General features: G+C 34.0%; 2 protein-coding genes and 1 pseudogene across 4 annotated transcripts; 2 read left to right on the top strand and 1 right to left on the bottom strand.

The window, feature by feature from the left end:
* Positions 1-3,249: 3,249 nt before the first annotated feature.
* Azi2 (5-azacytidine induced 2) lies at positions 3,250-18,942 on the top strand. The gene is made up of 7 exons (XM_004857808.4): positions 3,250-3,465; positions 4,924-5,049; positions 5,498-5,597; positions 6,780-6,928; positions 10,746-10,804; positions 15,682-15,800; positions 18,015-18,942. The coding sequence occupies exons 1-7, from the start codon at positions 3,250-3,252 to the stop codon at positions 18,425-18,427; spliced, it is 1,182 nt and encodes a 393-aa protein (XP_004857865.1). The 3' UTR covers positions 18,428-18,942.
* LOC147826408 (small nucleolar RNA U3) lies at positions 4,047-4,232 on the top strand (annotated as a pseudogene).
* A 3,427-nt stretch (positions 18,943-22,369) lies between the features above and the next one.
* Cmc1 (C-X9-C motif containing 1) lies at positions 22,370-93,312 on the bottom strand. 3 transcript variants are annotated; one of them, XM_004857811.4, is made up of 4 exons: positions 93,075-93,312; positions 68,882-68,971; positions 28,084-28,174; positions 22,370-22,641 (listed from the first exon to the last, which is right to left on the bottom strand). In XM_004857811.4, exons 1-4 carry the CDS (start codon positions 93,091-93,093, stop codon positions 22,521-22,523), a joined length of 321 nt encoding a protein of 106 aa, XP_004857868.1. In that variant the 5' UTR covers positions 93,094-93,312; the 3' UTR covers positions 22,370-22,520. The 3 variants fall into 3 exon arrangements, with proteins under 3 accessions (XP_004857868.1, XP_087037564.1, XP_087037565.1); XM_087181438.1 differs by lacking the exon at positions 68,882-68,971 and having other exon boundaries at positions 93,075-93,272; XM_087181439.1 differs by lacking the exon at positions 22,370-22,641 and having other exon boundaries at positions 28,083-28,174; positions 93,075-93,292.
* Between the last annotated feature and the right edge of the window lie 50,867 nt (positions 93,313-144,179).

A 144,179-nucleotide genomic window follows, 5' to 3' on the forward strand; every position in this document is an offset into this window, starting at 1 on the left:
GGTCCAAGAATTCCCTTTGAGGGCACATCCTCAAAGATCTGTGGATCTCTTAAGGCTCCATCACTTGAAGGTGACAGCACTTAACCAGTGCTCCACCCCAGAGATTGGATCTTTGGATGACACTTATCCAGACCATAGCAGTTGTCAGTATTTTTAGTAAGTGTATGTAAATATTCTCCACATTCTAGTCATGTCTTTTTAAAAATTCAGATTAAAAAACAGTCTATAGCTTGTATCATAAAGGAACATCTCAGTTTTTTTTATCATGTCTTTCTAATCTTATCTCCCACTTTTCAACCTTCCTCCCCACACTCTTTGAGTTCTTTGAACTTGTTCCCCATGCTAGAAGTTAGCAGACTGTAAAGTACAATAAAGACAATGAAAATACCCTGTTCGTTTGAGAGTTTGAGTGTAAGAATATTTTGATGTTTTGTGATACCTTTGAAAACCATTCCTCCTTCCTTCTCCCTACCTCCAAAGCATGTTCTATTGTTTCAAGTATATTACCTGCAATTATAGTATTTTTTTTTTTTTTGGCACAACAATCTCCCACACTGGGTTTTCTTGCTTAGTAAATTATTGTTTCGTGATAAAAATGAATTAATACAGAAATTGCAAGTGAGCTACTTAGAACTTTCTGAAAAGCAAAAACGCAAAAGCTCAGATTCTTCTCAGATACTTCTCAGAGTATGCAAACAATGGAACATCTATTTTGACATTGTAGAACGGTTGATGCTGTTTATATGTCTTCAGCAATTTTTTTTTAATTCAAATTTTACCTCTGTTTAGACTGCATCCCACCACTTAATTAGCCATCTACTCTTACTGTACTTTTTTTGGTACAGGGGCTTGAACTCAGGACCTTGTGCTTGCAAGGCAGGTGCCAGAACCACTGAGCTAAATCCCTGGCCCTCTTACTCTACTTTTAAAAAATGTATGTGTGTGTGGATGAATCTTATATGCAGATACATATGCATACTTGCAGTTTGCAGTATTGGAAATAACCCATATTTTTCTTTTGTGAAACAAATACTGAAGGTTTTGACTAGCAACAATTATGTTTGGGATGATGATTACTACTATTTTGGAATAGAGTTTAATCTAGAGAGGAGAAATGTAAATCCCATTAAACAATTTATTATTAGGACAAGGTTGGCTTGTATCCAAATAAACATGAGTTAATTATGGTAATGAGAATTTGCCACATGTGGATACTGTAAAATAGCATAGCCCAGTCTTGTTGGACTTTATTCATAAACTGAGAAGTATTCTAATTTAAGAGTAGGAGTTGTATTGGGAGGTGAGGGTAAGGGGGGGGGATGATATAATTGGAGTATGTTCTATGCATGTGGAAATGACACATTAAATCACATTATTTTGAATAATTAATGTACACTAATGAAAATGTATGAGTAGTTTTCTTATATGGTTAAAAACTTTTAAATTCGGGTTTATAAGTTTCATCTACTTAAGGGCCGAGAATTTAGCTCAGTGGTTCCAGTGCCTGCCTCGCAAGCTCAAGGTCTCAAGTTCGATCGCCGGTACCAAAAAAAAAGGATAGAGAAGTTTCATCTACTTAAGAGTTGGAGTATATACATTGATTTTTACCAACCTGTCCTGAATTCTACATAGGTAAATCACTTAGACACACCAAACTCTGAGTTCAGTTGACAGCAGTTGGAAGTTTTTAGTTATAAATTACAAAAGCAAAAGTATAGCAAAAGTAGATCAGACTCAGAAAATTACAAGTAAAACTTTTCATTAATGAAGTATTCATGTTGTCTGAAATAAGTTTTAAAAAGAAAACCCACTTTATAGGCATTAGTTGATGTACAAAAGAAGTTTTGGTAGAAAGCAGGCATAGTGAACCATGGACTGTGGAGTTAAATTAGTTCCGTTAACATCTCAACTCTCCACTAATTACTTTGGAAAACCGACTTGAATTCCTTCTGTTTCATTTTCTTTATTTGTAATACTCTTAAAGAGTGACTAATAACTTTCATATCAAGAAAAGAATAGCAAAATTTTTAGTAATCATTAATTAACCTAAGATACATGAAATTCCATTGATCATCTTTATTTAGAATGCTATATTTAGTATTTATTTAAACTAAAGAATATTTAGAAAGATTTTTTAGATTCTCATACTCAGTTTTTTTCCCCATACCTTCTTACAAGACTTCAGCTACAGTTTTCTTTTTCCATAGTGTTTTCCACGCTCAGGTGGTGGAGTAATGCTAAATTGAATAACAAAAGTAAATGTACAGAGTGAGAATATTTTTTATTAAAGGAACTGAACTTGCAGTCAGAGTTTGATACAACTCTACTTTATCCACTCTTCCTTCAATAATCAATATTTATTGAACCTCTTCTACACACTGATGAGTTGGGACCATAACAGTGAACAAAATACATGTAGCCTCTGCCCTCACAGAACCTAAGATTCTACCTATAGCCATAACTAGGCAAATTACTATAAAGTAATTTTATAGTAAACCTTGTTACTATAAAACATGAATGATCTTTGCCTCACAGAATCGTTTGTATCATTAAATTAGTTAATACAAAAAGAATGTGATAGGCCTGGTGATGTAACTCAGAAGTGGAACACCTGCCTACCATGTGCAAAATTCTGCGTTTGATCCCCTGCACCACCAAAAAAACCAAAAAAAATAATGCATGTAGACATAGTGGGCATTCAGATGTTAATCAAGTTGTCTTTTATTGTGAATGCATGAGAAACGTAACTAATTGTACTAGTATGGAAAGTATAGTATACTATGCCTTAAAAATTCTATAATATGTCATAATTATATTCAAAATTTTTTTTAAAATTTATAGTTTGAAAAGGTATAAAACTTGTTATTTATAGATGTAAGATGAACCAGAACTAAAGGCATAAAAATTCTGATTCTTTCAATGAAAACGGTATTTTGCAGATTTTTATAAAATTTCCAGAAATAGATTATAGTTTTAAATCCTTTATTGCTATTAAGCATTATTCTTAAGACTATGAGATAGTTGCTTACCTGAGCTTTATAAATAAGGCAACTGAGGCAGAGATTTTAAATAATTTGTACAAACTCAAACAGACTCTACAGGATAGAACTTGGATTACAACCCAGGCAGCTATGCTCTTAACAACTGTGCAGTATTGGTTCTAAAAGAAAATTGGCATTTTAAACACTGTCTCAGTAAGTCACTTCTAAATATATCTTTTTTTCTGGCTCATTTTTTAAAATAGCTGTCATGGATGCACTGGTAGAAGATGATATCTGCATTCTGAATCATGAAAAAGCTCATAGAAGAGATACAGTGACTCCAGTTTCAATATATTCAGGAGATGAGTCTGTTGCTTCACATTTTGCCCTTGTCACTGCTTATGAAGACATCAAAAAACGACTTAATGATTCAGAGAAAGAGAATTCTTTCCTAAAGAAAAGAATAAGGTTTTTGGAAGAAAAGGTAATTTTTTCTTCTACCTTCATCATGTTTTATGACATAAATAGTAATTTAAAATATGTGATATGTTAAGTATTTTCTGCCCTGTATTCCTTCATTGTACTAAATTTCCAGGGACAACTTACTATGCATACCAAAATTCTTGGGCACTAAACTTACCATATTGTGTTTCATTTATCATGTGCTTAGCAAATATTTTTAGAATAGGATTTAAGAATTTGGATAAGTTGTATTTCAGATATGGTTTTTTTCTTTTCTCAGATTGCCTTACCTTCATAGCTGCAAAAATCTTATTCAGAATGTTCAAATCTATGCAAAAAAGTGGCATACCAGTGAAGGCAATTAAGTGTAAAAGGAGGAAGTTACTAGAACCTTAGTTTAATATGTTTAATAAGTTCTTCACTAAGATCAAAATCTTTATCTCTACATTCCCTTTTTTCTTCCACACTTAGTAGAAATAATGCTTTTAACTGATAAATGTCATGTATTTTTTCATTCAGAATGCTGACACTTATAAATGTTATGAAATACATCGCAAGGTAGCTAATTCAGTATAAATTACCACTCTTACTTGATTTTATAAATTGAGAAATCTATAAAAGAGATCATTTCTTTAGTTCCTTTCTAGAGAAGTTCTCTGAACATATAGAGTACCGGAAACCACAAGGAAGAAGCACAGTGTTCTCTGGCTCTTGGTGTTGCTTTGCTGCAACTGCCATTTGCGTTGATGATTGGTCTTCTCATCCTTTGGAGGAATAAGAGGGAGTGGATGTGGCTGAGTCAAAAAACAAAAACTTCAGGATGGAGCTTGGTAGAGTTCAGTTCATACAGAGTTGAAGTAAAATGAGGGGAATCAGTTTTTAAAATTGTCATAATTTCTTTCTATTCATGTGTATTTAATAGTGATTAAATTTGTGATATACTGGGATAAAGTGAGAGAAGGTAACATTTTGGAGCTCATAGCTATGTTTATTTTAAAATTCAGTAGAAAAATGAAATTTGGTGTATAACGGAAATAATTCTTTACTTTGTGACTGACAAGCCTATTAATTTTTATTCTATAGTAATATAAGATTTAATAAACTGACATGTCTTTTTCTGTAAAAGATTAAATATGATTTTTTTTTTCATGATAGAAATGTAACACTGTAGACTTGAAAAATGCCTAAGCACTTCAAAAGAATGGTGTACTATGTTGTAGTATGATGATTTAATATATTATAAAACACATACTTTAAAGTATAAAATACTAATTAAAAGTGTAGAAAAATTATAAAAGTATTCTGTACTTTTTTTTGCCCTCTCAAACAGTAAAGATTAATTGCTTAGAAATGAAATACCTTATTATAGGTTGGGCTTTTTCCTACATTACAACAATTAAAGTAAGATGTAGAGCCATCAGATTTATTTTTCCCCATAGTATGTCCTATTAAGCTTTCTTTTCTAATTTCATACCATTAGCTTGTAGGAGCTCGATTAGATGAAGAAACAAGTTCTGTGGGACGAGAACAAGTAAATAAGGCCTATCATGCATATCGAGAGGTTTGCATTGATAGAGATAATCTGAAGAGCAAATTGGATAAAATGGTAAGTTGGTTTGAAAAAAAACTATGTTACAAGTGAGTTTTCTCTTTCAAGATGTTTAAAAATAAAGAGGTTAAATATTTGCATTTATTAATTAAAAATTTAAAATATACATGTTCAAGCCCAAATGGAAACTTTTAAGTTGTATTTGTAACTAATTTCAATACAAAAATAAATAGTTTGTAATGATGTTCAGACTTGAATACATCTAACACCACTAATTTATTTTGAAAACTCATGACAGTAGTCGAAATGTGTTTATAAGAAAAAAGCTGGTGAGTAATAATATCCTGAGACAAAGAAGGGAGATTAGTGAGAAACTGAGTTCATTTTCCCATATAGCTTTAAAAGGCCAGAATGAGTTTTTTTTAGTATCTACCTGAAAATTAAGATATAATACCAATATATAGATTCTATTGAATGTAATCTGGCATTTTCCCTACTCAAATAGAATAAGGACAACTCTGAATCTTTGAAAATATTGAATGAGCAGCTACAATCTAAAGAAGTAGAACTCCTCCAGCTGAGAACAGAGGTGGAAACTCAGCAGGGTATGCCACTTACTTGTTATAAAAATGCTCACAGAATACTTTTTAAAAATTTTGTGTGTTATACTATCAGTTTCCTATATATGTATTCCATGGCCTTAACTTATTTTTAACTTACGGTCTATGTTAATTTTTCTGTTATGCTTTCACACAATATCAGTTTGGTTTTTCTTTTAACTTTTTCTTAGCTAGAAACTATACTTTTTAAAAAATTTGATGGCTTTTGCTCAGGGCTAGTTTTTGATGAAGTAGAGGAGGAGAGGAGTCAAACCCCAGCTTCAAATCAAAATTTCTATCTCACTGGTTATGTCCTGCCTTACCTTTTTTACTGCACTTTTTAGAAACGTTTTCATGGAGTACTTTCATTTCCTTTTCTATTTATCTCTTTTTTTTTTTTTTTTTTGGTACCAAGGATAAAACTCCAGTCCTTGTGCTTGTGAGGCAGGCAGCAGAACCACTGAGCTAAATCCCCAGCCCTATTTATCTCTTTCTAAAGACTGTTAAAAGATACAGATGAAATGTTGAGGTGGAAAGTTTGGTCTTGTGGTTATGGTTAAGAGTTTGTTCCCATGAGATAAGCTGAAGAATAGAAATACCTGTGAGATACCTTTTGATAGAAAATTAATAGATCTCTTATAAAAGCTGCTTAGAGCTTTTTGTACACAGAGACACTAAAGTACCATATCAAAGATAAAACTATCTAGTTGTACTGAGTTTCTACAGTGGAATGTTTATCAATAAAATTGTTTTGACACCATGTTCTAAGCTGTTGGCCAAACTTTGTGCTCAAAATTAACTAGTTGAAATGATTAGCTGAGCCTCAGTTTATCATTTTTATCCCTATCTTAAGTCTAGCTTAACATAGAATAGATTATTGATCTGTCTACATTTAAGCATGTATTTGATTAAGGTGGTATCTTTTAAGATTCTAAGGTGACAAATTTATACTTGAATTTAAATAGAAAACCAGAAGTGGGTGATTCATACATTGTAAAATAAGATTAGATTTTCTTATTCTCATTGGCATAGATTTTTTTAAGTAATTACTGTCTTTAAAAACTATTAATTGTTTTGTATGTTTTACATTACTTTTTCTCTTATCTCCATTTACTAGCATAACTTTTTTAGAATTCCAATCAGTGGAAAAGGGATAGATAACAATTTTGATGTTAATTCCTTTTGTAGTGATGAGGAATTTAAATCCACCTTCATCAAACTGGGAGGTAGAAAAGTTGAGCTGTGACCTGAAGATCCATGGTTTGGAACAAGAGCTGGAACTGATGAAAAAAGAATGTAATGATCTCAAAATAGAACTACAAAAAGCCAAACAAATGGTATTACAAAATTATTAAACTGAAATTTAGTATTCTTTTTGCATTATAGTTTAAGTAATACAGAGTTATCATTAATTTTAAGTACTTAGGAATGTTCTCAGTGAAAAACTCATTTTCTTCTTTAAGCATTTCTGCTAAAATTAAATATATACTTTTAATTTGACCCTGGAATTATATAATTTTGTTGATAAGAGAGATTTAAGATGCCTATTAAGTTATTTGACTGTTCTTTCAAATTCCCTTTCCTTTAGTTTCTTCTTTTTTTCCTGTAATATTTTAGGAGAACTCAAGTTTTAAGTTTCCCATTTTATTTTATTTAATTTGATTTATTTACACATTGCAACAGACAACTTTGAAAGTTCTTTAAAGAAAAACTACCAGGTAGCAAGAAAGCTTCATAGGCCCTACTTTTCAGAAAATGTATTTTTAGAGCAACTTCATAAAGTACTTTTCAGATTCTCACCAGGAGTGTTTTTACTAGTGCTTTACTTTGGATTCTAACAAGCATGGCCATTTTTTTCAGATGTCATGACATGTAGTGCTGAGGACAGCAGAGAAATGTAAAGGAGCAGGGGAGTGTGAGAGCTGTAAACCAAATGAATAGTTGTTAAAAGAAATTGAAAGCTTAGTAATCTGGAGTCAATAGCCATTTCTTGCATTTTTGTAATCTAAACTAGGTACAGTATAAACAGTTCAGTAATCCTCAGCGCATCCATTTTGCGTAGCATTTCCACATTATTGAGGAACTGTGTCTCCTATTTCATGTTCCTCTGGGATTTTCTAAAAAAGGAAATGCTTCCCCTATGGAGCCAGCACCTATCTCTTCTAGTCTTTAGCAGAGGTGACCACTGAATAAGAATGAGTCAAGTGTAAGAATAAAATAGTATTCTGCCCTAGCCTTGACCAAATGAGTTCATCTGAATAGGGCAGTAAGAACTTACTTTGAAGCCCCCAGCTCCAAAGAGGAAACACTGGTAATCGTCAATCTTTGTTAGAGCCAAAAAGGGTGTTGTTTGGGATTTTGTTTTCCTGTTTGATATTGGAAGTTGATTATCCCAGCTTTGAATGTGGCGAGTTGCATACCACCATTTCTTCAAAGGCTTCTAGCCTCCTTGCAAAAGCCCATTACCATGGCCTCTGAGAGCTTTTTAAAAAGACATGTTTGCAAGAAAATATTTATAATTTAAAGCTCTGGATTATTTATACACACACACACACACACACACACACACACACATCCTACTTCAAAGGAAGTAATTTGATAGCTTTTTTAAGGATATTGTAAATTAGGAAGCAGTATTACGGAATCGTGGAAATCTGGTTCATAAATTGTATTGCTTATTGACTGTGTACCATTAGGAACATCATTTCACTTTTCATGGAATTTATTTTCTGTGGACATTAAGTACCTATTATTTTTTTTAATGAAGCTTTAAATTACTATTTGTAAAACAGTTAACATAGTGCCTAGGACATAGTCTTCAGTAAGTAAAATTTTTTTTTTTTTTTTTAAATTGGTTATAGCAATCCAGAAAGGCAGTGCATTTAAGTGTCTGTGTATTGCAGGTTAGGGATAAAGTTTCATTCTTAACTTATTAGTAGTTATTCTTTTCCACTAGATGGTGCTAGGGAATAAATTTACTTTTAATTTAAATCTGTCCTAAGCAGTGAGGTCATAGAAACAGAGTTTTAGAAGAACTTTAAAAATCACTTCACCTGATGACAACACTAAATCCAACAAACAAACTTTGAGTGGAAGGTGAGATTAAGGAGAAATATTGAAAAGGGAAAAAAAGATTTAAAGCATAGTCCATGCTTTCACAAGCATTTATTAGCGGTAGGGGGAGGCTGTGTAAAAACAATGCTTATCTAACATAAAGGAACCAAGAAAAGGTACAGGGGAAATAATTTATCAAGTATCCCAAGTTGAAATCTTGATATCTTGGAATATCTATTTTTAATAAATGTCTTGTTTCAGAGGTGTTGCTGATTAGAATCCTCTTGGATATGGGAATCTGAAAGCAAGCCAAAGAAAGACACTTCTGTTCACATTAATAAACTTGCTTATATCTACTGTAGCCATATTTGCAAATACACACACACACACACACACACACACACACACACACACACATATTTTTGTTTTGTTTTTGGTACCGGGGATCAAACTCAGGACCTTGCACTTGCGAGGCAGGCGGTGGAACCACTGAGCTAAATCCCCAGCCCTGCAAATATTTTTAAGATGGTACTTTCTCTGAAATACACTTTTAGTACCTCTTGAAGTATGAATAGTTAAAGTATGTAATAGTATCCTACATGGATTTCCTGCTGTTCTATTTTTGTTGTTTTTTTAGTTTCAGTTAGTGAATTTAGTTAATTACTGTTTGGTGAGATCGAGATTTCAAAAGCATTTCCACTAGGGACCATTAGATGTTCTCTGTCCTCAGTATTCTAGCCATTTACATTCAGAACAGTTGATAACTATGAGAGATAACAAATTCTAGAGCTAAAAAAGTATAAGAAACAATAGATCAGTAAAATGGAGTTGATATAGAAGATGTTTGAGGTTCTTAATAATAGATTTACAATAGGTGTAGGGTATTAAAAGTTCTGAGAAATCCTATAATACGGGAACCTGTATAGCTTGGATATTATTTCCTAGTAGTTTGCAGCCATGAACCCTCGTTTATGTCAGACTCCTGTATCATATTGTAGAGATTAGGAAACAGATCCATTACTGCCTTCAAAACATTGCAAACAGATTAGTGGCCATAAAAAAAAAATCTTTGAATATTAGAAACAACCTTTTAAGCTTATTGCTGATTTATATTAGATTTTTCTGAACTGTTAGAATCCAAACTGTCGGTTTTGGGGGTTTTTTTGGGTTTTTTTGTTTACATTTTTGGCTTTAAAAATGAAGAAAATTTCGAATCAACATATATGTGTAAGTATACACTAGTGAAATTATTTTTTAAATTAATGATACAAAGAAACTAAAAGTACTGATTGGTTCGATTCCTATGCAGAATAGGAAAGAATACTATACAAGGATAGGTAGGTGCTTTGTTAGTGTCAGAACTCCCTTGATTTATGGGCCAGTTATGTTACCCTCTCCTTCCATAGAGCTCTCCAAGATGCAGTTTAATTTTTAACAGTATTAAAATTAGAAACCCCAAACTGCTTTAATTCCTATAAGAAGCACTTTTATTATTTTACTCTCTCACATTGAGTACTCATGAAGTTCTTACATAGCTTTTGATGTTCACTTTAAAACTTGTTATTTTATGTAAGTAAAATTAAATTCCATTTTCTTGGCTTATAACGACTTTATGAAGTTCTTGCCCATTCATTTTGTGTCTGTCTAGAGAGAGGAAGTTTATGCTGATCTTTCTAAACAGTAACCTACTACTTTTTTGGTTATAATACAAAAACATGAAGTAACCAAGAAACTTCCATTTTCTCATGGAGTCTGTTCATATATACCTTGAAAAACAATAATGCCATAAATATTATCATACTTTTAAAAATACAGACTTGATTGGTATGCTCAGAAATAAATTGTAAGGTTCCAATTTCTTCTGCATGAGAGCAGTTTTATTTTTGAGAGAAAATTAAGTCATTAACGGTTTAAATAATTCAAAGTGATTTAGAAATTTATGATAGCTTGGTTGTATTTCATTAAAATTGAGTATGAAATCTAGTTTTACACTATAATTATAGATGTGTTCTATAAAAGTTGAAACATCTCTGGTCATGAAGAGCTGGCAATATATAGAATGTAATAATTCAACTTTTTAACTTATTTTTTAAATGACAGGATTCATCTCAGGAGGACAGTCTGAAGAGTAGCAATTTCCAAAGACTAAGCATTTCAAGGTATGAACATTCTTTAACATTAAAATGTGTTTTCTTCTATAGGTTACTTTGTGTTTGTACCTACATTTCTGTTATGATTTAACCTTAAGAACAAAGCAAATGGATACTATTTGGATGCTGAATGTAACTTCTGCTCAGAATATATTTATAAAAAACATTTAACAGCAGGCTTAAATGTAAGTATTAGAGAGGTATACACTGTGATGTCTTAAAATTTCTAAACATTAAGTAATATTTTAGATACAGTTTTAAGGAACCTGCTGTGTGGAAGTATTCAATAGTAATCCTTGATTTTTGTACATGAGGAATTAATACATTTCCATATACAGTAATACACTTTTGTCTTAAAGGCAAACTTGGACAACTTTAGTCTTCTGGATAGCATGAATTTTAAGAGAAGTATTCCTTTTAAGCAGCTGTCAGAGTTCATGTATTTATTTACTTCGATCCTTTTTACTGAAGTGACACCTTTGTTTTAAATTAATAATTTTTGTTTCTACTATGTTAGGATGGCCTCTACATGGATACCTTCCATCCAGTGAAAATTACTGATTTGACTTCACTGTTAAATCATTTGGCTTCCCAAGTTTATTGACTTAAATAAAATGTGATTTGTCTCAGGTCTATTGCTGTCAAAAGCCAGCTTGAGAGGAAGATCAATTAGGGAAAACAATTTGAGGAAATGACATGCAGGTATTCTTCCAGATCAGGAGTGGGCAAACTTTTTCAATAAAGTAACCAGGCTTTGTGGGCTGGTGCAATTGCTCAACTTTACTGTTTGAACAACGTTTCAATTATGCCCTCAAAACTTCATCTGCATTTATCACAAGGAAGTTTTTCCTTTTTTCCCTCAATGTGTCTAATAGAATGTCCATGCAAACTTCTTAAGTTACCTTCTTTATCAGAGTTACTTTTTCTCCTATCAGCCTGGGTTTCTCCTTATTAATTTTGTTGTATTTGTCATTTTTACAAGCCACCTCAAATCATTCTTGGAAAAAAGCAAGGAATTAATAAATGCTCCAGAAGCAGAATAACTCAAATTAGATGTAAATGGTGTAGAATGCTTCCATTCATGGTGGATTGCATAGTTTGGATCATTTCCATTAAGAGTATCTTGAAAAGCTGGCCATTGCTCACCCCCCACCCCCCAATATCTGTTTGAAGGCAACAGACACCTAACAAGATAGTGAAGAATCTCTGTGCCAGGATTTGGGGGAGGCTAAAAAACCAAGGAGGTAAGTCTGGTGTTGAGACTGTAGAGCTATAATTATGGCAACAAACTACAGTCTTTAATTCTCTGAAGCCCAGTATCAATTCTGAGAATCATCTAAAAAACATCTTTTTATAATGCATTGCCTTAAGTTCAGTCTAAAAGTATTTTGTGTTACAGCCGTACCAAGGGTATGATATGTATAAATGAACTTTGCAATTAAAGCAGGTCCTACTGGCTTCCCTTTAGTGCTCAAGTGTGCCTCTGTGTGTGTGTGTGTGTGTGTGTGTGTGTGTGTGTGTTGGGGTTTTTTTTGCAAATAGGTTGGGAAGTTACCTTGTGCACTTTTAGGTGAGACAATTCAGATGATAAATTTACTATATTAAAAAAGTACATGGGAATATTTCTATAAAACTATTAAAGGTTTAGCTATTTAAAAATTTAGAAAATTCCCTTTGGTGAATACTCCTCTTTTTTAAATTCCTTCATTACATTGCCAGGGAAACAATGTACTGCATTAAGATAGATCGAACTTTTTAATTACTGGAGGCTTTTATAAAGTACTGTACTGTATAAAAAGATCATTTAATAGTAGCACTATAACTTTAGCCAGTATCCTATCTTTGTCCTATTTTGGTGTTAGCTTTACATTGATGACTTCATTTTTTAAACCAGATCTGGGTATAAAGTTACTATATTTCTTTTATTCATCTGTAAACTTACTGTGCATCTGTTACAAATGATGTGTGAAAATGTAAATCCCTGGTTTAGAAAATACAGATTAGGTTACTGTATTTCAGCCTGTGTTTCCTTACTGATCACGAAATTTTATAATATGACAAACATAAAATATAGGATAAAACAAAAGAGGATGTATCAGGGTATATTACACACAACAAGTATATGTGTGGTGTCTTTGTAACTGGTGCTTTTTGGGTTGCAATGTGAAAAGATTGCTAAGCCTGCAATCATTATGTTTAAAAGATACTTGGGTGAATCACAATTGTCAAAATATATATTTTAAATTTTGTAGATTTTGGCTGTGAACATCCCTTTAGTATAATTTTAATTCCTGTGGGAGGATATAATTGTTAATGGAAATTTTCTTTATTAAAGCGTTCATTGTATACTGTCAGTTAAGAAAATAGGGCTTTTACACAGCTTTACTTCATAACCAGAACATGTTTAATTCTTTCATGAGTTGCAGACAAGCAGGCTTCATTAAATGTCAGAGGTGTGAAGTTTTATACTGAGACTAAGAAGATTGTGTCAACAGTCAGGGCTTTGTTAAGTGGAGGATATGAAAAATGCTATTCCGCAAGAGCAGTGATTGGTCATTAGCTTGTACTGGTAAAAAGACAGCTTTGACAAGCAACATACTAGACTGGAGTAGGCTCCTGAATTTGTTTCCTCATGTGCAAAATGAGGTTACTCACTTTGCTAAGTTGTTAAGAATGTGGGTGAAATGTTCAGCACATAATAAATGCTCAACTATCATTTTTGTTTCATTGATAACATTTAGCTAAGGAGTTTCTTGGAATGCCCAATTTTAGTAGGATTTGCTTGTGTGTTATTCAAAGCTTCATATTCCCAGGTCGGAAACTAGGGTGAGGTGGCATGTAATCTATGCATAGTATTAAAAGTACTTAGGTAAAATACATAATAATTTGAGATAACAACTTGCCTTTTCCAGTCTCTCTTAAGAAATTGTTTAAATGTTTCCTTAAACTACATAGAATTAAAAGTAATTTTTTATATACTTTGAAGATTTATCACTTTAACATTAACTGTAGATTAGGTAACAGTAATTGTGATTACTTTGGTATCCACAAGAGGGAGAGCTTATACTTAGTAATAGTCTTAGATTTTTATATTTTTAGTTTTCAATTCAGATGACAGTAAAGACAAAACGACTAGGTGTGTGTTACACTCCATGACCTAATTTTCCACCTAATCTAATTTTTAAGTGGTCTTCATTAAGGTGAATGGAAAAATATCTATTAGACACTTGACATTTTTATAATTTTATAATAATTTCCTATTGTATATGCCTACCTACTTTAAATGATTTGATGTGCTTGGTATTTCTATACCCAAACATTATCATGGGTATTTTCTTTTTTTCAAATCTGGCACTGATATACCATCTCATGCCTAAACTATTTTTAAACTGCATTATACTCATTATGACTGTCTGCATGAATTAACCAAGTACAGTGTTTATGCTTACTGCTATATAATTTGAGGAACTCTTTGGAAAGCATACTGAATGCCCAGAATTGCTCCAAGGAACCAGCAGTTAGTTCTCTTCACATCTTCACACTTAAAACAGGCTCCTTTGTGAAATATTCTTTTGTAGTGAACATCTCACAATGTTAGCTGGTAAAGTAGAGGTGGTTAACTAGTTTTTGTGAGGTAATTATTTCACACCTATCAAAAACCTGCCAAAAGCCCTGTGATTTTTAATACACTGTGAGTTAACAAATGACATTCACAACAGACTAAAACAAGAGGATTTTTCTCCAAAGCAGTATAGTATATTGTGCTACTTATATTGAATGAACTATAGTCCTCCATAGAATTGGAATATTTTGACAGAAAAGGTATTAACCTTACATAATTCACAATATTTTAATACATCTGTGTTGCTCTTCTAGTAGGATATCAAATTTAGATTTTTAGAAAGGTTATCCTTTTGAAATTTTTTTTATGGCTGGACAGAAATTAAGCCATTTGGTGATTTGTTTGTTTAGTTTGACCTTGATATCTCTACAAAACAGTAGTGGCTGTTGAAATGCTGTAAGATCATTTATTCTTACATTTAATATGGTTTGTATCCTTGTACACCAAAATGAGAATATGTGCTGAAGATTTCAATTCATTTGGCCATTAAGCTGAAGAAAACCATGAATGTCCAAGTAAGACTATTTATTGAAAAATAAAACCTTTAAAAATTAATTTAAAATAACTGGTTCCTCAGATAGTTGAGGTAAAATACTTGTAATTATAAAAATCTGAAAGACATTTTAGAAGTTATTTCTGTTCCATATAATCTTCCCTCTCGCTTCTTTTAGCTTATGAGGAAATCATCTGGCTCTTCCTATCTTGTGCTGTCATGTCACATTGGTTTAGAACCAACAATATGAGACAGCCCAGTCAAACATAAAAGAATGTAATGCATGAAACTTAAATTTTATTTTAATGTAGACTTGGGTATACATTCTGCAATTGATGCATCATTTCAGTCCATAATGTCAAAACCAAACATGCCAATTTCAAAGACATGAATATATGAATGAATATAACTTTATCCTTGTACAGATTTATGAATGAAGAACATATTCCTTACTACTTAATTATATCAAAACCACTGCACATTATAGGCCATAATAAAATCTCAGGTGTGAGACAGATTTGTAAAAAACTCATCAATTAGAATAGCTTTTTATTATATAACCTTCTGTTTAATAGAGTACATGTAATTGCTAGAAATCAAGAGGACATTGTCTCTTCATTTGCAATGTCCTAATTAAATATCTTTCAGTTGTTTAATTTACATTATCACAAAACTAATTGGAGCAGAAATGTAGATTGCTTATTTCTCTTTTAAAGTATTCCCTTTTATATGAAAAATAAGTATTAACTTAAAAAAACCGCTTTATTTCAGTGATAATATGCAACATGCATACTGGGAACTGAAGAGAGAAATGTCTAATTTACATCTGGTGACTCAAGTACAAGCTGAACTACTAAGAAAACTGAAAACCTCAACTGCAATCAAAAAAGGCAAGTCCCTGTTTGCTGGAAACCACTGATTCCAGCCAAATTGCTTAAAGAGCAACTAGCTTTTGTATTTTATCAAAATCTCATCTAATGAGTTTGATAAGCTTAATTATATATAGTATATTCACAGTGCACCCATTCTTTGCTTTGACTTCAGTCTCATACTGGTCAGCTTCACACATAGAGGTGTTGCTGATGTGTTTTTTTCTTTAGTACTGTATTCTTTTTCCCTTGTGGCTTTTCTCAGCCAAGTGTTGCTTATGTGTATAAGGGTGAGGTGTTAAGTTTGCTCTACTTGACCTTTTACCACAACTACTTCATATGCTTAATAAAACAACAAAAAAACCTAAAGCAATTTTTAATGCCAGTGCTACCAAATAAATGAAGACCTCCCTTTTTGTTTTCAGAACAGTAACTTTGATTCATTATTTAGGTGTTTGGATTTTTAATAATTTTCCTAATAACTGGATAGGAGGGAAAGTTTATCCCTTTCAACCAAACAAAAATTTTAATAGCTTTGCCTTCTGTATTTGATTGTCTTACTGTCTAAACTTTTTGAGTTTTGGGTCTGCTACAAGTATTAGTGGCTAAAGCTATCTTTATACCCTGGGAAATACACAGTACAACTTTTACCAGGTATTAGATAAGAGATTTATTTTCAAAAAGTTACGCACTACAAATTTGAATGCCTTAAAATTTATTTTTAATACAATAAAATGTGACCTTTAAAAAGATAGTTACCTCTTAATTTAAAATAGTTGTTTGTGATTCAGATTGTCTTAAAGAGCACTAGAGAATTATAATAGTTATTCTCACTGGTGTTTTATTAGGGAAAATGTTGCACAATGGGAAGAAAAATTCAATCTAGAATTCCTTTCACTTTCTGGAGAGTTGGTTACTTATAAATCAGGCCAAATAATAAGTTTTAACAAGCATAGCTTAATTTATGGTTCAAACTTTGTCCTTATGTTTTCCAGTGATCAGAATTGTATATGAAGAGACTTAAGTGGATGGTTGAAATAAGACTTCTTTTTAAAGGGACTTGGTAACTTTATAGTGAGTTTTCTGTATGGCTCTTGAAGTAGTAACTACAACTTTTAAAGAATAATAAAAAGTTTTTTCCAAACTTAGGTGTGCTTCATCCTGTATTCCTTCTTAGCTGGTTGATGACGTATCTTTTGATGCTTTCAATGATAACTTTTCTAACACATTGCCTTTAACAGTGCCAGACACAGAATCACCATCTCTTACCACAGAGTTCACTGTTTTGTAGGAGACAGAAATAATATCATAGATCACTCTTTTCTGTGATCTATATATCACCTTTATCCAGAGCTGAACCTATAATTACTTCCAATTCTAGCCCATTTCTATCCTTCCTCCCAAGAAAAACAGCTTATTTTATAATGTTCCATTTCTTTCTTCTAAGACTACATGGAGTCTTTTGAAACTACATGGAGTCATTTACACTTAACTGTCCTTGGGGTAAGGTTAAAATTATCTTTCTAAGTTTATAAGTTGAGGTTGAATTAGTAATAGAGAAGCCCATATTACCAATGTTCTAGCTGTAGCTAAATAAATGTATTCCAAGTCAGTGTATGTACACAAAACATTTTTTTCCATTTTTTACTTGATCTGTATTATGATCACAGCACAATTTACAAATTTTAAGTAGAATTATTTTACAACTTTTACTTAAACTGCTTTATCCATAAAAGCTTTGGAATATATAATACAGTAAATATCAATTATTTCTCAAAAAACTTACTTTTGGACTGCCTATGGAGAAAAGGTTAGAAGAGCAAAGGAATGTCCTACTTAAAACATAAGAACAACTTTCTCAGCCCCTACTGACACAAAAATGATCTGTAAGCCTTCACTTGCCAAATTAAGTGCCAAGAATGGGATTTTTACTTGTCTTTTAACTTTATTGGTTTACAGCTTTTTAAAATGTGATTCTTCATCTTTTTATACTCTGTAACATAGGCAGGACAGGACTGCTACATCCATTTTAGGTAAGGAAAGTTAACATTTGAAAAAAAAAACATTTGAATGACTTAGATCATGCATAATTTACAAGTCACATGGTCCCTTAATCATACTAACTTAGAAATGTTAATTTCATCACGAGTGTTCAGCCAAATTAATGAAGTGTTATGGTATTCTATGATTGCAGATGCCATGAAAACTGACATTTAGTCTGTGCTTTCTTTTTAGCTTGCACTCCAGTTGGATGCACTGAAGACCTTGGGAAAGACTGCACAAAATTGCACTTGACAAATTTCACTGCACCATACAAAAGACATGGCCCACCTGCACCAAATGGCAAACCTCTTTGTCATACTATATCTTCCCCTTTATCAGGGGATATAAAGGTTTTATCAGAGAAAGCAATTCTCCAATCATGGACAGATAATGAAAGATTGATTCCTAATGATGGTATAGACTTTCAGGAACACAACTCTTATGGCAGAAATTCTCTGGAAGATAATTCTTGGGTATTCCCAAGCCCTCCCAAATCTAGTGAGACAGCATTTGGGGAAATTAAAAGTAAAACTTTGCCTTTACCCAACCTGCCGCCACTGCATTACTTGGATCAACATAATCAAAACTGTCTTTATAAAAGTTAATTCTGAAGAGATTTGTGATTTGATCATGAGGTCACTGTATCTCTCAGTGGTTCTCCCAAGAAATTATTTAACAAACGGAAAGTGGATTTTGATTAAAATTTTGCATTTCTTCAGTATGTACATTTCAACATAAGGTATGATAAGTAGTTGATTTTCTAATATGAAAGAAGAGCACCCTTCAGCTCTATATTCTCAGAATCAGATAATATGCTAACTATACTAATGAATAAATTTAAGGGATTTATAAAGATAAACCTGCCATTTATAACAATTGTGAAATTTACTATAGGTAAAGAATAGAATTGGAGATATTTGGACATGGTGTTATAAAGTATGTGAAATGCCTAAATATCCATTCATAAAAAGAAAAGGAGGCCTTTAATACAGGAGGAAAACCACGTACATTGGTTCAGATTGCATAAAGGGGCAAATGACAATGTGAATAGGTTATATTTGTTGACTTTATGATATATAAAATTATGAAATATAATGGAATAAAAGTATCTAGGTTATTACATCTCTTGTGTTCCTGAGTTAAAGACTTAGTCATTTTTTAGTCACAGTTTTTGTTGATAAAATATTAAACTAGCATTAGAATTTCAAGACTTGAAATAACTTGACCACTGAAGACAAGTTTGTACCAGCACATTCAAGTCTTAAATTGCAAAAAAAGGGGATGAAATAATTAAAAACTATGTGGTATAGAATAAACTATTGTAACTTTATACACCAGTTAGAAAGGACATCTCATAAATAAATATCAGTCTATTATATCCCTTCAGTGATCCATAAACATGTATAACTATATGACATTTTCCTCAAAAGGAATATAGTTCCTTGTTATATAGACAGCTTATAAACTCTTAAACTTCGTTTTGAAATGTAGTACTTGAGAAAGTGATTTTCTAATTGAATTAGCAATTTTCATTCTAGAACTAAATTATATACTATATTGATAAAGTACAATCATAAAATGGCCCTAAACTCATTCTAACTGGCTAATGATTTGTAAATAAGAAAATAACAGAGATGGCTTCACATGGAAATTTACCTAAATTCGTTGAGAATAGAGGCATTAGGAATATTAATAGTAATAGTAGTGACAATAATATATTACTTGGTTCATGTATCTTTTGCCTGAGATAAAGTATTTCAAGTAGGAAGACTTTGCCCTTCATGCAAGTTTCATATATCTTGAACTCAAAAGAAATCTCAGATCTCTTCTATATGACTGGATAGCATACCTAAGACAGTGTTCACTGTTCACATATTTTTGTCTTTCTATTATCTTACTCATTTATTCAAACTTGTCTGTGATTAATGGAATTGATGTCAGATGCTGGAATTTATTCTGACCAGTGAACACAGCTGACTCAAGGGAGTAGAGTCTTCCTGCCAAGTAATGGAACAAAACCCAATATGCATAAAACAAATGCAAGACTCCAGGCTTTAGCTCAAGGAAGCAACTACCTGTATAATAACAAAGCAGCAGAAGCTATTTCTCATGTGGCTGCATAGGCCATATATTATCTCTAATCTCTAATGTAGCTTACTAGTTTGATTTTTTTAAAAAACAAGATTAGAATTTTTCCTTTGTAAAGAAAAGTCTTAGGAGAAGGGCTTCATTAATGTTTTGAACAATGCTAAATTAATTACAATTATTTTTGTTCAAAATGGAAGTGAATATGAAATACTGTCCTTGCCAATATACAGCAAAGTCTAGTAGTAATTGTTATTAATTTCATTCCTCTAACAGAATTGTCTTAATAAACCAAATTACTTTGAATTCCCTTTAAATATAAATGACAGCTATCAAACGGGTATGCTAGAAAGTCAGTGATTTTCTTAACAGTTTAAAGTAAATGATGTGAAAGACTTTTTTTGGTACCAGGGATGGAACTCAGGACCTTGCGCTTGCCAGGCGGGCACAGCACCACTGAGCTAATCCCTGGCCTGAAAGACTTTGAGGAAGAAAATATTAGCCAAAAAGTATTTCTGTCCAGCCAGAAATTTAATAATCTCTGTTCTCATCAAATTGAAGAAGAAATGCATGGCACATCTATAGCTTATAATCAATTTAAAATCTAAACTTTTATATTGACCTCTTTCATATTAGCCACAACTAAGTCCAAGAGCTTCCCTTGAAATTCTTTAATATTTATTTTCTTTTTATAAGATAATCTAATTCATTTCTATAACAAGTCATATTAAAAGAACAAACAAAGCCACCTGTGGCTTCCACACTTACTAGTTTGAGGTAAAATTTGTATCCCTAAAAGGAAGATTTTCTTATTGCCAAAAAGTCAAGTTCATATGTAGAGCAGGGACATACCTAAATAAAACATTAGAAAACAAAAATGGAAAATTCAGACCTCAGAACTAAGTAACTGAAGCATCTGACAACGAAGAAATGATTTCATCCAGTAAAGCTACCTGGAAAGGGTAAATCTTAAGGAGCAAAAAGAAAAAAGGCTTACATATTTGTATATTGTCACCTAGGAACAGGGAACATAAATACAAGCAAAGGCACTAATAAGATACATGTGAGGCAGATGTACTAGTCATATTAAGTAGACCTGAGTGTGTTGAGGCATGAATATTCTAAAAGCTATGATGATTTAGTTTTTGTCATGAGAAAGGATGAATGTATTATACAATATGGTTTGTCTATGCACCTGTGGGAAATGCAACATATATGTAAGTAAATTTTACAATGCAGGATTGAAGTTGGCCACTTTAATTAAAAGTATTTGAAAGCACAGATCATATATTTCACTAGCTTCTTAACTGTTTTGCCATTTCTTCATTTGAGTAATTAAAAGCAAGAATGTGCTTTAGGTAATGCACCAGTAACAAAAGGCCAATGGAGAAATATGCCTCTGCCATGTAGTGTCTTAGATTTCTATATAAGCTTTTACATTTGTTTGCTCTAGTAATCTCCCTCCTTGTGATCTGTGGCCTAGGAAAATGTGGTTTCTGAGTATTTCAAGTAAAAGTAAATTAGCTCTTTTATAATTCAGTCAAGAGTAAAGTGTAGAACTTCAACACCCATTGATTCTTTAGGATCCTATTTCATTTAATTAAATACCTTTTTAAAAAATGTATCATATCTATGTATTTCATGGGATTGGGGCCAAAGTTAAATCTTGTCTTAGTGGGTAATAATTTCTATTTGTGATTTTAATGAAGATTAAAAATATACATGAAATTTACTTACAAACTAGTATGGGTGGTTGCAGTGAACAGTTAACAGCTCATGGGGGTAAAAAAAGAACAATTTTTAATGCAAATAAAAGCTTGACCTGGGCCCAAATTATTGCATTGAAACAGAAATTTGTTATAGTAGCTCCTGAGTCCACTGCTGTGTTACAAAATGATAATTCCCATTTATAAAGATGACTTTAAAATGAAGTATTTTCAGCAGCTAAGTTATCAAGTCAGGAAGGAAATAACTGCAGAAAATTTTCCATCAAAGATATAAGTAAGATTGATTCATATAATTATCTCCCTATTTCCAAATAAGGCTTAACCACTACCTACCAGTTAAAGAGCATTTATCAAGTCTTGAAGCACTTTCCTGTTCTCCTATATACTCAATATTCAGTAAATTCTCACTGTAAGTGAAATTTACTTCTACAGTCACAGTTAGTAAATGGTAGAACTACAAAGGTAGGAAGGATTCTGATTCACAGCCATTCTCCTATACTGATAGTTAGTTATTAACATCTTTGAAGGTTGTTCATTCCTACTTAATACTTTTGATTTCCATGATTAGCCATTAGCCTAAATTGTACAAGAAGAGAATATCCATATGAAACTCTGAAAATTAGCATTGTTACAGAAGTACAGTTGTGGAAAAACTTGTAAAAAAGATCCAGAATGACCAGAAAAACCATGTTCCATTTCAGTACTTAATCTTAATGTATATTTAATAAACCAAAATTTTGCAATAAAAATCTTTATTTCATATAAAATTAATATTTTAATTAGGATAAAGGAAACATTTTCATCTTGAATCCATTATTTCACATGATTTATACCACAGATAATTACTGTATGATATGAGTTCTTGACTGTCATTTGAGTATTATGCCTACGTGCTTGTGGGAAGCTTCTGTAGCCTTTTCTTGCTAGGAATTCCAGTTCTTCTGAATTCTTCCCTTTCCTTCAGGTATTCCATTTTGCATTCTTCATAAAAGGCTGGATCATTATAGCTACAAAGAGAACATGAAAATCTTTTAAAGGTGAATGACTTTCCAAGCAGTCAATCTTCAGAAGCAGACTTCAGTAATAGTCACAAATTCACTGTTAACATGGTACCAAACCAATGAAAGCAATAAAGACCTAAAGATTTTTTTTTTTGGTACTGGGGATTGAACTCAGGTCCTTACCTTGCAAGGCAGGTGGTGGAACCACTGAGCTAAATTCCCGGCCCAAGACTTTTTTAATGTATTTTTTATCTGACACACAAAGCATAAAAATTATACATGTTAATGAAAAGGTTTTTTTATATAATGCTGTCACAGGACACAGCATTGAGAAAGACAGCTGCTATCCTTGAGGAGTCTATGGTATAAGAGGGTGGAGACTAGACTACAACTACGTGTAAAACGTGCTGTAAGAGAAATGTGACCGAGTATACCACAAAAACAGGAAGGCGGGAGATAACATGAAGAAATGCTTAAGTTGCATTCTGAAAGACAAATCCACATAAAGGGTACATAGACAAGGAAAAACTGGATGCATGAAGTACAAGTGGAAGTACTATAGCAGTAGATGCACATAACAGAAAGGACCTGAGATAATCATGAAAAGTACAAGGACCAAGTCATGACAAGCCATATATGCAATACAAAGAACGTGAAATCTGTCCCAAGGGCAATGAGCATAATGTAACCAAGCACCTATGGGATCAGTTTTGTGTCTTAGATAAATATGACAGCATGTGCCATAAAGGCCAAAAAGTTCAAAAAAGAATTCCAATAAACTTAAAATAACCCAAGCAAGAAATGAGGCCCTAGGCAAATGAACAAACTGGAATGAAGGAGGGAAAATAAGGATTTGGTAAAATCTGGAAACTCAACAGGAAATCACCAGAGTTGGGGAACAAAGACAACTTAAAATCTAGAGAACTGTATGATTCACAAAGATGCATAATGTGAGAGGACCACAATGGAACTGAGTTCAGTTTGGGACCTCAAGAAAGAAGCAAATAAATACCACAATCTATAGTAATTTAAATACATGGATACAAACAGCATTCTCAGATTTAAGAAGAAGGACAACCCAGAGAAATAGCAATTAAGGAATAGGTTAAGGAAGAAAAGGTTGAGAAGTACAGAGAAATGTATGAGAAACTGGAAAGCATCATCACAAGTTTTAAGTTTATAGTTCAGAAGAACTTTAAAAAAGGGATAGCCAGAGGAGGGTGAAGTGAAAGATCTATTTGTTGGATCTGGCTATACCTAAGAATCTCAGAAATCAGATAATAAGATATTCAGGAATGAATGAAGGTGAGAAATAGAAATATAGGAGTCTAACCACTAATTTTCAAAACAACTAAAAAGAAGAGTAATGGTTATATTCATGTTACGGGATTTCAGTAATTAATAAAGCATTTATTCAAAGATGAAATAAACATTTCTTAGGGCAGTGATGATGTTGGAGCTCCAGTGGCACAATCGGTTAGTGGCGCAATTGGTTAGTACTTATACAGGACAATGATGATGAACCTTTTAGAGATGAGTGTCCAAACTGCAACCCAAAACCCACTTATTTATTGCAAAGTTCAACACTGCACTTAAACCCAAATAGCTTTTAGCTTAGAAAAAAAACCTCATAAATTTAACATCTTTTGTCTTAAAACACATGTGCCATAGGTTTGCCACCATTTGAGGGTATTCTGAAACCTAATGTCAAGCAAAATTTTCTTTCATAACTTTACATTTACTCTTAGCAAATCTCACAACTTTTGTTCCTTCACTGATTTTTCTCTCTTCCAAACCATGAGAAGTAGCTTGCTCTGACTTCCCAGTGCCTTGTTAAGGATGAACTAAAACCTGTTCTTTCCTCATATTTTAAAGGAGTAAGAAATGGATGGTTATTCAAATGACTGATATTCAGATAAAAATTTTAAAATATAGATGTTATAAATAACTAAAGCTCAAAAAAAGAACATTTACTGAGTACCTACTTTGTGCTAGGAACCACAGTGAAAGTGTTAACATAACAAAATCACTCCAGGTAAAATTATCCCTTCTCACAGTGAGGAATGACCCAAAGTCACACAGTTAGCTTAGCTGTCTCTGAGCTAGAAGCTAAGTCCAGGTTGTCCCCTTTCTAGCCTGTACACTTGTCAACGCTGCTCTAAAGCTGCCCATTTGCAGGGAGGGGCAATGTGTCAAACTAAGAATAACTTACTATTGATGACTGAATCAGAAGTGAAAAATCCATCAACAAAAAAAAACAACAAATTGATTGCTCACTAAACATCTAGAAATGGAAGAACAATTTATCACAGAATGAACGCATCCTACAGTAAAGGGCTTAGTAGAGCTCCTAGCCCATGGATAAGAACTGCTGTTAGTATTACTAACTTGAGAAAAAACATCATTTCTAAATGGAGACATGAATTTAAATATATAATCTCTGAAATCCTTTCCAATTTCAGCATTTAAAAACTTGTGTAAGTTTTTGAAAATAACACAATTTGTTATTATAAATAAATAAGGCATTCAGATGAACATGATTTATTTAGTTCCCTAAGAAATACACCATACTGACATATATGGCTCACAGGCTAGAGGAACACAGTATATAAAGGAAATGAGTGCTTGTTAAAGATTTTATAATTATTAACAATACTTAAGTAAAATATTCTACAATTTTATTTGTCAATGTGGATAATAAAATGTAGAGAGATAAAACAAAACACACATGCATTGAAAGAATTTTGCACACTTTCCCTTAGTAATTTAAGGAGCATCTGCCAGAGTGAAGTGTCAAAGAGTTGGCTTTGGGATCTGCATGACAGATTGGTGGACCATAATTCTAGGTATATTGGGTGGGTCATGGAGGTGTGGCCTTGGGCTTTATGTCTGGTCCTTCACTCCTTCTCTGTCACTGTTTCTCTGCCTTCTGTTCAAGAGGAACTAAGTATCTTTGCTCTGCCACACCCTTCCACCATTATGTTTCTGCCTTAGAGCCAACCAACTATAAACTGCATCTCTTTAAAACCTTAGCCAAACTAAACCTCTCCTCCATTATGTTGTGGGTGTTGATTATTTTATCTAGCAATGAGAAAACTGATCAGTACAGAAAATGTTACCAGAGATGTGAGGTCATTGTTAAGACTGTACTTGACCGTGTAATTTAAAAGGCTTTGGAACTCCTTTTCAAGACTCTGCAAAGGTTTGAGATAAAGGCTAGAGAAGCCCTAGAATTCTGTAAACAGCATGAGTGCTGATAGGAATGCAGATAGTAAAGGCCAGGCTCAAGTTTCAGCTGGGAATAAGAACTCCACTGGCAATTGGACTAGAGGCCATGTGTGCTACACTCTGGCAAAAAACCTATCTACATTTTACCTATATCCTGAGATTGTAAAAGACTGAAATTAAGGATGGTAGACTAAGCTGGTGGAATAAATTTCAAGATAGCCCAACATTCAGAGTATGGCATGGATACTGCTAGCTGCTTTTAGCCAGATATATAGTACTACTTGGGCAAAAGACAGAGCAGAAAAATTTGAAAGATTTAAATTTTGACCCAGAAGAAACCATGTGTAAAGTAGAAATAAAGAGGTATGGCTGTTGAAGAGATTAGTGCCATTAATAAGGAACCAAATACTCTGTACAGGGACAAGAAAAAAAGATGCCTTGACAGCATCTCAGAAATCAGCAAGCACCCACTACAAGCTCAAAGGTACAAAAGTGTAAATCTTTCAAGTGAGAAAAGAGGCCGTGAGCCCCCTACTAGAGAAGGGTCACCTAGGGAACTGATTCTTCAGGATTCATTTCACTGTGCTTAGCCATCTAAGCACTCAAGAGGCTGCTGTCATGGCCAATCTACTTCTTCAATTGGCAGCAGACTTTGGCATCATCCATGTGATGCTAGTTCTTTAGGAATGCAGAATGCAAAGAGTTATGAGGTCAGAAAAGCTTCCACATTTTAAATGAAGCCCTGGAAGCCTAGGCAAAAAGCCCCTGAGTGGGCCATGCATGAGGCTGTGGGAATAAAACCAAAGGTACAGTGGAAACTCGAGCATGTTGAAAGGCCAGGAAGTGAAACATCTGCCAAAGAAAGCTGCAGGCTATGAGTGGAGCCAGTCCAAAAGTAAAGCTGTATGAGCTGCAGCCAGCAAGGCCATGGTGGGTAGGACTGCTCAAGCCCTCTGGAACTCACATCTCACAATTGTGTTTCTTGGATGCTGGATATGGAGCTGCAAATCCTGCTGGATTTCATCTTACATTGGTCTTATTCTTTTCTACTCTCTCACCCCAGTTCTTCCCTTGTGGAATGGGGTTATTTATCCTGAGCCACTGTACCCTGGGATTATGTAATTTGTTTTTGATTTCCACAGATGTTTATAGCTAAGAGTTTGCCTTGAGTCTCAGAAGCAACTTTGACTCAAATTTTTGAAAAAAATTTGAACTACTGAGGCTTTGGGGAATAACTTACATTTCTGATTGTATACAGGAGAGTTATGGTTATATTATGTTAGGTAGAATTATGAACTTGCTATTGTCTTTATTTAGAGATTAAATATGTATGGTTTGGGTATGAAATTTGCAAGGGGTGGGACAGGGGTGGTTAGAGTAAAGGAATGTTAACTTGAATGACTTTGGGATCCACATGAGGGACTGATGGAGCACAATTCTAGGTATATCTGAGAGGTTGTGGAGATGTGACCCTGGAATCTATGTCTGGCCCCTCACCCCCTACTCTCTGGCACTTTCCTTGCTCTACTTTCTGGCCATCATAAACTAAGCATCTTTGCTCTGCTATACCCTTCCACCATAATGTTTCTGCTTTGGAGCCAGCCAACCACAGAATCAATTCCCTTGAAGCAGGGGCCAAATTAAACCTCTTTTCCTTTAAGCTGTGGGTGTTAGGTATTTTGTCCAGCAAAGATAAGGCTAATACAGGACTATCATGAAATATTAGTGACCATATTAAAATATTTTAAAAATTTAACTTCAGAAATCTAAATTTATTTTGTATCTTTCACGTGATTTACTGCAACTATTGTAATAATCCAACAAATCAAAAGCCTGGAAAAGGTTTCAGAGATAGTCTAATTCAGTTTCTTTCCATTAGAAGAAATAAAAATTGGAATACATTATACTCTATAAATCACCTTATTTCCAAAAAAGGATTTGTAAAATCATGTGAAAAAACCATGTTTTTGTTTGCTGACTTCATATTTTTAATCAGATACAATGCTGACAAACATAACTTTATGATAAAAATCCTTTCAATAAACAGGTTTTTTATTTTACAAAGATCTTCAGCATAGTGAAATTTTGGACTCAGGCAAGAGTATGAGAAATTTGGCTGGGGGAGGTACTGAACATATTACGTGTGATGAATTAAATAACATACTATTACACACACACACACACACACACACACACACACACACACAATGAACTACTTACTAAGCAGTTAGACATTCTTTCAATGCAGAATTTTCTTTCCGGCATTTTACTACCATCAGAATTCCAGAATCTTTGCAACATTTGGTAAAATCTAAAATAAATTTGAAAGAAAAAAAATCCTTATAATTACATCAATATAATAGCTCTAAGATATTCATTTAACATCTATTACCTACATTGTGCAGACACATAGTACATGCTCAATAAAAGATATGTACACAAGTAAAAGGCAGAATAAGATAAGCAGAATTCACTTTGTAAAAATAAATGAGATTTGAGGGAAAGAGAAAGTATTTTTGAAATAAAGGTTAGAAATCTTCCTGGAAACAATATAGAAACCAACTAGTATATCTAGTAGGGAAAGAATACATTCTAGGGGACGTAAGTAAGAAGAGTCAAAGGAGAATTGTTTCTATGTACTGACATATGGTGTTCAAGTTTTAGTGTATCTTAGCAATATATGTCAGAGCTGAAGGATCCACAGTTAATGGTATCAAAGCATCTCTCTTCTTTCAGACAAGGCTGCAATGATGCTTTAGTATCTAATAATAGAACTTCATTTCATTTCTCAAGTCAGCTCTGATGTCCCACAGATTTCAAATGGTTTTCTATTAAATTTCCAGCCTAGTAGCTTACCTTTTAAATTGCATTGGCCTATTTGGTATCTGCTTTTTCAGGACTACCAACCCAGAAAAGCCTGGAACTATCTTCTACTCACAGCTGAGCCACTTGCTACTCTGTCTTGTGTTAGTTTCTGGTCAGATTCAGTCTTAACATTATCTTTCCACAGAACAAGGTCTTCTGCTCTTTACCTTTCGCAACTATCCTCTTATACTATTCTGGTCCTTCCTTTTGGACCACTGGCTATTCATTCCAGGTTTTGCCAACTTCTAATCTGCCCCAAGGTAACCAGCCTTTTCAATTTCAAATCTTAAGCCATGACATCATGTTCCCACAGAAGCTGTAGGCAAAAGTATTTCCTCAGTATCTTTTATAACTCCTTAAATCAAAATTCTTAAAATTCCCTCTTTTCTTGAGCTATGTACTACCTATATTGAGAAATATAAATTATTTTTAATTATCTTATAGTAAGCAGGTAAACTCAGGAATTTCCATAAAGCTACATAACTATAATATGTAACAAAAATATTTTTAAACAAGTAACTGAAAATACTGATTTTTCTTAACCAAGTAAAAAAATCCTTAGGGAGACTTTACCAGGACAAAACCTCTATACCACAGATGTTTGTATCCACTGAAACATCAAGGCTATCACCTAAAAGAAAAACGGGCAAAATAGGAACAAAGACAAAGGATACAAGAGAAGACTTTAATTCAAATAAACTGGCTGAAAACTTCTTTAAGAGAATCACCATATACAATAGTGGTGACACACAATGAACTTGATTCCCCTACAGCACTTTCAACTCATTATACCTACACCAAGCTAGTTCACTCAGATAACGTCTAGAAAGATCATTGGCATCACAAATTTTGCCTAATGAAAATATGCTAGTTGACCAAACCCCAGCCCTTTTCTGGAAAACAAAAACAGAAAGGTTATTATCAAAAGTCTACTTTCCAAATATAACAAACCTAACATTTTTATTGACTTGAGAAATTCATAAAAGAATGCCTATACATTCTATTGTTTTAAACTGTGTTCTCCCTAATATGAAATAAAATATCCTTAGTAGGAAATTGATGGAAGATAACATTTATAGGTTCTGATCACACTAAAGGCATAGTCTATATATTTTCACACTTTTTCAAATCTCTTCAGGAGTAATTGTGATTGATCTGGAGCCTCAAGCTGTTTGTAAGGTTTCTGTCACTTGTTTAGCAACAAGATTTTAATGAGGATCTTTCTTTCATCCTACATTAGCATATATTCATAATAGGGATTTGCTAATACTACCAATTTATTTCTGAAATGGTATTTTGAAACAAATTTTACAATTACTTCCATCTTTCAACTTTATGTTAATAAATGGTCTATATACCTGATTCAATAATTTAATTCTAATTTCCACTAGAAATTATGAAAATAAAATTTCATTCTATTAAATAAAACTTAAAATAATACAAAAGATGATCAAACACTAAAGGTAACAATATGAAGAGATTAAATTATTCCAAAGCTTAAAAAGTGTACACTCAAAACATTTTTCTTTAAAATATTAACAATATAAAATTCTATATTTTTCAAAATCATTTCTCTAAAAGAAACCATTTAATATATAATTAACTATTGCTGATAATATACTTTGTTATAATAAAATTTATATCAAGAACATCTCACAAATTTTTTAAAAATGGGCAAAATAATCTATATTGTAATTAAGTACAAGTAATCTATATAATGTATAGTTACTATGATATGACATTCTGGGAGCTTTCACATAAAATTAGTAACAAATAAATTACTGAAATTATTTTTAACTTATTTAATTTACAAAACTTTTGAGTATATTTTAATATTTAATAACCCCTAGAAAAAGCTTGCTTAAAGTTAGAGGTAAGCCCTTATGGAGCAGTTCCACGCAGGGAATTAGAAATATCAGACAGTTGAACTTTTACATTCTTCACTGCACTGAGTCAAGTTCCATACAACATACTTTGCAAATACTGTTATCCAATTAGATCTAAAGTTAGCACTCACTGACAGATGACAATTTTAAAAGGTATAAAATTAAAATATTATTTCATATCTTTGACTAAATTCACTCCTTTTATCTCCATTAATTTATGATTTTTAAAAATTTTTTTCATAACTATCTTTAGAGACAGGACTTCTTTAACTTTTCAGTAGTTTACTTCCTTAACCATTGTTTACAAAGTGCCTATTTTTCCCACATTACAAAAAGCATATTTAGATAACAATATTATGCACTATTTTAATATATAAGCTTATGCAGTATTTCTATGACTACATAATCATCTTGCTAAATCTCACTTTTAAATCAAAAGCTTCAAATTAAATGAAAAATATTTAGGAGGTCCTGCTAATTAAAAAACATACTAGATTTAAAAACCATTCACATTCATAACATATCATTTCAACTCTACAAATAGAAATCTAAAGCACAAAATTCTTCACATAAAACTATCCATCTAACAATAGAAGAGACATACTTTAAACACAGTGTATAAAGTTCCTTTGAGAATTTATGGACTCGTAAGAGATTTTAAAAATACAGGACTAAAAATGATGCAATTTAGGGAAGGCTGGATGCTGACTTTTACTAATATTTCCCTTCAGACAAAGATACCTGCCACTTTAAATTTTTAATGTAAATTATAATCTAAAACTAAATTTTCAAAAGAAAAACCTATCTTTTACGTGAAGACTTCTGTAGCAAACAGTCTAATGTCAGGTCCCTGAAGATGATGCCTAAGTGCAGTGCCGCTCTCAGTAATCATCCCTTCTGGAAGCTGTGAAATACAAAGCACCTGAAGACAACAGGAGGTTACCCTTAGGTTGGAGCTCACCAGTTTCACACGCAGTGATGAAGGCCTGAACTAAGGCAGAGACAATGAAGACAAAATTTTATCCTTTCCTTTCCAATGACTGCTCAGCTGAAGAAAACTGAGACCACAAAGCACATTATTTTGGATAGCTAACAGGATGAACAAAGTTTTTCATGATGTTCAAGAGAAGGATTTTTGTAATCAGTATTGAATTTACATACATTAGTTTGTAAAATTTAGTAACAAAACGTAGATCTCTTGCAACTTCTCTATCAATGATCCCAGCAATCTATTGGAAAGAATCTAGTCCAACCTTTAGACAATCTAAAGTCAAGTATTATTAACAATTCCAAACTGGATAAAAAAGTTAAGTTCAATTAAGCTGAAAAAAAGTATCAAGGAGTCATTTCCAGCAAACAACCTAACTCAAATGAAATAATTGTGGATTATTCCTCAAAACATTTACAAAACTTATATTTCAAATGGAAAAATATGCAGAAACAAGCACTTTTAACAAAAACATACATTGAAATAGTGGCTTCTTTATTGTGCTCACATCTTTAAAACTGTTTCATCAGTTTCCAAAGGCAAATATCCCTGTAGATGAGAAATTACCAAATCATGTTGTTACCTTACTGTGCAAGAAACAATTAATTTGTAAATATTACATTGGTTTTTTGTTTAATTTCCAAAGCACAATGAAAAAAAAGTCACATTCCTGTCTTCATGGTCCAACAGTAAGTGGCTACTCTTCACTGTATTTAGTGTAACTATGTACTAGATACAGTTCAGTGAGTTAATGTTTTGTATTAGATGATTTAATAAAATTAAAATAATCTTTTCATATATTCTTACTACTCATCCAGAGTCTCATAAAATATCATCCATGCATTCATTAAACATTTTCAAAGTATTTACTATGTGCTTAACACTGTGATTGCTAAGGTTTATGCTCTGTGGAAGTTAAGAAAAGTTTCCAAATATAGACAGTAATTTAAAAGTTCTAACACTTGAGCTTCATACCTACTCTGAAGGGAAGGTTAGGCGGAATGCTGTGGAAACACAGAATGGGAACCCCAAACATATTCAAGAAGGACTTCCCATGTGAAGTACTTTTAAACTAGTATCTATACTAGGTTGGCTAAAGAAGACTAGTAGTATTCTGGACAAAGAGAGGAGCACAGGAGGAAAATGTCTAGTGATTAACAGGCAGGGCATATTACATAGAATAATTCAGAATGGCTATAACATTTGTTATTAGGGTGTGTGTGTGTGTGTGTATGTGTGTGCGTGTGTGTGTGTGATGGAAATGAAGTTGAATAAGAAAGTCATGTATCAAGTATGACCTGTGGGCAGTGTTAAAATGTTTAGACTTTTGGCAAAACCCGGTGGAATACACTTGTAATCCCAGCACTCTGGAAGACTGGTGCAGGAGGATCACAAGGCTTAGAAACTTAGTAAGATTTCAAAATAAAAAACAAAAAAAGGCTGGGGATATTGGTCAATGGAAAAGCCTTGGGTTCAATCCCCCAAACAAACCAAAGTTTAGACTTTCTCCTAAGTACAATTGAAGGGTTTTAAAAAGTAGAACAACACAATCATATTTTTTTTCTACAAAACAGTAGGCAGGAGAAATGGGGCTAGAAATACTAAGAAAACTGGTTAGGAAATTAGTATGATAATGCAAGCAAGCTAGGGCAAGGGGCTAAAAAGGGAGAGGGAGTGGGAATGGGCAGAGTGAAATGAATACAACTAAAACTGAAGAAAACTAACAGGATTTGGAATATAATTAATTAGTCATGACGGTAACAAAGGAAGTAATCAAGGATAACTCTTAAATTTCCTGTGTACATGATGGCATAGGTTGATGACTTACTGAACACCAAAAAGCAAAATGAAACAAAACAAAACATCTATGTTTTATATCACACCCACACCCAAAAAGGAACAGCATATGTAATCTTACTGTTTTGTCAGGAGTCAGTAGAGGAGGATGACAATGAGTTTAGGGCACGTTCAGCTGGGAGGCCTGTGAAACATTAAAATGGAGCTGTCCAGAAGGCAGTTAGACATATGTGTCTGAAGCAAGTCTGAAGATATTGTCTAGATACTAGAAACTTATTAAAAATAATGAGAAGACACTCTGGGCAGCCCACTCAAGAATACCAATATTTAAGTGTCTAGGAGAGTGAAAGACACTTGAAAATACAGAGGACTACCTGGCACCACAAGAAATCAAGGAAATCGTGGTGAACTACCTAGCACCACAGAAGTTAAAGAAACCAGTGTTGACCCTCAGTACATAATCAAGGTGTAACAGATATAGTTTCCCTTTTTCAGTTTCTTCCATGAGTAGTTCTAACTATTGCAGGGATGATTTTCAGGACTTATTCTTTCTTAGACGGCTTAAAAAAAAACACCCCAAATTAACATACTTTAATATACTAAAAACTTTATCAGTTATCATAAAGGTTTGCTGGATTTTTGTATAAAGCTGAGACATAATATAGAACCTAATGATGTTGTTCTTCCTATATCTTGAAACAGTTTATTATTTCACCCTAGGAATTATTTCATCATGACTTTTCAGTTATTTCCAACTGAGAAAAAAATGACTTATGAAATGATGGAGTTTCCTATAATGATACAATGAGATAAACCATTATCACATCACTTTTTTTATTCTGTTGATCAATGTATTACATCATCATTCAGGAAGATATAAAAGTAGTTTTTCCTTTTTTTAGAAAAAGCTTTCATTCAACATACAAAGACTCGAGGGCTTTTCTCTTTTCTTTCACTATGTTAAATAGAATGGTAGCTCCCAAAGATGCCCAAGTCTTCATTCCTGGAACCTATGAACATTTAGGTTACATAGCAAAGGGGAATTAAGTTTACAGATGAACAAGCAGCTCATCTTAAAAGAGAAATTGTTCTGGATTATTTGGGATGCCTCAAAATAATCGTAAGTGGAAAAGAAGAGAAAAAAGAAAAGAAAGAAGGGAAAGGAAAGGGAGGGAAAGAAAGGAAGGGGAGGGGAGAAGAGAAGATTGCTTTCAAGATGGAGGACTGGGAATGAAGAAACAAAGACCGGCCCCCAAAAACAAAGACAGCTGATGAAAGCTGAAAGAGGCAAAGAAATGGACTTTGCCTTAGTCTCCCACAAGGAACACAGCTTTGCCAGGACTTTGATTTCAATCCAGTAAGGCCTATGTCAGACTTTGGAACTACAGACATGTAATATAACAAATTTGTCATTTTAAATTACCAAGTCTATAATTTTATACAATAATGTACTAATAAAACTAATACACTTCCACAGGGAAAAAAAAACAAAATGACTAAAATATGTTTCACAATTATGAGATGAATTACAAGAAGGCAAGGAAGCCAATAGCAGGACTACAGACTTACTGACTTTGGTGAAATTGATCGTATAGGCATATAATCATAGATGACAAATCTTCAACTAACAATATCCGAGACAAATTTTCTCAAAAGCAAGAACTGACAAATATATTTTTAAGGACAAAAGGAAATACGGTATTCACATCCCACCTGTCATTCAACAGTTGGGACTCTTCATATAGTATTATGTAACAAAAACATGTACTATACTGTTGTGCAAATGAGACATTCTTTCATCTTTTATGACAACTGTGTGCTAAAATATACTTGAACAAAATGTCAAATACGGGTGTGTAAGCAAAGACATTTAGGAGAAAACAGCATTTATATTATTAATAAGTCTAAAAATAAAAGTATTTTAAAATCAGGCAAAAAAGAGTTTCATCCTCATTTCAACAAAATTATGAGTTGTAAATATTTTCAAAATATCGTATTTTAAAATTGCAAGTACAAAAACAGAATTAATGGTAAAGTAGAACCTATTAGAGATGTATTTTAAATCTGAAGTCAGAATCTACAAGATGGTTACATTTTAGGCGCATGATAAGCAGCCAACTGCTTTTAAAGGACAATGGACAAGTACAAAACATTCATAACAAGTAAAACATGGATAAAATTTTGGGCTTGCAATGATAAAATTTCTAAAGCCACTATTCCTTTATTCTTTCATAATTTATTTACATGTACTTTAAAATACAAAAACTAAACAGTCTATCAGATGACCATTTCTTTGGCAACAGTTTGAAGGAAGGAATGGAACATGCTGCTAAGATATCTAGTAAGATGAGGAGTAAAAAGTTCCATCAGATTTCACATTAAAATTTTCGGCCATATTACTATTCAGAAATATTTCTGATTCACATAATGCCAAGGAGATTACAGCAGCCCAAAATTCTTCCTTATCTCTGATGCACCAAATATAGCTTTTATTTTCAAATTTCTAGGACAATTATCTCTCTAAATCAAGTGTTTATTAAATACAAAATGTGGTTCCTAACTTCAATGTGTCTGTAATATTGTGACAGACATGAGAGAATCCAAAAATAGCAAATAGTTGTATCTTTAACAGATCTTGAGGGTTAGTGACCCTCCAAACTTATCCGGTGTAATACAGTAGGCAAGTGTCACACATGGCTAATGAGCAAAGGTAAAATATACATTGGGTTTTGACAGCTTAGAGTAAAAAAAGGAATGTAAATAATTAATTTCTACAGTGACTGTATGTTAAAATGATAGCATTTTGGGTAAGATTAAATAAAATATAATACTGGAGTCAATTTTACCTTTTTAATTAATTTCATACTCAAAAATGTCATTAGTGGGGCCGGGGATTTAGCTCAGTGGCCCGATGCTTGCCTTGCAAGCACAAGGTCCTGAGTTTGATCCCCGATACTGCAAAAAAAAAAAAGTCATTAGTATAAATTTATACACACACATACTGGCTAGCATCATATTCCTACTGTCTCATAAAACCTTCTATGATGATGGAAATATTCTCTCCACTTTCCAATTGTAGAGCCATTAGTCACACAGGCTTCTGAGTATCTTCTGAGCCACACAAGGCTACCCTAATTGAAGGATTCAGTTTTTCATTTTAATTGATTTTAATTAGATTTAAATACCAATGTACACAGTGGCTATCAAGTTAAATAACACAGATCTAGACATTTTTACTTCCCTAAACTTCAGATGAGATGCAAACAGGTAGAGGGTGAAGATTTGGTGCTTGCTTTGAATCTAAGATCATTTTAGGCTTTATTATCTTCTGTATCTTTCCTTAAAGCATCCTCTATTCTTCTATCCAGTGATCCTTTCTAAGCCAATTAAAATATGTAAGCAAAATAAAATAAGGAAATAAAAGCTAAAGTGCTATAAATAATCACTCAGGAAATTTTACCTGCTGGGCTAACAGGTGAATAAATAAATAAGAAAACTAAATGAGTTAAGTGTTAAACTTATAATTCTAATTTTTTACTCGGTTTGACTTTTTAAAAAAATCACCCTTATATTTATAGTATGATTTTGTTAAATAATCTCCTCCATTATTTATATCTAATTTCTTTGACAGAGGTCTAAATTTTTTATACTGTTCATCAGGGTTTGTATTCAGAATTTGTCTAAAAAAGTTAAAAAAATAGGGCTATAAAACATAGAGGTTTATGAAAATTAAAGTTTGAGGCAGATTCATTATCTCAGTTTATCAGAACATAAATTTCGTGAGTTTAAAATGTGATTCTAACAAGGGAGCACTCCTTCCTTGGGACACAGATCGCTTCTGAGAAATCAAAGGCCAAAGATGGATTACTCATGCCAAAAAAGGGTCTTAAATAATTTTTAATTTATCCATTAAAATTATTTGGGTGACTTTTTCTTGTTTTTCTGTTTTCCTATGTAACTTCATAATTATTTTTTGCAAGATATTTAAAATTTTCAGTTACAACAGTAACAGCATGATAATGGCAACTAAGGTATACTGTATGCTAACTATGTGCCTGACACTACACTAAGTACTTTAGGTTTATTAGGTCACATGAATTTCACAAGAATTCTACCAAATAGACAGCATTATTACCTTCTTTTGCCGGAAGTGGAAAATGGAACTTAAATAAGTTACATCATCATTCCAAGATCACATTTTTAGCACAGACTGTCCTAGAATCAACCTTTCTATTCAAGGAAAATATCTGTAACTATTATTGAACTCTACTCACTCACTTCCATATTGAGAACACAAGTAAAAATTCTACACATAGAAAGTCTAAGTCCACAGAATAGAGACTTAATCCAGGCCATTTTTTTCACATGAGGTCCAGAGTTAAGACCTAGAAAAAGACCACAATGGCTTAGTACATTCTATCACTGCCACGGGAAAAAAAATAATGTAGACCTGATTGATGATTTTTCACTAAATGGCAACTTAACAACCTTCTAAAACAAGATAGTGTTAGGTATTTTAGCTTTCTGAGTCTATATCCTGTTCCCCACAACTAATATAAATATATTAAAGATTTTAAGAATTTCATACATTAGAAAGTAGTGTATCCAAACTAAATAGAAGAAAATGCTAAATTTTGTGTTTCAAATTTTAAGTGCTACTACGAGAAAAGTAGATATTAACAAAATCTAATATGGCCAAGCAAAGTACCATATCACTCTACCTTTTTAAAAAGACTACATGAAAGAAATGTCCTAGGGTCACTGAAGAGTTGAATCTATGAGATTAATGAAAACAGAGGTGGAAGGTTTAAAAAGTGACAAGGCAGGAGAATTATTAAGTGAATGAGTCCTGGTATACCATACATTTTTTTTTACATATCCCCTCTATATTCATCACAATCTTCAATATTAAAGATTACTTGTTAATAGATACTCTACTGACCAAAGCAATTGACAAAAAATATTGCACACATATTTGAACATGGAGACTTTTGTCTTCTGTGCTATGTCTACTGGGTGATACACCATCTCCCATACACTACAACAAAGAGAAAACAAAAACAGGATCACTGTATCAATTACTTCAGTAAAGCAAGTAATTAATTTACCTTCTATGCTTTGTGCTTTTTCATGCTTGAAAGTGGGTCAAGGCCACTTTGGAGATAAGTATGGGCTTACAGTGACCTTTAAACACCACTCATAAAAGGTGCTGTAAAGGAGCAGCAGCCTTGTTCTGATTTTGTAATCAAAAAGGTTACTGAGATGAACCTTAGACCTTAGATGTCACTTAATCTAAACTCCTAACTCGGAAAGTCAACTTGCTTAAACACTGTGGTGACAGAAAACTTCTTATGTCAAAAAGTAGCCAGATCCACTACATGGAGGGGTGGGGGGAGGAGCCTTACAGCCTGAAAACAATTAGAAGTCTGATGTTATCTCTTCATCAAATACTATTAAAAAGAGCATTAGTGTTTTTTCTCTTCTCCTGGCTTAAAGCCAGTTTGACCATTACTGTCTACATTTTGTTGGATGTGGTTTCCAGATTACTGACAAATCCGTCACTCTCATAATGTTCTGATTTGTCAAATTTATTTAACAATTTTGCTTTAAAACAGCCTAGTATCTCCCAATTTTTTTTTAAAAAAGCATCCATAAAGACGTTTTTAAAATTCAATCCAGAATATTCATCCCATTCAAATATGTATCTGTAGATAGAGATATCTTAACAAAAATAAGTAAATAAGTAAACAGGTTTTCATTTGTAGGGAATTATTAAGAGTATAACATATCACCAGCCAGTCTTCCTCTGGTCTTTTCTTACTTGAAACAAAAATATTTTTACATAAGTTTGGCTTTTGGTCAAACGATCAAATCTAATTCATTTACACAAACTGCTAAAGTATAAACACTGTACCACAAAATAATATATAGCCATTAAAATAGTAGACTGGTGGGGAATCATCTCCAAGATTTTTTTTTTCTTTCCCCTTTCTGAGACAACATCTTGCTGTGTTGCTGAGGCTGGCCATGATTGCCTGGGCTTAAGTGATCCTCTTGCTTCAACCTGCTTAGCTGGGAATACAGGCGGGCATCACTGTACTCAACAATCTCCAAGATTTAAAGTGAAAAAAATAAAATACATTAGAGAATATTTTAGAATATTACTGTTTCTGTTTAGAATACACACAAAATGTGTGTGTGTGTGTGTGCGTGTACAAGAAGAAAATGGCTGTGGAAGAATAGGTAAGAAACAAGCAAATGTTTATCTCACAGGAAGAAAACTGGGCATCTCTGGGGGACAACAATTGAAGAAACACAATTGTAATGTGTTTTGATACCCTATACATCTTACAAAATACTTCATAAAAAGAAAAAAAAAAAAGAAAAGAAAGACTGACTGTGGCTTTAGGCGCAGGAGGGGACGGACTGGAGTCTAGGTAAGAGTAGTCTTGACTTTTATGAGGAGTAAAAAGGGCCAGCAATCTATTTTTTTCCTAAGAAGGCCCTACTGCCTGAATTGCTGTTAGCAACATCTTGGTGGGAAGCCCCATTACACCTAAGAGCTCCTCATTCATCACACTTTAGGGATGTTTCTGCATGTATAACTTAATTTCATTAAATGCTAATTATTCTCAAAAATATATTTGGACATTGCTTTTTACAAAATGTACAGCTATATAGGTATTTTTCCTCTTAGGTCACTATCAAGTGAAAAGCATTATTCCTAGGTAAATTGACACTATCAAAAGTCACACTGTTGGCTTTCTTTTAATTTAACACAGTCACACCAACTGCCAAAATGGAAGAAATCTGACAATAATATGTGCTATCTTGCTAGTAAATAGGTATAGATTCTCAGTTGTATAGAGAATAAGGGGGACTAAAAGACATGTGAAGCTAAATTTAATTAGACATTTAATAAGTATAGTATCCCTAGTTAACAAGGCAAATCGATCCTTTCAGTTCTGGCTGCAGTTTATTTAAAGACTTTACAATTTTACTACTTAAGTGCAAGTCCTATGGAGGTGTTATCTCACCATTTATATTTTCACAACACTTATGATATTGCTATCACACTCTTAAAATAAATGAAAAGCCCATGCCACATTTCAGACCAATATAATGCTACAGACGCTATTTTTATTACTGGAAATAAACACTAAAATATTTCTGTATTGCTCACTTTAATATAAAAAGATAAAACTAAGATTTTTTAAGTCCTAAGTATACTTGAAAAGCAAATGTTTAATCACTTCACTTTAAAATTAGGCTCAAGGAAATAGAATTTTCTGACAATAGCATTTCATGACAAAATTATTATGCTTTTAATTTTCTATTAAATTGTGATTTATTAGCCTTCTTCTTTAAAGATTAGTTGGTATATAGAATGAATTTAGTGGTGCATTTAATGAGACAGGAAGGTGGAAGGATGAATATGAAGATTATTTTACATTGTAGTGAATGAGCTATTTGATAATTCTAACATAGTCCAAAAGAAAGCTTCTCTCTAGATTGATCATGGTTCAGTTAACATCACTGAATATCTAATACCTCCAACTCAATTAATTCTCACCTGATTAAGATCAGACTGATATTCAAACTAAATCATCTCTCCAGTCAAGTAGAAATCAATATTTCTGATTTTACTTTTAAATTACAATAGAAAATAAAATGCATTCATTTTCAATATGCCAAGAGTAGCTTTTCTATTCTAGTCTACCATGGCATGGATAACACAGTTGATTAAAGAATTATTCTAATTTGAGCACCAATATGTAGCAGAATCTGATTAATTTGAACACAGAGATAGAGTAAAGTAATTAAATATATCTTATATAGGGCAAACAGAAAATTGACATAAAATAAATTTGACTTCTTTAAAACAAACCTCACTATTTATCAGCTCAAGTAGTTAGGAACATAGTTTTATTAAAGACGGATTACTCTAGAGAAAACATTGTTGTCAGGCACAGATATTTAAAAGGTGAGCAAAGAAACAGCTCTTTTTACATCATGCTCTTTCTATCACCGCCCCTCTGAAAGCATGCATACATCTAAAAAAGAGCAATTATTTATGTATTGCTAGTCCAGAAAAACCAGAACATACTGACCCGTCCTTGTCAAGCATGGGAATTAGTGAATCTAAAAATAACAAAATGCCTGTATTTGTAACTGTTACTACTAAAGAGAACATGAAATGGACTTTGCTTCTTTTTCATTCTTTAATTCTCTTCAAATTAAAGATGAAAAAGCCAAATTATTTGCTGGAGTGACTGCATGCAATGTTTTTGCTTATTAAGAAACTCAAAAGTTTAGATGAAAATGATAGAAAATTGTCAACAATATATTTAAGGCAAATCCCAACTAAATGTACTATTTATTAGAATAGAAAATGATACAATTTGAACAGTACTTAGTGTGTACCAAAGTGCGTAAAATATATATATATATTATATAAAGTACTTTATATATAAAAATAAAATACATACTTACTATTTCTAAACATCACAAAGTTATTAACATATGCTACTAATAGGTGTTACTTAAATTGTATGTGTTTTTTCTGGTGTTTTAGATGTATATCCTTGTATAAAAAAGAATATGAAAAGTGAAGAATTACGCAAATTAATGTCAAAGCATTGATTTCCAAAATTCATATCCTATAAGAAATAGCCATAGAATTTACTCATAGACCAAAACTAAGGCCATAAAAATGAAATTCTGATAAGATATGATAATCTCCAAGACTTTATAGACTATGCGGCTGGGCTGCTGAAGCAACTTGGAAGTTGAGTTATTTGCATATTAAATATAAATAGTTATGCTTTACTTTCATAAAATACTCCCTCTTATTTTTTACCCATAGCAGAGATCTCAAGTTGGTTTTCTTATGAGTAAATCATAGTTACAAAGAAATATTTCTCAAATATATTAATTTATATACACACATACATAAGTAAGAATTCAAGCACAAAAAATATAGTGAACAAGTACAACATGTGCCTGTTTAAAGATGTGGTTGTAGAGCCAGGCTGTGCGCTGAGCTGCCTTCTGGGCTGGGAGCAGCGTCGGGGGGCAGTGGGGCACCCCTACTGCTGGCCGGGGGAAAAAAAAAAGAAAAGAAAAGGGGAGGAGAGGGGAGAGGAAAAGAGAAGAGAAGAGAAAAGAAAAGAAAAGAAAAGAAAAGAAAAGAAAAGAAAAGAAAAGAAAAGAAAAGAGAAAGAAAAAAAAGAAAAGAGATGTGGTTTTTACTTTGATTACTGGTTGCCTTGCAGGAACAAAAACACAATATCCCAAATCTGAGGATTATGTTGTTTTAATTCTGAAATTTGTTTTATGTAAAACCGTACACGTTTTAAATAGCTCATTTTATTTTCTAAAACACTGTCTAAAGAAAAAAACAAAATATATTCACATAATGGCTCTTGCCTAAAGGCTGACGTTTTTGTCATTTGAATGAAGGGCTTTCTGAATATTTCAGCTTTAATAATTACTTGTGTGTGGTTATTCCTTCAAAAATTGCTATTATTCATTCAATAACAATTCAAGCAAAGGTCTCCATAAATCATCCAAATAGCATCATAGAACCTAGGAGGAGAGGAATTGCATAGTGTTCTTCCATCTCTAACTCCTCAATCTCTGATTCCACAGGCCCCATCCTCTTCCAGAGTCCTGTGAAGCCACTTCAGTCACTGTGGATATGGTACATTTACTTCCTTTCAGAATGGGCCCATAACTAACGAGGTAAAAATGTTTCACTTGAATGAATGCTATTATACAAAGGTTCCCCCCCTTTATTACATTACCAAATAGTATTTATAAAGCTAACAGACAAAAAAGTCTCCAATGAAGCAGCAAAGCAATGGCATAGAAACAAAAATTTTAAAACATGCTCTGTCAATTGTAGAAATGACAATAAATACCACACAGATGTAAAACATTGATTGCTCAGAGGAAGCCACAAGCAATAATTAACAATGAAAATCTGAAGGTGTAAAGGTTTCCCATAGCATACTAGAAAGGCGGCACAAAATTCAAGGGGTTATTCTCACATTTGCAAAGTTGCATGGTAAACTTACAAGAAATATGCAACAATTTTTACCTCCTTTCCCTGCTAAATAGTCTATTAAACAAATTTATAGATATGAATGATAAATAATTATTTAAAGCCTTTCCAATAAGTTTGCATAACCAGAATTCAAGATAATAGCTGTTAAATATACTCAAGCATGAAGCACTATGGTAAAATCTTAATGAGTCAAAAATCACACTGGTCTTAAGAAGCTACTTAGAAGATACTTCTAGATAAGTATTTTACTTTTGTTCTATATTTTATTAGTAACTTTTATTGAAATAATAAAAATAAACAATGAAACATGTTCATCTCAGGATCCTAAAATCTTTTGTTATATAAGAGTGGAAGAAAGTAGAGAACGTTGCTATCAGAGTCTTATTTGTTAGATTCCACAAAGAATATTTTTAATTTAAAAACAGAATATCATCAGGGTTGATTGAAATAAAGAGAAATAAATTAATGCTAAATAATTACTAAGGAAGTTTTGTTTATGGAAATGAATAATTCAGTGTTTTACAAAGTAAATTTAAGCAGCAGCTGCTTTGCTGACATTAAGCTAAAAAGAGCTTCCTCAAAATGTACAAACTTGAAAACTACAGAATCATCATATTTTTTTATGTCAAACAGGAAGAAGCTATTTCCTATGTCTTCAGGTTTTAGTACAAAATATTACATGGCTACAATGCTAATCAACCAACCACTGAAGGAGTCTTCGCATTACATTTTCCATGGGAGGTATCTTCACATTCTAGTTAACCGAATATATGCATAATTCCTGCCCTATTAAGTCTTATAACAGCTGGGAGAAAAAAATAATTCAGATTTCTAACAATCTGTTCCCAATCTACTTGGTCTTGGATTTTATTTAGATTTCAAAATAAATCCTAGGCTGCCTTTAACTCAGCGCAGTCCCTCTCTTATTTGCTCCCATGTCAAGAAGGAGCTCTTCCTCCTTCAAGAAGACATGAACTCAAAGTTAACAAATATACACAGTTGGTAAAATTGCACATATTACAGATTTTATTTTTATTTAGTTATATATCCACAGTTCTTGTATTAGTTTTACATATCAGGAGCTAACAGCTGTAGAAAATAAAATGTTACAACTAGCTCCAAAAATTAATCTGAAATTAAAACATCCTAACAGTCACTATGACAAAAGAAAACTAGGTTCTATGTTTACATAATTATTATTTTAGGTTTATCTGTTGTCTACTGCAAACTAAAGTCTATAACTCTTTGGTGGGTCGTGAAAAAAAATAGATTGCAAACAGTATTCTTTTTTAAAATTAATTTTAACTGATACATAAAACATTAATATGTACATACTAAAGGGGTAATATGGTATTTTGATACATATATACATGGTGCAATGTTTAAGTAGGTTAAACATTCCTTTCTCCTCAAGCAATTACCATTTCTTTGCAGTGAAAACTTTCAAAATCCTTTCTTTTAAAATGTAGAGTACATTACTGTTATCTATAGTCACCTCACTATGCAATATCATTCTTTTTTTTTTTTTGGTACTGGGGATTGAACTCAGGTCCTTCCACTCGTGAGGCAGGCAGCGGAACCACTGAGCTAAATCCCTGGACCTCATTCATTTTTTATATTTTAAAAATTAATTTTATTCTTACACTTTTGGTATATAATGATCACATTCATCATAGGGAATATGTACCTGTACATATTTCTTGATAGTATTCATTTTTAAAAAGTGAAATAAAATAGGAAATATTAAGGCACGGTACACATTTCATCTACATAAATGCATACAGACACACACAAAATGCGTTTTTATGCATATACTAGATTGCATTTTAAAGTGTATTTCTTCACAGTGAAGCCAAAAACCACTGGTCTAGTGCATGCTAATTCTTATCCTCTATAGTAGGAGAAAAAGAATTCAACATATTCTCAATCCATGCTTCTGTTAAATATTTACCAATAATTTATCATTTCTATACACACCAAGGCCTGTTCTAGGTGCTTGGGACAAATGAGTAAAACAAACAGGATCTCTAACCTTGTGAAGCTTATTCTAAAAAAATCCAGAAAGATAAGAAGTATAATACTATGGTGTATGTTAGAATGTGATAAGAGTTACAGGAAGAAAAAAAATAAGAGGCTTATGGGGAGTGTATTGCATATTAGGCTGAGTCTTCAAGGTAGACCTTATTCAGGGAACTTTTAAGGAAAACCTTTAAGAAGTGAAGAAATCAGCAAGATAATTTTTATAGCCAATGACAGGATAATAGAAATATAAATACTGAAATGTCAAATTCTATACATGACATTCCAAAAAATATTTACATAGACAATGGGCATGAAGAATGATTAACTATAGGTAAGACAATAGATTCTGAAATAAAATTTAGGTAGGAAAGTCCACCACTAATTTAACACAAAGCATACTATACTACTAATGCCTAGTTGTGGGGGAATCAGAACTTAATTTTAAAATGTCACTAAAATGAAAATAAAGGCTGAAGTCAAAAAGCACACTTAAAAAAATACAATCTTAAGAGCAAAAATAGGTGTATAGGAAAAAGAATCCAATAAAAAAACACATTCATTAAGGATATTTCTGGGATACGAGAATATAAAAATTGAATTCTTCTAGAGTTTGGACTCTGTTTCATTTTTCTAAACAGTAACATAAACTTTTATATGGTAACAAAAGAATAAAGAAATGAGTTCAGTTAAGAACCTAAGCTTGATTTCTAATACAGCAGAACTAGTTCCCAGAGTAAAAGGGAACATGAGTCCTGGTTGATGGTTTAGAGTGACAAATCTAGAAGTAATCACATCAGCATGTGCTAACAACCTAAATCTTCTAATTGACCCAAATCAATGAACACAACATATTTTCTAAAGAGAAGTATAGAAAATTAGACTTAAATTAAATTAATAAAATAACAAACAAAAAATTTGGGATTTTTGGTATTATTACTTTATGCTGACTTTATCTTATTTACAAGCATTTCCATTAGCTTTTCATCTTTCAACTTAAGTATTTAATTCTTTTTATTTATGAAATACAAGGAGTTAACTTCTGTTATTCAATAACGGATATGTAGTTATACAAGTTAGTTATTTTTTATGAATCCTACAAAAATTCTCCAAATCCATCTAATCCTGAAGTGGTTAATAAAAATTAATTCGCCCTATGTTACAGAAGAGCTTATTTATGACAAAAAGGAAACAATGCACTAAATTTTGCGACTTAACTATGAAGCTTTAAATTTTGGAAAGCGATTCTGTAAGAAAACAAAGCAATTATATAGTAATGTGTGAATATTAAGAGGAGTGTATATAACCACTAAGTAAGATTTTCATGATTGCAATGTCACTCATGCATGTCAGATAGAATATGTTTGTACATTTGCTCCACAGTTTGCACTGACATGTAGCATTTAACAGGCACACATCAAGTTTGGGAGAAAGATCCTGTTATAGCACTTCCTACTAATATAATCATACAGTTCAAATTTAATACAACATCTAATACATAAGGTTTTAGGAAGAAAATTAACACATTTCATGGAATTAAATGGGTTTTTACGTCAAAGAAAAATATTTTTTAAAAATTTGTTTTAAAACCTAGATCCAAAGGCTAAAAGGCAATTTTCATTAAAAGCAGAATTTCTTAGCTATTTCACAACTATCTACCTTATATTAACATGTCCAGATTTACTATATTTTGCAAATCATTTTAAATCAGATTTTTGGCATCATCATAGTTTTTTCCAATGATCTTCTCTTTATTCACTACATCTTGCTGATGATTCCTTTTATACTTTTCATTCTATCACCTCCCCCCAAATAGGCCTTCTGCATGTAGCTTAGTCAAAGGAAAAGTGTCCCTTTTCCCTATTAATAATTACTACATTCAACTTGAATAAAAGAAACAGAACTGTATGAAATTAAAAAGATGCAAAAACTACCGAACTATTGCATTTATACTTCCCACAAAATCACTACTTCTACTAGGTACTTGCAGGAAATCACAAATGGTATGATCAGCATATAGATAATCCCAACAGTATGGACAATCTGGACAAAAATTTTTAAAGATGCAATTTCTCAGCAATAAATACAAATTCCTACATTTCATTAAAGTTAAAAAATAACCCATTAGATGGGATGACATTTGATAAACTCAACATGACTCAACAATATGATGAAACACAACAGAACACATAAACCAATGCTAATTTTAGTTTCCCAATCACAACTGCAAAGAGCTTACAGCATATCTGCATTAATTTTCGGATCCACATTTTTAGATGGATCTTGATGTATGAGCTCTTTCCTATAGAAAGGTGATCAAGAAACTGAGAAGTCTAAAAATCAAAATGTATATAAATACCATATTACATACTAACCATTTCTAATCTACTTATCACACTCATGAAAAATAAAAAATATTTAAATTTACCCAGAATAAAAAGGATTGAAAAAAAGAATGAAACTATGATGAATGACTTTAAATGTAAGGGTTTAGGCTACAGACAGATGAGAATGACATGAACTAAACTGTACATTTCCAAAAGCTTTAACTAGCAACAACGTTTTAGTATAAAATTAGGGAAGGAAGAAATAAATTTTTGAAGATAAGGAAAGCTAGTCTATATGTTAATAGAACAGGTCACACAAAAGATACTGAAGACAAATCTGGAGAAAAACTGCAGGATATTTACAACTAATAAAACTTTCCTCAATACGAGAAATGAAAGCAGTTTTAAAAAGGCAAATATTTGGCGGCAGCCACGATACCATAAAAGGTCAGTTTCATACCATAAACTTCAAAAAAGTAGTATGGAGAACATTTTTCGGAACAATGTACCTCTTGGCCCCAGTTCCACCCTCCAGGACCAGTTGGATAAATAAAAGGAGTTGAAACATCCTGAAAATTCCCAGTAACAGCTCTTCTCCTTCTTAACAGAAGTAGAGTAAATGTACAAATAGAAAGCCTAGAAAAAGAAAAAAACAGAAAAATGAAACAAAACAAAAGAAAGCTGCTTAGTACAAGAGCCTGTATCCACCTTCAAAAGATTTCAGAAGGGGCTGGAAAAACCACCAGGTTATGCCGTTTTTCAGTGATCCACACTTAATACAGAGCATAACCCAAAGGTAACCAACCCCACAGAAAAAGAGAAAACATTCCTAAAGGCTATCTAACAAAAACACTGCACTGGCTAGTGTGTTCCCTCTCCCTCTCCCTCCAGGCTTCAGGAAAGCACACAGAAGAACACACTAGCCCTCACAAGACAGGCCACAGGGGAAGACAAACATCAGAAAAAGGTGACAGAAGTGTTAAAGAGCATTCACCCACAATTTTTCAGACAAACAGCAGGGTAACTCTGCAAATATGCCTAAGGAAAAGAGGATGAATCTCAAATGTCACACTATATCAGAACTTAATAAAAACAAAAATTCCAAAAAACTAGACTTTAAGGAACAGTTGATGAAACAGTGAAATACAAGAGGAGATAATGAAAAAAATAAGCTGAAGACCAAAACAAATCCGTAACAGTACTAATAAATATATTACAAATATAAAAGGAGCAGCATATACAAAGTGAAAATTCAAATGAGATTTAATAAAAATGCATCAAGAAAATATGAGTAAATTTTTAAACAAAGGCTAATGGAAACAAAGAAAACCACAGTCTGTGACTACTGTGGTAGACAGCCTGCAAAGATCCCAGCTGCCTGGCATCCAAACCCTTCTGCAGAGCCCTTCTGCTAATGGTTGGCTAAACCTGGTGATATGATAATGAATGGGACTTCACTTCCATGATGAGCTTACAGAAGACTGAGACTAGTCCTATTAGCAGAAGTTCTCTACCTTCTTGGCTTGTAGGCAGTGATGAAACAAATGATTATAAGAAAAAGATTCTGGTAGCAAGGAACTGAGCTTGCCAGGCCAACAACCAAGGCAGGAATGAATGCTGCAAACAACCACTGAGTGAGCTTGGAGCCAGATTATCTCCAGTCAAAGAGAGATGAGACTGCAGATTTAGAACCAATCTGTTAATTGCAACCTTGTAAGAGACTGAAGCAAAGGACCTAGCTAAATCATTCTTAGAGTCCTGACCAATAAAAATTCTGATTAATAAATATATTTATTATATTTATTTAATATTTATTTATATTTGATATATATTTATTATATTTATTTATTACTTATGCAGCAAATAACAAGTGCTCACCCTTGTTCCAAAGTTCCAAGTTTGACTGGTATCTTTAAGGGAAAGAATTCCAAAAAAGATAAAGAAAAATATTTAAAATTACAAGTCAAGAAAAATTTTCTGACCCCCAAAAAACCTACAAATTTGAACTGACAAATCAAAAGGACACAATATCTTCCAGCAAGAATAGGTACGATATATTTCCTAGTTATTTATCAAACTCATGGATAAAGAAAGGAATCTCCTAGTATTCAAACAAAAAAGTCTACTCATCATAGAGTGGTTGTAAGGTGGGGTGGTGACAAAAATAGGTAGGTCTCAGATTCCCTAATTCAACAACATTCAATCTTATAAAATACTGATGCGATGAGGCAGACAAATATGACAATAATATATCCACCCTATCTGACATAAATATATAAGGCAATAAGTAGTCATTCCCAAACAAAAAAGATATCAAGGATTCTAGCCCCCAAAGACCTTTCTTAATAAAACCACTGACAATACAATTTAGCAAAATAAATAGTAGAAATAATAAGGAAAGAAGCTCATGTGGTGAGTATTGAATTTATAGTTTCAGAAAAGAATGTTATTACAAATTTTAACAATGTACAACTGGGACCTAAAAAAAGAGAAGATGGTTAAGTACAATTGCACTTTCAATTGATCGATAGTTAAAAAATTAGAACATGGAGTTTAAAACACCGTGACTCAAACTTATTAATGGCTTTTATGTTTTTTCTTAAAACCAAAGCAAGTAACACACCCTTTATCAAGAAATCTTTACATAAACATCTTTAAAATATTCTTTTAGAATTCTTAAGAGGATTCAGACTTTTAAAAACTTAACTCTAAACATTGCCTTGTAGATTCCATTAGTTTTAATTAAAAAAACTTAATCTCAAAACATATAAAAATTTTTAAAATGCAACAGGTTAAACATAATTTGATTGAAAAACCACTCATCAAAAAAGAAAAAGAAAATAAAAGAGTGGTACAAACAAACTTGATTTGAAATATATTTTTAAACCTTTGATATGGTATTTCCAACCAAGTACTTAAGATTTTATATTTTAAAGAAACAAGATTATATATATGTATAAATTGCCACAGTTTACAAACTGTTGTAATACTCACGCTTTCTTTTACTTTCAAAATTAATCATATGATTTTTCCACAAAAGAACTGTGAGCACATTTAAAAACTAGGAACTATAAAAATGAAAATTATTAAAAAGCTATTATAGTCAGCAAGAAACAATTTATCAAACTTTATAAGCTCATCATATAAACACATTTATTATAATTTTATTTAATAAGACTAAGCTACATTTTCAAGCAGATAGCTAAAGCTTTTTCGTTTTTCATCTCAACCATGATTAAAATATTTACATTTCTTGTTTTAATATCCCAATACATATTCAGAATATGGCAACCGCAGTTCATAATTTTACTTTACTATAGTAGTAAACATAAAACCTAAAATTATTTTTAATTGGCTCCTTGAGTAAGACTCCAAACTTCCCAAGTAAACATTTAACACTTAATGCTAAATTTACAGTAATGGGAAAAAGAAGGAACATGTCAATATAAAAATGAATAAGCTTTAACTATATTCTTAAGTACAGGATTTCCATATGTTTCTACCACAAGATGGAGATAAATTGAAAGTATTAAAATATTTCAAAAATATATAATTTTTATTAAAATAGTTGGCATTTCTTGATTTATAATCAGAAATATATTCTAATCTTCAAAATAAATAAAAGTAAAATCACTTCATATGTAATCAGCTTTAATTATTTACAAAAATTCTTTTGATAAAGGAGAATATAAAGCCACAAAGTTTTCATAAGTCAACTCATTTCACTCAGAGAACTACTAGTATTAAGATAGTTTTAAAAACATGTTGAAGGTGATTAATATATCTATTCCAGATGTGTCCAATAGAATTTTCTGCAATGATGGAAATGATCGATGTCTGTTGTCCAGTGAGGCTATCATGTACATTCAGCTAGTGATCATATGAATGGTGGCTAGTACTTCCAAGAAACTGAGTTTTAAATTTGGTTTAAATTTAAATAGCCAATGTGACTACTGGCTACCATATTGGAGAACACATCCACATTATAGCCAATTTAATATGTATAAAAACCTAATGGAGATTTTTAGACAGAAAAATAATTAATAAAACCACAACTTTAAAAATAAATTAAAAATTAATGAAGAAAATAAAGCTAGTAACCATTAATAATACAGGTCTTTTTCATTATTACAAGGGAAAAATTAGAAAAGCTCAATATAACTACAAAAGAAAAAAAGTATCTGTACATTAAGAGGGATAAAATTTTATAGAATCCTTCAAAGGGAATACAAGAACACATGTTAATATATACACAAATCTCTTAAAAATATATTAATAATCATGCAATGTTTCCAATCTGATATGTTCAAAAGACTGAAATATCTGCACACAAAATAAACTCCATATTTATCATTCACACAAGTCAAGTTAGTTAATATTTTTAGTAATGGTAAGAGAAACTTTCCTCTTACCAAAACAGGAGTCTAATTCTGCAATTACAAAGCAGAAAACTTCACACCAGACACTGATTGTAACATGAGTTAACTGGACCTCAATCAAAGCAAAGTAATCTGTTTCAAACCGGAGACAGAGTCTCACCAATCTAGATAAAATATTAGTCAAAGCTGCTGAAACAAAAAGGAAAAGCATTTCACGATGATCTCATCTTATGGACATAAGAAAGGACCTGTGAAGAAACCACCTCAATGGAAGCTGTTGTTGGAGCTGGCCAGAACAGAGAAGATAACTAACCTAGAAGTGTTATACAGGTGATACTGAAAAGGCCGGAGGGTTAGACAAGAATCATAGGTTGATCAAACAATTCTCAAAACTGTGTTGATGGCTAAGTTGTTCCAGCACAGGTACTTTCTCACCTTAAAAACAACAACAAAAAGCAATATTAACATACCTATACCTTTAAAACTTTGCATATATCCTCACTTTTAATATTAATCGAACAGTTTTTTATTACCCAGTCATACTCTAACAGAAAATGAAAAATAGAGCTCTTCTGTTCAGCAGGTCTACCTTCCTCCAAAAGATCTCACTACGTTATTTCCAACATGTGCTGTTGTGTTAAAGCTGAACCCCTAGAGGGCAACTGAGATTCAAGTTTTACTTCATAACCGACTTCAGTTCCTCTCCAGTTTATGGGTAACATGACCTATTTCCTTATACTCTGGAGCTTTTCCTTTAGAACCAAAAGACAATGAAAAGAAGAAAACTGATATATTCCATCCACTACTGAAAAAATTATTATGAAATGCATTCTTTAACTGATAATTCAAAGATGAAGATGATGAGAAAAACAGGTATACTTCTGAATGATACACAACATGAATGAATATCTAAATATTAACACTCAGTAGGAATCAGGTAACAGATAGAAAAGACATACTTAACAAGTCTATTTAATATAAATGCTTTACATAACTTTACATTCATTAAATGACATGCTAAAATTTGTATGAAAAAAGTGAAGAATCCATTTTAATAAAAATTAACTCTATATAAACCACCCAATACAATCTATGCTGGCAAACCAGCATTCCTTTAAAGTCAAAATATCAAGAAGTACCCCGTGTCTACTTCAGCTATTTACCATTATTTGACATTGAAATAGGTTCGCAAGAAATACTGATAAAGCCCACCAAGCTAGACAACATAATAACGGTATTTTTAGATTCAGCCTTTTTTTAGTGAAATTGGGCATAGACAAGTCTAAAATGTATGTATAACAGGACAGTATAACAGAATTTACCTGGACAATATAAAAAAAGTATAGTAACTTGACAGTTTGGTATATATGAGTGTTGCCACACAATTTTTTTCTTCCCAGTAGGGGAAACTTTATCTACCATGCTCAGTGACAGAATCATCATCCTGATAAGAGAATACATACACATGCTGATTAAAAACTTCTAATGGGCCACAATAATTTTCTTCACTACATTTATACACTAATCACTCACATTACATCCCATGTACTCAGGAATCTAAAATGATCAAAAATCAAACTCTTGGGGCTAGGGATTTAGCTCAGTGGTTCTGGCGCCTGCCTTGCAAGTGCAAGGTCCTAAGTTCAATCCCCGGTACCAAAAAAAAAAAAATCAATCTCTGCACATTTGGTTTAAAATCTACAGATGAAACGACAAATCAAAGAATGAACTGATAGAACACTGAGAGGGTGAAGTTGCTAAAGAGGGTAAAGTTTGTGTACCATGAGATTAGTAAAGGGATAACCCATATAATTTATAAAATGAAAAGGGGGTCAAGATTTAAGATTTCAAAAACATACCTGGGCTCATCATTTTCTAAGTTCGCTAAGAATTCTTAACACATTTAGGACTCAGCCTCCACGATGGACATAAGGGAAGTAAAGACTAAGAAAAATAAAATATACACACAAAAAACACTAACAATAGCAACAAAAACAACCAAAACCTAGTAAGTTCATATAGAAAAATGTGCTCTACGTAGTAAATTATGTAACTTTTAGGTATATAAATGAGCCAGGTGTGGTGGTGTACATTTGTAATCCCAGCACCCCGGGACACTTAAAGAAGATTACAAATTCAAGCCCAAACCAGGCAATTTCATGAGCCCTGTCTCAAAATAAAAAAGGAGGATTGGAGATCCAGTTTAGTGAGAAGACCCTAGGTTCAATTACGAGTAAGTATCAATTGGGGGGATGGTTATAAAGTGAGTAAAATTCATGTGGCCTGTTCCTCTACGCTGTTTTAAGGAGAAATTTTTCTTTTGGCTAATCAATTGTTTCTCGATCTTGGCACTACATATAAATTATCTTGAGAGCTTTAAAAAAAATGTAACATTACCTTTCTTTGGGAATAGAGGCTTGTATGTTTGTTGTTACTTCTGTTGTTTTACTCTCTAGATAATTCTGATGTACAGTGAGGTTGAAGACCAAGGATATGGCTTATATGTGAAAGATGAAGATCAAATGCAGTTCAATCATGAAAGCAACATAAATTCTACAGTAAGGACACAATTTCAATCTCATCATCTGAACACATATGACCAGGAAAAATGTGAAAGGAAAAGGTAACACTGAAAAAAATTACATAACTTAATCTGAGACCATAAACAGACTGATCAGATTTTTCACACTAGAACATCAAAATGTATGATTGTTCAAATCAATAAGATCAGATATTCTAATCTTTAAAAGTTTAAATTTTATGAGCTAAATATAATATGCGTCTATGGGTGATATGTCAAGCAATGAATAGGATACAACATATCTTTGTACCCTGTACCAATACAGATCAGGCTTCAGTGAATGTTCTATCTCCTTTTAGAGTAAGTTTCAAAATTCCAAATACAGCCTTGACCCTTCTTCTAAGATAAACTTGTTCCATTTGTGTAAGTAAGTGAAGAAAAAAGTAAACAAGAGCTGTGATTGCACTAATTTGTACTGAATTTGAATAAAACTGTTCCTACTGATTTAATAGAGGCATAGTTCTCCAGTACAGTAAAGAGCTACTGTCTAACTGGAAAAGTCAGAATAGAAATGAAATCACAATGTCAAAAGTTCAAAAATGTAGTGGGCTTAGAAAGACTAACACTATGTACTACAAACATGTATTAATAAAAACATAATCGCACAAAAAAGACAACTAAAAACATGAGAATTGGATTCTAATTTGTGCTTGATATTAACCTATGATTTTACCTTAAGCTAGTAATTTACCTACCTTTTACATAAAGGAAATTTGGAAAATATGATATTTAAAGATTCTGCTATCACTTTAATTCTATGCAAGACTTGGCTTTTTGGCAATGTCATGCTGTGGAGCTATAAAAGCACAGGACTGACTGAACAGGGCAATACTTACTAATAAACACATGGATAAGTTTAGAAAGTCAAGAGATAATAAGACACATAAGCAAATGCTAACTGATGAGGAAATGATTTTTGTAAAGAATGTAAGAAAGTCTTGGCATGAGGATATTTACACAGGATAAGCCAAGTTATCCAATGACTATGTGAGATGTCCTTTATGTATTCTTCATCCCTCAGAAGATGTGCGGCAACTCATTGCTAATGGAAAATACTTTAAGCATCTGTAAGACTTGCTACTTGAGAAAAATAAAGTTTGGGCTGCTTTTTTGTTTTTGAGACATGGTCTCTGTATTTAGCTTGGGCTAATCTCAAACTTAGTATGCAGCCCGGGGTGACATCACACTTGCAACCCTCAGCCTCTTGAGTGCTGGAATTATAGATGTGTGCTGCCACACTTGGCTTCAGCCATGTTTGAGTGTGTTTGTGTGTGTACGCATGTGTACATGTGTGCATGTACACAGTGATGGGGGCATTTCTTTTGCTTCCAACCAACTGCAATCAATAACCTTGGATCAGATCAGTTTCTAAATTATTTTATATATCGGCAAAAATTAGGTAAAATTTGGTAATATGTGTGGGTGTGTTAAAGCTTTTAAAATAGAACTGCCATGTGATCTAGTTATCCCACTATTGGGTATATATTCAAAGAAAATGAAGTCAGCATACAAAAGATAACTGCTGGCCTATGTTTATTGTGGCACTGTTCATAATAGCTAAGATATGAAATCAGCCTTTGTGCCTGTCAACAAATGAATGTATAAAAAAAATTCAATACAGAAACACAATGGAATATTATTCAGCCACAAAGAATGAAATACTTTTATTTGCAGGAAAACAGATGGAGAAGATACTGTAAGTGAAATAAACCACACACAGAAAGTCAAATATTCCTTATTCTGTCTTATATGTGAAAACAAGACAAAACAAAAAGTAATAAAAATAAACAGATTAGAGGGGACTTAAAGCAGAAGATGGATTTCTAGGGATTTGGGAAGGGTGCTGGGGGAGCAGGGATAGGAATTAGGAGAGGAATGGTAGAAGATGAACGGATGTACATCATCACTGCACGTTACACTCATGTACAGAAAAGATCATAGTGATTCCCATTGATTTGTACAATTGATATGTGACAATCACTATAATAATAAAATAATAAGTGAATTATATAAAAAAGAAAGTAAAGAAAAGGCTGAAGTTGGGTGAGATAATCTGGAAAGCTTATAGAAAGATAGGGCCTACCAAGTCGTCTATTTTAGTCAAGTTCTATCAAATTTTCTTAAACTTTGCTAGCAGAGATTGCTGAGATAAAGAAAGATATCTATCAATGTAGACTCAGAATTAAATTTGTTCTGTTTTTTAGTTTAGTTATTAAAACCAAAGTAAAAAATCAAAAGGATGAAGTTCAATGTAAAGATTATTCATTTATGCATTTTAAAGATACACACAAGTATTAGAATGCAGATTAAAACTTCTAGTGTTGATTAAGAGGGGGAAAAAGTGGCATGACCATGTGAACTTTCAGATTATGTAAACAGAAGTCACTTTAAATTAAGAGAACTCAGTAGTCTCCCCTTATCCACAGAGGACAAGTTCCAAGATCCCTAGTAGATGACTGAGTCTGAAGGTAGTATCAAAACCTACAAATACAATGTTTTTTCCTCCATGTCCTATAGTGTTAATGTATCCCTGCATGTTTTATACCTTGGTGCCTCCTTTACATCATGACTCTTGTGCTATGGTGCCATTACTAGGAAACAGAAGGATTATCTGAACACAGATGTTCCAATATCACAACAGCTCATCTGAAAACTAAGAGAGCTAGTGATGAATAGGTGGATAGCATATATATACAGTATGGATATCCTAGGCAAAAGCATCATTCACATCCTGGGTGGAAAGAAGCACAACAGCATGAGATTACACCATGTTATTCAGAGAAGTATGCAATTTAAAACATGAATTGTTTATTATTCAGAATGGAAGTTGCCATTTAATATTTTTGGACCATGGCTCACTACTTATAACTAAAACCTCAGAAAGCAAAACCATGAATAAAGAAGGACTACTATAAGTTACGGTTTAACTATTTACCCATTCTCAGGCCAGAGAGATTTTCCTTAACTTTGAAGACTTGCTATGTTTAACTTTAAAATCTGATAAATCTATTAATTTCTGTAGAGAGGTTAAGAATACATGCCTAAGAACATCTGTAAAAGTGAAAAACAAAACATATCACAGTTAACTGTGTAGACAGAACTACCTTATAGTTAACTGTCACCCTTATTCAGGAGCCTGACATTTTAATCAATGCCAGGAGTTAATGCTATCGCATCTGAAACAAAGATGCCCATTCTCATTTCTGTCCCCCTAAATCCAAATCTGAAATATGAAATGTTTTCCCAACTTCTCTATACTTACTCAGATGATTAGGCACACTCTGAAATCCAAGTGACAGCCATACCCTTCATCTAGTCTCAGGTGCCTAAATCACAATTCCACTGGTTTTTATTTTTCCTAAACTAATATCTAGGCATTTTATTACAAATTGTTATGGATGGTGTAATTCTACTTTATGTACCTAGTTTGTCTCTCATCAACCTGATAATAAGATACCAAAAGCAAGTCTCAGATACCCGTTCTGCTTCCAAAGAGCTTCTCTGTTGAACAGGTTCGACAGAGCTCCAACAAATATTTAATAAAAATGGTATCAAACTTAGTTTTGTAAATTGTAAATTAAACTCAATTCTACAAATTCAGAGCAACATTATAAAAATGGTTAAAATGTTCTGAAGAAACAAATGTCTGGTTATCTACTCAAAATCTTCATTACTTTTTTCAATGACAAATTGAAAAATATAAAAAACTAGAAAACTTAGAAAAATTTTACACTCAACAGTATTATCAAAACTTAGAAATAACTGCTATTAAAGCTTCTTTGTGTATTGTTTCTTCGTAGCATTAGTAATAATTTTAATATAAATATTTATTTGATAACTATCTCTTCTATTACACTTAAACACCACAAGGATAAGAAGTGAATCAATTTAAATTACACTTAAGTAGATAGCTGTTATGCAGAACTGGGTAGATGGTAAATGTTTATAAATTTAAGGAATTTTGGTAACGTCTTCTTATAGTCTTAAATTTTAAATTAATTCAATTAAACCATAGGTCAGTAAATATTTTAGGCTTTGTGAACCAAAGTTGCAACTACTCATCTTTAAGTTGGCATCACAGGCAATATAACTAAGTGAACATGTCTGTATTTCAATAAAACTTTATTAGCCGGGTGTGGTGGTGCACACCTGTAATCCTAACACTCGGAAGGCTAAGGCAGGGGGACTGCCATAAGTTTGAGGGCAGCCTGGACTACATAGTTAATTCAAGGCCAGCCTGAACTACATAATGAGACCCTGTCTCAAAAACACCTTTATTTACAGGGATAGGCAGCAGATCAAGTTAGACCATCAGGGTATAATTTACCAAATACTGTGTAAAAACAATATACTACTGTGATTTGACTCTCCTATCAATCAGTACACTTACTATGATTGCAAAGGCATGCATCTCATATCTTATACCTATCCCATAATAAGCAATCAGCCTCTTGATATCTAAATTTTTGGCAAGATTTTATATTAAACATAACGCTTTGCTGAATATCCTGATGCATATTTTATTGCATATTTCTGATTATTTTTCTTATGATGAAATTCCACCAGTAGAATTGCTAGGTCAAGGAATAGGCACATTTATGAATTTCTGTTAATGTTTTTACATACTCAAACTCTTTTCATTACAGTACTGATTTAAATTCCTAATAATGTATTTGTTTTTCCCAAAACCTTGTCAATATTAGAAACTATATTTTTTCTCATCTACAATTTCATCATGTAGATGACTACAGTTCAAATAATTATTTACATTTTTAACTATATAATACTGATATGCAATGAAACAAACAAATCTTAAATATACCACCTGATGAAACAAAAATATCCCCTCTTTATCACCAACCAACAACAAAATACAGAACATTAAAATCACTCCAGTTTCTTTAATGTCCCTTTCTCTTATCCGTCAATAACCTGTCCCACTCCCAACCTAGTAATGCAACCATTGTTTGGATTAGCTTTTCCTATTTAGAATACCACAGGAATATTACTTGTTTAAGAACACAAAGAATATGCATCCTTATAAACTATTTCTCTTATATTTATATTTTATTCAGCATAACAGTTTTGAAATTCTTCTTTGCTGTTGGATAAATGAATAGTTTGTGCCATTTTACTGCTGAAAAATAATCCATTGCGTGACTATACCACAATTAGTTTAGATCTTTTCCTTTTAAGAAAAACCTGGGCTATTTTAAATTTTGGGCTATTATAATATTATAACTTTTGGCTTATTATAATGGGTAAACCACTATTATAATTACTAGTCAAGCCTACATTTTTGTATACATAAGTCTCTTATAGACACTGAGGATATCAAATCTGTCAAATATGAAGAGGGGAAAGAAAGAGGATGAAAAAAGGAATTAAAATGTGTTATTTACATGAACCAACTTCACCTAGGGAATGTAAAAAATACGTACTCCAAATATGTACTAATTAAAAAAAAGGAAATAAATACAAGACCCTAAAAATTAATAAATGTAGTAATTTACTACAACCCCATCCTAAACTGCTTCAACATCACTTCAGGTACTTACCTCTCAAATATTTTTGTATTTTCAGAATTTTTCCTATTCTAAGGAACAATTGCACTATAATTTACTTAACTTAGTAATATAAAAAAGAATATCACTTCTCTAGTTTGTGTTTTTTGTTCAATTATGTTTATAGCATATGATACACAGAAAATTTTGCTTTTTATACCTATGGGTTTTTCTATTATGAAATAAAACTTTTGACTTATTATATAGTCTTTGTAAGAAATATATGTTCATTACCCACCTTCTTTCTATATAAATTTATGGTGTTTCTTTTTTAAAAGGACATAACGTTATACTTAACATTATCTGCAGAAATTAAAGTTACACACATCCTACAATCCAAGAATGCCACTTCTAGTATATAACCAACAGAAAAATATATGTGGATACCAAAAAACATGAAAATATTTATATAAGCACTCTTTGTATAAAATCTTGAGATAACCTAAATATTCACCATGGTAGAATGAATTATAACATATATGTACAAAGGTATTATGTGGCAATAAAAATGAAAGAATAATTGTTATAAGCAAACATGGATGAACCCAGCAAACATATTGTTGAATAAAATAAACCAGATACAAAGAACACACTGCATGATTCTATTTGAACTTCAAAAACAAGGGACCGATCTATGAAGTTTGTAGTCAAGATGGTGGTGATTTGGGAGGAGGAGAAGGTAGTAATTTGAGTGAAGCTCAAAGAAGACTAGCTTCTAAAGAAGAATAAAATCATGTAATTTCTAGGAAAATGGATGAAATTTGACACCATAACGCTAAGTGAAGTAAGTCAGCCACAGAAAGACATTGTAGCACGGTTTCTCTTAAATAGAAATTAAATCATAAACAAGTAAAAACGTAAAATAAAGGAGAGATGACAGGAAACAGAGGTAGATTGTAAAGGTCCTAAAAGGGGATCAGGGTGGGGTGAGGTGAAGGGGATAAAAGGACAGAAAATGATCAAGATATGCTACATAAATGAATGTATCCATTCCCCAAAACAAATACATAATAGTTTATGTGCTGCAACCATGCACTAATAATAATAAAAAAAAAATAGAAAAAGGCTAGCTTCTGAAAATCCCTATTTCTTGACCTCAAAAGATCAAGGTGGTTAAATAGGCTATACTCACTGTCATAATCAAGCAACACACTTCTAACTTGTGCACACAGGATATAAAACTTTATTTAAAGAAAGTAGTATGGTTTCATTTTGAAAAATATGAAAAAACTACATACAAGAAAAGAAATACTTTATAATTCACCCTTTTCCTCCAGTCTATCCAGACACATATTATTACATTTTGGATGTATTTATTTTTCCTGCACGCATATATATATATATATATATATATAGTTACATCAGGTATATAGTTTATATCATGCCTTTTGGGGGGGAGGGAGGTGCTACGGATCAAACTTAGAATTTCATACATTAGGCAAGAAGTACTCTACATCTGAGGCATGCTGCAGCCTTAACTGGGCTTTGTTTTACACAGCATATGAGTATATTCATATTTCTTAATGATTCACCAAATTAACTAGAAATTATAACATTTTATTTAATGATATCTTTTATAAAATGTATGGTTACAAATACATCAAGAAGCGTTTCTATTTCAGTAAAAACTCACCAGCCTTTTTTTTATTTTATATTTTTTATTTGGGGGCAGGGTCTTGCTAAGTCACTAATATGTCTAAGCTGAACTAGACCTTGGTATCCTTCTGCCTCGGCCTCCCAGAATGCTGGGATTATAGGCACAGGCCACCATGCCCAGATAGGAGATACTACTTTCTTATTAGTCCCATTCAAAACATGCTAGGCAGTCCCTATCAACTGATTAAAGTTAATAGTGATAAACTGTATTTGCTATCTTTGACATAGTCAAATATGCTATCATGGAAAGACCACTATGCTGGGCATTAAGATATACGAATTCTGATAATGGCTCTTCTATATTAGCAAGTCATGTGATACTGAACAAGTAATCTAGTCTAAAGGGAGGTATGAGATTATATCTTTGTTTTCTCTACTGCACCTGGCACTGTACATGAGTTTTTATTAGACTAATAAAATAGTTTCAAATTTAAGATGTTTATTGACATCTCAAAGGTAACATGCCCAAAACTAAACTCTGGATCCATTAACCATTGAAAAAATAAGATAAAATTTCTCCACACACAGTCTTCCTCACCTCTGCAAGTCTATCCTTTTTCACTTGTTCAAGACAAACATTACGTCATTTCTCTGTTGCCTCCAATTCCAACACATATCCTTGATGTGTACATTCTCACCACTTCCATCTATCTAGTTCACCATCATCCACCATTTGATTATCTTGATCATATCCATACTGGAGTTCCAGATTTTCCCCTTGCCCCTATTCTTTAACACACCAATGAGTGCTATTAAATTATAATCAGACTCTGTCTCACCCCACTGCTCAAAGTCATCTTTGTCTTTCCATTTCTTCACTTATTACCCAGGTGTCCCCAATACCTATAAAATTTTAAATAATTTTGCCTGCAATCACTTTGCTAAATTCATCCTTTTTCAACCCCTCCCTCATTCATTCCACCCTTATCACTGTGATCTTGTTGGTGTCCCATAAACACTTGATACTGGGATCTTTTCTGCTCAGATCATTCTTCTCAAGAGACCTGCATATCTCACTCTTTCACCTCCTTCAAGAATTTTGTCCAAATTTCTTGGTGAAATCATACTAACCACCTAGTAAAAAGCGCAGTCCCACCTCAATACCAGCATGCCCTCCAGCCCTTAACCAACTTTATTTTCCTTCCAGAACATTTACATCCAATTCATTCCTTATGTGCTCAAACATAGACAACTATGCCTTCGAGGGTGAGAGGCATAAATTAGCTGTTTAAAATATCCATCCATCCTGAAAATTTTCCTGATAATTTAGTCATTCAAATATTTGGCATTTAAAGACTTCATTTACTTCTGAAACTATAATATTTTGTACTTCTCTGTGAAAATACAACTAGCCATTTTATTCAAGGGTATAACGTATTTAATAACATATTGATTGTAATACTGTGCTGCTATCAAACAACACAATCAAAATAAGTACTTAAGTCCAATAACAGCGATATGAACTAAACATAACAATCCACTGGATCAATGACTAATGACCATATCATATACTCTGTCCAGTTATTTTAAAAATAATTGATAAAGGCCTAATACTCATGATTCCAATGTCATAAGATTAGACTTCATAGGCAAACACAAATATTGCTAATTAACTTTTATTATATCCACGTGCAGAAAAGGGTTAACATGGAAGGCAAGACAGTACTATCTTTTCAAAGGCCTGCTTATAAGCTGGCTCATAGCTAGCTTCTGAGAACCCAGACTTAGGAATAGTCCCACCATTATGTAACAGGTAGTGTGGTTTATGCTGAACCCAGTTTATCTTTAGAGAATCTGAAATGTTGGTACATGTTAGGCAGAGTATTCCCATATAACTAAATCCCAATAAAACCTCTACAAACTGAGTCTCTAATAAGCTTCTCTGGTGGATAACATTTCACATGTACTGTCACAATTCGATGCTGGAGAAATTAAGCACATCCTAAGCGATTACACTGGGACAGGACTCTTGGAAACCTATGCTCAGTTTCCCTTGAATTTTACACCATGTGCCTTTTCTCTTTTGATTTTATTTCGTGTCTTTTAACTGTAATAAATCTTACCCAAGATTATGATATATGCTGAATTCTCTGAGTGCTCCTAGCAAATCACTGAACCTAGAGTTGGTTGTAGGGATACCTGACACAGACAACTGTAAGTCCAAAGAGCAGCAACTGTGCCGTAGATCATTTTGTATTTCTTAGAGTATATAATATATTCTTATACATAGTAGATATACATTATCATTAATGGTTTCGTATATTATCTTCTTAATGTATCCAAACCAGCCTAAAGATGTTTGCATTTCCACTTTACAGGCAGTTAATATTGGTGAACCAGTTAAATGACAAAAATATGTGATAAAAGTGGTGTACTTTAAGCAACAAATGAAAAGGTTTTGGCAAGTTCAAGTAACAAAGTTGTGCAGAGACTGATGACTCTTAACCACGTATGGTTTGCAGTCATCCAACCTCCTTTAATGCTGCAAATATTCTCTGTGTAAACTTCCTAAAGCATATCATAAGTGTTCATTTGATTTTCATTTTTGTCTATTCATATATCTTTGAAATTGAGCAAAAAGTAACATACTTCACTAAAGTGTGTGTGACAGAAGGAAAGCACTTATCCAGCTTCTGTATTATTTGCCTATAGTTCTGTGGCATTTCAAAGAAATGAGCAATACATGCTTCTTTGTACTTTATGTAATTGCTTCAGAACTGTATCCCCCTTATTGGTCAAAAGATGAAGAGGACTGCAACAAAGACACTAAAGAAATAGTAAGGTAAAAAGGAGGCCTAAGGGTAGAAATGAGTCCATCAGTAGGAGAACTTAGGTTAAAGAAAGTTCCATCAGGCATGCCTGATGACAAAGTAGTTTTAATCTTGATCTGTCATGACAAAAAGAAAGAAAGCTGCTTACTATTTTAAAAGCAACCATCATGCACATAGAGACTTCATTCAAATGTCCTCTATGTACTTCAAAAAAGCAAAGGAATGAGGATATTTTACAAAACATAACAATTCAGTGACTCTTCCTCTTAATTTCCAGAAGAAAAATTTGTAATACCAGAATGTATAATTTACCAGCAAATGTGACAAAAAATGTATTTAAAACATTACCAATAAAGAAAATATAAATCATTAAATTGGTACAGTAAAACAGCTTTTTAAAAAAAGTATACAGTTGAGTTTGATTCCTGGTACCAGAAGAAAAAAAAAAGTACAAAATTGAAAGCAATCTCCAGAATCTGTCAAACCATCTCCCATCTCCCTAAAACACAACTTGGTAACTTTCAGATCCAAGAAAAAAAACAATGATTCCTGTTATCACAGTTAGCAGAAGGGAATCTCTGTTGTGGCTTTGGGGAGATGATCAAAGTACAATATAAGGAGGTTAGATTTGACAATTTTGGAGTTTTCTGTTGGTTCTACTCATTCTCAATGTTGACAGTGTGTTGAAGTCTACCTATATACTTCAGTCATTTATTCTAGTGGCTCTACTCACTGTCAGTAATATCACTAGCAAAAGAAAACTACTATAAAGTTTGATATAAATCAATAACTTTTCTTTTGATACCAACAGTTTATAATCTTATCAAAGTTTCCATAACAGAAAGATCCTCTATGCTGTGCTTAATCTCTGCATCAAGCCACCTTTGCTAACCAACTCAAAGTTCCAAAAGAGATAGTAAGCACTAGTTTTCTCCTTAAAAAGAAACACAAATTTTTGTCTCATATTCTTAAAAACATTTTATAAAAGACAAAGATTCTCAAATTGGTACCAGTTTAATAATACAAACACTGCTTGATACCCAAATGCAGAGATTTTCTTTTTATTCAGTAACAGTTTCCATTATATTGAAATGGTTCAGTTAACGTCACTATGTACAAACTTATAACGAATTACAATCACATAATTTTAGGTTTAAAAAGTACAAAAGTATATAACAGTGAAACATCCTAAATGTTATCTGCCGGTTAAGACAAATTTTAATTATGCCTAAACATTAGGTAAGATGTACAACTCAGACTAAATCAATGTATAGTAAAAACCAACAGTATACAGATAATTAAGGTATCATGGAAGCTGGTTAAAAATTTATAATGAAGAGAGGACTAGTAAAAATATAGCAACCTGGCTGAAATTGATATTCATTAGGGTACTCTTCATATCAATAGGGAGCATTTGGACTCTGTGGTCTTTATCAGTGTCCCAGCTGGTAATGGTTGAAGGTTAATGCTCTACCCCATTCTGTTCAATTTTCTATCCTAATTAGCCCTCCAAATCTATAGCTGTGAGCACCAAGTGTCTGTCCTCAAAAGAAACTAATTAATGCTAGCAAATTAGATCAAGTCCAAAGATCCAACAGACAAACTCTTAGTTAAATGCTCCTTGTTAATAGGAAGTGTAGCTGTCAATAACTGCTGTTGGTGACTATAATGAGGCATCTTTCTTTCATTGAAAGTGATTTCATTTTTCTTTGTCCCTGGAAAAGCTGTTCCATTCCCTTCACAAACCTAGGTTGCTGGCAGTCTGACCCAATTTTTACGATCAGTTGAGTTGAAATGACATAAAAAAAACCAGAAAAGCTTTGCTGCATAATCATGTTTCAGGCATTTAGCAGAAAGTCAGATCACTTATTAAAATTCCTATATCTTTATTTAAGAACCATATAATTAACACGCAAAATGCCTTTATGTAAAATCCTATAATTATTTAATAAAGCAAAGGTATAAACACTAAGTAAACTACAAGGGAAGGGTCCTGATTCTAAATTATACCTTATTGGTTCAACTTAAGTGCAGTTTTTTTCTCCTGCAGTAGATATGTGTGCTCTTTCCTAATTCACACAGTTAAACAGGGAGAATATTAAGGATTTATTATTCTTTTATAAAATGATCAATTTTACATTCTAAAACACGGAGACCATATGGCCTAAAAAATCAATATAATTACGAGAAATTGAACTATTCAAAAATCAATTATATAACAGAATATTTTTCAAAGAGGACAAATGCATTAAAATAACCCCAAACAAAACTCAAATTTTAAGATCCTTTCAGTCTTCAGGAAATCAGCATATTTTTAAAAAAAGCTTTACCATGTCAACATGCTAAACAACCTAGAGTTTTATAAAGAACTGAAAACTAAACTTTCTTTTCTATACCACCATCAAATAGTGGCTATATAACACAAACAAATATTTTAAAGTTATAATCTATTCTTTTGTTTCAAAAACAAAGTTCCACTGTCGAAGAATATGGAAAGCCAATTTTGAAACCCAAATCCATAAAATCATTCTACATTTACATCTAAGTCACATCTGTAAAAATTAAGTATATAATTGAGTTTCATTCTAGGGATCACGATAAATGTGTTTTAAAATGAATACAACTTAGAACAGTGGATTGATATATCAGTATCAGTAACAAGTAAACTTCCTAGTAGTGAAACATCAACCCTGTAACTTTATTATTCATTTTTAAGTTTTATCCTCCCTCACCTGAATCAGGATATATATTTTTTAAAGTTCTATGAGTCAGGTGGAAGATTACCCTTTGACACTATCAGCATTACACTGGACAGAGCCAGATGTGCACTGAACTCTGGTTTTAGGTGCCAACAGGTTAATTTCTCGTGACATCTGGGGTTGGGGAACTGAAGGAAAGTACTCTAATTAAACAACTGTTTCACAGAAAAAGCCAGAATAATGCCACAAAATGACTATTTTAAATTACTAATTTATGGATGAATTTAAAAATGGAATGGGTCATAATAAATCATTCAACTTAAACAGAAAAGATCATGACATACTCTTGAGTGTAAGGGACTACCCTTATTTTATCACCTCCACCCACCAACTGCAAAGGTCATCTCTAAGGGCCGGAGGCTGAGAAGGAGGAAAATGTGCCTCGCATCCAAATTCTGACACAGTCTTGAAACTAGAGTAGATACAGCCTGATTCTCCCATATAGAAACCTTCAGCAGAACTGCCGCCTATTAACCTCACTAAGAATTATTGTGGTCCTTCAACAATGATGACTACAAGGCAAAGTGAGAAAGGGCAGTGAGGAAAAGAGAGTATGTTGGTAAATTTTTACTACTTTTTGATAGCCATTTAAAAAGGCAGAATTTTTAAACAAGTTATTTCTACAGTAATTCTGCCATCAGCTTTTTTAATTATCCATCATTTACAGATATTTTGTGACCTCAATTTTTACCTATCACTGCTTTGTTTACATTTTCAATACAATGTTATACATTAATCAGTTTCTACATTTATAGTATATAAGAATATTTAATATTAAAAATGTTTTCCAAAGAAAACATGCATATGAGGGTGACTAATGCATGCATTTACATAAATATCTCTCACTTAGAAACACAAAACAAAACACACATCAAAAAAAACCCAGTCTTATTGTAAGCTTTACTGAGATTAACAATTCAGAAATAGTGACACTAAAGAAAACCACCTTAAGGATATATGTTTTAATCTATTTATCTCTATCTATCTATATATATGAATGGATATGTAGATAGATAAAAAACAGGTACATGTTAGATTCAGTATTTGTCCTTTCCCTATCAAAAAATCACCAGAGCAACTCGTTTCTCCATAATACTCACAACAAGTTTTTCTCTATATAAACTATACTGAGAAAGAAAGAGTTTTTTATTAGTAATTTGGGGAATATTTTAAAATTATAAATGAATTGAACACTGCCTGGAAGTTCTAAAAGCTGAAATACTGGTATTTCAGTGAAAGGGTGAGAAGCAGTTCATACATATTAATTCATGGACTACTTAACTCTGAGGCTAAGGATTAAATTCAGATCATATTATTAAAAATGAACTTAATCTTCCCATGAATATTTGAATCTTACCTTGAACTTGTACAGAACACCTGTCTCTGGCCTTTTCTCTCATTATTTTAGGGATCAAAACATCTTTTTCAACATGTCTAAGATGCTGATCTGGAAAAAAAGATCTTTATTATAGTAAAGTCTCAGTAAATCACAGGATTAGGAAAAAAATAAGCACTCCAGTCATTTAAAACAAAAAATGCGTGCAAGTCATTTTTTAAATAATTCTTACCATCTGATAAAATTGTGATTATTTTAGTCACTAAAAATTATTCTAATAGTGTTATACAACAACAAACTATGAGAGACATAGGTGATATCTTTCTAAAAATTTCTGTAAACTATACTGCAACACTTACTTGGTAACATATCCCAAGTAGACTGATCAAAATTAAAGTCTAAATCACCATCCTTAAATTATAATCCACAAAAAAAGTATTAATACAGATATCCAAGGATAGATGAAGAGATGCAAGATTTAAAAAACAAATGAAGTTTTTCTACCTAGTAGTTAAAAGTAGCCTAAGAAAGAAAGAAGCAGCAGAAGAAAAAGTAGAACTGTAGGTTCATATCCAAAACAGTATTGTGACATTTCTGAGCATTGTAGATACAACTTCCACCATGAAACTAAAATGGCAAACTGAATGACTGGTATGGCATCTCATCTGCTTCTTAAATGCTGAGAAAGCTCTAAAAACAAAGTGTAAAAATCCCCAATGAAAATAAAATGACACAGAATCTCTCAAAGGCAAAAGGCAAGTGACATCACATTAAAGTAAATCACCATTAATTCCACAGAGAACCCAGGAAAAATTGATATCAAAAGTGAGTGTTGCTCCATGCTTTGAAGCAGTAAATAAGAGCAAGAAACTAGATAATGGTTGAAATACTTCAGTACCTGCGCCAAAAGGTCACTCCTCTGGTATCCCTAGACCACGGATCTCCAAAGCTCAGGAAGTTTTCCAGTATCTGGTGATACTTAGGAAATGTAAGATCCTATACTCTAAACTCTTTTTGGTACTTAATACAAGGTATGTTATTCCCAATAACTTCTGACGGCAGGCAGCTATGACCTGAGATATACATATCTCAGAGGACAGAAGAAGACAGCAGGGCAACTCAAAATGCAAGTAAAAGAATGAAACATTCAAGAATCACCTTAATTTTATGAAGGGCAATAAAATGGAAATAACAAGTCATAATAAAAAAGTAACTAACTCCTAAGAGAGTTAAATGAGTTAAAGGAAATAAGGTTTTAGAATATCTGTAATAAACATACTGAGGCAAATAAAAAGACAAGTCCACAGAAAGAAATAAAACATGGATTATCTAAACGGACTTGATGAAAGTCTGAAGCCCTCAATTTTAAAAGCTTGAAAAAAAGGAATGAGACTCAGATGTATATTATGTCTCACTGGCAAAATATGAATAAAACAAGATAAGAAAAACATAACTTGAAAGTTCTGAGAATTTCTTTATATTTAAGACTACTAAAGTCAATGAAGCTACCCATGAACAGAAAGGTTAAACAAATTTCAGATATATAGAAACAAAAATGTTTACCTCTTTCAAACTCAACATAAAAAGAAATCACTTCCTTACTACTATTGTTGTACAACCACTAAGCAAATACAGTATATGTAGAACAATAAAAATTTTATTATGTTTAGGAATCTATAGGGCAGAGGGACCTCATCAGGAAAGACTTAAATGACTGATATTGATTTCAACATCTGAAAAACCTGGAAGTGGAGTATATACTTCCAAAACTATTTCTTTCTTCATGCATAAATCTTATATCTAGGCTGGAATGGCCTACAGTCAGTTAAGATTGTAAACCAGATCACTTACACATTGCTTCTTCATTTGGTTTAACTTCTTACAGTTCAGCAAGTAGGTTATAAGAAAGGACAATTTGAGAAGGAATATCTGGAGATCAACCAAGTGAAAGTCATATGCTTTTTCTGACCTTGTCTTATAAGCCACAAAACATCATTCCTGCTGCATTTTATGATTTCATTCAAGTGAAATGAATGACTTGATTCATTCAAGTCATTAAGAATAGCCCATATTCAAGTTAGGGTGGGAGCAGAGAAATGGTAAGACTCCATTCTTTGTGTCAAGGCCACATTATAGAAGAGTATGAGGGATGGGAGATAATGCTATAATCCCTGAAAAAACAAAATATACCACAGAATTCATAGAGAATATACTCTGATCAAGTAAATATGAATCCATAATGCATAAATGTAAAACAAGGAAAACATATGAGAAAAATGTACATTTAAGTTTACATTTTAAAACTATAAAGTACTTGAGCGATATTATCAACTATCTTGACCAAACTAATATTTAGAGAATATTCCACTCAATAACAGTAGAAAATTTACCAAAATAAAACAACTTTGCCTATGAAACAAATCTCAGAGCCAGGGAGTTAGCTCAGTGTTTCCACCTCCTTCCTCACTAGCACAAGGTCTCAAGTTCGATCCCCAGTACCAAAAAAATCAAAAAATAAATTTCGGTAAATTTGAAAACTTTCAAGTCGTACAAAGGTACATTTGCTGACACTAATTTAACTAAATAAGAAATCAGTAACAGAAAGATTTCTAGATAATCTCCAAATATCTATAAGCTAAAGAACACATTTTAAAATACTTCATGGGTCTAAGATATCAAAAGACAAATTAGAAAATATTTTGAAATGAATGAAAAAACACACATATCAATATTTTGTGTGATGCCCCTATTACAGTACTTACAAGGAAATTCGTAACACTAAAAGCCAAGAGGAAAAAAAAAGAGAAAGTTCTTGAATCAACTTAAGCTTCTACCTTAACAAGAAAAAAAAAAAAGGGAGCAAACAAAGGAAATGATAAAAATCAAAGCAGAAATCAATGAAATAAAAAAACAAAGCAAACAAAACAACAGAAGTACTGTAAAGTGAATGAAACTAAAACTGATTTTTTGAGAACATTAAAATTGATAAACCACTAGCCAGACTAATCAGAAAGGAAAGATAGGTCACAAATTTCAAACATGAGAAATGATGAACATTTTAAAATGATAAATAGGAAATATTACATACAAACTTAGGTTAATAAGTTTGACAACTAAAATAAAATGGACAAATTTCTTAAACTACAAAATCAATCAAAATTTGCTCAAGGAAACATGGATACCCATTATATAGCTCTATATGTATTTATAAATTAAAAGTATATTTAAAAGAAAAATGATAGGCCCTGACAGCTTCCCTCATGACTGAATGAATATTTAAGGAAAAAAAATCAATTCCAGACAAATTCTTCTTCCAGAAAATTTCTCTTAGACCACTTTACCCTGATACCAAAACCAGGCAAAGATATAACAAAAAACTGCACTCTACTATCCTACAGATGTAAATACAGATGTAAAAATCTTAATAAAAGATCAGCAAAGTGAATCTGGTATATACATATTACTAGATTAATAAGTGTAAGTATATATACTCATTCTAAAATTCTATGTATGTGTATAGATACACACACACATATACACATTATATAAAAGATAATATTTCACAATCAAGTTAGGGTTCATCACAGGACAGCAGAGTTCACTTAACATTCAAAAACCAACAAGCATAAGTCATCATATTGTAACTGAAAAGGAAAAAAGCTTGGTAATCACAGACAGAGAAAATACACTTGACAAAAATCCAACATTCACCCCTAATAAAAATTCTTACTAAAGCAGTAAGAGAAAAAACTTTTTCAACACGACAAACAACATTTATAAGAAAAAGCATACAGCTAAAATCATCTTAACGATGAAATACTGAATATTTTCCCCTAAGATAGGGAATAAATTAAGACTGTTCTTAGCATTTCTATTAAGGATTATTATACTGGATGTTCTAGCCAGTGCACTCAAGTAAGAAAAATAAATAAATAGCGACTACATTATAAAGGACGAAATGAAACTGTAGCTATACAAAGATAAAATGACTGTCTACTAGAAAATTCGAATTTACAGAAAAGCTATTGCAACTAAGAAAATTTATCAAGATTTATATATATATATCAATATACAAAAATCAAATAGAAATGACACAGGGAAAAACATCAGAGAACTAAAAAATAAATAAATAGAAATTATCTAATTTCAAAAGTTATTCAGAAAGTAAAGAAATAACAAAAGAAAACAGAACAACAAGAATGATGAAGGAGCAACAGGAAAGGTACATTAGTATTTTGAGGAGGGGTTAAAGTTCTTTCTGAGAAGCAAAAATTATAGTATTATCAATGTAAGCAGAGGTAATATGAAAAAAACTACATCAAGGAATAGGGTGAACAATTTTGGTGGCAAAAATTCATCTACATTATACTTACATAGTAAAATTCTGATGACAGAAACTTTGATAAACTATGCATGCCTATTGTAATTGCCAGGGCAATCACTAAAAAAAACCTAAAAAAACCCCTAAGATTTAAACTCAAAAACATTATAGATAAATCTAAAGGCATATTAAAATTTGAAACCAAATCTCTCTGACCATAACGGTATCAATTAGAAATCAACAACAGGAAGACAACACTTGGAAATTAAAACACACATTTCTAAATAACTTATAGGTCAGAGAAGTGTCAAAAAATTAAAGAATATTTTCATTGACCTGAATAAAATGAAGACACAACATATCAAACTTGTGAGACAAAGCTAAAGCAGTACTTATGTAAAACTTAAGAGCAATAAATGCTCATAGTAAAAAAGAAAGTCTCAACCAAGAATCTAACCTTCTATTGGACAAAACTAGAAAAAGGAAAAAAAATGAATTTCATGTAAGAAGAACATGAAAATAACAAAGAACAGAAAGCAACAAAGTTGACAACAGAAATATAAATGAGGTAACCTGAAGGTTCTTTTTTAAAAGATGAATAAAAATGGCCCAGGTGGCTTGATTAGTAAATTCTTCAAAATATGTAAAGAATAATACTAACTCTATAGTCTCTTCCCAACACATCTTAAGAGACCAATATTAAGTATTGCCACTTTACAAAAATCAAAGACAGTATTTACAAAACACACACACACACACACACACACACACACACACACACACACAGAGACCGGTATCAGTCATAAACACAGATCCACACATCTTGAATAAAAATATAAGCAAATCAAACCCACCAATGTATCAAAAGAAAAACACAACACAACTAGGTTGGATTTATTCCAGCAATACGAGGCTGGTTTACTAATCTAAAGTTCAATTAGTATACTCCATCTTATTAATATCCTGGAAAAAATTAAATTATATAATCATATCAACTGATGGAATAAAACACCCAAACAAAATTCAACCTCTTGGTAAACTAGGAATACAGAGAAATGTATTTCACCCAATGAATAATTTTATAAAAACCCTCTAGCTAACATCATACTGTGTGGTAAAACACTGAAAACTTTTCCTGTAAGAATATGAACATGAAGTAAAGATGGATAAAACTGGTGCATATAAATACTGGTGAAAACTGAAGGCCTATAATTTAGTTGATACTTTTAGTTTTGGTATTGTTCTACAGTTATTTGTCACCCCTAGGAAAATGTGTGAGAAATACATGAAACTCTATATATACTGTAATTTTTTGTAACTTCATCTTCAGGACTCAGTTAGGCAAAAAAATTTTATACATGATTCTTAATACATGATCCATAAAGGAAAAAACAAATCAGTGAATAAGACTTCTTCCAACTTATAAACTTTTGGTCTGGGAAAGGCCCTATAAAGAAGATAAAAAGACAAGCCACAAAGAAAAAATATTTGCAAATCTCATCTAACAAAGGACTTAATATATTATATATATAATATATAGATGGAAAATATACCATATAAAGAGATGCTCAATATCATTAGCCACTATAGAAATTCAAATTAAGCTACAAAGAAATACTACTAAATATCTATTAAATGGATAAAAGTTTTAATATATACTGTCAAGAGCTGACAAGGATGCAGAATCAATGGACATCTTACGCACTGCTGCTAGGAACAAAATATGTTACAGAAACTCTAGACAATAAGTATGCAGTTTCGTATAAAGTTAAATATACTTACCATACAATCCAACAAACACACGTTTTAAATCTTACAAAAATGAAAACTGTGTTCATGCAAAAATCTGTAGACAAGCTTCACTGTACCTTTTATTACTTTGGAAGACTGAGACAGGAGAATTGCAAGTTTGAGCCTAGCCTGGGCAACTTAGGAGGATCTTGTCTCAAAATAAAAAATGAAAGAAAAAAATAAAATAAAATTTAAAAATAAAAAATAAAACATGAAATGGCTGGGTGTAAAGGTCCTGGATTAATTCCCAGTACCATTTTTTTTAAAAAAAGGACCAAACCTGGAAATTATACAACACTATTTCTACAAGTGAATGAATAAACAATAGATTCATCCACACAATGAATATTACTCAGCAATAATAAAAATGAAATTTTGATATGCAACAATAACCTGAATGGGTTGAAAGGGCATTGTGCAAATAAAAAAAATAATCTCAATGGTTATGCATTATATGATTGCACTTATATAATACTCTGGAAGTGACAATTACAGTGATGGAAAATGGATCACTAAAGGTGAAACTATTAAAGGGTAATACAAGGGATTTTCTTTGTGATAATGGAACAGCTCTGTATGTGGATTATGGTTATAGTTACTCAAATATTTACATACAATAAAATGTCATTTAACAATAGAAAAAAATACATTTAAAAACTGTTGAAACTCATCTAAGATATGCATTCAAGTCAACAGTATTAAGCCAAAGTCAATTCCTGGTTTTCTTCTTAATAGTGAGTCATAAGCAGTGTGTTCCAACCTTTCCAAAAGTCTTTGCCCTAAAAAGCAACTTGTGAGACTTTTTTTTTCTAATGTTACCCTATAAAATAAACACCACACATACATTGTATATATTTATGTACTGCATATATAACAGTGACTTATATTAAAAGAATAAGATTTCACCTCCCTCAATATCAAGTTTTGTCCTTTTGAGGGCAATAGCCTGGTACTATGTTTATATAAGATAATAACATTAGAAAAAACTGCAGAAAAGGTAAAGGATAACTGTCTCTAATTTTTTATATTAAATTACTACAAAATAAAGTTATGCTTTTTTAAAATATAAGAAAGAACAGACCTAGAATAACCAAAATATTAAACTAAAAGAACAAATTTGGATGACCGACAGCAAATGAAAAGTTTCCTGCAAAGCTACAGCAAATTGCTGTAATACTGGCATAATGAGGATAACCAAATAAAATAACTTTACTAAAACAGGAGTCCAGAGTGCTTCCACATATATACTATCAATTTTAGACAATGCACCAAAGCTAGTCAATTAAAAAATAAAAGTAACTTTAATAAAGGATGGCAGAGATTACACAAATATGCAAAAAAATTAAAAATCAACTGACACCCTACTTTACAGTACTCATAAAAATTAATTTTCTATGGATTACAAATGTACGTACTAAGACCATTAAAACAAAAAACGAAAAAGTCAATTCCTTCGAGCAAAGATGTAAAGAGAATATAAGGTACTCAATAGAAAAGAAAACATTAGAAATGAGATTTCATCAAATAAAGTATCTTTTTTTTTTTTCAGTACTGGAGATCGAACTCAGGACCTTGAACTTGAGAGGCAGGCGCAGCACCACTGAGCTACATCCCTGGCCCAAACATAATATCTCCTATTCATCAAAAGACACTGTTAAAAAAAAATTGAACACAAGGCACAGACCAGGAGAAAAAGATATAGATATACAAATACAGCCATAGACATGTAGATCTGACATAGAACTTGAGTACAGAGTATATGAAGAACTTTTACATACAATAACAATAAAATTGGACAAAAACAGAGAATGAACATTTCACTAAAGACATATAATACATACACAAAAAGGTGCTCAAAATTATTATTCATTAAGAAAATTCAAATGAAACCCATGATATCATTTCACAACTACCTGAATGACTGAAAGTAAAAACAATGGCAACACTAAATGATGGAGAGAATGTAAAACAACTGGAACTTTCAATAATTGCTGGTGGGAGTGTGAAATGATAAACTTCTTTGGAAAACTGCTTGTTGAGTTATAAAGTTAAATATACACTAAACCTATGTTCCACTCCTAGGAATACATTTGCCTAAGATAAATGAAAATGCTATGTACAGTTTGTACAAATCTTCTCATGAAAGCATTATTTATAGTAGCCAAAATTACTTAGGAATAAAAAATATTATTGATACAGTAGTATTATTGCTAACAGTAGTATTAAAAGACTTACCATGTATGAATTTCAAGAAGTCAGACACAAGAGTAAACACCATGATTGAAGAACATGCAAAAATAATCTATAGTGATAACAATTAGAACAATGGTATCTATGGGAGTTGAAAAGTATATCCTCTCCTGGGTGTTGTGATTGAGGTATAATTTATAAAAACTTACTTAAGGGCCGGGGATTTAGCTCAGTGGCACCTCGCCTGCCTCACAAGCGCAAGGTCCTGAGTTCAATCCCCGATACTGAAAAAAAACTCACTTAAGATCTGTACATTTCATTGGCCATTTATCTCAATTTAAAACAGCTTAGGTTAAAAAAATCCTAGACTCATAATGAGATTGTAACATATGTAACAGAAATTAGATAATTCAGTGGACAAAACGTCTTGATTATCTCTTTAAAGATACTGTTTATCTTTCATTAAATTTATTTCTATTGATAAAGGTATCTTCATATAAATAACATGCCTCAATTATTTACTGCTGACATATGGGTTCAATTTTTTATACTTTCTTTATAACCAGGACAGTCCTACTTAACTCTCTCATTATTTTAGTAATCTGACAATAGATTCTCTTCCAATTTCTATGTAGACAATCTTAAGGAAACTTTTGCATCTTCTTTTTAAATTCTATGACTATGATTGAAAATACTGAATACTAACTAGCAGGAGTCCTGTGTTGGATGCTCAAATTTTGTTCAGAACATTTTCAATAATCTTTATGTTGAAATTTGCCCAAGGGTTTGCTCTTTTATCTCTGCACTGTTTTGGTATCAAAGTTACATTTTAGAAATAATAAATTGAAAAACTTTCCCTCCCTTCATATTCTTCAGAATTCTCTATACAGGCTGAGCATTCCTTATCTGGAATGGGATGAGAAGTATTTCAGATTTAGGATTTTTTTTTTTTTTCAGATCCTGGGAAACCTGCACAGACTTCATCAGCTGAGCATCCCTAAAATATGTAGTTTCACATTTCGAGTTTTGGAGCATTTTAGATTTTCAGATTAGGGAAATCAACAGTATAAAGATTATCAGTTCCTACAAAATTTGGTAGAAACCACCTGTGATGGTCTGTTTTATGGGCCAATTTGTATTATCTATAGCTCCTAATTAATTATTCAAGGAAACACTAACCCAGGTGTTGCAGTGGAAGTGGTTTGTAGACTTATGTAAAGGAGATTACCAAAATAATTGGGTTCAGAATAATTCAGTCAGTCGAAAGGCCTTAAAAGCCAAGCCTTAATAATTCTACTTGCTAGCTTCAGCTCAGCTCCTGACCAAGAGATCCAAGCCTACTCTTGCCCATAGCCTGCCTTGACCCACATTCCAGGCCCCCAGTCCCCGCAATCACCTAAACCAATTTCTTGCAATGAATCTGTTAATATACAGATACAGACATATAAATAGAGATATATAGACCTTTATCTCCTATTCGTGGTTTCTCTGGTGAAACCCTGATGCTCCACTTCCCACGAGTTTATTTTGGGAGTGTGTGTGTTGTGTGTATATGTGATATATAGATACAAAGAGAAAATACTGAGTCAATTTGCTCTATCCTAATTTTCACAGCTTATATTAGGGGTAGAAAAACTTTCTGTTAAGAACTAGACTGCAAATATTTTATATTTATATATTTTAAACAACCCTTTAAAATGTTAACTAATTATTTTTGGTTTGCCAGCCTCACCAGATTTGGGGCACAAGCCAGTTACTGTGCTACATCATCAACTGCACTTTCTCTTTTTTCCTAGTTCTTCCAGAAACTGATGAGATCAGAAAAAGAACACTGAGCTTAAAAGGAAGTGGAAATATGGACGAAGAAAAAAGGACAACTCCAAGAGAGGTCCTACAAGAGTGATGGGACCTGAAGAGAATGAGGAAAAGGGATGACTGAAGGGGCGCTCCCTGTCCTCTGGCTCCAAGTGAAATGAAGGGACCACTTATAGAGATGGAGAATACAAAACAAAGACTAGGTACTGTTGTAGACAAGATGAATTCAAAATGCTTATGAGAAATCTTATCCAGTGGAAAACTAATGTCTACTTAAAAACGAAGTAAAACTAGGACTATTTCCACACATTCTTTTTCTCCTTGTTTATAGTATAAATCATAATTAGATATCAGTAATTAATGTAATTACTGAATAGGCTCAAATTAATACAGTGATATATTGATCTGTTTTAGAAAATCAATTTCAAAGTTTTACCTCTTCATTTATATAGTTTTAACTGATACAATTTATTTCTAATGTGCCCTTATCAGTCTACTCTTTGCTCTGTTAATCTTGCAATGGTCTTAGATAACCAAAGATTATTTTTCTGGATCAATTCTTTGAATACAGATATGGCTTTGTAATAGCCATTTTTCACAAATAAAATAGAAATTTATCTTTGTTATAAACTCTAACTTATACTATTCCATCAAACACATTTTTTAAATGGCTTGCAACAATTCCTTCTGACCAATTCATTCTTCTAACACCTCCTAGGGCAAAAAAACAATTCTAGAAGTGCATGAATATTGATTTCAACTTTCCAAACTCTTGGTGTTAAATCAAAAACAACACTGGTAAAAATTTATAAATTTTGTTAAAGATTTCTCATTTGGTAGAATATCAACCACTAATTATTAACTAATTATAACTGAATACATATTTCAAAGCTATCTTTAACACTATAAATATTATGTGTATGGCACTTTTTATTCATAAATTACAAACTGAATCCCTTAATGTCAGTGTCATATATATACATGTTATATATTTATACAGTAGCCTGCCAAAAAAATCCAATTTTGAAAGTTTGCTAATATATAGTCACATGAATTTATACTAAGATAAAATATCAGGATAACACTACCAGGGAAAATTTCCAAAGTTCTATAATTTCTCAACATTCTATCATCACCTGAAAGTCAATTTTCACCTTTTCCACTGGTGGTATCTGTTAGCTCAGATTTTGCTTTGGGGCTCATATGTTCTTGCACTACACCAGAACTATATTATAAGGCTACTGACAACAGCACTTGATAAGAATCCACAAAGATAACAGTGAAGCAAATCAGAGTATTAAAGAATCTTTCATAGGAAAGAACATGACATCTGGAGGGCCTTTTCAATACCAAAAGTGATCTGATATAACTAACCTCGTTGTTACTTAGATTAATGCCAGGTTTCTAAAAAGTTTCGTAGTTGCTCTTACTTGCTCCTGAAAATATCTCCATGCTACTGTTCATTTCTAGATGAAAAACAAAAATGCTTGGAATAAATCTACAAAGCTATTCTCATTAGCAATAGCTTCTGTCTTGAAGTACCTCTCTTTTACTAGCTACCAAGAGTCTGAAAAAGCAGGGACCAGTCAGATCATCATGTACAATGTAAGATCACTAATGTCAACATTAGCTCCTATATGCTCCATACCCAAAAGCCAGACAGACTCCAGCTCTCCGTCACAAAGATAGGAACACTCATAACCAGATTTTCACATTCTTACAAGCTTGTTCACATCTTCTTGCAATAAAATGTGGAAAGGGGTTTAGAGAGGTCTTACACTGGGAAAATTAAGACAGTGGGAATCAGTCTTCTTCATACCTTTTTCCCTTCAAGCCATACTTGAACTGACAAAACAAAGGGAAGTCAATAGTAGGAGAGATTTTCCCCCTTACTACTCCAGCTACTTCCGGCCGAGAAACAAGTTGATGGGGGCAACAATGAATCTCATGTAGTCTTCATAAAGACCTTTCAGGTAAGTATTTTGGTTCTACTTTTCAGATCAAAAAAAAAAAGTGGAAACTCACAGAAGTAAAATTTCCTAAGCCTCTCATGAACTTTAGCCATGTCAAGATCATGTAACCCAGGTCCCAAATCTTACACATGGGATAGTGGCCTATAGAAGGGGACAGACAAAGTTAAGCAGGCTTCTGCAGTTAAAGCGTGGGAACAACCCTTACACTCAAAGACTGTGTGTTTCAGAACAAGCAAAATTTAAAACTTCAGTGTTCATTTTTGACCAGAAAATAAAATCAAATGGAATTCTAATTCTACAATGAAAAAAAAAACCTTTTAAAAAAGCAAGAGGAACAATTTGTGAGGTGGCTGAGAAGCATCTTCAAAGACAAAAAACATCAAATATTGGGTCAACTGGCAACAATCTAGTTTTTTATAAATTTAAACTTTTAAATATGGAAATTACATAAATGAGGTAAATGTTCTTATTTCTGCTTAGCTTTGGGGTCAAATACTACCTATAAACCACAATAATGTGCTTCATTTGAACTTCTTTGTCCTATCAGCTTTCACTGTTGATAACCACCTCTTTCACACTAGATGTGCCCATTTCCCAACAGCAACTATCTCTGGGACCTCAGATTTTGCAGATTACTAGGTGTGAAAATTTCCTCTTTCACCCACATTACCTTAACAAAGATGAGAATAAGAAAGGACAATAAACTGAAAATATACCAACGCAGGAAATCAACTTATGCAATAACTTATGCCAAATTTCGAAATGTGCTGCAAACTCCATTATAGCCATAATTTCTTAAGTGAACTTATATGTTTATTTTATTTGAGAATATCTTTTCCTACAAGTGCAATTTCCCAATGGTACTTTGTTTTATAAAAACACTTTTATGGGGAACAGAAGATGTTTGATAAAAGAATAAAAGACAGCTTGCCCATGGCCTACTTACCAACACTGTATATTGCCTAAGTGACTTACTTTTCCCCTCGTTTAAATTTAGAAGATGGCAGAATACTGTATATCTCCACTGGTTCTTCTTCATCTTAACAATATTTCATAAAATTTATTTTAAAAATATGTACTACTTTGATAGTGGGTATAATTATTTTTATATTAAAAAGTTATTCATTTCATAGACCCGATCTTTGTTCAAATCACATCATGTTTCTTAGTAGGGCCACAGTTTATTCAAACATGAAAGCCAGATCCATAATACATGGAGAAAACTGAGTAGTGTTTTCCAAGATAATCACCTATCACCCTCATCAGATTATCTCTGACTAAACTTTGGCTGAAATTTGTATTCATTTTATCAAGTATTTATCAAAATGAGGATATTAAAAATAATTTATCATAGTATCTGAAGGCAAGCTTTTAAGCAGTTTCAAAAATATTTTCAACAATGGTAACAATACTCAAAAATGTATAAAAGATGCAAAGGTAATTAACTACTTGGGTTACTCTTGAGCCAATCCCACAAGCTTCTATCTTTAAAGATGTCATTTATGATATCAAGTTGTCGATGCTCACCTCCAAATGGGCTCCGCTCACATTTTCAACTTACTGTTAATTCCAAATCCTACCTACCGGTATCTCAATCTCAAAATTTCTACAATTTGAAACTATCTTTTTTATCTGCAAAATCACCCTACATTTATATAGTATGCAGAATGAGCACAGTAAACATTTGTAGAAGAAAGGAATAGTGAAAGGAACTGTCCTACAAACATCATCCCCTTTAGAAGCAGGTAAATAAACAGGGCGCAAAGCAATACTTTAACATTACCCAGAAACTGGTAAAAATGCCCATTCAATCTTCTGTCTGTTCCATCTTCTAACTCTTGTATTTCATTATCAAAATTTACTTAAAATCCAATTCAACATTTTTTCATCTCAAAGTTCTTGGCCACAGCACCCAAAAGTGATTTCTTTTTCTAACCATGAGATTTTACTTGCATCAATTCTATCACTTTAATCACATCTGAATTTATAACATGTCACATCACACTATCCAGTCTTCTGCTAGATCAACAGTTGCTATGGAATGAACTGAGTTCCCCACCTTCCCCAAAAGTCACATGTTGAAGCCCTAACCTCCTATGTGACTGTACGTGGAGACAGTGCTTTTAGGAGGTAAGTAAGGTTAAACCAGGCCATAATGGTGGGGCCCTAATACAATAGAATTTGTGGCTATATAAAAGGCAGATACTCCTTCATTCTCTACCATATGAGGACACAGAGAAAAGAGGCCATCTGCAAACCAGGAAGAGTCCTCCCAGCAACTAATTAGCTGCCATTTGCTCATGGATTCCATAGCTTCCAGAAGGGCAAGAAAATAAACTTCTATTATTCAAGCTACCTAGTCTATGTTCTATGTGCTGCCTACTCTATAGTGTCTAGTTATGGCAGTCTGAAATTGCATAAAGGGTTTTGTACAAGTTGTTAACCTTTCTGTACTAAAAACCACCACCTGAGAAGGTTTTACAAAATTCTGATGCTTGGCCCCATCCAGCCCAGTTAAATCAGAAATGCTAGGGTAAAACTCATGTATCAGTATTTTTTTTAAAAAAACTCTTAAATAATTCTAAAATGCAGGTAGATTAAGAACTACTACAAGAAACAATTAAGTTAAATGAGGCAAGAAACTGTGTCTAATTCTTTGCAATTTCCCCAATTTCTGGTACATGATAAAACTTTAACAAATAACATTCATATTTAAGAAATTTCAGTATTTGACAGTCATAGATACTCTGTGAACAAATACTTACTGGGCACCTATCATATATCAAACACTAGCGTTCATACATACTGTAGTAATATAAGCAAGCTTCCTTATTTGGCAGCATAAACACTTGTAACTACATTCTCAATTAATCATGCTTAAATAATTAACATTCTTTGATGCCTAAAAATCTCCCAGTAATGGTTTTTTAGTAAAAACACAATGTTAAAGTAAACACCAGATCTTTAAAAACTTTCCCATTAGTCTCTTTACATTAAAATGTGAAAACAGGGAACCTGTGGGGGAGAAGGTCAATTTGGGTATCAACATTATTTGGGCACAATTTTGTTTAGTTCACATATCAAATACTAGATAATATTTCTCAACTTTATGACACCTGTAAACAGAGATTTCTACAAATATCCTATTAGTATCCTTAAAATTAAAAACACTAATTCAGTTAATGAAAAATAAAGGTGTTTTGTTTTGTTTTGTCTTCCTGTGAACCTTCTGTGCTGAGTCAGGAATTCCTTGCAATGACATTCGAAATCACTGAAGTTTCAGGCTTTAAAGAAATGTTAGCAGATACCTGATTTACTTGATTTATGTTACTCTCCCAACCTCTCAAACTTCATATTATGCATTTAAAATCAATTAACGGCAAAATCTGAAACAAGAAGTCAGTTCTACTAACTGCCAAATTTGGGAATCTACAACAATGTACTGCAGTAGTGGTGGACAATCTCCTACTGTCTAGGCCTATCCTTTATAGTCATCTGGCCCCTAGTAAATTTTAAAAAGTGAGATTATATGAAAAATATTTACTGTTTACTACCCAGGTTGAATCTTCTCATTCTCCATGTTTTTCTTCATTTCTGAAGTTACTTTATTACCTAAAGACACATCACATCTGTAAATTTCACTTTATTTCCCGAGAAAAAACTCTAGATCTAGAAAGAAATACTATACAATTTATGTGTAATTTTTGGTGGATTTTTTAAAAATTCCAAATATTTAAAAAAATGTTTGAAAGACTTGAGAGTAGTGAAAATCAGGGAAAGCCTCTTATGAAATCAAATTTAAAGAAGTGAACAAGAATTAGATAGATAATGGGGAGGAAGAAGTGGGAAAATCTAAAAAAAAGGAACAGCATGTGCTAATGGTCAAGAGACCAAACAAAGGCAATTTGGCCTATTTTAGGTACATTTTAGGCCAATGTTATTAAAACCTTCTGGTCAAAATCCTGTATACTTTACAGAATGTAATACAGGTGTGCATATACCCCTTCTTATCTGACCTATCATTGCCTAAACTTTCACTATCCAAACTAAGATTCTAGTTAGCTTCAGAGAAATTATTTGTAGGACAGAGCTGGTACCCCTCTATGGCAGAGAATGTTGGAGCATTCATCCTGGCAGTTTTCTCATGGGCATGGTACTCCCTTGGCTTTCCCTGCTGCTGCCTAGCTTCCAAGTTTTGCAGTAACCAGAGACTGATGACACAAAAGTCCAGCTCCCTTGCATCAAGGCACAACAAATTATATACTTTGTGGTGCACCATCGATGACTGTGCTGAAATTAGCCTCCCAAGAAACTACTTCTGCTTCTTCCTCTCCCCTCTCCTGATTCCCTTACTCTGTTCTCTTTTCCCCTAAGAACATTCCATTAATAAAACATCCAAGTAGCATCCAGACCTAGGGACCAGATTTGTTCTCTAATAAATGCCTAAATAAAAAGAAACAGGGCTCCTAAAAAAATTCTAATCTAATGGATGGATGAAAGTAGGTACAAGATAAGCCAGTGATACCTTTAAAAAAAAAGGAAATGCTTTAAAATTGATGGGAGCATATTATACTGCTTCAGAAACTTGCTTTAAGGAATTCTTACTGGCCAAATCTGAGAAAATTTGGGTACAAAAATAATTATGTACATTAATAAAAGTATGAACCACTGAAAACATAGGACTTCATAAATTCTAACCAATAATACCAATAAAAAAAATCCATAAATAGGTGACTAGAAAACAAAGTGGCCTCTTGCTTACAGCAAAATGTCAAAACCCATCTAGTAATTGAAGAAAGTGTGCAGAGATAGAAAACCATCAATTTGAAACCATCATGGGAAATACTAAATCAAGTGAAAATGACCAAGTGATGCCAAATTTAAAAAGAACTTTATGAAGATATATACATAGTCTTAAGTCGTTCCCACAGATTATGTATTAGTTGCAAGAGGGGAAAAAAGTAGCAAAGATATGGAACAAAACCAAGCATGGGTGATCCAAAATTAATATAATCTACAAGAGACAGACACCATGTGCCTCCAGATACGAGATCATGACAAAGATACATCATCACTTATGCAGTATTCAATTGAGTGGGCATAAACTTGATCTAATCCAAAAGGAGGCCAAAAATATATGATGGAGGAAAGAAAGCCTCTTTACTATGGTGTTGGGAAAACTGGCTATTCACATGGAGAAGACTGAATCTAGGCTCTTATCTCTCACCATGTACTAAACAAAAATCAAAATTGATCAAAGATCTAAACATTAAACACATAATCTGCTGGAAGATAATATGGGGGAAACTCTTGATGATAGAGGATTAGGCAAGAACTTTGTGAACAGAACCCCAATTGCACATAAAACAACATCAAGAATCAACAAATGGGATCTTAACAAATTAAAAAGCTTCTGCACAGCAAAGGAAACAGCCAACAAAGTGAAGAGCCAACTACAAAATGGAAAAAAAAAACTGCCAACTAGTCCTCAGAGGACTAATATCTGGAATATATAAAGAACTCAAAAAATTAGACTCCCCTAAATAAAAGAACCGATTAAAAATGGGCAACTGAAATGAATAGATATTTCTCAGAAGGAAGTACAAAAGGCTACACGAAAAAATATTCAATATCTCTGGCCATTAGAAAAATGCAAATTAAAACAGTGAGATTTCATCTTACTCCAGAAAGATTGGTCATCATCAAGGAGTCAAAAAACAACAAAATGCTAGCGAGGCTGGAGGGGAAAAAGGAACCCTTCTACACTGCTGGGAATATAAAATAGTACTAACAACCATGACGGAGATTCCTCAAAAAATTAAAATAGAAATTCTGTTTGACTTAGCTATTCCCTTTCTAAGTATTCTCACAAAAGAGCTAAAGACATATTACAGTGATACACGCATAACCATGTTTATAGAAGCACAATTCATAATGGCTAAACCTTAGAAGTGGCCTATATGTCCATCATCAGATGACTGGATAAAGAAAATGTGGTATTTATACACAATGGAGTACTACTATGCCGTAAAGGATAAGTTGAATCATGTGTAGGAAAACAGATGTACCTTGAGACCATAATGTTAAGTGAAATAAATCAGACAGATTAAATACTGTATGGTTGCTCTTATATGAGAAACCCAAAATATAAATAAATAGCAAAATAAAAGACAGACAATAGGAAATAGGGAGATAGATCTTTTGCAAAGGGGAAGGGGACCAAGAGATGAGGGAGGCAGTAGGGAGGACAGGGGGTAAGATTAAAAAAAAAGAATAAAGAAGTGTTATGTACATGAATCAACTACCCAGGAAGAATGCAGTCATTATGTACTGCAAACACGTACTAATAAAATAAAATTGCCAAAAAGCAAGGAAAGTTCTACTTGTTACCACTTAACTGAAAACGTGCAGTGTCTTTCTAAGATAGAATTCAAAGTTCTTGATATTGTTCATGGGGCACGTCAAGATTCACAACTTAAAGTCCTCTGCCATGGCATATACTCCTCTTTGATCTCAACTCTTCTATCTTATGTTCTTTGTTAAGCTATTTTTTTTTCTTATTTCATCAAGCAACCCCTCAAAGTTGTTAATGTAGTGAAATAAAAAATTTATTTTCTATCGGAAATATAGTTTAAAAATATACAAAATGCAGAAGTTAACCACTTTTTTTAGTTCTGAGCTACCAATGTAATTCATGTCTAAAAAAAGATACAAAAAAAACATAATGCATGTCTAAGATACTGAAAAGAGAGGCAATAAAAAAAGCAAAACTTTTCCACTCAACTCCATAATCTTTTACATAACTAATCACAATGCTCAGAAAAAAAATTCTTCAAATCTGATTAGATGTGTAACTTAAAAAGTAAAACTTTCCACTAAATGAATGCTAGTACCCTTCAAGCTAACCTATCCACAGCCCCATAGGAACCACTAGAAGAACCCCAGCAAACCAATTACTCCACATGCTGCCGTAGTGACTTCCTCCTACGACACATACACTTAAAACACTCACTCATGAAATATCTTGAAGCTCTTCATCCCATTTCCACTTGAGCCCTATCAATGCCCCATCTTCCTCCACTTATCAGATTCCTAGAAACAAACACCAATTGAGAAGACACAGATGGACACAGACAGACACAGACACACACACACACACACACACACAATTAAAAGAACTTTCCTTGTACTATCACCATCCCATTTTGTAAACGTAGAGAATGAATCCAAACTGACAGACAAAAGAGAAACCTCCTACCCTGCTAAAAAGAAGGAAGGCAGAAAGAAGAAAGGAATCACTGCTACTTAATAGAGAAAACAAAATATCTAAATTATCAGGCCCAGGTTTATGTCATAATCAACATCAGAAAAGTCACCTGGAACACTGAAATAGGCAAAGGGTTAACTGGATGTTCTTTCAGTACTTTCGATTAATGGACTATTTTACAACTTGTTGGGCCAGAGGTTAATCTGTAGACTTTTGTCAAGTAGAAATAATTCTGAGCCAGAGAAAAAGACACTCTCAAAGTTAACTTTCATGCATTATTTTTTATCTAGGGCACCATTCTATGAAACTGAGTACTAGCTTCTCAAATGCTCTTTGGACTAATTTTCATATCTTACTGGTATCCTCACTAATTAATGAGTTGAAGAAAATCTTCAACACATATTCATTCTATATTTGTATGAGTCATAATTTTACCTGTTGGAAAATTATACTAATTAAGATGTGTTATATCCATGTACCAATGCCACACAAGGAATGTAAACATTATGTATGGCAAACATACTACTACTACTAATAATAATAAATTAATGAAAAGAAAAAAAAGCACTAATTTTTAACATTTGTTTCTATAGGTGACAATAGCTTATATGAATTTAAAAACTTCTAAAATTTTAATTACCTTAGTTTGACTAGATTTTTAATATATACAATAATTGTAGAAAGAATTATAAATTGATAAACACTGTAACAATAAGACTACCTATGCTTAAGTCTAATTATAGGAGAATGAACTACACTATAAATTCTTGTATCATTACTATAAGGTCAAAGGTCCCATTTATGGCTAAAAGATATAGGGAGAATTTCCTCTAAGAGTACGAATTGGGCTGGGAAAAAAACCTGAAGGACAAATTGGGAGAGTTCAAAACTTTGCTTCTCCTCTATTTTGTCTGCACATGAGAACTGTTTATAAAGTATTTTAAAATACTGTAGGCTTGGGCCCTAACCCAGACAAATTAAATCTGAGAGTACAACTTAGACATCAGTATGTTTTAAAAGTTTAATCTATCCTCACAGCCACTTTTCCTAGATGTTTTGGACTCTCTCCAGCCTCTGCAAACTATAATACAAATAGTGAATATAATTATGGCTAATTAACCTACAAAGATTGTTGTCATTACCTCTACATTACCAAAAGGAAAATAAGTAAAAGTACACATAAGAATTAGTAAGCTGTATCTGCATTTCATTTTTTGGGTTCAGATTTTAAGAAAAGATATTTTTACTAACTACAAAGTTAGTTAAAAGGTGCTTCCAAATGAAAATCAAAGTTATATAAAGATCTCAAAAATGTAAGCAAATGGAAAACAGATTTTGCTCTATAAACCTCATCTGGCATAACTACTCATCTACTTGGTATGGGAACAATACTACTTTGGACTGAAAAATGCTGTAACATATCAAAATGTAGACCTAAACTTACCAAAGCAAACTTGAAATTTTTTATAAAGCTGGTTTTAACACAGTATATTTTGAAAGTTTGATGAACAAAGGCTAAGAAAAAAACTCTTCCCAACTTGTTGACTACTTTCTTACTTTCCACTGTTTCCAAACCTACTTTTGTCAAACTTCCCAATGGACTTCATGTTGTTTGATTTGACCATCACAATCCACTCAGTTGGTGAAGTAAAAAGCCTAGGAATTATCCTTAATTCTTCCTTTTTCTCACCATCCTTATCTAAGGCAACAGCAGGTCCTGCCAATTCCTCCTCCAAAACATAAACTGGCACCTTTTATGTCTTTCCATCTTTTCTAACATCACAAACATATTTGGATTGGGCTGCCACACTTATCTCTACACCTGTTCCCTATTTTCCACTCCTGACCCCTCTTTAATGTATACTGCTACTGAAACCTGGGTAGCAAAGATAAACCGATTGTATTACCTCATCACTTTCTTTAAAACCCCTAACGCATTTTGATATTATCAGAAAAAAAAAAATCCCTGCAACATCAGGGTACCCCGCTCCTACCCACTTTCCCAAATCTTTCTTAAGGCTCTCCTCCCCACTCTGGCTTGAAGTCCAGTCAAATATTTTCAGCATTTGCACAGGTTTGCAGTACATAATATTTACAATGCTTGTGTAGAGTTGGTACATGTACCAAAAAAGGGGATCAAGATGTAGGTGGAGGAGCGAGGGAAGAGAAAGGGAATGAAAAAGAATTAAGATGTGTTTTATATATATATATTCCCACAAGGAATGTAAACATTATGTACTACACACATGTACTAATAAACTAAAATAAAAAAATATTTTAAGGATTTGCTACTTCCATACTTTTTCCTAGCTCTTCACACAGCCACTTCCTCTTATCCATCAGATTCCAGTAAGTGTTACTTCCTGACAGAGCTCTTCAATTTTTAAAGTAGTCCTCCCTTCACGATCTACCACACCACAGTGCTTATTTTCTTATAAAGTTTATCACATTCTATGAGTATATGGGTATATATGGGTGTGGGGAAGGGGTGTTTTCTTCCTACTGGGAGGATGGATCTTGTTTGTCCTATATGCCAAGAGTCCCTAAACCCTGGGCCATGGACTACTACCAGTCAATGGCCTGTTAGGAATGAGGTGGCACAGCAGGAGGTGAGCTGCCCACCAGGGAGCTATGCTCACCTGCATTTATACCTGCTCCCCATCACCTGCGCTAACACCTGAGCTCTGCATCCTGTCAGATCAGTGGCAGCATTAGATTCTCACAAGAGCACACACCCTACTATTAAATGCATACAGAAGGGATGTAGGTGGCACACTCCTTATGAGACTTTAATGTCTGATAATCTGAGGTGGAGCTAGACGGTGATGCTAGTGCTAGGGAGCAACTGCAGATACAGATTAACATCAGCAGAGAGGTCTGACTACACAGAGACCACAACAAATCGATTGCTTGCAGACATATCAAAACCCTATTAGTGAATGGCATGTGTCAATTAAGCTACATCTGGTGGCAGGCTTCACAGTGACAAGCTCATGTACTTCAATTATACAGCAGCAAACGGTGGCAGACTTTTAAGTCAGAATTCAACATTCATTCTAGTTCATCCTTGGCCCACTCATTTTATTTACAACTTCCACTGATGCCATTTTTCCACTGGGCACTTGGCTCAGTCACAGTTTGGTTGAGTGCACAAGCTAACCTTACCCAAAATGAGTAAAAACAAAACTTCAAAAACAGGTCTGTTTCGCTGCCACACAGATTGGGGACAGCTGCTACATGCCATCATTTCCTAGGCCCCAAAACAATAATGGCATATGCTGGGCCCTCAACAAGTTATTTGCTTAACTAATGAATACTAAAATGGTGGCATAGTCTATAGGACTAAACTGAAAATGAAATCACCTGGATTCTAGCCAGACATGGCTCTGTATCTCCACAGGTGCCTATGTGGCCTAGGGCATGCTACAAAATAGGAGTTAAAAAGTAACTAAAAGAAAGCGGCACCTGCAAGTATGAGGGGTTTTCTCCCCTAATTGTCTTGTGTCTTAATTCAGCATGGACATATGGAAGTCTTTAACCTCTTGAGTCTAAGTCTTCTCATCTGTGTGAGATTAACGTTCACTTCCATTTCAGAAATACCAGAATCATATGTAACTCAACCAGAACATTCCCTAGCCACCCACTATTTACATCTCTTCTTCCTCCATGAATCAAAGAACTTGAAACCAAATATGACACAGGACATCTTATTAGCTAGACCTTTGCTCGTGACTTTACCTTTTTCCCAGTTGAAACCACTGCAAATTATTCCCTTCAAAGCCCAATCGTTTCCTGCATCATCTAGTCCAAAATTGACAGGATCATTATGTATTCCAGAATTCCCTCATGCTTCAAATTTGAATAGTCGCTATTCTTACTACTAACTTAACCTCTCTCGGCCTCAATTTTGCAATCTGTAAAACCGAGATAAAAGAATTTGTCATACCTCATACTATGTTTGGATAATTCTAAATACTTATTTTAATAACAAACTGTTCAATAAATGTATTATTTATGTGCTACATATATTTTTTAACCTCCTAGAAGGCCCAGAAAGCAACTTTTTTACTTCAAAAGCTTAAAATCATCTCAGTGTCTTTGGGTTTTTCATTCCATAAAGTGAAAGGAATAAACTAAACCCGTTCTTTCTTTCTTCTTTATGTTCCTTTTAAAACTGAAGTTCTATACCTAGATCCTTACAGAGTCAAAAAAAAAAAAAAAGAAAAAAAATACCGCGGGTGAGTTCGTGCAACAATTCAAGAGGACTTTATCTCTACTGCAAACTGAGTTTTACTACAAATCTCTAATGCAAGTGTGCAGAAGCACTTAAAATAACGTTCAGGACCTGGAGATCTTCTCCCAAAAGACTGACTCTTGGTACATGAGGGATCATTGGAACTGTTAAACTGGGCTACAAGAATGAACGTAGGGTTCATGAACTATCAGGAAAAAAAAGTAATAATGTGCTCCGGCAAGACAATGGAAACTCTTCTGGAGCAACAGTGCCTGGAACATTGTTTAAAGGAGTCTGTGATCCACAGGGAAGAAAGGACGGCAACGAAGAAACTAGTCGTTCAATGAAGGAAGATCTTCGTAAGCCACAAACGGACGAGAGTCTACAAGACAAACCAACGCTCCTCACTTAGCACTAACCCCAACGAGCAAGATGACCTACAACCAAAGGAAGAAGCCAAGGTCGGCAGAAACCCTAAAGTAGCCAGCCCCGGGTGAAGAAAGGTCGGCGGAAGCAGTGCAACCTCAGAGTTCGGCACCCTTCCCAGGCTACAAGCAGTCTGAGGCCCGTGGCGCGAGAGTCAGGCCCAGGCCCTCGGCAAACCACGCTGCCCGCTCTCGTACCTGCGGGGTCGAACGCCATCTCGGCTGGCAGAGAAGGCAGCCGCGGTGCGGCTCCAGGGCAGGGGCGGGGCGGGGAGGAGCCTGGCGAGAGCGAGCACCCGCCTCTTCCCGCGGGATGAGGAGGACCGCGGCTCCCTCGGAGAGACAAGGCAAACCTTTTCCTTCTTCCTTTCCCAGTTCCTACTTCCGCTTCCCGTTGCGCCTGCGCTCAGCTGGCCCCGCCCCGAATCCTGTAACTGGAACAGGCTACTTCACCGAGGGACTGGTCCAGGAAGGGGTGTGGCTGCGCGCGCGCTCTGGGGAGAGGCCGCACGTAGGGCTGCAGTTCCGAGCCTGCGGCTTGTTCCTGCGACTCCCTGGGCTGCTGGGCCAAAGGCCGAGCGAGTCCCTCTCCCATCCCGCCTCCCGAGAACCGAATGAAACAGCCCGTTCCTTTATTTTGACTTCGTCATTCATTTATAAGTCTCTATTTTATGACTGCTAGGTTCCAGCGGCTCTTCTGAATACTAGGGAAAAATACGCAAATAAAAATAAAACCCTTATTCTCGCGAGGCACAAGCTGTTAAATGCCACGGGTGCAACAGGTGCACAGCTCATTCTACCATAAAAGTGGTGTATTGTCTGCAGTATCATTATTACTCCTTTAAATCAGTGGCTATGTCTCCCCTGGAGGTTAAAAATCAAAATGTGAGTGCTTAGGGGTACCTGTGTCTTGTGAAATAATACCTCAGGGCATACAGTCCAATTTGGGCTATGTTGTAAGTCCCGGTTCTGTGCTTTAGAGCTGTATGTCCTGTAAGAAAAATAAAGAAATGAAATAGCTATTCTCTTTAAGAACCCCAACTACCCTCTTCTCAACAGTACAAACTTTTGGGTGGCATTTAGGTCCATTTCGACTCACCAAACAGCTTTCAGAAGTGATTCCTCCTCAGATCCACGTTTAACTATCTTGAGCCTCCAAAGGGTGAGATACGGCCAGGGACAGATGGGACAGATGTTTCGAAAAACAAGGAGCAGCTGCTTCTTCCCTGCAAGGGATTTAGGGCTTTCAAAATGATCCCCTCCCCACCTACCTGCAATCTCTCCTCTCCTGCTGCTGCTTCCTCCTGGTCAGTTGGCAGAAAAGACAACACAGTTAAACAGAACTGGGAAAGTGGGTCTCTGCTCAGCAGGTCTTCCGTTTAAGGGCCTCTTTGAGCATAAAGGCCCTTATTACAGCTGTAGACTCACGTGCCAAGGTGAAGAATTTGTTTCACTCAGCCAGGCAGGAAATCGGGTCCTTTTCCTTGTATGTTTTATAAATGCTTAGACAGAAAAAAATCACTCCAGTGCCCTTCTGTTTTCTTGAAGGTAAAGGATTTAATTTAGAAATTAAAAGCAAATCTTTTAGAGGAGATGAGGTGGGGTATTAAAATACAGGCCATACACTCACATTTGAGTAATTAAGATTAATCTTTCTTTTTGTAAAGGGGTTTCATGTAAAGGGAATTATTTTGGAGAGCTTCACTCACAGCGAGAGATATGGGTACCTTCACTTGAATCCTTTAGCCCTATTAGCTGTGTGACTTGAATAAGTCCCAGTGTTTTCCTATACTTTAGTTTCTAATTCACGAGGTCATTTTTAGGAATAAGTTTATACAAACACATTCAGAATATGTGAAAGACCACTTCTATAGTTTTTTCTGTAGCTATCACTTGAATTGTTATTTAATATTTTATTTAAATCAATTCACTTTTCAAAATGCCTATATAGGAACTGTCTAGTCTTATCCTAAGCAATAATATTTGTAAAATCATGGGCTTGATATGTCCCATAAAATTGACTGCTGGGCATATCACAACATGAGAAGTCCTAGTAAAAATTGCACCTAGAGCCAGGGGTTTAGCTCAGTGATTCCACCACCTGCCTCACATGCACAAGGTACCGAGTTCAATCCCCTGTACAAAAAAAAAAAAATTGCACCTCAATGACTATTACATAATGCCTCTCCGTTCTCATGATAAACTAGTAACTTTGGAGAAAACTTTTGTAATCTAACAAACGAAGTCATTTTTGAAGGTTAAGTCAGAGAAATTGAATTGACAATTCAAAACAGAAGAAATTTCCTGTGGCATCAGATTGTTGATAGACAGTTCTCTGGACAGTAGCTACAGTAGGAGCTTGTAGAGAGAGCAGAGTACATGATAATGGATATTAGGAACTATGTATTATCTAACCATGATCACTAGGGCTCAATGTCTAGCACCTAAGGGCCCCAGAGTTGCCTTTCTAGAAGAATTGAATGCCAGGGTGGTTAGGAAAGATTTGAAAGATAAGTTAGAATTATGTTTAGCCTTGAAATATGGGACAGTATAAGGCATTCCATGCTAGGAGAAAAATTACAGCACAAGTATCTGGGATTTGAGCTGCTCTAAAAGACCAGGTGGAATATGGAAAAGGGAGAGGCTAAGGAATGGAACCATATGAGCAAAAAGCAGAGGAGTGAGAAGCACAGGGCTGGGGGCAGGCCTGTGGATGACAATGCCTGAAACCATTTCAGTTCATCTGAGGCTTTGGAAAGATAGGGTAATTATAAGTAAGATTTGGCAAGAAGAGTCCCAGTTCTTGTAGTCATAAACATTATGCTCAGACATGCTTGAAGTTATTTGATATAAGCAGTCTAGAGTGATTGAAGGCTAACAAACAGAAAAATAGTGCTGTAGTCAATATTTCAAAAAATGTTTTATAAAATTTGTGCAGGATGGACTTCAGCAGCAAGGAAAAAGCTAGGAGGGAAGTAGAAAAGTCGAAAGGTAATTGTAGTAGTTCAGACAGGATTTGAAAAGTCTGTTCTAAGTGCGATATATAGAATTGAAAAGGGAAAATATGTATATGAGAATAATTGCAAAAAATATATATACCTTGTTATTGGGCTTAGGAGACAAGGATACTTAAGACAAGTTTTAGATAAATTATTTCTTTAACAAATAAGAAAAGCATGATACTATGCGTATTTATGCATAAATTAATCTGTCCTTGATTTTCATTATTGAAAGCAATACTGAGACAAAGACTAGGTAAAGGGAGTTACAGTAATCCATGGGAAAAATGATACTGATTGAGCCAAGAGTCCTTGAAGACAAAGAGAAATAAAATACCTATTATGTAGACTGGACATTAAAAATAAACACACACACTCACCAATATGTTTGTGTGTGTCCTCCTTAATCTAATATTCAAGGAACGTACAAATAACATCAAAAATCTGGTTTATCAAGTTGATTCTGATTATATTTAGCATTTTTCATTGGTATGTGTTCATATGCCATTATTTATTTAAATGGTTAGCCCGTGCTTCTGATTCTGCCCAGCAAGAGAATGGTAGCCTTTCAACTTGTAGTTCTATTCAGCCCTATGTTTGAATAAATAACAATCAATTTTGAAAAAATACTAGAATCCCATCCCTATCAGTGGACAGACTTTGAAATTAGTTTTTGGCTAGGTCAACAGACAAGTGCTCCTGGTAGCCCTGCCTATTTTGTGAGCCTCATGGTTTAACACCCAGTCCTCATGGCCTGGGCTTTCTCTGATTGAAATGGACTTAGATCAATGACATTTGTATATATAGATCCCAGAAGATAACCACAGGTTTGAAATCACAGAGAAACTTCTTTTTTAAAAAAAAAATGTTTAGTTTTTGTTCATTTGGTTTTATTTTTTCCTCTCTCTCTGATTCCTTTTGTTTCTTTGCAAAGATGATCGTTTTTATTTTTATTTGTTTTTGTTTTCATTCTTTCATTCCCTCCTGTCTTCTTCACCAGTTTCCTAGAGCTTTGGTAATCTTCCTCTGTCCTTCACCCTTGCTTCTAAACTGTATTTCTGTTTTTCCCTGTTTGCCCTTTTAATTTTCTCCTCTTGGATTAAATTGCTCTATTGAGGGAATATTTACTGTTTATAATTTCCTGATTTGTCATAGATTTTGTTATATAACAAAAGGTTATGAGCTATGGTTAAAGGTGGCAAATTATTACTTACCACAGTTTGTCATTTTCCAGTCTGAGTTTGATGCTATTGTTATTGCTGATTGTACTACTTTAGCCAAAGTGACAAAGTTGCTGTAAACAATTGATCTTCCTTTTATGCCAATACTTAGATTGTCTGGGGGACATAGACAATACTACAGTCCAGTACCAAAGAATTGGGTGCTATGCCAAACAGCTTGCAAACTCTCATCACTAATAAAAATAAGAGGCAGGATCCTGGGACAAACTCAAAGGGGGCAAAGGAAGGAGGAGGAGAAAGGAAAGGAAAAGGGATTAAAAATAAAGAATGGACAAAAAAATGGAAACAAAGCTTCTGTAAATGGAGAGGGGAAGTGGGGTTGAAGGAGGGAAAACAGAATTAAGATATACTATGTACAGGTACAGATTCCCTATGGTGAATGTGAGCACTATGTATGGCAAATATGTACTAATAATAAATTTTTTTAAAAGAATAAATACAAGTGGCTATAAAATATATGAGTGTATCACTAATAATCAGGGAAATACTAACTACAATGAGCTGTCACCTCTTACTTTTTAGAATGGCTAGTATCCAAAACATGTAAGTGTTGGTAAGGATGTAGGTAAAGGAAACTCTTGTATGTTATGGAAGGAAATGCAAATTAGTACAAGCATTACAGAAAATAGTATAAAGGTTCTTCAAAAGCCTGAAAACAGAACTACTATTCTTATTACTCTACAACTTCCTTCTACTAGTAGTTGAAGTCTTACTACTGGGAATATATTCAAAGGATATGAAATCAATATATCAAAGAGAGTACTGCATGCCAATGTTCACTGCAGAATTATTCACAGTAACCAAGTTACAGAGGCAATGTAATTGCCACGAATAAGTGAGTAGCTAAACAAAATATTTTATATGTATACAGTGGAACACAATTCAGCCACAGAAAAGGAAATCCAACCATTTGCAGCACTATGCATAAATTTGGAGGATATTATCCTTAGTGAACCAAGGTAGGCACAGAAAAGCAAATCCTGCATGATATCACTTATATATGCAGTATAAAAAAGTGAAACTCATAGAAATAGAAAGTAAAATGGTGGTCACCAGAGATTGCGAATTGGGGGAAGGGGATGTTAGTCAAAGTACATAAAATTTCAGTTAGATTGCAGGAATGAGCTCAAAAGATCTATCATACATAATGGTGACTTCAGTTAGTAGCAACATATTGTGTATTTGAAATTTGCTGAGAGTGGATTTGAAGTATTCTCACTCCCAAATGGTAAGTAGATGAGATAATACATATGTTAAGATATTCTACGATGCATACATGTACCAGAATTTTATGTTGAATGCCATAAATATTTACAAAATTTACTTGCTAATTTAAATAATTAAATCCTCAGTGGCTCCTGTATAAATAACACCCAAACCTTTTCCTTTAACAAGGTCCATAAAACTTATGAACTTGTCCCAGATTACTACATCATCTTTTCATAAGTAACCTCCTTGTGCTCAACAGTTTCTACTACATTAACTTATATGTGGTAGTTTGTTAAATTATCTATGAAGACTTCTGCAAAAATGGATGAGTCTCTAGTATAAAAACTTGAAACTGACTTCAGAAAGAGTATCTAGTGGAGAGAGCTTTTGGAACAAAGCAGAGCTAATTGAAAAGAACTAGACTTATTCTTTCTCAATGACTTTTTATTAAAGTGAAGTATACACAGTAAAGAACACAAATGTTTGTGTAGCTGAATGACTTTTTACATAGGTGTACTTCTGCAGTATTACTCACATCAAGGTATAGAATATTTCTAGTAGTTCAGAAGATTCCTTGATAATAAATTTAGGTAATAATATGTTTAAACCAGTCATATGTGACATATCCTTCAAATGAACTGAGGTGATTTAGCAGTGTGCCCTATCACTTATCAGGTGAGAAAAAAAAGTGAGGAAAAAAATCACCTCTCACCTCTGCAGAAGGCTTTCTATATTTATGTTTTGTTTTTACTGCATATTGTTTTCTGGGTGGCCTCCTTTGAAACAGACCACAATTTTCTCTAGGGCCAGAGACTCAAATTTCTCTTATTTTAGTTTTGAACAGATGCTATGATTCTTGAAATTTTCACAGGAGCTAACAAACTTGACAAACAACAGTAGTGCTTTTTGTTGTACATTGAGTCTAAAATATTAGTGACATTATATTTAAATGGCCAGCTGTGATTAAAAACACCTCAGGGAATTTTTTGCTCATGTAGAAAAAATACAAATATCTTTCTACTATTGACCTGAAAGAGTACAAATGTCCAGAACTGAAAATCCATTTCTGCCTCAGAAAACTTCCTGTACTTCAAACATCATGCTGTGTCCTGGGCAAATAAAGATAAATAAGATGAAGCCCCCATCCTTAAGGAACTCAGAATCTACTAGACAGAGAGAAACAAATACATGAACAAATTATTACAATACAATAACATAATAGAAGATGATGTAGGAGCCTAGAGGAGGAAGAAATTAATTCAACTTCCAGGAAACTTTATATAAAAGCTTATATTTAAATTTAGTCTTAAGAATAAGTAGGTATTCATCAAGCAAAAAACTGTATAAAATAGGTACAGGATAATGGTCATGACCCAAGAATGTGGTTGAAATAGCTAACTTGTCTAAAGGGGAATAAATGATCTAATCAGAATTGCTAATGTTTCATTGCTTTCATACTAATATTCATACTAGTATTCATACTAGTATTATGCCCAATCAAAACAATCTCATGGCACTGAGCCTGTTATCTTTATCAATCAGACATGAAACAAAATGAAGAATTCCCCCAAATTCAGACCTGAGTGAAAAAGAGTGTTCACACTAATATTCTACTAACTAGAGTCTGTTAGAGATCCCAAAACTTGGAAGAAAGGCTTCCTATGAAAAAAATTAGATACTGCTATTGTTAGGTCACATGACTCTCTCCTGTCTGCTTAGCATCTTGTTTTTCTTTTAGAAGTTTTTCCTTCCTTAATTGTTCCTCCACTACTGATAGAAACTACAAGGACACTGGTTTTAACCAATATCCACATGCTGTCACAGTGTTCTCATGTCCTTATAAAGCATCTACCGTTGTCATATCCCATTGATCTAAAAATGGATACCTGACTTACTATGAGCCAATGAGAAAAGAAGTACATTTATAAGATGCTTCCAAAAGTTTCATGATAACCAGCACTAGTCATCTATAAAGTGAGAAACTCAATAATACATCCATGTATTCTTTCCTCCCTTTCCTGTTTCATTCTTTTCTTTTTCTTGTTCCTATGCCTTTAGACTATATTACAAAACAATCCACCCGAACATAATCTAGGCAAAAACAGCACTTGTTCCTTGTTTTTATATTTTATTTTAGGCTGATTCCCACCCCCTTGCTATTCAAAGATATTGTCCTAATTAATACAAAGACTTAGAATACTTCTCTGATTGCTCATAGGATAAACTCATACAAGCAACAGAACTGGGTAGGAATACTTGAAAGGCCAGGCACGGGAAAGACTCTACTGTATTCAGAATTACTCCAGAATACTATTTGCCTATTCCTTACTGTAGTCTCCGCTTTGTTTTCATTCTAACTAGAAATCCCTTAATTTGAAATGCTAGTTCCCGATAATGCATCTCAAGTATTCCTTTTGGAGACTGATTTGTCAAGCTACTGCAGGCATGACAATACTTTCTCTGCATGTGTTCTACATCATAATTTAGTTCCATGTCATATGGTTGAAAGTGATCTATATACCCAAAGAACCCCCGAGGTCCAAACCAACTCACCTCGATCTCCACCAGTGTCTGAGACATTGAGGGTTCTTACCAAGTTCATGTTGAATACATTTATAAAGACATTGATTCCTGTGTACTTGAAAGCAAAATTGGAACAAGCCTAATCACTCATTTAATTCTGTTTAAATTACTATTGGTCATATATGGTACATACAGTGAGCACAGCTACAAATACTTCCCTCTATTCATTTATATTATTTGTTGGAAGCTTAAAAACATCAAAGTCTTCACAAAACTGCGTGCAGATATCACAATTTAGTTCACAGCTTACCTACTGCTGAAATTTTAAGTTTGTATTTTTCTATTAAAATTGAAATATTTCTAGCTTAATAGAGGTACCAGAGACTGCACTATAAGTGAAAGAAATTGGGCACACATGTTTAAATACCACATTGTTTCTCTAATGTGAGAAACAAAAAGTATAAATAAGGACCAAAAGGTATAAAAGATATTGCGAAATGGGAAGAAAATGTTCAAAAGAGAGGGGGAACAAGGGAGGTGGTGGAGGAAAGGAAGGGCAGGACAAGGCAAAAAAACGGAAGCAAAGCTTTTGAAAACAAAGAAGGGAAGAAGGGTTGAAGGTAAGTGAGGGAAATGGGAAAAAAAGAAGCAAGATATATCATGTACAGGTACAAATTTCCTATAATCAGTTTTAATATTATGTATATCTAAAATGGACCAACAAAATTTAAAAAATAAGAATCCTCTCTTCACCCTTCTCTTACTCTTTCAGGGATTTTTAATGATAATTTCACACACTGTTTTCATATCTTTGTTTTATATTAGTGCTTTATTTCATTTTCAAGTCTTTCTCCTTCACTGGACTATGTTTAGCCAAACAAGGGTCGAGACTTTTTTACTTTTATATTTCTGATGATCCACACAATGTCCAGCAAAGAATAGCTACTTAGTATGTGTTAAACTCATTTTAAAGTTAATTATTACTAAAATGCTTAAATATTATATGGTCACCTTGACTTTTTAAAATTTTCATTTTACTCTAGTAAAATCTGACCAAGAACCCTATCAAGGAGCATTTTCAACTCCTTTCAGCGATTGCCTTACTCACTAGCCCACGCATTAGACATATTTGTGTAGCTAGCTTCTATTCCAGGCTTTGATGTCCATGCTTTTGCCTGGCACCCTGCACCTTTCTCTGGCTTACATATTTGCTTTTTGACATTCAGACTAGGTTCTCTAACTTTCTGCACACTTGCCTCCTTAGCTACCATTTCTTGCTAGAATAACAAGCAAGTTGTTTGATCTGATTTGCCTCACTGACTCTTGGATTTGAAACCAGCTACCTCTACTAAACTAGTGCTCCATTCAGCTGCAGTTACTAATATGAGGGGAGGAGCTAGGATGCGCTTCCCTTCCTACCTTCCCCTTTCCTTGGTGCCCAGTGGTCAACACTTTTCTACTGGCCTTGATTTATTATTTACTTATTCTCTGATTCATTCTTCCACTTGGGGCTTCCAGGAGACAAAGAATACCATATCATGTATTATATTTCCTTCAAACTGTTTATTCTTATACTCTGAAACCATAAAAAGGAAAAAGTCTGGGCACGAAAAGAAATAACAAAAAATTTCTATCACAAGCCATCTGTGAAATATTAGTAATGACAGCTCCTTCAATTTTCCATTAAGAGGGCAAGTAAGCTGGGTTTTCAGTAACAATGAATAACCCACTTCATCATTAATTATAATGAAAGTATTCCAATTATAGAAATTATCAGCCATGAAAAGTTGCACACCCTATTTACTTTCAGGGTGAAATTCATTTTCTTGAATTTGTGTATTATTTTTACTTTGTAAGTAGGGTGCAAGTGCAAATGATAGTCCATATCCCCCATAAGATAAATAGGTTTAAATCATCAATGCAAACTGTCAACTTCTGATGAACTAGATGCAGGTTATGATAGATAAGCCATTATGTCAAGTTTCAAATGAAAATTTTAACCGTACTAGGTCAAATAAGTCAATTTAGAAATTTCTTACTCTTTGTGGCAATGGTATTTTTTATTTATATAAAGAGTTTACTTATCTCTATGAGAGGAAATTCCTTACAATTGATTATTTTATTTTTTTGATGATTTTAAACATTTACTAACAAACCCATAAACAGGTGATAATGACCAAATAAGCATTATTGTCTAGTACCAAAATGCTTTTTTAAGTTTGATACTTTGATCTCTTGGGCTAAGAGGAAGCTATCATCTCAGTTTAAAAAATAATAGAGGTATTTTCTTGGACAATAGGAGGGAAAACAATTTTTAGATATTATTTCTAAAAAATAGGAATGATGATGTACAACTTTCAGGACAACAGTTAATAGGAAATAATTATGCTCTCAATAGTCAAAAAGTAAATAATTATGAAAATACTAACCAGTGCATGGCATAAATTGGCAGTCAATAAATGTTATTCTGTGACAGTTCTTTGTCATCTCTGAATATCCCTAAATATGTTACGCATCCATAGGCTTAGTCTTAGGAAATAGAAATGGGCATAAATGTTCACATTTTCTGGTCAGATAAGGTGAATTTCTCTTTGCAGTGGTCCCAAGAAGAATATTGGAACATGTTAAATTTCCTATCACATGCTAGCTCATGGTCTAGAAAGGCTATTAGAAGGGAACTGACAGATTTCAAAATCTTGAGGAACGTGCACTTTGCGCTACGCAAAATAGAATCACATTCACTAGAAGGCGTTTATGATCAAGAGATAAGGCAAACAAGAAATCACTAAAACTGCAAATTCCATGAGTGCAATGGAAGCTTAGGGCCTTTCCTTGGACCTCATTTTCAGCCTTCATGTGATAGTCAACATTATCACTTCCTATCCCTCCTCAATCCCTTCCTTTTGAAAGTCTTTTTCTCCTTCTAAATCAAACTGAAACTATACTTACCTACCTCTCCCATGAATTCTTTTTTCCATTTTGATGAACTCTCTTCCATTTTTAAATCCTTGGCTTGAGATATCCTTGTATTCATTACTCAGGTTTAATAGATGGGAAAAGCCAAAAACCAAATTCAGTATGAGTCTCTTTAAAAAATGTTTTTTGCTTAGTTCATTCTACTAAGGAATACTGCACTCATTGATAATAATTAATGATTGATATTATTTAATTTAAATATTAAGAAGAAAATAAACTTCTTGAGTTCATTTCTTTGGAAGCATCTAAGGGTACAAGATTTAATGAGTTCTATGGCTCAGTCTTCCAGTTCCCTGAAATTCAATAAATTAATACTGTTGCAGTGACTCAAACTTATGTAATACCCATGTTAAAATTTGCATATGCCTTGAAGATTGATTGAGTCTATTTTCTGTTCCTATAACTCAATAGTATAGACTGAGAAATTCATAAAAAGTAAAGGTTTGTTCCATTCATGATGCCAGAGGCTGCAAAGTAAAAAAAAAAAGATAGGAAGGACCTTGATTAGGTTGGTTTCAGTAAAGAAATGGGAACAAAAGCCAGGATGCAATGGGAAAAATTGATGTCTATGTAAGCCTACATCTACCCTACTCCCTATGTCAACAGTAACGAAAGATTTAACTGTCATATTCACTGATAAACTATTGCTAATTAATACAATATTTTCTATGAGCCAAAAGTATGAATAATTTATGATTTGAATATAATGCTTTCTTATGCTTTAAATAATCATTTTCCATAAAAATACAATTTTGTAGCAATTCTTGTCTTATCTTTTATTACGTAGTATTTATTCAATAGATAAGGATACCTACTCAGTAGAAAGTGTTAGGCTAATTAGGAGCATGGTAATGAGACAAATATGTAGCTACATTTCAAAGCATTACAGAGTAATTGAGTTGTCCTTAAAATATCACAGTATAAGGCAATAAGTGATATGTACCACAAATATGCACTTTGACTTTAAAATATAAATATGGATAAATATTGTTAGTCTAAAATCTTTTAATACAACATGGGATACTGAGTCCAAAGTCTAAATGATTAGATTTGGATTACTCCAATAGCGTCATTTGTCCAATGATTGTTTCTGAAAGAAAACACTCAGATAAACATTTGACAAAACAATGAAGATAGAGGCCTATCACTCAATTTGTATTTTTATACATTAGACAACCAAGAAAAAAAAACAACAACTTGCTGTGATAGACTTAGTATTCGACTATCTATTCAGATTTTTTTTTTGCATTTTGAGTGGAAATGACAAAATAAAGAGAAAAACAATAATTGACTATACACTCAAAGGAGAATCTCCTTTCTTGGCTCTTTCTTGCCTGTGATCTTGAACTGTATCTCTCTTTTCCTTTCTAATACCTTGTATTTAAAAATGCTTCAGTAGGAGAGAATTTGAAATTGTCTTCATTATTTTTTGAGGAGTCATGCAATTAAAAAGTTGAAAATCTGCTCAGATGTTTGAGGAGCACAGATTACACTGAACAATCCACCCTTAAAAATTAAATAGAATGTTATAATCGTAAATAGCTCTGCCTTGCAGTCATTTCTGTAATTCTGTCTAACATTCATATTGTCATTTGATTAGTTAATCATCCATTTTCAAAGGTGTGAATGTGTTTTCACACTTCTGCTAAGACAGTGTTAACTATGAAACTATAGATAGCAATAGAGATTAATTATCCATTGCACAAGTCCCCACACCTTGTGCTTACCAGATAGAGGGAAAGAGTGCATGTCTTAACACAGGTGTGATTTCAAAAAATGGGGAAAAATACTTGGTCAAATGAGTTCAAGGAGTACTTTCAATTGACATATCTTTAAAATGTTAACTGCATTTACATTTTAATTTTATTTCACAAAACAATTGAGTAGATTGGTGCATATCTTCAGTTACAAGTGAGTGAACAGAGTGGGGTATTTTATAAATGAGTCAGTCTTTCATGGAATTAGAAAATGGAATAGAAACTGCCAGATTTTAACAATTGCTATAACTTCAGTAAGAAAACGCCAGAAATTGTTGATTTGCCTTCTGAAATGTTAAATACAGTGGAGTCTTCTGAGTAGTCTTGTAAATCATAGTAATAATAATAATAGGTGAGATTATTATGGGTTTTGTTATTATAATTATAATAAAACTTTCCAACTGGCTTTCCATTTGTTGCTGCTCTCCTACTCAAATGGTGAAGTCTCTTAATTTAGAATCTGTTTCACCAAGTTTTGTCAGATCTGATTTTTCTTTCGATAAGTTGGCTTTGATAAGTAGGATATCATGACTGAAACAAGGGAGGGATGTTGATCTTTAACCATGTTCATTTTTGAAGTAACAATAAACTCAAACTTTAATCCATCATGAAAAGTAATAATTTCTACACCAGGATTAATTTTGGTGATACATTAACACGTGCAATTCATCCCTAATATCTTATCAGTCTTTTAAAAATGTAGCCAAGTACTGAAATGTAGTAAAATTTACTTCTCTCACTCAAAAAATGTCTTTCATCTCCTAGGGTTTCTTTCTTTGTCAGATATGTGAATACAAGCCTTCTTGCCAGTGTGGTTCTATGTGGACACTCAGACAACCTGGCAAATCTCTGGGCAACAAGCTTTTTCTATAAATCCTTCTCATTATAAGTAAATAGTCTCAAATTTTGGATTCTTTGTTGGTTTCTTGGTGTGATACCAAGAAAGCAAGGTGACAGAGAAATGAGAGAAGAACCAAATACTAGTTGGAGTGGAGAGTGGTGGCACACACTTGTAATCCCAGCACTTGGGAGGCTGAGGCAGGAGGATTTCTATGAGTTTGAGGCCAGACTGAACTATATAAGATTGTGTCTAACAAATAAATAAAATAAAAATAATATAGTTGGAAGAAACATAACATTTCAATATGTCTAACCTGTCTTCTGGTACCATACCATACCATTTTACATGCTTGCAAATGGGCTGGTCAATTTGTATTTAGTTACTCTTCCCTAATCTAAGTTTCCAACTCTATGCTAGTGCACTCCCCAGTCAGTAACTAGGAATGACCACTATTTACCACTGTGATCCCACTTCAACTTAGGACACTTTAGTTCTCAGATCTGTCCTGATTTTTCTGGAAGCCCTGAATTAACCAGGTACCTCCTGAGAATGCTCAGCCCCACAGTCATTAATGACATGTTTGCAGCCTCAAATAACAATGTTTGGGAGTAAATTGATGGAAAAGATGAGCATGCAATGTAATCAAGGTCAGAAGAATTCCTTTAAAAGAGATTCCAGAAGTGGAAAAAAAAAAGAGATTCCAGAAAGTAACCTTCATCTTCATTGGATATGTCTCCTGAGGAAGAAGAGTACCACACCATTATGGGCTTTTCCAACCTTACTATTTGTCTAGCTAAAGATCTAAGAGAGAACAAGCACAGATGTGTTGACAGAGAGATGGGTGTAGGGTCTAGGAAGCTAAGATGTCTTTCCTTGGAGCAAATCTTGAGGTTTAAGATTTTGAATGCTTTGAGCAGCTCTAGAAGTAGAGCATGCATCTTTAAGAGCAATACACACATTTTAAAATGTACTCTTTAGAAATTTACATTGACTGGCCTCATTGTCTGTAGGCTTTCTAATTTAGGGCCAAAAATACAGTAATTCTGAATCCTCCCTTAAATTCAGAATTAGTTCTAAAACAATGATTCCCAGAGGCATAAAATGATCTTTCCTATCCTATGGAATTATTTCACCCAGAGAAGACCATGTGGATGACATGACTCTCTTTGGCATTCCCATCACTGGGACATCTTCAGAATAATTTTAAGAACTACTAGAGTCACTCAGAAATTTAGAAGTATAAATCAACATTGTACTAAGGTGAGCTCTAAATTTCTGCTCATCTTCTACAATACCTTTTGTATTGTCACTTGCTGGATTATGACAGTTGTCCTGGATGATTATATTGCCTAGTGATATCATAGGCATAGTTTATGGAAATACATTCTATGATGTTCACATAATGATGAAATCACCTACTGACATATTTCTCAGAACATATCATCTCCATTCAGCAACCTATGACTATTAACTGAGGTTCAACAATAAATATGAAATCATTTCAAGTAATAGATTTTGATACTTTGGGTGTTTTGTTGTTCCTGTTGTTATATATTACAAGTAATTTGAAATAGAATTCCTACAGGAATAAGGACTAATAGTATTGTGTATTTTATCATGCTTCATATTTGCTGTGAGCAAGACATTCAGCTAAGTACCTTAACTCAATTTAGTCTTCACAACAAACTTATGTCATAGGTATTATCTCTACTTAACAGGTGAAAAATGAAATATAGTTTAAATAATTTGTACAATACTCATAGTTAAAAAGTAGAACATTCTTCTTTGTTGTCTGCATAAGAAATGGTGATATTACAATGTTTTATATTATTCAAATGACATATGAATTTTGTATTATATATAATGCCAAGTCTCCAAAGATGGTCCAATGTACTATATCATTTTCTTTCCTACCATCTCTACCTTCAGGTCTTGTGAGTCACTTTCAATTAGAATAATGTAGCAGAAGGGACACATTGAATGTCTTCAAGACTAAGTCAGAAAATGTTTAATAAATTAGACTTTGATTCCTTGAAACACACTTTCCATAAGTCCTAATATGCTTGGCTCTGTCTAAATTCTTGATGCATAAGATAATAATAATGATGTATTATTATTACAGGACTATTGTTTTAATCCATTATGTTTTGGTGTAATTTTTGTACCAAAATGGCACCAGGAAATGGGATGCTCCTTAAAAACAATCTTGCATAGTGATACTGGCTTTAGGACTGGGCAATGGATAGATGCTGCTAAGGCCTTAAGGAGATTGTAAATGGAAGCTCAAAGGGCTTCAAAAGCCACTGATGAAGGCACCTATAATCATGAGCCAAGTGTTATTTGAGGATGAGGAAAAGGAAATCTTTGTTATTTGTGGCTCACAGTTTGTGAACACTTTTGTCTGCAGTAACCTGGAAAATAAAAAGGGCACTCACTTAAAACACTTCTTAACTTCCAGGCGCAGTGTAGAAAGTGCCCACTGGCTTCTTCTGATTATGATATCATATAAATCAAATTCTTGTCTTCTTATTAGAAGAGAGAGATGAAATAAAAAAGTAAGGGATAAATTTTTGAGCCTAATCTAGAGGAAATAAAATATATTCAGGACTTCTAAGCTTGAAAGTTAAACTTCTTCAATCACAATGCCTCTCAGTAAAATACTTTAAAGTGTTTTAATAGTAAGACCAAGTCTGGAACTATTGGAAGAACATGACCCCAGGGAAAATAGCTCAGATATGTAGTTAAAACACCTTTTATTAAGATCTCAGCGTGACTTACCAGCAGACTTTTATAGAGCCTTGAGATAAACAATATGGTTTTAGGAATTTTAAAGGTGTTGTTCCAAAGCAGCTTTTCATGGCCCAGATCTTGAAGGAACTATCTCAAAAAGAAATATGTGTGTGGCTTTATTTATTGGCTTTTATTACAAATTGATAAGAGACAAAAAATTGTCAAAGAAATCAAAAAAGCTTAGAGTAAAAGAGACAGATAATAGAATATTAATTTCTACAGTCAGGAAGCACACCAAGAAAGATAACCTGGTGTAAATACAGACATTTTTCATGGGAGAAAAATTATTCATGGAAAAGGAAGAAAAGTCTAGAGCCCAGAGGTTAAAGTAGAAGGCAATGGTAATCATTCCCAGGCAGCAGAACTGGGCCCTTGTCAAGGGATGGTTACTATGTGCCTGTGTGCATTGCTATGGATCGGTGATTGCTGTGCATCTTTTGTTTCCTCCCTTTTGGGTGGGGGTATTATTGTCATGCAATTTCTTCTTCACCTTTAGAAGTTGAGAAATCTTTTCTTTTTAATTTACAGGTTCTATGATAATCAGGCATCATACTCAGCAACTTATATGCAAGGAAACTCACCTAAGTGTCTGTACCTAGCCCTGTACTTTGGACTGAATTGCATATCCCCAAATTAATATGTTAATATTCCTGATGTTACTGTATCCAGAGATAGAATCTTTAGGAAGCAGTTATGGTTAAATGAGGTCGTAGGGATGAGAGTCTAATAAGATAAGACTCTGATCTTTATAAGAAGAAGAAAAGCAGAAGAACCACAATCCTGGGGAAATTTTCCCCCTCGCTCCATCCCAGTGTGAAGACACAACAAGATGATGGCTATCTGCAGGCCAGGAAAAAAGCCCTCACCAGAAACCAAGCCCTGCTGAATCTTGTTCTTGGATTTTCCAGCTTCCAGAACAGTAAGAAACAAATATCTGTTGTTTAAACTTCCCAGTTTATGGTATTTTATTATGTCAGCCTGAGCTGACTAATATAACCTGATTTAGATAACAATATTTAATACTTTTGAGCTAGACCTTGATGCTGTAATGGAATGCATGATTCTCAGCAGGAAGTGACTACATTTTGCATGCTGGAGGAATGTAAATAACTGCCCCATCCCACCTCACTGGAGAATAAGTTGTGTGAATTTAAAGGTCACTGAAAAAATTTTAAACTCATTGGATTGAAGATTAGATGTTCATCTTCTTCCCCCTTGAATTTAGGAAAGCTCCATGACTCTTACCAATAGAGAATGTAAGAAGTGATATTTGGTCAGTTTTGGATGCTAGCCATAAAAAATTGGAATTTCTATCTGCTCTCTCAAAAACATTACTGTATTCTTAGAAACCAGTTGCCTTGATGTGAAGAAGCCCAATCCTATGAGAAAAGCCTACATGGAAAGAAATCAAGACTCCTAGCTGACAACTTGAACTGAGCATTCATCTAACAATAAGCCTGTCAGTCTCCTCAATCCTGTCAATCCTGGGAGCGAGCCATCTTGCAAGTGGATTCTCAGCTCCACTTGAATAACCCCAGCTGATGCTGCATAAGATAGAGAAAAGCTGTTTCCACTGGGCTTTGCTCAAGTTGTTTTATGAGCAAAACAAATGATTTTTGTTGTGTTAAGCTACTGAATTTTGGAGGAGTTTGATATATAGCAATAGATAAACAGAACATGATTAATATATGAATTAGTGATCTATTACTTAGGTCTTAGTCATCTCTTCCACCTCTGAAAATTAAATACATCACCAGTTATGATAGAGGAGTAATCACCAAAATAATCACCAGTTATGATTAAGGTTAAGTAAATATTAAAAAGATAAAAAATAAATATGATAAATCAAGGATAGGGGCAGAAAATATGGCCAGGAATCAGGCTAATATAAAACACATACTACAAAATCCTAAATTTGGAACACTATGTATAATAAAGTTAAACATACACCCAAATTATAACTCAGCAATTCCACTTCTAGGTATATACCCAGTGATACTAAATGAAGGGTTCTAAAGAACGTTTTTAGTAGCTTCTTTCATAATGATCCCCAAATGAGAACAGTGCAAATATCATTCAACAATTAAAGATGCCAGTCAAAAAAGAGTATGCATTGCATGCTTTTATTGTTATTAAGTCAAGATCATTCATACTAAACTATGATGATAGGGGTTACAGTAATTTCTGACTACTTCTTCAAGAAGATGAATTACCTAAAAAGAGTCAGAAAAAAAACCCTTCTAGTATGATGGATTGTTGTGATTTTGGTGGTGATTACATGTATGTATGCATATGGAAAATTAATTATGTTACATACTACAGGTTTGTGCATTTTTCTGTATCAATAATTCAAAAATAAATTGACACTGAGTTTAAAAATTCAGCTATGGTTACCCTACCTGCTATTTAGGAAGATACAGTTAAGCATCGAGAGAATTCTATCAGTGTTTCACTATTCTTAGGATCAGCCATCAGTAATGTCCAATAGAACTTCTTTCTCTTCTTTTTCTCTGTTTCTTAGCTAAGAGGGGACTACATTTCTATGACAGTGAAACCTTATATGAATCATATGTTTTAATGGTGCTATTGTGTTTTTGTTTTGTGTTAGAATATTCTTTCACTTCTTATCATTTACATGGGAGGTTCTTATATCTGCTCTTGATATTTCACTTTCCTTCATTTCAGAATCTATTGCTTTTTATTATCACTTTTAGTTTATAATTTTTCAGTGTCACCATTTTTCAAGTCAAGCATCAGAACACAGTGCTAACAATTCATAAATAAATCCATATTTATTTTTATGGCATGCATAGGAATTATGCAGATATACTTCATTTATAATATAGCCACTTTTATAATTTTAAAAGTAACATTACTTTATATATTAAATTACAATTTATTTTAAAGTGAGTAATTTTAGGTTTTGTTTCCTCCTTTGCTTGAGATAAATTCACTGCATACTGCATGTTCCAAATTTAAACCTGACACCTAGATATAAAACTGACAAACAGGAAATGAATAAAGGAAGAGGTTCTTCCTATTATGTTTGATATCACTGAAACAGACACTTTTTTGTAAAAAGTCCTTTTTTTTTTGGAAGGAATAAAGTGGTGAGACAGTAACAATGTCAGTCTGTACACTTATCCCTTCGTGACTATGTTAGTAAAACTGTGGTTGTGCAATTATTATAGTTTCTTTTCATATTTGGTTTATATTTTGGTCTGGATCAAATTATTGACTAAAATTTAGTTCAGATTATTTCCTCTTACACCCTTTGTCTGAAGATATACAAACCAAGAATGATAATAATTGCTAAGATGGCCTTAAAATTGTACAAAGTTTAGATCTATCAGCAGTTTTCATTTCTTCATAGTATTAGTAGCAATAAATATTGTCAAGTCTAATTTTTTATCAAATTGATGGGTTTAAAATGCCATTACAGTGAATGTGTTTGATCTTTTTGTCAAAGATAAGGTGGCTGAGTGTGTTTAGAGTTGCTGTGGCGTCTTCTAATCTGTTCCATCAATCCTTTACTAATCCATGCTCCATCTATATATGTTGTATTTTCTTTAAATTTTTTACTTAAAAAAATGATTATGTCTGTGTATGCTGTTGTTTGGATCTAGAATGCCCCTCCTTACCCTGCCAAGACATATGAGTTAAAGGTTTTTTCCCCAGTTTGGTGCTATTGAAAAGCTTAAGAGGTGGGGCCTAGCATGAGATCTTTAGGCCATTGTACTTATGCCCTTGAAGGTGGTAGTGGGTTCCCAGCCCATTTCTCTTTACTTCTTTTGCTTCCCCGCCATGAGGCTAGCAATTTTGTTTCACTGTTTGCTTCCACTGTGATGTGATTTTGTTTTCAAATCAGAGCTGGCCTGTGACTGCTTTTATCAGAAGAGTATGGCAGAAGTGACATGATGTCAGTTTCGTAACCAGCCTTTTGAGGACTGGAGTTTCAATTTGAGTCCCTGGAAATCCTGGGTTTTTAAGTAGCAGTCTGACTACCTTGCTGGAGAACGAAAGAAAGGACACAGTATGCCCAAACTTTCAGATGTCCTAGCCAAAACACCAGGTATGTGAATCAAGCTATCATGAACATTCCACATCAGCTTAGCTGTGAAAGGAATACGACCTAAGAACCTTGTTTGATGCCTGAATTCCTGATCCAGAAAACTGTAAAATGTAGTAAACTCAGTTATGTTTTATAAGTCACTAAGTTTGGGAAAATTTATTATACAGTACTAAATAACTGAAACAAAAGTCAATGTAAGAACATCCAAAAAGAGAATATGCTGTAGTTATATTAGATTAATTCTCAAGATGATGGACCTTAATTTCCTGCAAAGTGAATCATTTAATTCTTTATATATCTATTTTGTGCTCTATCAGCACACTGCTTTCAGAGCAAAAACCAAATCCTAACATTACCCAAAAATAAATTACTACATTTTGACCTGGAAATAGTGCTTTTGATCTTAGTACAGAGTATGACAATTATGCTCTGACTCAGCCTAGTACTTGTATCCAAAATGTTAAATCAAGAGTGGACCAAGGAGATCAGTTGGTATTATTTTCTTATCTGAAAAACTGCATCAGAGTGGGGGACAGGATTGAGATTTAATGACTCCTGCATGATTAGTGGTAGAATCTAGAATAGATTTTTTTTTTTAGAGACTTCCATCATACTTCATTGCCAACCGTACTCACAGATAGGCATAAAAACGATAACTTGGCTCTAAAATTTTAGAACTGTATACTTTTAATACAGTAAGAATTTTATTTCTAGGAACAAACAATGATTTTAACTACAGTGTGGTGTGGTAGTAAATGTTTAACATCTGGCTCTTCGAAAAGCAAGAAAAGTCCTGACTTGTAGCACTTGGTGATTTCCATGGTATCAATACTTCTCTGTAACCATATTCAAGCTACCATTATGAAGGAACCTAACAGAAAGTTTGGAATTAAAAATGATGCGTAAAAATTATCTTCATGAGCCAGTGCACTGCTCTAGCACATCACTGAAAACTCCACTTTAAAAAAAAACAGTATAAACACATCTTTGTTTAAAAGAGATACTTGAAGTGTTTATTCACCAAAGACTTTATAAAATAAGTCATTATACTGTACTTTTTGAAGAGCTAGAACTTCTGAATTAGATTAAAATATAATTTAGGAAACAACATTTTAATTTACTTATAGAATATAAATAGTAATTACTGAAAACACTCACAGTTGTTGTGGACAAAATGGTGAGACTCACCAAATATTTGCTGTGCTCAGATTCCCTGGTAGTTATATATGTCTGAAGGGAAAAGTTCAAGTCAATGTTGTTTAAGTGGAACTGATAATGTGTCCTTTCTGGATCAAGGAAGTTAAGGACTACAAGTTCTTTGTGCTATGTTCTGATGCAATAGCCTTGGAAAGCATAGATTGAAATGATGGCTTTGCAAGATGAAGGGAGACTGAATTCTTTGAAAACAACTCTGCTGACTCTCCTCAGACTTTGGAAGAAAAAAATGATTTTATTTTCTGTGTGCAAAACTACAGAGATTTTGAGTTTTGCTAATACTACACAAAAAGGATTATCTTAGCTAGTAGAATTATAAAATCAGTTTTAGAGCTAAGCTTTCTTTTTAAGGTAATTTTTTTCAAGGTAATTTTCATGTATCTGTACTGAAACAAAAAAAATATAGGCCTTAGAAACAGAAATTTTAAAAATATGATAAAGAAAATGAGCCTTCAATTTCTCATTATCCAGCAACTTTGATGACCATAAACTTCTCATGTCATTTTCTTTCCCTTAAATTCTTTTATTGGTACATTGTAGGTATACAACACAATTACATTTCTCATTGGGAATTGTACCTTTACATGATGCATCTTGGTTCTTATTTTTTCCCCATTCCTAGACCTCCCTTCACCCCCTCCACCCTTCCCTATTTACAAAGGCTATATTTCCATTTTTTCCATTTCTCATCATTTTTTCTTTCCCTTCTTTCCTTTCCCCTGCCCCTCTCACTACCCCTACCCCTTTGGGCCTTTTCTTCCTATTTTGCATTATCGATTATTCATTCTAATCATTGGTACCTTTTAGGTATACAATAGAATGACATTCATCATTGGAAATTTGCACCTTTACATAATCTCTCTTGGTTCCCATCTTTCACACTTGCCCAGCCCTCCCTTCAACCCCTCCATTCCTCCCTATTTACAAAGATTTTGTTCTTATTTTTCCATTTTCTCCCTTCTTTCCTTTCCCCTACCCCTCCCACCTCCTTCCCCTTTACCCCTTTTCTTCCTATTTCACATTACCTACCATACATTTTAGTCCCCATTTACACTTTCAGTTTCTCACACCAGAGAAACTATTCAGTATTTATACACATGTGTCCTATTTATTTCACTTAAGAGTATCACCTCAATGTGCAACCATTTAGCTATAAATGTCTCTAATTTCTCATTTTTTATAGCTGAGTAGTACTCCATTTTATTAAGAAATCACATTTTCTTTATCCAGTCTCCAGTTGATGGGCATTTGGGCTGTTTCCAAGTTTTAGCTATCACAAACTGTGCTGCTATGAACATGGACACACATATATCACTGTGGTATGATTCTTTTAATTCTTTGGGGAATATCCCCAGCAGTGGAATAGCGAGGTCAAATGGGACTTCCAGTCCTAGTTCTTTGAGGTATCTCCATACTGATTTCCACAGTGGTTGCACCAGTCTACACTCCCACCAGCAGTGGAGCAGGGTTCCTCTTTCCCCACAGCCCCACCAGCATTTGTTATTGGTTGATTTCATGATAGCAGCCATTCTTTCTGGAGTGAAGTGGAATCTCAGCTTTGTTTTCATTTGCATCTCTCAAATGACCAGTGATGTTGAACATTTTTTCATGAATTTATTGGCTATTTCTACTTCCTTGTCTGAGAAATGTCTGTTCATTTCAAATGCCCATTTTTGGATTGGGTCTTTAAATTTGGGAGGTCTGATCTTTTTAAGTACTTTATAGATTCGAGATAGTAGAGCTTTGTTTGAGGAAAAGCAGGTGAAGATTTTTTCCCACATTGTGGGTTGTCTCTTCACACTGCTGGTGGTTTCTCTTGCTGTGCAGAAGTATTTTAATAAGAAGAGACCCCACTTGTGGATTGTTTGTGGTAGTTCATGGGCAACTGAAGTTTTGTTCATAAAATCTTTTCCTACACCAATGTTTTCAAGGGTTCTACCTAACCTCTGTTCCAACCGGTTCAGAGTTTCTATTTTAATATTTAGATCTTTAATCCATTTTGATTTTAGTTTAGTGCATGGCAAGAGATATAGGTCTAGTTTTACTCTTTGGCAAGTTGAAACCCAATTTTTCCAGCACCATTTATTAAAGAGGCTATCTTTCCTCCTGTAAGGGTGTTTGGCTCCTTTATTGAAGATGAGATGGCTGAGTGTGTCTGGCGTTGTTTCTGCATCTTCTAATCTGTTCCACTGGTCCTCAAGCCTGTTTCTTTGCCAGTACCATGCTGTTTTTATCACAGTAGTTTTGTAGTATAGTTGCAGGTTGGGGATTGTAATATCCCCTGCCATGTCTCTGTTACCTAGAATTGCTTTTGCTATTCTGGGCTTCTTCTTGGTCCAAATGAATTTTTGGATTGTTTTCTCAAGGTCCTTGAAGTATGCTGCTGGGATCTCAATTGGAATTGCATTGAATCTATATAGCAGTTTTGGAAGTATGGCCATTTTCACTCCATTAATCCTTCCTACCCAGGAGCAGGGGATGTCTGTCCATTGTCTGATATCATCTTCAATCTCTCTTTTCAGAGTGCCCTAGTTTTCAGAGAAGAGGTCTTTGATTTCTTTCATTAGGTTGATTCCTAGGTATTTCACTTTTTTGGATGCTATTGTGAAAGGAATTGTTTAACCGATTTCTTTCTCAGTGAATCTGTCATTCGTGTAGAGGAAAGCTATTGATTTTTGTGTGTTGACCTTGTAACCAGCTACTTGACTGAATTTGGTTATTAAGTCTAGAAGACTTTTGGTGGAGTTCTTGGGGTCTTCTATATAGAGTATCATGTCATCTGCAAATAATGACAATTTGACTTCTTCATTTCCTATCTTTATTCCTTTTATTTCTTTCTCTTGTCTAATTGATGTGGCTAATGTTTCCAAAACTACATTGAACAAGAGTGGTGATAGTGGATATCCTTGTCTTGTTCCTGATTTTAGTGTGAATCATTTCAGTTTTTGACCATTTGGTATGATACTGGCTGTTGGTTATTCATAGATGGCTTTTATCAGTTTGAGGTAGAAACCATCTATTCCAATTTTTTGTAGGGTTTTTATCATAAATGCATGTTGGATTTTGTCAAATGCTTTTTCTGCATCTATGGAGATAATCATATGTTTTTGTCCCTGGCTCTATTGATATAGTGTATTACATTGATGAATTTGTGTATGTTGAACCATCCCTGCATCCCTGGGATGAATCCCACTTGGTCAGGGTGTATGATCTTCTTGATGATCTTCTGCATCCTGTTTGCCAGTATCTTATTAAGGATTTTTGCATCTACGTTCATTAGTGAGATTGGCCGATAGTTCTCCTTTTCAGTTGGGTCTTTCTCTGCTTTGGGGATCAAGGTGATGCTTGCTTCCAGAAATGAATTTGGGAGTATTGCTTCCCTTTCAATTTCATTGAAGAGTTTAAACAGGTGTGGCAGTAGTTCCTCTCTAAATGTCTTGTAGGATTCAGCAGTGAAGCCAGCAGGGCCCAGGCTTTTCTTAGTTGATAAGTTTTTAATTACATTTTCAATTTCATTGATTGATATTGGGTTTTTCAGAATCTTTAGGTCTTCTTCTTTCAATTTTGGTAATTCATATGTATCTAGGAATCTGTCCATTTCTTCTGTGTTTTCCATCTTATTGGCGTATAGGTTCTGGAAGTAGGTATTGATGATCCTCTGGATTTCTGCTGGGTCTGTTGCAATTTCACACTTTTCATTCCTAATTGCATCTCATGTTTTTTAATGTAGGATTAATACCTCATAGACTATTGTGATTCCTTTTATATATAGTATTTACTTATCCTTCCTTCTTTTTTTCTCCCTTCCTTCCTCCTTCTCTTGCTTGCTTCCTTTTTTCCTTCTTTTCTTCCTTCCTCCCTCCCTTATTTCTTTTTTCTTGAAAATTTTACAGCTTTTAATTTATTAGTTCATATTATTGTTACACAATGGTGGGGTTTATTTTCGGGAAGTTGGTTTTGCAATTAACATACCTTAATTTCAATCCCATTACCATCTTCTCTTTTTCCTCCCTGCTCTAGCTGATTGCCTTTCCTGACAACAGAAATCAACCTCTTCGTTTCCTTTTGTCTGACCTTGTATTGTGTATTTATTTGTTTGTTCATTTGTTTATCTGTATTTATATTTTTGTTTTTTCATAGAAAAGACAACATGCAATATTTAACTTTCTGAGTCTGGCTAATTTCACTTAACATGATGGGTTTTAGTTCCATCCACTGGTTTCAAACAAGATGATTTCATTCTTCTATGTGGATAATATTCCATTGTGCATATATACTACATTTTCTTTATACTTACATCTTATGATAGACATAATGGATTTTTCTGCAGCTTACCTATTGTGAATTGTACTGCTATAATCATGAGCATGTATATGTCACTATAATATGTAGTTCTTAATTCTTTTGTAATGGTATTTCTATGTTTATTCTTTTGAGGAATCTCCACAGAGATTTCCATAGTGGTATTGCTGGTAGTTTACATTCCCACTGACAATGTAGAAGCTCCCTCCCTCCCAGATCTTCATGAGAATTCATTGTATTTGGTATTCTTGATGATAACCATTCTGACTGATATCAAATGGAATCTCAAAGTAGTTTTGATTTGTCTTTCTCTGATAGCTAGAGATGTTGAAAATTTTTTCCATGTACTTTTAGTTTCTTCATTTGAGATGTGTCTATTTAGCTCAATGCACACTTTTTATTGGGTTTATTGTTTTACAAGGATTAATTTTTTGAGTTGTTTATGTTTTCTAGATTTTAATCCTCTACCTGAAGAGTAGCTAGAAAAGATTTTCTCCCAATCAGGGGGTTGAGTCTTCACTCTGTGTATTAGTGAGATTTTCTGTTACTGGGGCAAAAATACCCAACAAATGCACCTTAAAAGATGTTTATTTGGCTCTCAGTTTTCAGTGGGTTAAGGCCAAAGGTGATTGAGTCCAAGGCAGAAGGGCCATGGCAAAAGGACATACCAGAAGAAAGCTGGTCACCTCTTAGCAGCCAGGTAACAGAGAAAGAAGGGAGGATCAGGAAAAGGAGATATATTCCCATTGACCTATCTCCTCCAACAAGGCCCTGCCTCTCAGCAGCACACTCCGCTATGAACTCATCAGTGAATTAAACCAGTGATGTGTATAGTATCCATATGATCCTTACAAAACCCCACCTCTGAACACGAAGCTCTGAGGGTACATTCTAAATCTAAACCATAACATTCTCCCCTGACCTCCAAATGGCTCATGTTATCTCATTATGTAAATGTATTTAGTCTATCTCTAAGTGTTGTCAAAGTGTAAATAGTTCCAATATTGTTGAAAAGTCCAAATCCAATGCATTCTCTAAGCCTCAAGGCAAACATTAAGCTGTGAGCCCTTGGAAAAAAAATAAAAAACTACATATTAAATAAATCTTTTACGTATTCCCAATATACAATGGCAAAGGGTAAACATTCCCATTCCAAAAGGGAGGAATAGAGTATAAAAAGTCCATAACAAGACTAAAATCTAGCAGAGCAACATTAAATCCTGTGACTCCATATCTAGTACTCAAGGCAGGTCATGGTGAAATGTGAGCTCTATCAGGCTTGGACAGTCCCACCTTATGACCTTGCTGATATCAGGCCACAAAACCTCTCCCTTGGGCTGATTGTGCTCTATACTTACGGATATTCTCAGCAGATGTGCCACATTTTTGGGATCTCAACTTACTTGGGTCTGTACCACACATTTAGCTTAACTCTCCTAGCTTCAAACATTGCCCTCTCCAGGAACCCTGGCAAAGACCATGACCCTATCACACATTTTTGGTTGGCCACTCAGGTCTTCTGACATCTAGGTAGAAATATCTACAGTCCCATAACTTTGTATTTTGTGTGCCTGGTAAACTAGCATTACATGGATGATACCAAGGTTTGCCAGCAGCTCAAGCAGTTATTGAGCCCCCTAGAACCATGGCTGCAGTAGCTTCTGAGTGGCTGGATGACTGAACTCAGAGAAATACTTCCTTATGCCTATGGGGCCCTGAATGAGCAGGGCACTCTAGGGCTCTCAGAAGCAAAATCTTTCAAAGGAGTTTACCCTTTCCCATCATTGACCTTGCAGTGAGTAGGGTCTGATCTATTTCTGAGATGTTTTCAAGCCATCTTTCCTATTGTTCCAGTGCAAAGTACTTGACTTCTTTTTAATACATATCTTGACAGCACCCACACTCTCCTTTGCCCTATCTTCACTGATGCTTCCTTTCTGGTCAAGCTTTAGATCATTTGCTTTTGTATTTTGCTCCTGATTCTCAATGTAAATCTGACTTAAAGCAGCCAGCTGTATCCATGCCATGACCTGAACATCGTGCTGCCTTGAAATTTCCTCTGCCAGATTAATTCATCTGGTAGAATAAATTTTAGTCACCCATGAAGCCTCTAATCCACCTGTCAATGGAGTCCTTGTTCCCGGCTAAAATCTCCTGCGCCTAGGCTTTACACATTCCTATCGGCATTCTGTCTACTGATCTCTGACCAGTATTCCATATCAAGCTCTGTTCAAAACATTCTAGGGCTTCTCTAGCCTGTATCTCCAAACTTTTTCATACTTCTGCAAACTAATTTCAAAGGCTTTCAAACCACATAGTCAAGTACAGTAACAGCAACAACTTCACTCTTGGTATCAACTTTTGGTTTGTCTTACAGTTTCCAACGGATTTAGGCCTAAGTGGAGTGGCTCCAATTCAGAAACAGCATGGCAGAAGGACATGGTGAAGGAAGATTAATCACTCCAGAGCAGCTAGGAAGCAGAGAAGGAAAGGAGGATCTGGAGAAAGAGACATGCCATCCAAACATACGCCCCCAGTGACCTCCCTTTTCTGATTAGACCCCACATTTCCAGCAGCACATTCAACTGTGAACTTATCAGTGGATTACTGCATTGATAAATACAGTGTTTCCCATGACCCATTCACCTTACAGAAGATCCACCTCTGAATACATGAGACTTTTAGGGGACATTTTATGAGGCAAGCAGCAGCACCACTGAGCTAAACCCCTGGCCCAAGGGTACATTTTAGATCTAAACCGTAATACTCTGTTGTTTCCTGTGCTGTGCAGAAGCTTTTTAGTTTTATCTAGTCTCTCTTGTTGATTATTGATATTATTTTCCATGCTTTTGGAGTCTTGTTCAGGAAATCTTTGACTGTGCCTATGACTTCAAGCACTTTCCATATTTTGTCTTCCAGGAATTTTGATATTTTTGGTTTTATGTGTAGGTCTTTGATCCACTCGATTCAATTTTAGTACACAGTGAGAGAGATCTAGTTTCAGTTATTTACATGTAGATATCCAGTTTTTCAGTATCATTTGTATCTTTTCAGTATCTTTTCTCCAGCATGTTTTTGGCCCCTTTGTCAAAAAACAGATGGCAGCAGGGCCAAGGATTTAGCCCAGTGGTTCCACCACCTGCCTTGCAAGCAGAAGGTCTATTCCATTGGTCTATATTTCTGGTTTTTGTGCCTATACTATGTTGTTTTTGTTATGATGAATTTATAGTATAGTAATGCCTCCAGTACTGCTCTTTTTGTTCAAAGTTGCTTTGGGTATTCTAAGTCTTTCTCAATTCCAGATGAAAATCAGGATTTTTTTTTATTTTTTATTTTTTATTTTTTTTGGTACTGGGGATCAAACTCAGGACCTTGCACTTGCAAGGTAGGCACAGTACCACTGAGCTAAAGTCCCAGCACCAAAATCAGGATTGTTTTTAATGATCTATGAAAAATGTATTTTAAAAGGGACTGCTTTAAATCTATAGAGATAGGACCATTTTTAACAATAGTAATTCTTCTGATTCAAGAACAAGGGATGTCTATTTTCTAACATCTTCAATTTATTAAGAGTACTGTAATTTTTATATGCAGATCTTTCATCTCCTTGGTTAGATTAATTCCTAAGCATTTAAAATTCTTGAAGCTATTCTGAATAGAATTATGTTTCTGATTTCTTTCTTGTGATCATTATTTGTGTTATAGAAATTATGACTGGTCTTTCTATAATGATTTGGTATCCTGCCACTTTGCCGAGTTTATCAGGTCTAAAAGTCTTCTGGTGGAGTATTGTGAGTCTTCCATGTAAAGAGTCATGTCATCTGCAAACAAAGATAATTTAACTTCTTCCTTTCCTATTTTGATCCTTTTTCTTTCTCTTGCCTCATTGTTCTAGCTAGTTTCAAGTACTATGAGGTGTGATAAAACGACAAAGTAAATGTTTAAATTTTAGAAAATTTATTATAGTAAAAGACCCATTGCCATCAATCTCTCTGAAAATATTCTCTCTCTTTTCAAACACGCTTATCCCATCCTTCTTACCACTTTCTGAAGCAGTTTTGGAAGTCCTCTTTTGTGCTTTTGTTTCACAGTTATGGCTGCCCTGATGTTCTGAACCAATTCAAAACATTTACCTTTCATGGGTACTTTGACTCTGGGTAAGAGCCAGAATTTGCATTATTCCAGATCCACTGATTGAGGTGGATGAGGACACACTGCAATGTCTTTATGAGCTTGCCTTTCCACTGGATAGCCCTCAGTAACAGTATTCACTTTGATTTTTTATCATATCTCATAAAGGCACTTGTGAGAGAGAGGGCTTCCAGAACTGTTTCAGAAAGTGGCAAGAATGATGGAATAAGGGGTAGTATGAGGGGTAGTATCTTGAAAGGGATTAATGGCAATGTATCTTTTAATAGAATATTTTTTTGAATTAACACACATGCCATATTTTTTAGTCAGATTTTTATCTGTTGAACAGGAGTAATGAGAATGTATAGCCTTCTCTCATTCTTGACTTTAGAGAGAATTCTTTCAGTTTTTCCTCATTTAACATGATGCTAGCTGTGAATTTGTCATATATGGTTTTTGTTAGTTTGAAGTAAGGTTTATCTAGACCTATTGTCAATGGGATTTTTATCATAAAGGGGTATTGAATTTCACCAAAGGCTTTTCTAGCATCTACTTAGATGATCATGTAATTTTTATCCTTGGTTCTATTTCTGTGGTATATTGCATTTATTGATTTATGTATTTTGAACCATCCTTGCATCCCTGGAATAAAACCAACTTGGTCATGCTGTGTGATTTTATGTACAGTTGATCCCTGGTACAAAAAAAAAAAAAATCAGATGTCACTAAGTACTTGGGCTTGTTTCTGTGTCTTCTATTCTATTCCATTGGTCTTTATTTCTGTATTCATGAGGATTTTATTGTAGATTTCTGCATCTGTTTATGAAGGAAATTGGTCTATAGTTTTACTTTTTTGAGTCCTTTACTGGTTTGGATTCAGGGTATTTCTGGGTTCATAGATAAATTTGGGAGGATAACTTTCCCTTTTTTTTTTTTTTTGGTACCGGGGATTGAACTCGGGTCCTTGTGCTTGTGAGGCAGGTGGTGGAACAACTGAGCTAAATCCCCGGCCCAACTTTCCTTTCTATAACATTGGAAAGTTTGAGGAACATTGGCATTAGTTCTTCTCTATAGGCCTTAAGGGGGCCGGGGATTTAGCTCAGTGGTGCGACCGGCTATCTCGCAAGCACAAAGTCCCAAGTTTGATCCCCAGTACCTGCCCCCCCTCCCCAAGATGCATTTAAAGGCCTTGTAGAATTTGGAAGTAAATCCATCTGGTCCTGGAGTAGGTGGTAATTTCAATTACTGCTTCACCTTCATTACTTCTTATCCATCTGTTAAGATTTTGTATATCTTCTTGGTTCAATTTAGGTTGGTCATATGTGTCTTGGAATTTACTCACTTTATATTCTCTAATTTGTTGGAAAAAAACATTTTGAAAATAATTTCTGTTGATCATTTCAATTTCAATGGTGTCTGTTGCAATTTTGCTTTTTTCGTTTTTAATTTATTAATTTGGTCTTCTCCCTTTTCATAAGTTTGGCTAATTATTTATTAATCTTTTCAATTTTTCTTTTCAAAGAGCCAATTTTGATTCATCAATTCTTTTTATTTTTTAATTTCAATTTTAATAACTTCAGTTTAGATCTTTTTTATTTCTTCCCTGCTACTGGTTTTAGGTTTGATTATTCTTTTTTTTTTTTAGGATCTTGAGATGCATAATTAGGATATTTATTTGGGTTCACTCTGTTTTTATAATGTAGATATGCATACCTACAAACTTGCCCCCTACAACTGCTTTCATTGTGTTCTACAGATTCTGATATGGAGTATTTCCATTATCATTAAATTCTATGAATTTTTAAATGTCCTCAGTGTCCCATTTATTGTTTAAGGATATACTATGGCAGGGCATGGTAGTGGGCAGTGCACACCTTTAATCCCCACATTGGGCAGCTGAAGCAAAAGAACTACAAGTTTGAGCCCAGCCTGGGCAAGTCAGAGACTTAGCAAAACTCTGTGACAAAGTAAAATAAAATAAAATAAAGGCTCAGGAATGTAGCTCAGTTTGAAAGTCCTAGGGGCAACTTTCAGTACCCCAAAAAAGTGTATTAGTCAATCTCCTTGTATTTGTATAGTTCTTGTGGTTTCTTTTTCTGTTGATATCTAGTTTCATTCGACTGTGATCTAATAGACTGTATGGGATTATTGCAATCTTTTTGTTTTCATTGAGACTTTCTTTATGGCCTAATATATAATCTTTTTGGGGGAAATCTCCGTAGGGTGCCGAAAAGAAAGTATATTCTACTGATATTGGTTGAAACACTCTATAGATACCAGTTAAGTCCACTTGGTTTATACTATAGTTTAATTTTTGTGTTTCTTTGTTGATGTTTTTGTCTAGTTGACCTAATTATTCATGATAGTGGGGTTCTGAGGTTCCTACTATGATTGTATTGGAGTCAATCTGTCCCTTTATGTCAAGTACTGACTGTTTTATGAATGTGGGCCCTCTGATGTTTAGTACATATATACCTTTGATTGTTGTCTCTTTTTGGTCAATTTTTTCCCTTAATAATATGTAGTGGCAATTTTTGTCTCTTCTGATCAGTTTTGGTTTGAAGTCTATCTTATCAGATACAAGTATAGGTACTCCTACTTGGCTCTGGAGCTGCTTGAAATGTCATTTCCCATCTTTTCACTCTCAGTCTATATATTTCTTTGAAGATGGGGTATGTTTTATATAGATAGCATATAGAAGGATTTTTTTGATCCAGTCTGCCAATCCATTGTTTAATTGGAATATGAAGACCGCTTGTATTAAGTGTTATTATTGAAAGATGTATACTAATTTATTTCATTTTGTTGTTTTTCTGATTCATTTTTGTTCATTTGTTTATTTTCTTTCCCAGTGAGCTTTACTCTTTCACTTTGTCTCATAGTTGTCTTCTTTGTCTGTGTTTAGGATTCCCTTAATTATTTCTAAGGTGCTGACTAGATGGTTATGGATTACTTACCACAGATGCTTTTATTTCTCTTTCCGTTTTGCTTTTAAAAATTGTATTAGTATATGTTTGCCATACATAATGATTACATTCCCTATGGGGAGTTAATACATGAACATAGCACACCATAATTCTTTTTTCTTCCCCCTCTCCTTCCTTTGCTCCCCCTCACTCTCTCTCTCGGTCCCCTTTACCTTTTATAAAAGCTGCATCTCCTTGTTTCATACATGTATTTTTTCTTTTGCTCTTTAATTTACTCATGCTTTTGATTTCTCATATAAGAGAAACTATGTAATATTTAAGCTGTGTATCTCATTTATTTCATTTAACATTATGGTTTTAGGATGTATCCATTTTTCTACAAAAGACTCAAATTTATCCTGCTTTATGGCTGTGTAGTATCCCAGTGTGTATAGATACCACATTTTCTTTATCCATTCATCTGTTGATGAACATATGCAGGCTGCTTTCAAGATTTAGCTATTGTGAGTTGTGCCGCTATGAACATGGGTATGTATGAATCACTGTAATATCATATCTTTACTTCTTTTAGGAAAATACCAAAAAGGTGAATAACTGGGTCAAATGGAATTTCTGATTTTAGTTTCTTGCAAAATCTCAGTGTTGATTTCTATAGTGGTTGTACTAGTTTCCATTCCCACCAACAATGTACGAATGTTTCTTTTTCCCTAAAACTTTACTATCATTTGTTGTTTAGTGAGTACTTGATGTTAGCTATATCTTCTGGAGTAAGAAGGACTCTTACTATTGTTTTAATTTGCACTTCAATAATGGCCAAAGATGTTGAACTTTTTTTATTATTGGCCACTTGTACTTCTCCATCTGAGAAATATCAATTCATTTCAGTTGCCCATTTTTAAAATTCGGTCTTATATTTTGGGGAACTAGTTTTTTTGGAATTCTTTATATATTCTAGAAAATAGTCTTCTGTCTGAGAAAATATTTTCCCATTTTGCACGTTGTCTCTTCACTTTCTTGGTTATTTCCTTTGTTGTCCAGAAGCTTTTTGATTTAATATAAAATAAGTCCCCAGCTTAGGAACATTTGAGTTGTGAACTTTCACAGGTATGTTGTAGAAGATTCACAGGTGTACTGTATAAGACTCCCTGTTAGATTACAAACAAATATGACTTATGAACTTTCTCCTGGAATGGAACTCATTTGTAGGTTGGGGACTTACTGTATTCCCATTTGTTGGTTCTTGATGTTATTTCTTGTGCAATTGGAGTTCCATTCAGAAAGTCCTTGCCTATGCCTGTATTTTCAAGACTTTTACCTATATTATCTTCCAAAAGATTAAATGTTTCTGTTTCAATATTTAGGTCTTTGATCTATTTTGATTTTAGTTTAGTACATGATGATTGATATTGGTCTAGATTCAATCTTCTCCATGTGGATAGCCAGTTTTCCATAAAAATTTGTTAAAGAGGCTATCTTTCCTCCAATGTATGTCTTGACCCCTGTGTCAAAGAACAGACAGTTGAATGTGCCTGGGGTGCTTTCTGCATCCTCAGTTCTCTTCCACTGATCCACATGTTTTTGTGCCAGTATCGTGCTGTTTTTATTTCTGTAGCTTTGTAATATAACCTGAAATTCAGGGTTGTGATGCCTCCTACTTGGCTCTGGTTGTCTAATATTGCTTTTCCTATTCTGGGTCTCCTCTTCTAGATCTATATTAGGATTATTTTATTTATTTCTACAAGGAATGCTGTTAGTATTTTGACTAGGATTGCATTAAATTTATATATCAATTTTGAAAACATGACTATTTTGACAATTGGCTCTGTCTATCCAAGAATAATGAATAACTTTCTATTTTCTGATGTCCTTTTCAATCTCCTTTTTCAGGATATGTTAGTTTTTTGTTGCTGTTGTTGTGTTTTTTTTTCTAGTGCTACAAATATATGTGTTTACTTTTTTTTTCCCATGAAGTTTATTGGTACATTTTCAGTATAAAATACAGCTACATTCATCATTGGGATCTTATACCTTTACATGAGTATCTTGGTTCTTATTTTTTCCCCCTTCCCTTGCCCTCCCTTCACCCCCTCCACCCTTCCCTATTTGCAAAGACCTTGTTTCCATTTTTCTCCCTCTTCTCATATTTTTTTCTTTCCCTTTTTTCCCTTCCCCTACCCCTCCCAATTCCCCTGCTCCTTTAGACCTTTTCTTCCTGTTACACAATATCAGTTATACATTTTTTAAATTACAATATTAAGATCTAGGAGACATTACCACAGATTTTACAGAATTTAAAAGGATATAGAAAGCACATTACAAAAATCTTTTTTAAATAAATTTGACAACTTCTAAGAAGTACCTTGGAAGACAAATTAATGAAACTGACTCTGGAGGAAATATAAAATTTGAATAGCACCTATTAAAGAAAGTATATTCCTAGCTTGAAAACCTACCTATATGACAACAGCAGGCTCATAAACATTTTAACAGATAAATTATATCAAACAATTAAAGCAGAAAAAAGAAGGGACACTTCTCCCCTGATTTTAGGAAATCAACATTGTGCTAATACTAAAACTGGATAAAGATAATAAAGAAAAAAGTATGAACATAGATAGAAATTTGTTTAAAAAACCAAACTATTGTAAGTCAGATCTGGCAGTATGTAGAAAGTGGTTTTGTTATAGGGATGGCAGTGTTAGTTCAGCATTGGAAGATCCACCCCCAAAAGTCATCATTTTAACAGAGGAAAGGTAAAAGCCATATGATCCTGTCACTAGTTGGAGAAAGAGTATTGGACTAAATTTTACAGCTGTTCATGGTAAGAGCTATCAGGAGACTAGAAGTAGAACAGAAACTTTTCAACAGATTAAAGATGTGTACTCCATACTTCCAGCGAGAATGCCTTATATAAATGGAGAAGATACAATGCTTTCTCCTTAAGGTGGGGAACAAGGGCAGATATACTTACTCTTTATCTGTCCATTAAACTTTGAAACCTAGTCCCCACCAAAAGAGTCTGGCAATAAAATGACACAATTAGGATAGGATTGGTATGGGAGAAGCAAAACCTTTATATGTAGATGAAATGATCATCCACAGAGAAAATACTAAGAAATCTGTAGGAGCCCCTAGAACTTGTACTTGAATTTAGCAGAATTAGAAAACACAAGGTATTTATAAAAATTCAAGTCTGTGTATACTTGCTATAAATGAAGAATTGGATATTGAAATTTAAAAGTTATGTAGGAATACAAAGGAGCCAGAAAAGTTAAAAACAAAAACAAAAATGAAAACAGTGTTGGAAGACGTTTAGTACCTAATTTTAACACTTCTTCTAAAGCTACAGTAATCAAGGCAGTGTTGGTGTAAGGAAAGACATATAGATCATTGGAATAAAACAGAGAATCTAGAAATAGAACCACACATATATGGTCCACTGAGTTTTGAAAGATTATTTAACATTAGCATTTTATAGAATATAAATGCAATTCAAGAGCCAAGGAAGAGATACTGTTTGCAACAAATGGCACTAGAACACCTGGTATCCATATATAAAACATTAAACCCAACCCTTTTTTTCCATACATGAAAATAACTTGAAGGGATCTATGAACCTAAATAAGAAAGCCTAAAAGTATAAAACTTGAAGAAAAAATTATAAAGGAAAATATTTATGAATTCAGGGTAGGCAAGAACTACCTAGGATACAAAACACATGATGAATAAAAGAAAAAAATTGATAAATGAGATTCCATCAAAATTTAGAACTTTAAATGACATCATTAAAATGAAAAGTAGTCCTTAAACAGACCATACTTACAATACATATAATCTATGACCAGAATATATAAAGAATTCTTAGAGCTCATTAATAGACAACCCAATTAAAATGTAGATGTAAGAAGATGATAACTAGCCAGTATAGCACAAGGAATGGCGTGCAACACTAGAATCAGAAAAACACTAATCAGTACAATAATAAGATTGAATTATACACTCATTAGGGAGATGAAGTTCAAAGTTTTAAAAAGCCTTGTCATGACTTCTTCTTTTTGTTGGATTCTCCCCCTTTGCGTTTAATTTGTCACGCCCAATGGATTCATTCTGCTGGGTTTCCTGGGGTTGTGATCCTCATTATCTTTTCCTAGGGTTTTGTCTAAAATGTTTTGGAGTGCCGATTTGGTATTCATGAAGTTCCTGAGGTGCTCTTTATCATGAAAGTATCTTATTTCTCCATCAATTTTGAAAGATAGTTTTGCAGGGTACATCAATCTGGGTTGGAGGCTGTTTTCCTTTAGGGCTTGAAATACATCACTCCAAGCTCTTCTTGCCTTGAGGGTTTGCATTGAGACGTCTGCTGTGATTCTGATGGGCTTTCCTTTGTATGTGATTTGTTTCTTTTCTCTCACTGCTTGTAGAATTTTGTTCTTCTGTTGGATTTCTGGAATCCTAACTATTATATGCCTATGTGTAGATTTTTTTTGATTAAGGCTAGCTGGAGTCCTATATGCCTCACTTATCTGTATGTCAAATTCTTTCCCCTCCTTGGGAAGTTTTCTGCCATCACTTCTGTGAACAGTGTTTTTAATGTCATCTGCACTCTCTCCTCCTTTTGCATTGACTCTAATCAGTCTTATGTTATTCTTCTTTCCATCATCTAGCAGCTGCTGGATTGATTTCTCATGTTCCCTTACCATTTTAAAGCAATTTTTCTTTTCCTCCTCAATAATTGCAATCGTACCTTCTATATCTGAAATTCTATCCTCACATTGGTTCATTCTGCTGCGCAGACTTTCGATAAAGTTTTTAATCTCTTGGAAATCTGTTTGTATCTGTTTTATGGATTCCGTTTGTTTCCTATGTTGGGATTCCATCATGTTCCCCAGATCCTCTATTTTTTTATCTGTGTCCTCTCTAGATTTATTAATCATGCCTTGCACCATGAGCAAAATCTTTGCTGTTATCTGAGTAATTATTTCTGATTTCATTTTTCCCAGATCCTCTTTTGTTGCCAGTTCAGAGAGTCCAGGTGGTTAAGTATCAGACTGTTCCATCTCATTTCCCTTTGGGGTTGCTGTAGGTGATCCAGAAGTCTGTTTTTGAGACTTGTTTACATGTCTTCTCATTTCCGGGGGGGGGGGTTGCTTCTGGCACCCACACGGCTCACCTTCTCTGCCCTAGGAGCTTAGGATGGCAGCAGGGGACCTTCCTTCCAGGTGCTGGGACCGGCTGAGCTTCTCTGCCCTAGGAGCCTGGGATGGAGGTGGGGAGCTTCCTTCTAGGTGCTGGTACTGGCTGAGCTTCTCTGCCTTCTGGTAGTTTTTTTTAAAGAGGTCTTTAATTTCCTTGGTTAGATAAATTCTCAAATATTTAATTTTTCTTGATAACATTGTGAATAGCCTTGCTTTCCTAATTTCTTTCTCTGTGAGTTCATTATAGTTAAGAACTGATAGAAAGGTCTCTAGTATTTCATTCATCCAAGAAAATACACAGAGAGTAATACAGTAGACTAGAAAAGCATTTCCTGCAGTTCATCTAGGCCCTCAGAATCCTCTGTGGCCATGATTTAATCCTCTGCTCAATTTGTTAGTAGATCATGCTGCCATCCAGTTGCTGCTGGTTTTACAGGCATGCAGAATGCAGTTGTGGGGCCAGGGAAATGTCCACTCAAATTTCAGAAGAAGGCCTGGGAGGCCAAGCAATATGTATCTGAGAGGGTGGTGGAAATGCCAGGGACCTAGATTGTCAGCTGAGGAAACCTGCAGGCAGTGAATGGAGCCACTCCAAAAGAGAAACCTTGTGGGGTGCAACTAACAATCTACAGGGATGGAGCTGCCCACGTCCCTGGAATTTACATCTCATCTGCACAACTTGTTCCAGGTACTTGACATATTGCTGCAGAATTTAATATTTGCCCTGCTGAATTTTGGTCTTGCTTTTGTCCCTTTGGTTTCTCTCTCCCATTGCTCCCTTTTGGAATGGGAATATTTATTCTGTGTCATTATATGTCTACAGTTTAACTTTCTTTTGATTTTTACAGGGGCTCACAGCTATGAGTTTGGACTTGGACTTTTCACCAGTGCTGAAACTATTAGGACTTTGGCAACTCTCAGAGATGGACTAAATGCATGAGTAAAAGGAGATGTCCGTGAGTCTTTCAGGCCATGGGTGGAATGTTATGGTTTATATCTAGATGTCCCCCAAGAGCTTCCTGTGCTCATAGATGGGGCTTTTGGAAGAAGATCATATTATGAAGGCTGTAGAGCTGACTTGCTGCTAAAAGGTGGGGTCTGGTCAGAAGAGGTGAGTTACTGGAAATGTGACCTGGAAGGGTGTGTCTCCCCAGCTCCTCCCTTTTCTCTCTGCTTTCTGCCTGCTATGAGGTGAGCAGATTTCATTCATCTAGGTCCTTCCACCAAGCTACTAACCATGCATGAATAGAAACTTTTTTGTTGAGGGTGGGTGAAAGTTTTTAATTTATCAGAACTGAACTCAAAGAAGATAAGATGCTGTAGTGAACAATATAATACACAAGGCACCCTCGGATGCACATTTAAGTCATTTGAAAACTTTATTTCCTTAGCTCTCCCACCCCAAGTATTTGTTCCATATACAATCATGCACACTTAATTTGAAAAGGGAAGTCCCAGTATATTTTGATGTATAATTAGCACCAGACAAGAGCATAGTTCCATTTTTTAATTTAAAAAACCCAAAACCTAATTAAATAAATCACCTGGAGAGCTAATGGACTCAGCCTGTACTGCTAACACAGATATTATATATTGATGTAAATACACAGCCTATTCTACTCTACATTATGTTGTGGCTGGTTCTCAGACATTGTTCAAGTTGGAAGTTGGACAGAAACTTTTAAACCATGAGCTATAATAAACCTCTCTTCTTTTAAATGGCAGGTGTCAGTTATTTTTTTCCCATCAAAGAGGAAAGTTATTAAGACAGCTAGAAAAATTAAGCATTAATGATATGAACAGTGTTTCAAATAGTATATAGATGAAAAAAAAGAAGATGGAGAGAAGTAGAAGGATGAAAATTAATAGAAAGAGAAAGGAAAATTAAAAATACAGAATGAAAAATAGCATAATTTTTAACAATAGGGGAGAGTACAGAGAAGCAGCTATGTGGAAGAAAATAAAGAGAAAGGAAGGCAATATAATGGGATAGGAGGTAGGAGAAGAGGAGATTATATCTAGTTGTTGATCAAACAAACTGAGATATTCCTAATGAGCAACTGCTGGTGTGGGAATATGTGACAAAACAAGGTAGTATCTACTGTAGTGAAGGCAGAAAACTAATACAATTAGCCTCTAGAATTTTCTGAATTGATAATGAAGAATTTACTCTGTTCCCTCCAGTGGTTCTCAGACAGGGGTTCCTAGCCAGAACCTTGAAGAAATCTCCACCCTTTCCTTCTCTTTCAGTCTCTGGAACTCTTGGCTTCTGTGTCTCAGCAGACACAGACCCCTGTGACTTCAGTGGTGTCCAGGATCAAGGAGGAGGTTGTCACAACTAAGATAGGGTATTCTCACCCCCAGTGCCTGTGAGTCCTGCCTGCCAGAGACATGGAACTTGCTTTCTGCTGTGCCTGGTACAGAGAGGCAGAAGCCTGAGCCAAGATTGTCCACTATGTGGCTAACCACCTCTACTTCTGATTCAGTCTTCTGAGACTCTCTCTGGCCATACAGGGTCTGGTGCCAGCAAGAAGAAACCCCAAGTATGGACCATCTGGTTCATCTCACTCTGCCCCTAGCAGTGGCCACTTCTGGACCCACTGAAACCTTCCAAGTTTCATAGTTTGTAGCTCCCATGGCTGGTGAATGGGGAGGCCCTCTCTTGTTATTATCTCAGTGACTCTGGGAGGTATCCTGGTGGGAGAACTACTTTTCTGCCTGGCATTGAGAGTGATGGTGACTAGGGCAGGTGCCATGCAGTGTCCACCTCTCTGGTTACTTCCCCTAAAAGTTTTTGTGCATTTCACAGAATATCTCCACCTCTAGACCGACACTCAGAGTGGAGCCCATGAACAGGGAAGCACTTAAATGTTATTATCTTAGACTCTGGCCATATCCAGACAGGGTGTGCATGTGGTGGGGGAACTGTGTGGGTCTGTCAGGATGGAGGGCAATGGTGACTGAGGTGAGTTCTACCTGCATTAACCCCTATGGCTTCTTCTCCCCAAAGTTTTGTGGGTTTAATGGTGCTTTCTCCAGACTTACACTGGGAGCAGTGCTAGTGTTGGAAGATGGCTTCACTTCTTATTCTAGCTTCCCTTTTTTCTATATTTCACCTATTCTCTATCCCATTTGTTTTAATCCAATGTTTGGTGTCTCTACCACCTCATGTAGCTGTGCACTAACTGACTTTGGTGTGTATTTCATAGCTGTCTGTGAGTACTACAGTAAGTCCTTGACTTACAAACATTCAAGTCCGAACTCTCACAGATATGAATGGACCTCGCATTGCAAACATTTGTAGATGGGAACAAATCACTGAAGTGGCTTACTTGTCTGCCAGACACTGTCACAGTTGTGCTGCTGTGTACTTACTGTATAATGTGACTGTACAGTAGTGCAGTACAATAGGAGACTTACTGTATTTTCTGTGCATGTTTGTTTTTTTCATGTTTTACACAGTATATTTGTGTCAAAGGTGTATAACTCACTTCATTGGACTTATGAGTGAATCTGACTTATAAACCTTCTCCCAGAATGGAACTCTTTTGCAAGTCAGGAACTCAACTGTACTTCCTCTATGCCTCCACAATATGGAAACCTCTCCCTCTCTCTCTCTCTTCTGTGAAGGTTTCAAATATTTAATATTGTTTTAAAGTCACTATATAAAATATGTATTTTAACTGACACATAGTGGCTGTATACATTTATGGGGTACAGTGTGACATTTCAATACATGAGGGCAATATGTAATGATTAGATTGAGGTAGTTTGTACATCTATGACCTGATACTTATCAATTACTTATATTGTCGGGAACATTCAAAATTCTACTAGCTATTTTGAAATATTCACTTACTTGTTATTAATAATAGTTATCTTTCTGTGCCATACAGCTTTAGAAGCTATTCCTCCTATCCAGCTGCACCTCTGTACCTATTAACCACTCTCTCTTCAACTCCCTCCTCTCTTACTTCCTTTCCAAGCTTTGGTAACCACTGTTGTACTCTCTGTTTGTATGAGATCAACTTTTTTAACTTTCACAGGTAAGTGAGAATACATGCTATTGTCTTTCTGTGCCTGGAATATTTCGCCTAATATCCTCCAGTTCTATCTATGTAGCCTTGATTTTCAAGTGTAGGCCTAATCAGTCAAAAATTATTACAATAATATTTATATGTTTCTATCAGATTATTTTTGTGCATCTATTTACTCACTAAACAACAATTGAGTGCTCATGATATTACTGTGTGATATGTTGAGAATGTTATAGTGTGAAAAAAACAGAAGAGGCTTTGTCCTTGTTGAAATTTCAGTGTAGAGCACTGCACTGATATTAATCAAACAATCAAACAAGGTTAAGGGTTGCATGGGATGCTGGGAAAAAGTAATGGTTTTGTGGTTGGAGTGGTAATAGAAGTACCACTGAGAAAGTGATATTTAAATCAAAATCTAAGGGATTGATAAGAAGAGAGTGGATGGGAAGACAGTGTATATTAGTTTCTTATTGCTGCTGTACAAATTACCATGAATGTAACATCATAAATTGACATAAATTTATATCTGACAATTCTCGAGTTCAGAATTTTCAAATGGATAGGTAAAGCTGCATTCTTTCTGGAGGTTCTAGGGTGGGTTCTGTTTTCTTGGTTTTCCAGCTTTTAGACACTGCTCCCATCCCTTGGCTCATGGCTCTCTTCCAGTGATGGTGGCATCATCATTTGTTCTGCTTCTGTGATCATCTCTTTCACTAACTCAGACCCTCTTGCTCTCATCTTGTATGGACTCTGCTGATTACATGGGGCCCACCTTGATAATTCAAGATGATCTTTGATGTCAGGATCTTTTATTTAATGATAAAGTTTCTTTGTCAGCTAAGGTTTGGGGAATTGGAACATGGACATCTTTGGGGCCATTATTTTGTTTACTACAGAGTGCAAGCAGAGAAACAATTGATGAAAACCATGAGATGGAGCTTCTCTGGAGAAACAGAATTAATCCACCGCCGCAGAGAGGGGAATGATGTGAGACCGGCTGAAGGGAGCCCATACTGGGTCTTGCTGAACCCTATAGGCTATTTTTGACATTCAGATCTATAATTATTGTAAGAGCCCTTGGCTACATGTCTATTTGTCAAGAAATACATCAAGTTAATAAATAAACTTTGAAGGTTGTTTCTATCCATGTGGTGCTGTGGAACCCAAAATTTCCTAATTACAACTCATAATAAATGAAATGGAGATAATAATATTTGTTACATATAATTAATGTGGAGAATTAAAACTTGATGAATATAAAGCAGTTATAACAGTATCTGGTACATATGAAGCACTTCATAAATATTAGGTATTATTATCTAACTCTGTAACCTGAAATCTTCAGGTATTAAGCAAAGAGAGGAAATTATATTATAGTTGCCTGACTAGATAGGATTTTAAATAAAAACTTAGTTAGATAGGGTGTATGGGAGATAAGGAAGTAATGTCATAAACCTGACTAAAAATGAAGTGGCTAGCCTGAGAATGAAAAAGAAAAAAAAAATTATTTAGTTGTATTCCCTGGTGAATGCAGTTTATACCGAATAGTTTCACTAGTGTGAGAAACTGATAGTGTTAACAAGGGTTAAAATGATTAAAATGAATAATTGATAATCTGAAATAGGAAAAAAGGCCCAAAGATGAAGGGGTGAAGGGAGGGGAAGGGGAAAGAAAAGGAGGGAAAGGAAAAACTATGAGAAAAGAAAAAAAAAATGGAAATGATGTGTGTGTAAATAGGGAAGGGAGAAGGGGGTGAAGGAAGCACAGGTAATGGGGAAAAAATAAGAACCAAGATACATCATGTACAGGTACAAACACCCAATGATAAATGTAAAAGAATTGTATACCTAAAATGTACCAATAAAAGAACTTAGAAAAAAAAAGGACAAGACATATTGAGTGCATAATAGAACAAGGGAAGCACAGTTTGAAAATCTCTAGGAATTCTGAGACATCTTAGGCTACCCTTGATGGAGCTGAAAATTATAGTGAGCAGAAGTCTGGACCCATGTTGTATTATCAAAGGACAGGGAATCACTTATTTGAGCTAAACACTTAGTGCTGTCACACTGATGTGACAAAGAATGACACTCAAGCACAGATATCAGGTCATTTTAGTAAAGATAAATACTCCACTGTGTTATATTCTGGGTTGAAATTTGCTAAGGCATATAGGAATTGTCAGAAGTTAGCCTCTAATGACAGTTCTTCTTTGTCACTTATAAGAAGTTCTGAACTACTGAGTGGTAGGTATGGCTTAGTTCAAAATAATTTGAATTTACACTGTTTGGGATTGGGTCTCCCAGGTACAGATACTGAGATAATGATGCAAATGTAAATAACTTCTTTAGGAAAATGACGCCAGGAAGCACTGTAGGGTAGGAGAGCAGAGGAGGAGGGAAGGGAAAGCAGCTAGTACAAAGTGAGGTAATGAGCAGATTACTGCTATGGACAACTACAGCCTGGTTCTATGGGAGACCTCTACGAAATGGCATGAACCCTCTTTAGTGTACTTACACTCCAACATCTGTCATTGGCTGAGGGCTGCTTGGAGGACAGGAAGTCAACATCTGTGGATCAGACCTGCTCTTCTAGCTAGAAAAAAGCCTCCATGTTAGGTGTGACATAGGTTTAAGCACATAGAGGATGGGGAATGCCAAGAGGATTTGGATATCTTCTATACATATCTGAAACACAGCATCCTTGGCCTCTACTGTGTGTTGAAATGCACATATGACTTAAATGTTATGATGAATTCTCTCTTGCCTATACTCTAATAATTTTCACCTGTCTCTTCTTCATCATCCACATAAATATGCTCTGCCATTTTACCCGTGATTGCCCTTCTTCTAGTTAATGTTCAATTTCCATTTTTCTCTTTACAACAAGCTCATTTGTATTCAACATCTGTAACTATTTTTCTTCTATTCTTTCTGGAATTAATTAGAAATGTATTTTTACTACAATTGCTCCATGAACAGAAAACATCAAGTTTGTTAATCAACTAAGTAATAAATTACTGAGAATTTCTCTTGCTGACCAATTTGAAGTTGTATCAATTTCCTTACCCCAGTACACCCTATCCTACTTCTTTGAGGGATTTTTTTCCGTCATTGTATTGCTTAGTTCCAAATGTGGTGTATATTCCATTCCTTTTCTCATTTACTATCTGTGTTCTAGTACAATGCCAGTATGTGAGGCAGTTTGTACTGTTCATGGCTGTATCCACAGTTCTGAGAGTGGTGTCTGATATGGAGTAAGTTTTCAAAAAATACTTGCTGTAAATAAATTAATGAACAAAGAAAATATAAATTATTTTCTATAACTGATGTAATTTTATTCTTTTATCTTCATTCTCAGTTATTTCAGGGAGCATAAAGGACATGGGCATGATACTATAATTTTTTGAAATATATGCATACTTTTTACGGAGCCATATGGAAATCTTCTATGCATATTGTACTGATATTAATTGTCCTGTAGTTAAAAACAAAAGAATTACATGTGTTACCACTATATACTGTACCCTTTTAACCTGGAAAAAAGTCAAGCAGAACTAGGTTTTAAATAACTAAAATGCTTAACTCCATCACATCTACAGACTTTTCCACATTATTAGCTATTAGTGATTTTGTAGCCGTATGGAAATTAATATTGGAAGTCATTAATATGGCAGTCATATTGAAATTAATATTGGAAATATTGATAAATATTTTCTTGTTTTTATATTTAGTGTGCTGATGATTTATGAACCAGAGTTTTGGTGGAAAATGGCACTGTGTTAATTATCTATTCCTGTGTAAAAAATCACCACAAACTTGGCACCTTAAAACAATGTACTTTTAGTGTCTCAAGTGCTATGAATCAGGAATTAGGCACAGCTTAAGCAGATTCTTTGCATAGAGTCTCACAGGGCTGCAGATTCTGACTAGGTTGTATTCCTGTAAGGACACTCAACTGGTGAAGAATTGTTTTAAGTTCACTCACTTGTAGGTAGTTCATTCCTTGTGGCTGTAGAATTACAGTTCAGCGTTGTTGCTGACTGTTGGCTGAGGCTTCTCTGCACACTTGAGGCTGCCTCTGCCTGCAGCTTCTTGTCACATGGCCACTCTCTTCAAGCCAAAAAAGTCTTTAGAATGAAACTTCTGGCCAGTCAGAGTCTTATACAATGTAGTAACCATGAAAATGGCATTTGTCACATTTTCTATATTCTATGGTTTAGGAAAAAAGCCCCAGATCTTTCCATACTCAAGTTGAGAAGATTAAACAATGGTGTTAATATCAGGAAGTAAAGATCATTTAGGGCAGCTTAGAGTCTATCCACCATGGGCATACACACAAAAGGTATGATGACAGTTTAATGAATGGATCATTTACAGAAGTATGAACAACAATAAAAGAAGCAAACAAAAGATGCTGAGCCACTCCAGAACTTGCAACAACAGAGAGCCTTTATTATACTTTTATTGTTTAGACATAGAATGTTCCTCAAAAGTCACATTTGTTTTGGGTGGTGCTTTTGGAAGGTGATTGGATCATGAAGGTGATATACTCATTAGTGGATTGAACCATTGATGAGTTCATAGCTAAATGTGGTGTTAGGAGATGGGGTCTAGTTGGAAGAAGTGTGTCACTGAGGGCATGACTTTGAAGGGCGCTATCTCCTTCCATTCTTCCTCTGTTTTCACTCTGTTCTGCCTCCTGACTCCCATACAGTGAGTGGCTTTTCTTCACTATGACATTTCACTGTACTGTTTTTGCCTTGTAGCCAACCAGCCATGGACTGAATTCACTAAAACCATGAGCCAAGATAAACTTTAAGTTCTGGGTGTTGACTATTTTGTCCTACCAATGGGAAAGTGACTAGTACAGAAAATTGGTACCAGGAATGGGGTCGTTTTTGTAACTGTATATGACTATGTGGTTCAGAATTCTCTGGAACAGGTTTGGGGGAAGTATTTGGAAAGATTGGGAGATGAGGGGCAGAGAAGCCCTGGAAATCTGTAAGCAGAGTTTGATTTGATATTCTCATCAGAGCACAGAAAACCAGAATGCTGATGGAAATGCAGCAAGTAAAGGCCAGGCTAGTTATGTTTTAGATGGGAATGAGAATTCTATTGAAAACTGGACTAGTGGAGTTGCATGTATTCAAATAGCATAAATGACTACTATTCTTTGAATTAATGCTGTATTACAGATTAATGTGGCAGAAGAAATTCAGATCAAACCTCTAATGTTGTAGTGTTGAAATTCTTCATTCATAATTGGAAAAAATTATAATTTTATAGGAAAACATAAAACAAAGATTAGAGAGGGATTGGATTTCTGTGAGGAAATGGCCAAATTTCGTATAGTTGATAATACTTTTGGGTACTATTAGATGCATTTCTTAGACACCACTTGGACCAAAAGGCACTTAGAACAAAAGGATAAGGCTCAGAGTTTACAACAGAGTTCTGTGACAATGAAAAATTTCCCATAGCAACCAAGTCCAAAGATTGACTTCTGTGCTATCTGTAAGCTTTTGTGGCTTCTTTTTTTTTGGTACTGGGGATCAAACTCGGGTCCTTGCACTTGCAAGGCAGGCAGCAGAACAACTGAGCTAAATCCCTGGCCCCTTTTGTGGCTTTTGACCTTTCCTCAAGGTTTTCATACTCCCTTCCTCATTTTTATTTTTCATTATATGACTATCAATACACAGATATGAACTTGCCCAATTCTGCACTTGCCCCCAAATTTAGTTCTCATGTCTTACCAAAGATCTTTTGTTTTTGACTATTTTTTGCTATCTTGTATTAATTCAGTATTTAGACTTTGTCACACATAATTCGTAGTTAATGGACTCCATTATAAAGCTGTAGCAAAAAAGTAGGTTTTACAGGCTTATAGTACTAAGTCTAGCTTCTAGCCCAGCATTCTAGTATTTAACAATAAATAGGTATTCCACAAATGTTTATCAAGTGAAAGAATAAATAAATGAATAAAAAACTAGTTTTTATGCTTTCATAATGACCAAAAATATACAAAATTTTAGCAATAATAATACATTTTAAAAACATTATTATCAGCCACGTTGTCTTCAAAAGAGAGAATAAATATAATTATGTCAATATTTTTGATGTGTTTGAAAATAAAGCAGACAGAAGCAAAGCAGAACAAAAGTAAATACAGCCATCTGTAAATCAGTGCAAAAAAGGTATTATCATACTTAATGTAAAATAATAAACATTCATTAAAAGCATTTTAAATAAATCTCAGAGACTCACAAATAATAAATCATAATCTATTTTTAACTTACATAAGTAATATTATATTTTATATTTAAGAGATGTTTGGGTCAACTGGTTTGATTTATATTTCAACATTCCAGAATGGGAACCTGGCATCTTCAAGATTCAGTTTTTGTGGCATACGAAGAGAAATAAGTATAATTTTTATATTTTGGCTCTCATTTCCTCTGATACAAAGTAATTCTTGCAATAGAGATAAAGAGGAGTCAAGAACTAGACTGTATTCCCTCTAAAATTTCCAATAGTCTACTGCAGATGGGTATCTAGTGGCTCTAATCCTTTCTGTATCAATGGCAGACATCATGGTATTTTTTTTAATACTAAGAATGGATTTATTAATACAGATTTCCTAGTAGCTTTTCAGTAGATTTTATTGTGCGTCTCCAGCTTAGACCATTGGTTGTCTGAGAATAAAATCATTTTCCAAGCACCACTATCTATCTCTAGTTGTATATTTGATAAAAGTTACTTTTCCCTTTCACAGAGCTGTATTATCAAATATTGGACTGTTCATAAGGTTTTTGACTGCAGTCTTCTGAAGAGTTTTCTAACTATGGCATAGCTCAACCCCCAATGCTTTCATCCAGGCTCAGTAGATATTCTTGGCCCCTTGAAGCATAGATCCACATGTGGAAGGCAACAGCAGAAACAGCACCTCAGCTTAATACAAGCTGGACTTATACATCTGGACTTATAAATGTGTCCTTTCTTCTTCTATACCCCCACATAATCTTAGGCTATGGCTTGTTCATGATTCTCTTGGATGCAGGCTTCCCAAGAACTTTGATCATGTTACTCATGTTCACCACTGACTGCCTAGTTACTAGAAGTGTCCAGGAAATGACAGTTAGAGAAATGAAGGAAAGAAAGAAGACAGATGGCAGGTCTTTTACTCTTGATACTCTACTTTTTTGAAATTTGTACATTTTTGCTTGCCATTGTTACTTGGTAAATATGATTCCCTATTTCCTCTCCCTGTCCCTGATCTGTTTGTCCTGATGACTTTTTGACCCCATTTGGCTCTTAATTTCTACTTCATTGGCCATAGTAAGCCTCTTGACATTGTTAGAATTGTGAATTTTTTCTTTACTCATAAACATGTATGAATGAGATACTTTCTATCTGAAGTATATAAAAACTCTGAGTCAACTGCTTTAAGCAATCAGAATTGTTTCATGTAATAAGAATTTCAAAGGCAGGGGAGCTTCAAGCCGCTCACTGTAATTGGAGTTCTGCTTGTCTTTTTGAGGGTTCATACAGCCTTGCCATCTTCTGCGTTGTCTCTGTTCTTTCAGTATCTCCCTTCACTGTTTCAGAATCACTACACCAGTTCTAAGATCTCATCTAGACATGATAATAGTCAGAGGCTGAGAATAAACTTGTTTTTCCTATGTCACCATAGTCCACTAGGTGACTTTGTTTCATGTCTTTTTGGCTATAACTGAGACATCTATTCATACCTAGGAGAACAGGAATACCATGCCTGATCTAGACAAGTCAGGACCCTTTGAGGTGGTGAGTAGGCCACAGTCCCTTGAAATCCACAACACTGGAGAGACTGATGGGAACTTTAGGAAAATTGAACATTTTTTTTTGGTACCAGGGATCAAACTCAGGTCCTTGTGCTTGCGAGACAAGTGACAGAACCAGTAAGCTAAATCCTTTGCCCAGGAAAACTGAAATTGTACAAATGAGTAAGAAGGGAATAGCTGTTCAGAAGATAATGGTCTCAGTTTGGTTTTTAAAAACAATGTGTGAGTAATTTATTTAGGAGATAAAACCAGAAAATGCTGGGGAAGTAGGGAAGTGAGAGAAAGAAAGGAAGGTATCTCACAAAGGTTACATTATAAATCAAATTGCAAGAATGGGCAACTGAAGCTTCATGCAGCTCAAGAATGATGGGAGTGCAGAAAACTTAGACTTGTCGACAGTATAGACATTTCTTAACCAAGTTGTGAAGACACTGGAGCATTTATCTGCCAACTTCTATTAGCCTTGGCTGAGGGTTGCTCCCAGTGGTGCTGGCTTCCAGCATTTCTCACGTGGGCTACATGAAGGTCTCAAAAAGGCCCTTTGGCAAAGAGTCACAGGCAGTTGAGTTGAGTAGCTACAGGAAATGAGCAGAATACTGAAGTCATCTGCCACAGTAAACAGCAGGCCTTGCTACTTAACATGAATGGTTTACATTTATAATTTCATCTTCAAACTTTTAGAACTACAACGCCAGCTCCTAGACTAATCTAAAATAAATGCAACTTTCATCAGACCATGTGCCTTATAAACACTAACAGTTGTTCCAACTGGGCAGCAGAGGTTTTTGGAACGAATTTCACTTCTGTGAGTACTCTTGAGATACAAACGTCAACTTTGTAAACAAATGGAGGCAGAGATGGATCTTTAGGGAGCTTTACAGTATATTCTTCTCCATTTTTAATTCCTTTTTATAATGCATATTTTTTAACAAGGCAGAATATTTTCAAAACTTTAAATAGGAAAATTCAAGTAACTCTGAAGATCTTTTAAAGCAAGTCAGATTTTTTAACTAGAAAAGTTCAGATGGAATCTTTTTACATTAGGGAGGCATAATATATATAAAATAAAGATGATTCATTTCAGTGTTCATCTGGATAGGATCATTTTCCCCAAATTCAAATACTGAAGCCCTAACCCCCAGTACTGGAGAATGAGAATAGTATCTTACTTGGAAATAGTGTCATTGCAGGTGTAATTTAAGGCAAGATAAGGTCATATGAAGTAGGGTGGGCTCCTACTCCAATGTGTCTGGTGTCCTTAAGAAA

Source organism: Heterocephalus glaber, unplaced genomic scaffold, assembly GCF_053883595.1.
Source record: "Heterocephalus glaber isolate CG9 unplaced genomic scaffold, H.glaber_assembly_v1.0 deba00001472, whole genome shotgun sequence".
NCBI lineage: Eukaryota > Metazoa > Chordata > Mammalia > Rodentia > Bathyergidae > Heterocephalus > Heterocephalus glaber.

Excerpts from the sequence above, each read along its gene's own strand:
- Azi2 (XM_004857808.4), top strand. The coding sequence starts at position 3,250 with ATGGATGCACTGGTAGAAGATGATATCTGCATTCTGAATCATGAAAAA. Across the intron at positions 10,805-15,681 it reads CAAAGACTAAGCATTTCAAG|TGATAATATGCAACATGCAT; the intron begins GTATGAACATTC and ends GCTTTATTTCAG. Across the intron at positions 15,801-18,014 it reads CTCAACTGCAATCAAAAAAG|CTTGCACTCCAGTTGGATGC; the intron begins GCAAGTCCCTGT and ends CTTTCTTTTTAG.
- Cmc1 (XM_004857811.4), bottom strand. Across the intron at positions 28,175-68,881 it reads GTGTTCTGTACAAGTTCAAG|ATTTTACCAAATGTTGCAAA; the intron begins GTAAGATTCAAA and ends AATTTATTTTAG. Across the intron at positions 22,642-28,083 it reads AAAGAATGTCTAACTGCTTA|CTATAATGATCCAGCCTTTT; the intron begins GTAAGTAGTTCA and ends TTCTCTTTGTAG.